This window comes from Chenopodium album, chromosome 6 (assembly GCF_948465745.1).
Source record: "Chenopodium album chromosome 6, dcCheAlbu1.1, whole genome shotgun sequence".
NCBI classification, from domain to species: Eukaryota; Viridiplantae; Streptophyta; class Magnoliopsida; order Caryophyllales; family Amaranthaceae; genus Chenopodium; species Chenopodium album.
The window spans coordinates 2,831,724-2,975,902 of NC_137839.1; the positions used below are offsets into that span (position 1 = coordinate 2,831,724).

General features: G+C 37.3%; 9 protein-coding genes and 2 pseudogenes across 10 annotated transcripts; 6 read left to right on the forward strand and 5 right to left on the reverse strand.

Moving 5' to 3' along the window:
- Window positions 1–38,288: 38,288 nt before the first annotated feature.
- On the reverse strand, window positions 38,289–41,863 carry LOC145634272 (proline-rich receptor-like protein kinase PERK15). Its single transcript, XM_081685694.1, has 8 exons — window positions 41,484–41,863; window positions 40,495–41,091; window positions 40,307–40,393; window positions 40,125–40,195; window positions 39,866–39,942; window positions 39,606–39,747; window positions 39,279–39,440; window positions 38,289–39,040 (listed from the first exon to the last, which is right to left on the reverse strand). Exons 1-8 carry the CDS (start codon window positions 41,668–41,670, stop codon window positions 38,762–38,764), a joined length of 1,602 nt encoding a protein of 533 aa, XP_081541820.1. The 5' UTR covers window positions 41,671–41,863; the 3' UTR covers window positions 38,289–38,761.
- Window positions 41,864–43,979: 2,116 nt separating this feature from the next.
- LOC145635571 (proline-rich receptor-like protein kinase PERK8) lies at window positions 43,980–49,871 on the reverse strand. Its single transcript, XM_081686881.1, has 8 exons — window positions 48,063–49,871; window positions 46,625–47,164; window positions 46,330–46,416; window positions 46,168–46,238; window positions 45,844–45,920; window positions 45,439–45,589; window positions 45,148–45,309; window positions 43,980–44,495 (listed from the first exon to the last, which is right to left on the reverse strand). Exons 1-8 carry the CDS (start codon window positions 48,955–48,957, stop codon window positions 44,250–44,252), a joined length of 2,229 nt encoding a protein of 742 aa, XP_081543007.1. The 5' UTR covers window positions 48,958–49,871; the 3' UTR covers window positions 43,980–44,249.
- Window positions 49,872–51,195: 1,324 nt separating this feature from the next.
- On the reverse strand, window positions 51,196–55,639 carry LOC145635572 (proline-rich receptor-like protein kinase PERK15; annotated as a pseudogene). Its single transcript, XR_014113859.1, has 8 exons — window positions 54,942–55,639; window positions 54,026–54,580; window positions 53,778–53,864; window positions 53,614–53,684; window positions 53,323–53,399; window positions 52,973–53,120; window positions 52,677–52,838; window positions 51,196–51,863 (listed from the first exon to the last, which is right to left on the reverse strand). The product of XR_014113859.1 is annotated as a proline-rich receptor-like protein kinase PERK15 (transcript).
- A 6,239-nt stretch (window positions 55,640–61,878) lies between these two features.
- On the reverse strand, window positions 61,879–67,090 carry LOC145635573 (putative chlorophyll(ide) b reductase NYC1, chloroplastic). Its single transcript, XM_081686882.1, has 10 exons — window positions 66,515–67,090; window positions 65,562–65,640; window positions 65,334–65,463; window positions 65,159–65,233; window positions 64,844–65,027; window positions 64,394–64,462; window positions 63,839–63,978; window positions 63,606–63,728; window positions 62,922–63,114; window positions 61,879–62,407 (listed from the first exon to the last, which is right to left on the reverse strand). The coding sequence occupies exons 1-10, from the start codon at window positions 66,860–66,862 to the stop codon at window positions 62,222–62,224; spliced, it is 1,527 nt and encodes a 508-aa protein (XP_081543008.1). The 5' UTR covers window positions 66,863–67,090; the 3' UTR covers window positions 61,879–62,221.
- A 2,419-nt stretch (window positions 67,091–69,509) lies between these two features.
- LOC145635575 (uncharacterized) lies at window positions 69,510–73,355 on the forward strand. The gene is made up of 7 exons (XM_081686883.1): window positions 69,510–69,939; window positions 70,844–70,954; window positions 71,061–71,159; window positions 71,246–71,356; window positions 71,451–71,754; window positions 72,213–72,352; window positions 72,464–73,355. Exons 1-7 carry the CDS (start codon window positions 69,802–69,804, stop codon window positions 72,998–73,000), a joined length of 1,440 nt encoding a protein of 479 aa, XP_081543009.1. The 5' UTR covers window positions 69,510–69,801; the 3' UTR covers window positions 73,001–73,355.
- A 1,177-nt stretch (window positions 73,356–74,532) lies between these two features.
- On the forward strand, window positions 74,533–79,122 carry LOC145635576 (uncharacterized). The gene is made up of 5 exons (XM_081686884.1): window positions 74,533–74,964; window positions 75,061–75,098; window positions 75,919–76,189; window positions 76,520–76,803; window positions 78,429–79,122. The coding sequence occupies exons 1-5, from the start codon at window positions 74,587–74,589 to the stop codon at window positions 78,856–78,858; spliced, it is 1,401 nt and encodes a 466-aa protein (XP_081543010.1). The 5' UTR covers window positions 74,533–74,586; the 3' UTR covers window positions 78,859–79,122.
- On the reverse strand, window positions 76,775–78,385 carry LOC145635577 (bidirectional sugar transporter SWEET6a pseudogene; annotated as a pseudogene).
- A 6,142-nt stretch (window positions 79,123–85,264) lies between the features above and the next one.
- On the forward strand, window positions 85,265–89,595 carry LOC145635578 (polyol transporter 5-like). Its single transcript, XM_081686886.1, has 3 exons — window positions 85,265–85,744; window positions 87,869–88,489; window positions 88,600–89,595. The coding sequence occupies exons 1-3, from the start codon at window positions 85,615–85,617 to the stop codon at window positions 89,331–89,333; spliced, it is 1,485 nt and encodes a 494-aa protein (XP_081543012.1). The 5' UTR covers window positions 85,265–85,614; the 3' UTR covers window positions 89,334–89,595.
- Window positions 89,596–116,224: 26,629 nt separating this feature from the next.
- On the forward strand, window positions 116,225–121,852 carry LOC145634274 (protein RMD5 homolog). The gene is made up of 2 exons (XM_081685696.1): window positions 116,225–116,370; window positions 120,420–121,852. Exon 2 carries the CDS (start codon window positions 120,453–120,455, stop codon window positions 121,608–121,610), a length of 1,158 nt encoding a protein of 385 aa, XP_081541822.1. The 5' UTR covers window positions 116,225–116,370; window positions 120,420–120,452; the 3' UTR covers window positions 121,611–121,852.
- Window positions 121,853–128,983: 7,131 nt separating this feature from the next.
- LOC145634275 (uncharacterized) lies at window positions 128,984–130,179 on the forward strand. The gene has a single exon (XM_081685697.1). It carries the CDS (start codon window positions 128,984–128,986, stop codon window positions 130,010–130,012), a length of 1,029 nt encoding a protein of 342 aa, XP_081541823.1. The 3' UTR covers window positions 130,013–130,179.
- A 10,553-nt stretch (window positions 130,180–140,732) lies between these two features.
- On the forward strand, window positions 140,733–142,050 carry LOC145634276 (uncharacterized). Its single transcript, XM_081685698.1, has one exon. The coding sequence runs from the start codon at window positions 141,050–141,052 to the stop codon at window positions 141,809–141,811; it is 762 nt and encodes a 253-aa protein (XP_081541824.1). The 5' UTR covers window positions 140,733–141,049; the 3' UTR covers window positions 141,812–142,050.
- Window positions 142,051–144,179: the final 2,129 nt, after the last annotated feature.

Sequence of the window (144,179 nt, forward strand, 5' to 3'; positions counted from 1 at the left end):
CACCAAATTCCCTCAGATGGTGAGGAGAAGGAGGAGAACCAGGAAGCTCCGTCTGCAGGCCAGAAGTGACCCCTCAGCGGCAGTATGCCAATCTTTGCTTTCTTTTAATTCTTTTTATTCAGCGGCTGTAAGCCAAAACTTACTTTTTCCGGCCTGCGTGCCGAGTATCCTTGTATTTACCGGCTGTGGAGCCGGGTTAATTAACAATTACTTTCTCCCGGACGGGGCCCGGTTAACATTTGATCCATTGCAACCGTTTGGTTGAATGGACTTTTATGAAATGCACCGACTAAGTCGGTTTTGATCATTTTGCATTTGAATTTTTAATTTTTGCCTAACTTATGAAAAGCATGCGGCGATTTCTTGCCTAACTAGTCAATAGTCTAGCTGTCCTTGCCCCTGAACGGCTGTGTGATTGGTTTCAATTGGAGCTGGTTGATTGACTTGAAAACGTCTGATGCTGCAAAGAACATGATATGTTTGTAAGTCAATCAATCACAGTAGTGATTGCCCCAAACCAAGTGCACAGCCGTACACCAACAGGCGTTTCGGTCACTACCCAGACGGCTTATGCCCGTCTTGGTAGAGATTTCATAGCCATTGAACTCTTGCCCCAATTGGGGTGAGGTGCAATTTTTGGAATAAATAACCTAAGTGAGAACTTCAGTCGGTGACCGACTGATGCCTATGGGCATCCGGTATTTAGGAACTTATTCGTTCTTCGTAGGTTATTTCGGTCAGACGGCTATGAGTTGACCAATTTGGTCGTTCAATTTTTGCCGTCTGCATGGATACGTAGAACCGACAGATAATCTGTTCTCTGCGACGATTGCACCCGGAGGGGTGTCGCCGGACGCCTTTGTCCATGTTGGGACAGGCGATTTTATAAAAAGAGCAACCATCCGGCCATTTTAGCCTCTGGTCTTGTTTGAGACCGGTTGTGTAGTGTAGGGAATAGTTTCAAGCCTTAAAAATCCCACTAGCTTGAACCCCACTGTGATCATACATTAAAGTACGGTGGCGTCCAAAAGGGAAGAAGATAGAGCAAAAGAGTCGCCAACAAGTTTTTTAAGGAACTTGTAAACCGTTCACGAGGTGAAGGTTACACCCCTTAACGATCCAAGAGATCGTCAACTCCATAAGGTCATGAACCAAAATAGGGTTCGGGGATGAAGGTACAAATCCAACCTAAAAGAGATTGAACCTGCCCTAATAATAGGCCTCTACTTTATTCTGCTCGTATTCATGTGCGCTTTCTGATTAACATGCAATCAATAGGTTAAACCCTAAACCTGTTTAATCTATGTTGGTTGAATATTAATGCACAAATAAACTATTATTGGCGATCACTTGAATTATAATCACAATTAACCTTAAACAAGATTATTAATTATCTTATCAAGCGTGATTACAAGTACCAAATTCCCTTTAAACATGCAATAAAAGGTGATCAAGCAATAAATAATAAATATAATACATATCAAGCAACATAATAAATAATCAATATCATGAATAATAATTATAATAATAATAATATCAATCATAATCATGTTAAAGCATAGCAAGATCCTAGGCATGATACTAACAAGATTAATAACAAACCCTAGCATGTCACTAAACAATAAAAATCAAATCTTTAGCCCTAACATGATACTAACAATCATAAATATGAATAAATATTAGGAAAAGAATAAAAGGCATCATAGCAATCATATTTAATATTAAAAATACCCTAGACATGATACTAGGAATATCATAATAACAATATAGACATGATATCTATATCATAATATCAATAAATCAATTAAAGTACTTACTTGGATGCCTCGTACCTCTTTCTAATAAAAAAATACACACGTTAGTAACTTCAAGGAAAATAATAATCAAAACAATTAAATTAAATAATTGAAAGAGAGATTTGGAACCAAACCCTCAGAAATTAAAACCTTTCACGTCTAGGGCGAAGGCAACTTCGAATATGACTAGGTGTTTCTAGATCTTGTGAATGCGGAATTTTGTATTAAAAAGCAAAGAAGAAAGAACGCATAAATTAATGTTATTGAAAATTTGATGAATGAATGATGTAAAAAAGAATTGAATATTGGTAATTGAAAAAAGTGATTGTTGATGAATGAAAACGGAGTTTTTGATACGATATTTATAGAGAAAATCATCCAAAAAAGATAATTTATCAAAACAGAGTCTGAAGACCACAAAACTAACTTGGCGCCAGCCCTGGCTCATTGGCGCCAGGACCAGTGGCTGGCGCCAGGCGCCAATGGCTGGCGTCTGGCGCCAATCCTGATTCCAGGCGCCAAGGCCTAGGGTTGGACACCAATTTGGATTTCAACGCGTTTTCGAAAATCTGATAATTTTACCGTACTGGAAGATAAAATAATATAATTTCAGTCGAAAATGCTATTTGATCTAATTAAAACTCTGAAGAGTCCTAACTGAATTAAGAATGATAAAACCTTCTAGAATGTTCTAGAAGACCAAAACCATTCCTAATTACATTAGGAATGATAAATCATATTAGGCCCTCCCCTAGATCATTGGGCCGTACTTAAAACTCAAACCGGGCCCAGTTTAGTAAATTGGCCATAACTTCCTCAATATTCATCGGAATTGGGCTTATAATATATCGTTGGAAAGGTCTTTGCAAACCCCATCTAACTACACCACTATTGGACCCATACCATGGACCAACCAAACTGGATTGGCTGTTTTCTTAAAATAAAGTTTTCAAAAACAGAGAGGAGAGAAAAGAAAAGAAATAAAACTTTCCGCAACACTAGACCTTTCCACACTTTCGTTTCATTCGATTATGATTCGACGTGAAAGGTACTCATCACTGGGTTTGGTTTTGGGGAGACACAAATGGGTGTCTACAGAAGCCCCCACTTTGACTGAGTTTGGAGAAACGCAAGTTTCGAAAACGAAAGCCAAAGTAACGATAGGGACGGAGAATGATTCAGAACTTTCTGCGATCCTAAATCAATCTTATAACGCCGATACCTGCAAAACAATGTTAGTTAAACAGATAAAAGAGTTAAGAAACGCGTATCTTGCACCGTCGAGCACACGTCTCTGAAAGTAACCGATTGTTGCTGCTGTTTTGATGACCTCCTGCAAGCTAGAGAATGCCATCCCGCTTGAAAACCGCTACGCCTTGTAACTGCTTCCAAAACAGAAGATTGCTTTGCCTGAAACTATCCTCTCCGCTATGATAATATTCCACGTCCAAGGGAATATCATCGAAAATTATTTCTCTTGAAATAATTCTCATCCGCATTATGATCATCTTCCATGCCTCGGGAATTATGATCGAAGACAACTTCGCCCGAAATTACCTTCAGTTGTTTGTGACAACTTTCCGCAAGCTAGGGAATGATGTCGAAGACATCTTCTCTTGAAGTCATCCTCATTTGATGCGATAATCTCCCAAAGGAAAATACCGAAGATCCACGCCTGTCGATCTTTAAAAAGTTCGCCTGAACCTTGCTTTTGCTATGCCTGTACGTCGGCGTTCTTTGCTCTTGAACCTGTATGTCGGTGCTTTATGCTCTTGAACCTATATGTCGGTGCTTTTTGCTAATGAGCCAATGCTTAGGCGCTTTAAGCTAAGTGAGATGATCTTTTCATCAGGTCGATCACTTTATGTAATCAAGCCGATTACCTAATCATGTCAAATTGCTTAGAGGGGCTAACTGGCGTACCAAGGAACCCAATATATATTGCAGAAAGCTAGCACAACCCCATCAAGTGGCTGGCTGCTTTGGCGTCGCTAAAAATCAATCAGCGCCAGACTTATGGCATTAGCGCCATGCGCTGATATTGGCGTCTGGTGCCAAGCACAGAATGTGACGCCAATGCCTAGGGACTGGCGCCAGCACAGATTCTTCTTTAAAAACAGTTTTCCGTTTTATTTCTTGCTCTGGTTTTTTGCGAACGCTGCTCGAAAGAAGTCGAAACTTCAATTGATCGTTGCTCATTCGTTTCTCAACCGAATTCGCTCAAATTTGTTGCAAATCAAAGCTCTTCTCATCCATATTCCCGATCTATGTAAGTTTTCCTCCAACTCACACCGGTTTTTATGAATTTTTGGCATGTTCATTCACGAATTTCATGAAAATTCGAAACTTATGATGCTCAATTTGCTTTTTTTATCAAGTTTTATGCCATAAAATTGCTTGTTTATGTTTGTATATTGCCTTGGGAGTAATTTGAGACTTGTTTGACTCAATTTGGTGAAGAAACGAGCAATCCACCATTGTTGGACCTCCTAAGGTCGTGAAGAACAATGCGGCTCGTTCTTGATGTTTTTTGCTAGCAATTCTTGTTCAATTTGTCACAATAATCACTATAGTGCTCCAAGAAATTGTTTGATTGCTTGAAAAAATGCTGTCACGCTCAATTTGAATTTGTGCTCTGTTTTAGTACTACGTACTCTGTTTTTGCGAACATAGTATCATGCGGCTAGGCGAACCTTTAGATACTATAGAACCTTAATTTATGATGATTCTGCACAATGTAGCATGGCTAGACAACGAGGCTCAGGTTCACGGTCCCGAAACACTGGACGGGAGCATGAGCCCGTGGAGGACGACACTACACCGTCCACTTCGCTTGGTCAGCTCCCAGAGTGGGATGAGCAGACCTTGTTTTTTGCCCCTGTCCACCACATTTCTGAGAGGGTGAGACGGGGAACCGAGCCTGGGAGGACACGACATCACAGCTCTGGCTGTGATGGTCTAGGCGATTTGTATAGGATGCATATCGCCAGAGATCGAGAGACGAGACTCCTATGGGAGTCTTGCGAACTGGTTGCCCTGTTCGAGACCTCCGAGGCTATGGTTGCCTCCAGCGGGGGTCACCACGTAGTACGCGCTTTGGTGGAGTTCTTTTGGGACACCACCAACACCTTTCATTTTCCATGGGGTGAGATGATGGTCACTCCTACAGACTTCAGTCTCATCACAGGACTGGAGTTCACTTCCGTGCCGCTGCCATTCGACGGCAGTATCGATGTCTTTTCTCCAGAGGTCGAGGAACTGTTGGGGCCGATTGCTGTTCGGGCCCGAGCTGAGGTCGAGACGACTCAGTCCAGTGCTAGGGGGATTCGCCGCTCGACGCTGGCAGCGGCTCTTGATGACGATGCGACCACCCGAGAGCAGCGGGTGCACATCTTTGTGCTGATGTTGTTGTCAGGGACATTTTCCCCTGACAGGGGTAGTAGGGCATTGCTTTACTACCTCCCTGCTGTTCGCGATCTCCAGCGGATCGGGACTTATGACTGGGCCAGCTTGGCCTATACTGACTTCATTCGCGCACTGAGGGACTCGTGTCGCCACCGGTCCTTTAGGATGAATGTTGCTCTGTCTGCTTTCTGGAAAGTCGTAGAGGTAAAAATTATTCCCTATAAAGTTTAGCCCTATATGTTAGGCAACATTTACTCATGCTTTAGCTTTTTTTGTAGATCTGGTTCTATGAGTATTTTCCTTCCATTGCGCCGGCGAGACCATCGCCGAGGGGGTATCCGGTGAGCGCCTCTTGGGGCGGCCACCATGTGGACCTGTCTACTGCACGTGTCCGGAGTCGGATCATCTCAGTACGACTTTTAGTGTTTATCTTGCTCTTCTGTGATGTTTTGGACATGTTCTTACCCAATTAGTACTCTTTATAGGGACCTGAGGTAGTATACCGACCATGGGGTGGTTGGACAGTCCCTGGATTAGCCGCACAGTACTCTGCTGAGCGCCGCTACTTTCTGGGGACCTATGGAGCGGTTGTGTACTTAGGAGAGAGAGTTGCTAGACAACACTCTTCCGATGCTTTTGTTGTTCCTGCTCCTCCACCACGTCACATGTTTGACGAGAGAGAGTTGTCGAGCATGGCTAAGGAGTCTGGTTCCCTTTGGCGGTCCCATGTGATCCTTGGGCGGAGTTATGCTGAGGAGCTACTTTCTTTGTTAGCTCCAGCCCCTGTACCGGCCGAGGATGTGAGGGTAAGATCCTTAACTTTTGTTTTTCGCTGAGTAGCCCCCAAGTAATACCTTGCTGATTTCTTTCCGTTTTGTCAGGATGGTCCCACTGAGTTTGTGCCACTCCGTATGTCCATCCACTACCAGGGGATGTATGGGCCGATCGAGGAGATGATTTCTCCGGCTCCTAAGGGCGAGCGCTTCGTGGAGCGGTCGATTCCTCGTCACCAGACCAGGGTAAGTCTAGTTCTAACTCAGAATCTTGTATTCAGTTATCATGCATTTTACTGACTTAACTTTCTTTGACAGTTCTCACGCGAGGTGGTTTCGGCTATGGCACGATGCATAGATGCCTTCCGGAGCCAACTTGTTCGGATGAGGAATGCGGCTACCTGTCGTCGAGACGACACTGTCCGTGAGGTAACTTTTCTTTACTCATTATTTCTGTATTATGCTTCAGTTTTACCTTGTTTCTGATTTAATTCTTTTTGCAGGGTCAGCCGATTGCTTCTCACACCCGTACGAGGCCTGAGGGGCGGAGAGAGCCGGCGAGGTCTAGCTCGAGACGTCGTCGCACTTCGTCTGGAGGTAGAGGTGGTCGTTCTGAGGCTGCTCGAGTCGATGTTGCTGAAGGCTCAGGGTCTTCTTCTGAGGGTGCTCCTGCTGCACCGGTAGGCGAGGCTACCTCGGCTTTCAGAGGTGGTGGGATGTACGAGGTTGGCTCGTCATCGCAGCAGCCTCCGCGGTCTCAGCCTCAGGTTTACCTTGGCTGGTGCGGTCCTGTTTTGAGTTTCCCTCCTCCTACGGAGACTGGAGCTGGTGCTGAGGCCGGAGCTGGTGGAGAGGTGACTCCTCGGACAGCGCAGTTTTATGGCATGATGGGCCTACGTCCTCCGGCGCCGTAGTTTATTTCTGTATATGCATTTTATTTTGACTTTTTATAGAACTTTGCCTTTGACTTATTATTTAGACACTTTGTACTTTATGTTATTGTAAATTTATCTATTATTATGTTAGTGTGCAAATGTGATAACAATTTTGCACAAAAATTCCGTCATTTTCATTATTGATGGAGGGTATTATCCGACTCTCTCCCCCAAAAGGAAGAATAAAAAGGAAAAATAAAACGGAGAAAAAGGCTGATTTTTGAAAATTAATTCAAAAAAAGAAATAAAAATAAAAAATAACTGTTATATTTAATTAATAAATAGAAAAATATTTAGAAAAATAAAAACGGGGCCATAAAGTCATTAACCGACTCCAATTTAATATCAAAACGCAAACTGAGCACGCGCGGCTGTCCTGCTGACTTGGCGCCAGCTGGCGCTAGCCTGTGGCGCGTGGCGCCAGGCGCTATTTCTAGCGTGTGGCGCCAAAAGCTGATGGGTGACGCCAATTCTGGGTGGGTGACGCCAATTTACGCTGACTCCGTATTTCATTCAGATTGAAATTCTTCGCAATTTGTGCATAAATAGCCCCCTGCGCAGCCGATTCTTCACATAATTCCAGCGAAAAAAATTATTCTTCTCTTTAGAAAAAATAATAATCATGTCTTTAGCCACTAAAACCTTTACCCAATATTCTCATGAATGGTGTCGATCTCTCAATGCTAGAGAAAGAAAACAATTGGATTTATTTCACTTCGGGGGAATATATGGTATTAAAGGGGTAGATCTAGACATAGACTTCATACATACCGCTTTAGAATATTGGAACATTGATACACATTGTTTTAGAATAGGGTATGATGAAATTAGCCCTTTGCTAGAGGAATTTGGTGCTATTTTAGGCTTCCCTGCAATAGACCTGGTAGTAATCCCTAGAGTAGATGCATATTACTATAAGGATTTTGAGCGCTTTTTTAACTTGAAGGAAAGGGATTTATCAAAGATAGTAGATGGCAATGTGGTGAACTTAAAAGAATTCGCACGCTATTATTTTGATAAACCGCTTTCTGAATCTTTTCACATATATAGAAGAAGGGCGTTCTTATTCTGCATGCTTAATCAATATTGTCTTAGTAGTGGTAAAATTAACGAGGGTCAATCAATTATAACCACTGTGCTAGAACAAATTGAATCAGGGAGAAATCCAATGCCATTGATAGTTGGAGAGACTATGATTAGTCTAGATGAATTGAAAAGGGACCCAAAAGTACCTTTTCGCGGTTCTCCAATTTTATTACAGGTAGAAAAATAATATTTATAATTACAGAAATCAAAAAATATATTTTTGTATTGTAATATTAATTTATTTGCATTGGAATTTTTTACAGATGTGGCTAATGGAGAGGCTAGGATTAATTAGCCCTCCGGACGACATTGAAAGTTATACGCCCACTTGCTTTGTGAGAAGAAAGAAGCGCATCCCTAAAATTGGGCGCCATGGGTGGAAGAAAGTCTTTGAATCACGTGATTTCGCTATCAAGTGGGTCATCCCATGGTGGAAAATAAAAAGGATGGTTGGTGTTAACAAGCAACCTTTCTGCCGTCTTCCAAGCTTGTCTCGCATGACATATTATTACCCCTGCAGAGTAAAGAGACAATATGGCTTGTTTCAAAATATTCCTTCCGGGGATCTTCGTCCTCCCTATGAGTATCCCATATCTTAAGAAGTAGATAAATTTGACACTTACTGGAGCGCTAGACCTTTATGGGAGATGATTACCCAAAAGGTTCCCCCTTCTTTACCTAATGATGTAAAGAAGTGGTTGCTGAAGAAGTCTTCAATTGATCAGGGTAGAACCGATGTGAAGAATCGTCTAGGTGACAGGGTGACACCGGCCAAGGAACGCTTAGGTGCAAGAATTGAGTTCAAGACACCTACAATGCCTAAGAAGAAGAATACTACTAAAGACAAGGGGAAAAGGAAAGCTATAGACAAGAAGACGTGGGTGGAAAAGAAGCATGGGGTGCTAGCTGAAGGAGAAACAATCTATTCGAAAATTGAATGTAGATCCTCTAAAGGATGCCTACTAGCTAAAGTAATGGATGAAGAGGAGGAGGTGGAAAAGAATTGGAAAAGAGCAAAGAAGGAGAAGAAAGACTAGACCATTGCTTAGCTTTAGATTTATTAGATTCTTAATTTTTATTTAAAGTTAATTTATTTCAGCCTTATTTAAATTCCATTAACAGTGCAATTTTATTTCATTAATGAAATTTCAGCTTTCAATTAAATTGTTACTTTAAATTTATTTTATTAAAGCAATGAAAAACCGATAAAAATTAATTTTCGGAAATCTTTCGAGTACGGAAGTCGAAAATTTTCTGAAAAACACCGAAATTCGCCCAGATTTTATGACTGAATTGGCGTTAGTAATTGTAGATTGGCGCCAGCTATTGAGGTCTGGCGCCAGGCGCCAATTCCATCGTTTGGCGCTAATGGCTTTTGGCTGGCGCCAGACTCTGTTCTGTGACGCCAGTTGCTTTTCCGACTTTTGTTGACTTTTTGTTGATTCTGGAACGCGAAAATGTCGAAAAATAAAGTGGTCGCACCCGTAATGGGTTGCCTACGTATCCTTTCCTAAGGAATCAGGCCGAACGTAGCTCTCTTGAGTGTCCTACTCAAGTAATTATGGGTAGTATTTTTTAAGTTGGTCAAGATTGGTCATGTTTGAGAATTCATTGCCATCCATATCAGTTAATTTTGCTGCACCACCTGACAGGATCGTTTTGACAATGTAGGGGCCAGACCAATTAGGTCTAAACTTTCCCCTTGGATCTAAAACATTTTTCCTTAGCGCTTTTAATACCAAATCTCCTATTTTGATATTTCTTGTCTTGACCTTCTTATTAAAATGTCTAGCCATACGAGTTTGATAGCACTGAGTGTGATGTAGAGCTTCTAGTCGTTTTTCGTCGAGTAGGACCAATTCTTCATATCGTGCCCTAGCCCATTCGACTTCATCGAGTTTACTCTCTAGCGCAATACGTAGAGATGGTATTTCTAGTTCGACAGGTTGTACGGCATCCATTCCATATACCAAAGAAAATGGTGTATTTCCTGTTGACGTATGGATTGACGTGCGATAACCCCACAATGCAAAGTGAAGCTTGTCAGGCCAATCCTTATAATTTTCTGTCATTTTCTCGATGATAGTCTTTAAATTCTTATTAGCTGCCTCGACTGCTCCGTTTGCTTGAGGTCTATAAGGGGACGAATGATGATGTTGGATACCATATTTATGTAGAAATTCTTCACATTCGGCTTGAAAGTGAGTTCCATTGTCACTTATCATTTCATGTGGGACTCCATATCGACAAATGATATTTCTCTCGATAAAGAGTGCTACATGTTTTGCGGTGAGTTTAGCGTATGATTGCGCTTCAACCCACTTTGTAAAGTAATCAATTGCCACTAGAATAAATTTGTGGCCTCCTGTCCCTGGAGGAGTGATCTTTCCAATTATGTCAATTCCCCATGTAGAGAATGGCCATGGTGATGTGTAGGTGTAGAGCAAAGATGGAGGAACGTGTTGTAAGTTGGCCTAAATTTGACACTTAGGACATCTTTTCACATATTGATGGCAGTCCCTATTCATGGTAGTCCAATAATACCCTTCTCGCATTATTTTCTGGACTAACATTTTGCCATTTATATGAGTTCCACAGATTCCTTCGTGGACCATTCTCATTATTCTTTGTGCATCCACCTTGCCTACACATAGGAGGGCTCGACCTTTAGGTACCCTTTTATGTAGCTCGTTGTCTATGAGTACATATAGAGAAGCCAAAAGTCTCAAGGCTCATTTTGCTCTTTTGTCAGCTGAGGAGGGTATTCTCCATTGGTGACATAGTTGAGAATGTCTGTGTACCATGGTTCTTCTTCTTGTTCTTCATCTTCGTCTTGGACTGGGTCGTCGTCTTCTATAGTCTGTATATATGCTGGTTTGTGCCTTTTTTCGATAGTTAGAGGCATTTGCTCGATATCCGTGGGAATCCTAACCATTGAGGCTAATCTTGCCAAGGCATCAGCAAATTGATTTTCTTCTCTAGGTAGATATGTGTATTCTACCTTCTCTAACTGATCAGTAAGAGTTTCCAGATAAGTTTGGTAAGGGGCTAGGCTTTCGCTCCTTACTTTCCACCTTTTAGATATTTGATTGATGATTAGAGAGGAATCTCCGAATATCCTTAACTTCTTTACTCCCAATGCCAGAGCTGTTTCAAGGCCTACCACACATGCTTCATATTCAGCAGCATTGTTGGTAACGTCGAAATCAAGCTTTATTGAGATTGGGACATGTTCTTCCTTAGGTGATACTAGTAGCACTCCGACACCACATCCCTTTTGGTTTGAGGCTTCGTCGAAAAACAAGGTCCAAGTATCATCTTCGGTGACCATCAAATCTTCATTTGGAAATTCGTTGTCCTGTATTGGTGTCGAGTCTTCTATTGGAAAATCTGCCAGAAATTCTGACACCACAGATCCTTTAATAGCTTTTTGTGGCATAAACCGCACATCGAACTGGGCTAAGTTGACTATCCATCTTGAAATACGTCCATTGAGTGTTGATTTCTCAAACAAGTATTTGAGTGGATCCATCGAGATACCACGAAAACGGTATGCACCAACATGTAATGTCTTAACTTAGCTGTGGCTCACACCAAAGCGAGGCACAATTTCTCGAGTGGTGTATAGCGTGTTTCTTATTCGAGCATCTTCTTACTTAAGTAATAGATTTCATTCTCTTTGTTTTCTACCTCTTGTGCTAGCATGGATCCCATTGTCTCTTTGGTAACCGTCAAATATAACCTAAGAGGTATTCCGGGAAGTACTGGCGCTAATACGGGAGGATTTGCGAGATAGACTTTGATCCGGTCAAAGGCTTCTTGACATTCGTCATCCCATATTACTGGTACATTCTTCTTGAGCTTTTTGAAGATTGGTTCGCATATCGTTGTTAGTTTTGATATGAACCTGCTTATGTATTGCAACCGGCCAATGAATCCTCGAATCTGTTTCTCGGTCTTGGGCGGTGGCATTGACATGATTGCTTTAATCTTGGTTGGATCTATCTCTATTCCTCTAGAGCTTATGACGTACCCCAAGAGCTTGCCTGAGGTGACTCCAAAAGCACATTTTGATGGATTCAACCTCATATTGTATTTTCTTAACCTTTCGAAAAATTTCCTTAAGGCTACTTGATGGCCTGGACGGTCCTTTGTTTTCACAATCATGTCGTCGACATATACTTCAACTTTTTTGTGCATCATGTCATGGAGCAAGGCAGTTGCTGCACGTTGGTAAGTAGCACCTGCGTTTTTCAACCCAAATGGCATTACCGTGTAACAGTAAGTGCCCCATGGTGTGATAAAAGTTGTCTTCTCCATGTCTTCTTCCGCCATGAGAATCTGATTGTACCCTGCGTATCCGTCCATGAATGAGAGAAGCGCGTGATTTGCCGTGTTGTCTACCAGAATATCGATGTGTGGAAAAGGGAAGTCGTCCTTTGGACTTGCCTTATTTAGATCTCGATAGTCGACACACATCCTTACCCTTCCGTCTTTCTTTGGAACTGGGACGACGTTGGCGACCCATTCGGGGTATTTGGATACCTTGATGAAACCTGCAGTTATTTGTTTTTGAACTTCTTCTTATATTTTAAGTGCTACGTCGGGTTTCATTCGACGCAACTTTTGTTTTACAGGTTTCATTCCTGGGATTAATGGTATAGTGTGTTGAGCTATTTCTCTGTTAATGCCTGGCATATCTTTATATGACCAGGCAAATACATCGATAAATTCTTTAAGCAAGTTAATTAAATCGGTTCTTTCTTGTTTATTCAATGTTAGTCCGATTTTAACTTCTCTTTTATGAGTTGAATCATTTGAGATGTCAACTGTTTCAGTCTCTTCAATTACTGGTGTTTTCTTTTCAAGTGTTTCCATTGCTTTAATAATTTCTTTATCTTTTTCATCGTTAGCTAAGTAATGTTCGTCATCTTGGGTTAGGGAAAAACACGATAAGTAAGGAGAATGAGTGATGTTATTATACTTTGAGATCATTACATCAAAGAGTGATATGTCCTCAGGGACTGGATCACTAACTATCCTAGGAGAAGAAATAGGAAGAGAAGGCGTTATAGCTAAAGACCCAGAAGATTCTATGGGGAAAGACTCTGACTCAGACTCTGACTCTGACTCTGACGATTCTTCAAACATTGGCCCTTGTCCTGTCGTGATTGATATCTTCCTCCCACTCGGAGTGGTCACCTTGATAGTCTTGCGCCACCCTTGCAGTAATCCTTCAGCTGGAGTAATTAGCTTTGAGGGGTCGAAGTTTTCACTTTGTAGGACCGTTTGAATGAGTGAGGAGTTATCTTCCTCATAAACTGGCTCATTCTTTTCTCGCCCAAACAGTAATCCCATGACGTTAAAGTCAAAGCATGGGGGTGCTTTCTCCTTGTGGACGGGAGTTGGGATTTCGTCAGTGAAATAGCAATCCAAGAAAATCTCGAATCCTGGTTTTCGTATGCCATTTACAACAAATGGTTCGGGAAATTCATGGCATGGATAGTCCTCTCCTTCTTTTATAAACTGTCCATTAAGCGTAAGAGGGTACTGATCCATTGGAATTGCTTTCTTTTGAATGCGAGCGTTCCTACGTGCTTTCAATTTGTCCTGGGCTCGCTTGAGATCTTTCCGAGTCGGTTCGAAACCAAGTCCGAAAGTATCTAGTTTAGGGAGGCCAGGTGACTCTATCGATTTTGCTATCCCCTTCTTCTTTCCTAAGGTCATCCTAGGGAAGTGTCCTTGTTTCTTTAGCATAGTGTTGATAATCATGTTGGAATGGGGGTCGTGGCAAAGAGATGTCCTTTCATCCTCTTGGATTAAGGAGACTTCTTCGTTAAAGCCCCATAGGTCTTCATCATCTTCGTCGTGCTCCACGTTGATGATTGGATTCTCTATTGATTTGATCCTCATTGGTGAAGCATCAATGGTGATGGGGATTCCTCCAACTATGGCTTTCACTTGTTGGTGGAGAGATGAAGGGACGGCCTTTAGGTCATGGAGCCAAGGGCGTCCTAACAACAGATTGAATGAGGCTTTGATGTCTACTACTTGAAAAGCAGTAGCATGTTCTATTGCTCCTGCCGTCACATTTAGGGTTATTTTGCCAAGAGCTTGACGTCGAGTATTATCGTAAGCTCTTATTCCTTGTGTGGACGGAGTTAAATCCTCATCCTTTATGCCGAGCATCCTTGCAGTCCTAAGTGGACAGACATTAATAGCCGATCCATTGTCTACAAGAGTCATGGGAACATTCATTCTTTTGCAGACTACTGTGAGGTTTAACGCCTTGTAGTGTTTGTCACCTTCCGGGGGTAAATCTTTATCAGAGAAGGTGATTAGATAAATTGGACTAGGGAGATCACTCGTGAGGAAGTTAGCTAGTCCCTCAGGAGTAGTGTCAGAATCTATCCCGATTTTATCCAAGGCATTCATCACAGCCAACCTATGTTCTCGAGATGTTGCCAGAAGCTTCCATACATTCATCTCCACTTTTGTCTTCTTGAATTGTTTAAAGATGTCATTGTCTTCGATGATAGGTATGGGAACTTGTTGTACAGTAGGCATGGGTTGTGTTGAAACAGGAGGTTGTATTCTCCCGGATCTTGTGAGGACGTCTATTGATGAATCTTATTCAGCCCAAATGTCGTCCGTGGTGTATGATACAGAAGGTGAAGGTCCCACTATGTCTTTTAGATAGACATCTTCTTCATCACTGTCCCATACTCCATTAACATCTATATCGTCTTCTTGTTGAACTTGGACTAATTCTTTTCTATCAATCATTTTCTGCACCAAATCCTTGAACTTGAAGCAGTTTTCTAGGGTGTGTCCTCCTGACTGATGGTATTGACAGTAATATCTATCTGTCCTTTTTAATGATTCAAATGGTCTCGGTTCGAGAGGTTTGACCTTGCCACTCTCGGAGAGCATTTTAAACATTTGTGCATACGGGATCCCAATTGGAGTATAAACTTTATTGCTCTTCTTGGGTCTTTCGGCGACTTGTAAGGGAAAGTATTTTGCCTCATAAGTCGTTTTTACTGGTGCGGATTCTTTCTTAGGTTCTTCATCATATTCCTTGTGAAGTTCATTCAAAATTTTGAGATTTTCATGTAACAGTTGCGATGTCTCCCTCAGATACAGTGTGAGTGTTCGTATCTCTACCTCATTTGCTGGTTCTGGAAGATTATCTTTGACATCGAAAAAGGTCTCTTCTTCTTCCTCTTCGACATTGGTTTCTTTGACAGGCTTAATGAAAGATGAGGGGTCAACTTCGCTTTCTTCATCGGAGATAGACAATGTGTGAGCTAGAGGTGCATTGTCAATACTCGGTTTCTTACTGGTAGGAGGCAACGGCAGCTTGTTACTGTCAATTAGGTCTTGTATAGCTTCCTTAAGCTTCCAACAGCTTTCAGTAGAATGGCCCCTACCTTGATGATATTTGCAATGCGCATTGGGGTTCCAATTAGGCGACCTCTTCTCGACTGGTGGATCTCCAAATGGTCCAATGGGAGTTATAAGACCTTTTGCATTTAGTCGATCAAACGCGGTGTCATAACTCATGCCAATAGGAGTGAAGTTTCTCCTAAACGGTTTCTTTTGTCCTTGGTTGTTCATGGCAAGGACTTCTCCCAGATTAAAGGCGCTAACATTATTGGAGTGGGCGGTTTTGGAAGAAGAAGGATTGTCGTTCTTCTTTCCTTTCCAGCCACTGTTGGAGTTATTGTTGGCAGCTTTAGATTTAGCTAAGTCATCTTCAATATTAATCCCAATATCATAAACAGCCTTAAAGGTATGAAGGTTATTTTGATATTTAAGATGTTTTGAATATTTTTCTTGGAGATTTTTAATGAACACGGACTCTTTTTCACTTGGTACCTCAATCATTTTAGCTGAGGTTTCTCTCCACTTGTTAAAGAAAGATGTGAAGCCCTCATTCTCCTTCTGCTTGAGAATTTCAAGTTCTCTATGGTCAGTTTCGACTTGAACGTTGCACTTGTACCTATCAACGAAAGCGTTTGCTATAGATTCCCAGGTAGAGGTCTTTTCTTTTTCAAGAGAAAAGAACCATTGTTGGCAAACGGTCTCGAGAGATAGCGAGAACAGAGAAGGGAAGACTTTCTTATCGACACCCTTGATACTCATTATTGTTTCAAATGCCCTTAGATGGAAGTAGGGGTTGTCGATTGCCCTAAACTTTGGGATGTCGTTGGCACTGAACTTCTGCGGAAGAAGATCCTTATCCACCGAGACCCCTTGGGATGTGAGTTCTTGAAACTTGTAGTCGCTGGACAACTTGCTTAGGCTTTCTTGCATGAGGTCCATTTGTTGTTGCTTCGCGGGATCCTCGATCTTAAGTGCGAGAAGCTTCAGTGTCTCAGTTACAGTAGCCAGTTGGTTCTTGAGATCATTAACTTCTTCCTGAGTTGCCATTATAACTCTTGCCTTCCTCTTGCGAGCTATAGGTTTGTCGAAAAGTTGGACTTGTACGAAGAGGTTATCTTTGATTAATCGTCCTTCCTTTCTTGACCACGCGCTGTAAATTAAGCCAGTTTGCGTTTTAATTACTTGACTCAAATCAGTTTGACTTTATGGCTTTTATTTTTTTTAAGAAAAAGAGTATGCATATTTTTAGGGAGCAATAATGTACATGTGTTTAGGGAACTTAAGTATTATTATTTATTGGGAGGATTAATATCCGACTTACCCCCCTAAAAAAATGACGAAAAATGACGCGCGCACACAAGACTCCCTTAATCATGGTCAAGACATGTGTATGGTGTGTGTATTGAGTGTAAGTGACATGCTTGGACTCTTGTGTAAGACCATGGGACTTAGTGCCTAAACTCGAATATTGATTCAATTAAGTATTATTGCCAGCAAAATTAACCGATTTAAACAGGAAACTGATTAATTAGACATTAGGTGATGACTCGACAAATAATCCGAATTGTCGGCCAAGTGACAGGACTGGCGTCACAATATGGTGGTTGGCGCCAGACTTTTTAGTAAATGTCTGGCGCTACACACCATACAGTGGCGCTACAGCCCAGATTTTGGCACCAATATTGGAGCCTCGGTCTGGGACTGTTTTCGATATTATTAGTCAACTGGGGTATGCCTAAAGTCGTACTAGGTCAATTCCGATTAAAAGAAGAAAAAACTTTATTGACTCGAATTAACTAATTAATTAATTAATTAGGCAAAGTTCTTTAAGTCATTAATTATAATCTCAACACAAATCAACAAACGGTTAGGAGGAGCATAGAATATATATGCACAACAAATAATGCACAATTAGGCAAGTAGGCACAATATGATGCAATGAGTTCGCAACCTAACCATGGCTCTAGTTCTCTAAAGTTCGGGATATGGTTTAGTCAAATAGGGTCCATGGTTAATTGTCCAGATGCACCGCGTAGAAGCCTAACCGTGAAGGGTTAACGCGTGTGGATAGAACACCGCGAGTTTTTAGAAAAAACTCACTTCCATGGTTTGGTGAATTCAACCTCTCAGATATACCCTTTGTTGCCAGGAGCGTTCAATCGGGTAGATAGAGCATAAATTCCCAGAGGGTTATGTCCATATGTAGAACACATATGGGTTTCAGAAAAGTGAGAAAAAATTCAATCAGGAAGTAGGATCGAGCAAACAATACAAAAAACTGGTCGAAATTAGAACGCATATTTCTGGCTCGGTATTGGGGGAAATTGGCGCCAGCAAACAGAGACTGGCGCCAACCTTTAACTGTAGCGTCTGGCGCCAATATTGGCGTCTGGTGCTACGGCTAAAAGTATGGCGCCAAGCTCTGGCCCCTGACGCTACTTCCCACATGCCTCAGCAGCTTTCTGTGCTCAATAAAATCATCCAGTTTTGCGTGGTGTTATTTCAGTCCTAGTTGTGAAAGACATTTCTCAAATTTCCTACGTGTAAAAATCCTATGTTTTTGACTCATTACGGATGGTCTTTCCAATGAGAACCTTTTTATGCATATGCCACAATGTTAATCAAAATTACGCACATGAAATACTTAGAACTTTTCGAGTCTCATCCACTCATTCTAAATCATTGCCGAAACAAATTCAGGAATTAAAATAGAAATCCTCCCCAGTGGAGTCGCCAAAAACTGTAGAGAATAGTTTCAAGCCTTAAAAATCTCACTAGATTGAACCCCACTGTGATCATACATTAAAGTACGGTGGCGTCCAAAAGGGAAGAAGATAGAGCAAAAGAGTCGCCAACAAGTTTTTTAAGGAACTTGTAAACCGTTCACTAGGTGAAGGTTACACCCCTTAACGATCCAAGAGATCGTCAACTCCATAAGGTCATGAACCAAAATAGGGTTCGGGGATGAAGGTACAAATCCAACCTAAAAGAGATTGAACCTGCCCTAATAATAGGCCTCTACTTTATTCTGCTCGTATTCATGTGCGCTTTCTGATTAACATGCAATCAATAGGTTAAACCCTAAACCTGTTTAATCTATGTTGGTTGAATATTAATGCACAAATAAACTATTATTGGCGATCACTTGAATTATAATCACAATTAACCTTAAACAAGATTATTAATTATCTTATCAAGCGTGATTACAAGTACCAAATTCCCTTTAAACATGCAATAAAAGGTGATCAAGCAATAAATAATAAATATAATACATATCAAGCAACATAATAAATAATCAATATCATGAATAATAATTATAATAATAATAATATCAATCATAATCATGTTAAAGCATAGCAAGATCCTAGGCATGATACTAACAAGATTAATAACAAACCCTAGCATGTCACTAAACAATAAAAATCAAATCTTTAGCCCTAACATGATACTAACAATCATAAATATGAATAAATATTAGGAAGAGAATAAAAGGCATCATAGCAATCATATTTAATATTAAAAATACCCTAGACATGATACTAGGAATATCATAATAACAATATAGACATGATATCTACATCATAATATCAATAAATCAATTAAAGTACTTACTTGGATGCCTCGTACCTCTTTCTAATAACAAAATACACACGTTAGTAACTTCAAGGAAAATAATAATCAAAACAATTAAATTAAATAATTGAAAGAGAGATTTGGAACCAAACCCTCAGAAATTAAAACCTTTCACGTCTAGGGCGAAGGCAACTTCGAATATGACTAGGTGTTTCTAGATCTTGTGAATGCGGAATTTTGTATTAAAAAGCAAAGAAGAAAGAACGCATAAATTAATGTTATTGAAAATTTGATGAATGAATGATGTAAAAAAGAATTGAATATTGGTAATTGAAAAAAGTGATTGTTGATGAATGAAAACGGAGTTTTTGATACGATATTTATAGAGAAAATCATCCAAAAAAGATAATTTATCAAAACAGAGTCTGAAGACCACAAAACTAACTTGGCGCCAGCCCTGGCTCATTGGCGCCAGGACCAGTGGCTAGCGCCAGGCGCCAATGGCTGGCGTCTGGCGCCAATCCTGATTCCAGGCGCCAAGGCCTGGGGTTGGACACCAATTTGGATTTCAACGCGTTTTCGAAAATCTGATAATTTTACCGTACTGGAAGATAAAATAATATAATTTCAGTCGAAAATGCTATTTGATCTAATTAAAACTCTGAAGAGTCCTAACTGAATTAAGAATGATAAAACCTTCTAGAATGTTCTAGAAGACCAAAACCATTCCTAATTACATTAGAAATGATAAATCATATTAGGCCCTCCCCTAGATCATTGGGCCGTACTTAAAACTCAAACCGGGCCCAGTTTAGTAAATTGGCCATAACTTCCTCAATATTCATCGGAATTGGGCTTATAATATATCGTTGGAAAGGTCTTTGCAAACCCCATCCAACTACACCACTATTGGGCCCATACCATGGACCAACCAAACTGGATTGGCTGTTTTCTTAAAATAAAGTTTTCAAAAACAGAGAGGAGAGAAAAGAAAAGAAATAAAACTTTCCGCAACACTAGACCTTTCCACACTTTCGTTTCATTCGATTATGATTCGACGTGAAAGGTACTCATCACTGGGTTTGGTTTTGGGGAGACACAAATGGGTGTCTACATGTAGCCACTAAACGTTTTTGTGCTTAGTTTCTTAATCAGTGTTGAATTTACACTAAGTATCGAACTTGGTTTTTTAAACAAACGAGTCTGTCTGAGTATTACCCAGGCGGATAATCAAGCAGTTGAATAAACCAAGTATCCAACTTAAATTGGAGAATCCGTCTGAGTATTACCCAGGCGGATAGTCAAGCAGTTGAATAAACAAAGTATCCAACTTAAATAAACAAGGGATCCGAGCATTACCTAGGCGGATAAACAAATGTAACCTTCACTAAGTCTCAAACTTAGTTAGGTAGATGGGGAATCCGCCTGGATATTACCCGGATGGATAATCAAACAATAACTCAATTTTGCAAACAAAGACTGAATCTTCAATAATTGACTCATTGTTTACAAAAAGTTACATTCTCAGAAGTAGTACTTTTTTAGATTGTCTACATTCCAAGTTCTAAGTAGGCGCCTGCCGTATGGGGTTTCCAGGCGGTAGGTGCCGTCCCTTACTTCTTCATAGATCCGGTAGGGACCTTCCCAATTTGGTGTTAGCTTTCCCAACTCATTGGCCCTACCGGTTGCCTCCATTTTTCGTAACACTAAGTCGTCAACTTTCAAAGGACGCTTGTATACTTTTTTGTTGTAGGCTCTAGTCATTCTGAGACGGTAAATCTCATGACGCAAGGCGGCATTGCCCCGACGTTCTGGGAGTGAATCCAATGCCAGGCGCATTGCTTCCCAATTTGCCTCTTCATCATACAGCATGACTCTGAGAGTCGGCTCGTAGTGCTCGATGGGCAAGACGGCTTCAGCACCATAAACCATGAGAAATGGGGTTTCACCGGTTGCCCCTTTCGCTGTTGTCCGGATGGCCCATAGGACATGGATTAATTCTTCTGCCCATAAGCCACCGGCTCTTTCTATTTTCTTTTTAATGCCGTCTGAGATGATTTTGTTGAAAGCTTCAACTTGGCCGTTTGCTTGGGGTCGGCCAACAGATGCAAAATAACTTGAGATCCCCTGATCTCCCAACCAAGTTTTTAGCTGAGGCGTCTCAAACTGAGGACCATTATCAAACACAATAGACATGGGTACCCCGTACCGGGTGATAACATTCTTCCAGATGAAGGAAATGACGTCTGAGGTCTTGATGTTTTTAACCGCCTCAGCCTCAACCCACTTGGTGAAATTATCCACAGCCACTAAGATATAGCGCTTTCCGCCTGGAGCAGGCGCGTAAGGGCCTAGAATGTCCATGCCCCACTTTGCAAACGGGATTGGACTGTGGATGGCTGTCAGATCAGTAGCCGGACGATGAATAAGTTTTCCAAACTTTTGGCACTTGTCACATTTTTTCACCAATTCCTTGGCGTCTGCCTCAAGAGTGGGCCAAAAGTAATGTCGTCTGACTCTGATGGCTAGGGACCTGCCGCCTATGTGGGAGGCGCAGAATCCCGAGTGCAAGTCTACGAGAACTTCTTTCCCCTTTTCTGGGGTGACACACTTCAACAAAGGCTTCAGAAACCCCGCCTTGAAGAGTTCTCCATTTTTCAACTCGAAGCTTGCAGCTCACTTCTTCAGGACGGCTGCTTCCTGTGGCGAATCAAGAAGTGTGCCGTCTGAGAGATAAGCCCGGATGCCATCCATCCAGGTAGAGCTTCGGTCCAAAACTCCAATGGGATCTTCATTGATGCTTCTCTTTTCCAGAACTTCCCAAATGACAGACCGAGGCGTATCATGGAAGGCGGAAGATGCCAGTTTTGACAACGCATCCGCCTGGTTATTTTCAGACCTAGGCACTTGGTTCAGCCGGAATTCCTCAAGTGCCCCGGCCTCCTCTTTGACTGCCTGAAGATATTTGATCATAGCCGGATGGGTAGCCTCATAACTTCCCTCATACTGGCTAACAACCAATTGAGAATCAGAGTAGGCGTCAATTTTCATGGCCCCCGCCGCCTTACACATACGCATGCCAGCTAGCAGGGCTTCATATTCCGCCTCATTGTTAGAGGCCTGAAACTTGAAGCGTAGTGCATACTCAAATCTTTCTCCTTCAGGAGACTCATAAATTACGCCTGCACCGCAGCCGTTCTTTGTAGAGCTCCCGTCTACATACACTTTCCAAACCTGATCAAGATTATCCGGAGCCACCGGACGAGTCATTTCTACAATGAAGTCGGCAAACGCCTGACCCTTCACTGCCTTTCTTGGTTCGTAAGTGATTTCAAGACTTTGCATTTCAATAGCCCATTTCAACATTCTCCCGGATGAGTCCAAGGTAGACATTGGCCGCTTGAGTGGCTGGTCCGTGTAGATCACCACCGGATGTGCCAAAAAGTAAGGCTTTAATTTTTTAAATGCCATATACAAAGCAAGACCAAACTTTTCAACCATGGGGTACCGGAGTTCAGCATTTTTAAGAACATGGCTAATGAAGTAAACCGGGAGTTGCACGCCGTCTCGCTCAGCAAGGAGAACGGCACTGAGGGCATGGTCTGAGACGGCTAAGTACATGTACAACGTCTCCCTAGGAAAAGGACTGACCAACCTAGGCAGAGAGTGTAAATGCTCTTTCACCCTCTGGAACGCCGCCTCAGCATCATCCCCCCATTCAAATCTGGTCTTCTTCCTGATTGCTTGGAAGAAGTAGAGGCATTTGTCACCTGACCAGCTGAGGAATCTTCCCAAGGCGGCCAGGCAACCGGTGAGTCTCTGGACTTCCTTGACAGAACAGGGTGACTTCATGTCAATCACCGCCTGTATCTTCTCAGGGTTAGCCTCTATCCCCCTTTGATCAATCAGGAATCCGAGAAACTTCCCAGACTCAACACCAAAGACGCATTTCTTAGGATTTAACATAACCTTATGCCGCCTGAGTGTGGTGAAGGTTTCTCGGAGATCAGCAAGGTGATCCGCCTGCTGCTTGGATTTGACTATCATGTCATCAATGTACGCCTCCACATTCCTCCCAATCTGATTAACAAAGGCCGTATTAATCATCCGTTGGAAAGTGGCAGGCGCATTTTTCAAGCCAAACGGCATCACAATATAACAGAATAACCCCTGATCAGTGACGAAGGCCATCTTCTCTTGATCTTTTTTCCACAGGGGTATCTGATGGAAGCCGGAATAGGCATCCATAAAACTCATCAAGGCGTGGCCGGCTGTAGAGTCGACCAGACTGTCGATCTTTGGAAGCGGATAACTGTCCTTTGGACACGCCTTGTTAAGATCTGTGTAATCAACACACATGCGCCAGGTCCCATTCGGTTTCTTAACAAGGACCACATTGGCCACCCAGTCGGGAAAGTTAGAAGGCCGAATGAACCTGGCGTCTAGCAGCTTTTTGACTTCGGCAGCTGCCGCCTGACTTCTTTCCTCGCCGTGATTTCTTTTCTTTTGCCGGATGGGCTTCTTTTTGGGATCCACGGCGAGTTTGTGGACAGCGAGATCCGGGCTGACGCCTGGCATCTCTTCCACTTCAAAGGCAAAGATGTCTTTGAATTCCTTCAGCAGGAGGTGCAGGTTTGCACCCAAAGTAGCATGAGCAACCGTCCCAACCTTAACAGTACGTTCTGGACGGCTGTCATCCAGAACGAGATCAATGTTTTCGCCAGCCGGTTGGGGACGGAGCTCATCTGACCGCTCACCGGTCAGTGATTGCTATTTTTTCTCTTTCTTCACCTCCACCAGCAGAGGTGCCTTTATTTTCTTCCCGGCTGCTGGTGGGACGGGAGCCGGATCGGCATCCTTGACATTGTCAAGGTCTATTGGTTCCTGACCGCCTGGGGCCACAGTATCTCGGACGGCTGAGAGATAGCACTCCCGGGCCGTCTTCTGATCCCCATTCAGGGAACCCACAGTGCCGTCATCCTTCTCATACTTGATGAGCATGAGAGACGGGATGATTACTGCCTTGGCTACGTTGAGGGTCGGCCGGCCAAGGATAATGTTGTAAGCGGTCAACTCCTCAACGACCAAGAATCTGACGACAATATGTCGTCCTTGGCCCTTCTCTCCCAGCCGGATGGGTAAGTCAATTCTTCCGGCTGGGTAGACCATCCCACCCCCAAAACCAACCAAGGGGTGGGTGACCGGATGCATGCTGCTGACATTGTATTTCAGCTTTTGCAGGCACCGGAGGCTGATGATGTCTGATGAGCTGCCGGTGTCTATAAGGATCCGTCCAACCAGCTGGTTGGCAACCTTACATTCAATGACCACCGGGTCATCATGAGGGCAGCGGACGCTGCCCCTATCCTTCTCAGTGACACAGACATCTGGGAAGGAAGAGCTGGCAGACGTCTGCTCATCATCATCTTTGTCCATCTTTCGAAGATGGCTCTTGGTGCCCCGGATGGTAGGGCCACCACATGAAAACCCGCCTGCTATAGTGTAGACCGGCTCCTTGTCGGTATCCGAACTACTAGCAGGCTGGGGGTAGTCTTGGAGGACTGACCCTTGTTTTTCTTTTTTTCCCCGGCTGGGGACTTAGAAATGTAGGACTTCAACAGCCCTTTGTCAGCCAGACGGTCCAACGCATGCTGAAGACTGAAGCAGTCGTTGGTGTCATGGCCAACCTCCTCATGGAACTGACAGAATTTATTCTTGTTCCGTGACTGGACAGAACTCTTCATAGGATTCGGCTTCTCGATGGACAGCCGGTCCTTTACCTTCATGAGGATGGAGTTGCAGTCTTTGTTAAACTCGTACTTGGGGACGTACGGTTTAAACTCTTTCTTTTTCTTCTGGGACGGCTGGTCAGAGTCAGTAACCGCCCAGACTTCTTTTCTTTTCTTGCTCTCTTCTTTATTTTTGGCCGGCTGAGATGGCCGGCTGTCTTTCTGCTTGTCGGACTTCTTAGAGTCCGACTGGCTACCAGGCGAGCAGAGGTCGGTAGCTTGAATGTAGCTTTCCGCCTCCCTCAGGTCCACCTGTAGGGTGAAAGCCCCTTTTCTGACGAGGTCGAACTTAAAAGTCGACCCGTCTCTCAGACCCTTGAAAAAGTCTGTAAAAGCTACCTCGTCAGACAGCCCTTGAATTTGAATTCTTATCAGATTGAGCCGCCTGACATATGAGCGCAGCCCTTCTCTCTCTCCCTGCTTAACAGTGCTCAAATTAAGGCTTGTTTTCTTAGCAGGGATGTTCATTGAGAAGTTGGAAGCGAACAGGAAGGCGAGCTTCCTGAAGCTATCGATGGACCCGGCCGGCAAATTGCCAAACCATTGTTGGGCAATGCCCTTCAATGTAGCCGGGAAACACCGACACCAAGTGGCATCATCCAACCCCTGCAGGTACATGAGTTTGGTGTAAGCCATGAGGTGGTCTTCTGGATTGGTGGTGCCATCATAAGTACCAATCAACACATTCTTAACCTTGGCCGGCTGTGCTGCCTCGGTTATCTCCCGAGTGAACGCAGAAGGTTGTTCACCCAGGCGCAGCAGACGAAGCTGCCAGTCCAGTGGCTGGACATTTGGATATGCCGCCTGACCCCCAAAGAAGGCCGGCTGCATGAAGTGAGGAGGATACTGCCCGTAAGCCTGAGTAGGCATATACGGGACGGCTCCAATCATATGGGGGACAGAATAGACGGTATTACCGTTTGTCTGGCTCTCATGCAAGGAGGGTGCACTCCCTGCAGAGATGTTGTTGAAGCTGTCTGGAAAGTTCGACGTTGAAACCGACTCAGACAGCGATTGGTTTCTCTTCCGGTTAATAATCTCCCGGGCATCAAGAGTTGATTTTTTACTTCTCACCGGCTGCTGGGGCCGGCGAGTGTTATTGGTGTTCCCCCCAGGAAGGAGAATTTTTTACCAATCAATGGTCCCGGCTGCCTTCTCCTTTGGATGGGGAGTGGGCTGCCGGTTTCTGACTGACTTCCCCTTCTCTGGAGGAGTCTTCTTCACCGACTGACCTTTACTTGGGCCAGCCCTGCTTTTGGTGATCAACTCTTTAATTTCACCCTTGAAACTCGTCATGAACCTCATGATTTCGTCTCGGGTGACAGGGGCTGATCCAGCTGCCGTTTGGGTTGCCCCTTCCGGCTGCCCAGTAGGTCTGCTCGGACCCGCCTGGGAGGCACCCCGCTCCAGAGTCTCTCTGGGTCGGATGCGCTTGACTCTGAGAGAGCCGTCCTCGGCTGTAGAGGTTTCGACCTGAGGATCCTCATCCTCCTCATGGTCTGTAAAGACTTCTGGGTCTTCACCCAGACGGTTAGGGGGTACAGACTCTTGAACCATCTTCGAGGTACTCTCCCCACAGACGGCGCCAAATGTTTTGGGTGTTTTTGTCCCTCGGGAGAGTTACAACACGAATACTGGTCCGGTATGAGCTGTACCTGCAAAACAAACGGAGACACCTGTTGGGTGGTGCTCCGCCTCCGACGGTCAAGTTAGTAACTTGAAAAGGAATAAAGAGTACGGAAATTTAGGTGGGTATCTGCTTGGATTCCAAGCTCAGGTGTTTCTCTGATGTAAGAGAATGCAGGTGTAAATAAATGGTAAAACGTGCCCTCGAAAAGAGGGATATCTCCCTATTTATAGGGTCTTTGGGAATTGTGCCCCTGATTAGGTCACTGAACCCTAATCATTGGTGGGCTGCGCCGTTTTGCAACATTCTCGGGATTTGGGCCTGAAGGCCGCCTTTTCCCTTGATTTCTGGAATGACACGTGTCAAGCAGAGATTAGTTCATTTTAAACCAATCGGAGGCTGACACGTGTCAGCTTCTGATTGGGCCACGCAGCAGGGTAAAATTACCCTAAACACCATCCAATTTTCTTTTAGACGACCAATTTACCGGTTAACAACTTGCACGGATTTCATTAACTCAAACCTACTACGTACAAATATTTATGACAACATATAATGATCATATATGATTTCAAACGGCATTATATTGCCCCGAGGTGTATCCCCTAAAATTTTAAAACTTTTCTACACCAGACCCCGAAACCTCCTAAATTTTTCAAAAAGTGTGGATATTAGCCTTTAATTTTCAAATTTTTTGACTTTTTTCGCTCGAAAATAAAAATTTCCGAAATGTTTACCATGGTCTCAAAACCCTCAATTGGGTGGGTGGAACCATCCAATTTTCCTTTAAACGACCAATTTATCGGTTTATAACTTGTAGCGATTTCATTAATTCAAGCCTACAACGAACATTTATGACAACAAATAATGATCATATATGGTTTCAAACGGCATTATACGACCTCGAGATGTATCCCATAGAATTTAAAGACTTTTCGACATCGAGCCTCGAAACCTCAAAAATTTCTCAAAAAACGTGGATTTTTTTTGACTTTTTTTCGCTCGGAAATAAAAATTGTCGAAATTTTTACTATGGTCTCTAACACCCTCCGGGAGTCTAATTGGCTGGGTGGAACCATCCAATTTTTTTTTAAACGACCAATTTCCCGGTTTACAACTTGCACCGATTTAATTAATTCAAGCGTACAAATAACATTTACGACAACAAATAATGATCATATATGGTTACAAACGGAATTATATAACCCCGAGTTGTATCCCATACAATTTCAAGACTTTTCGACACTGAGCCTCGAAACCTCAAAAATTTCTCAAAAAGCGTGGATATTAGCCTTCAATTTTGAAATTTTTTGACTTTTTTTCGCTCGGAAATAAAAAAATTTCGAAATGTTTGCCATGGTATCTAATACCTTCTGGGAGTCCAATTTGGTGGGTGGAACCATCCAATTTTCCTTTAAACGACCAATTTACCGGTTTACAACTTGTACCGATTTAATTAATTCAAGCCTACAACGAACATTTATGACAACAAATAATAATCATATATGGTTCCAAACGACATTATATGACCCTGAGATGTATCCCATAGAATTTCAAAACTTTTCGACACCGAGCCTCGAAACTCCAAAATTTCTCAAAAAGCGTGGATATTAGTATAGCCTTCAATTTTTAAATTTTTTGACTTTTTTTCGCTCGAAAATAAAAATTGCCGAAATGTTTACCATGGTCTGTAATACCTTCCGGGAGTCCAATTAGGTGGGTAGAACGAACCAATTTTCCGTTCAATGACCAATTTCTTGGTTTACAACTTGCACCGATTTCATTAATTCAAGCCTAAAACGAACATTTATGACAACAAATAATGATCATATTTGGTTTCAAATTGCATTATATGACCCTGAGACGTATCCCATATAATTTCAAAACTATTCGTGACCGAGCCTCGAAACCTCAAAAATTTCTCAAAAAGCGTGAATAGCCTTCAATTTTCAATTTTTTTGACTTTTTTTCGTCCGGAAACAAAAATTGCCGAAATTTTTACCATGGTCTCTAATACCCTCAGGGTGTCTAATTGGGTGGGTGGAACCATCCAATTTTCCTTTAAACGACCAATTTCCCGGTTTACAACTTGCACCGATTTAATTAATTCAAGCGTATAAAGAACATTTATGACAATAAATAATGATCATATGTGGTTCCAAACGGCATTATATAACCCCGAGTTGTATCCCATACAATTTCAAGACTTTTCGACACTGAGCCTCGAAACCTCCAAAATTTCTCAAAAAGCGTGGATATTAGCTTTCAATTTTGAAATTTTTTGACTTTTTTTTGCTCGGAAATAAAAATTGCTGAAATGTTTTCCATGGTCTCTAATACCCTCAAGGAGTCCAATTTGGGGGGTGGAACCATCCAATTTTCCTTTGAACGACCAATTTACCGGCTTACAACTTGCACCGATTTAATGAATTCAAGCCTACAACGAACATTTATGACAACAAATAATGATCATATATGGTTCCAAACGGCATGATATGACCCCGAGATGTATCTCATAGAATTTCAAAACTTTTTGACACCGAGCCTCGAAACCTCCAAAATTTCTCAAAAAGCGTGGATATTAGCTATCCTTCAATTTTGAAACTTTTTGACTTTTTCTCGCTCGGAAATAAAAATTGCCAAAATGTTTACCATAGTCTCTAATAACCTCCGGTTATTCCAATTGGGTGGGTGGAACCATCCAATTTTCTTTTAAACGACCAATTTACCGGTTAACAACTTGCCAGACTTCATTAACTCAAACCTACTACGAATATTTATGACAACATATAATGATCATATATGATTTCAAACGGCATTATATGGCCGCGAGATGTATCCCCTAAAATTTTAAGACTTTTCTACACCGGGCCCCGAAACCTCAAAAATTTCTTTAAAAACGTGGATATTAACCTTTAATTTTGAATTTTTTTGACTTTTTTTCGCTCGGAAATAAAAATTGCCGAAATGTATACCATGGTCTCAAAACCCTCAATTGGGTGGGTGGAACCATCCAATTTTTCTTTAAACGACCAATTTACCGGTTTACAACTTGCACCGATTTCATTAATTAAAGCCTACAAAGAACATTTATGACAACAAATAATGATCATATATGGTTTCAAACGACATTATATGACCCCGAGATGTATACCATAGAATTTCAAGACTTTTCGACACCAAGCCACGAATGCTCAAAAATTTCTCAAAAAGCATGGATATTAGCCTTCAATTTTGAAATTTTTTTACTTTTTTTCGCTCGACAATAAAAATTTCCGGAATGTTTATCATGGTCTCTAATACCCTCCGATTATTCCAATTGGGTGGGTGGAACCATCCAATTTTCTTTTAAACGACCAATTTACCGGTTAACAACTTGCACGGACTTCATTAACTCAAACCTACTACGAATATTTATGACAAATATAATGATCATATATGATATCAAACGGCATTATATGACCCCGAGATGTATCCCCTAAAATTTTAAGACATTTCTACACCGGGCCCTGAAACCTCCAAAATTTATTTAAAAGTGTGGATATTAGCCTTTAATTTTGAATTTTTTTGACTTTTTTCGCTCGGAAATAAAAATTGCCGAAATGTTTACCATGGTCTTTAAACCCTCAATTGGATGGGGGGAACCATCCAATTTTCCTTTAAACGACCAATTTACTGGTTTACAACTTGCACTGATTTCATTAATTCAAGCCTACAACGAACATTTATGACAACAAACAATGATCATTTATGGTTTCAAACGGAATTATATGACCCCGAGATATATCCCATAGAATTTCAAGACTTTTTCGACACCGAGCCTCGAAACCTAAAAAATTTCTCAAAAAGCGTGGATATTAGCCTTCAATTTTGAATTTTTTTGACTTTTTTTCGCTCGGAAATAAATATTGCCGAAATGTTTACTATGGTCTTTAATACCCTATGGGAGTCTAATTGGGTGGGTGGAACCATTCAATTCTCCTTTAAACGACCAATTTCCCGGTTTAAAACTTGCACCGATTTAATTAATTCAAGCGTACAAAGAACATTTATGACAACAAATAATGATTATATATGGTTCTAAACGGCATTATATAACCCTCAGTTGTATCCCATACAATTTAAAGACTTTTCGACGCTGTACTAAACCTCGAAACCTCCAAAATTTCTCAAAAAACGTGGATATTAGCCTTCAATATTGAAATTTTTTGACTTTTTTTCGCTCAGAAATAAAAATTGCCAAAATGTTTGTCATGGTCTCTAATACCCTCCGAGAGTCCAATTTCGTGGGTGGAACCATCCAATTTTCCTTTAAACGACCAATTTATCGGTTTACAACTTGCACCGATTTAATTAATTCAAGTCTACAACGAACATTTATGACAACAAATAATGATCATATATGGTTCTAAACGGCATTATATGACCCCGAGATGTATCCCATAGAATTTCAAGACTTTTCGACACCGAGCCTCGAAACCTCAAAAATTTCTCAAAAAGCGTGGATATTAGCCTTCAATGTTGAAATTTTTTGATTTTTTTCGCTCGGAAATAAAAATTGCTAAAATTTATACCATAGTCTCTAATACCCTCAAGGAGTCCAATTGGGTAGGTGGAACTATCCAATTTTCCTTTAAACGACCAATTTCCCGGTTTACAACTTGCACTGAATTCATTAATTCAAGCCTACAACGAACATTTATGACAAAAAATAATGATCATATATGGTTTCAAACGACATTATATGACCCCGAGATGTATCCCATAGAATTTCAAGACTTTTCGACACCAAGCAATGAAACCTCCAAAATTTCTCAAAAAGAATGGATATTAGCCTTCAATTTTGAAATTTTTTGACTTTTTTTCGCTCGGAAATAAAATTTGCTGAAATGTTTACCATAGTCTCAAATACCCTCCAGGAGTCCAATTGGATGGGTGGAACCATCCAATTTTCCTTTAAACGACCAATTTCCCAGTTTACAACTTGCGTCGATTTAATTAATTCAAGCGTACAACGAACATTTATGATAACAAATAATGATCATATATATATATGGTTCCAAACGGCATTATATGACCACGAGATTTATTCCATAGAATTTTAAAACTTTTCGACACCGAGCCTCGAAACCTCTGAAATATCTAAAAAAGCGTGGATATTAGCCTTCAATTTTGAAATTTTTTGACTTTTTTTCGCTCGTAAATAAAAATTTCCGAAATGTTTACCATGGTCTCTAATACCCTCCGGGAGTCCAATTTGGTGGGTGGAACCATCCAAATTTCCTTTAAACAACCAATTTACCGGTTTACAACTTGCACGATTTAATTAATTCAAGCCTACAACGAACATTTATGACAACAAATAATGATCATAAATGGTTCCAAACGACATTATATAAACCCGAGATGTATCCCATAGAATTTCAAAACTTTTCGACACTAAGCCTCGAAAACTCCAAAATTTCTCAAAAAGCGTGGATATTAGCCTTCAATTTTTAAATTTTTTGACCTTTTTCGCTCGGAAATAAAAATTGCCGAAATGTTAACCATGGTCTCTAATACCTTCCGGTAGTTCAATTAGGTGGGTAGAACCATCCAATTTTCCGTTAAACGACCAATTTCTTGGTTTACAACTTGCACCGATTTCATTAATTCAATCCTACAACGAACATTTATGACAACAAATAATGAACATATTTGGTTTCAAAAAGCATTATATGACCCTGAGATGTATCCCATAGACTTTTCGACACCGAGCCTCGAAACCTCAAAAATTTCTCAAAAAGCGTGGATAATAACCTTCAATTTTGAAATTTTTTGACTTTTTTTCGCTCGGAAATAAAAATTGCCGAAATTTTGACCATGGTCTCTAATACCCTCCGTTTATTCCAATTGGGTGGGTGGAACCATCCAATTTTCCGTTAACGACCAATTTACCAGTTTATAACTTGCACGGATTTCATTAACTCAAACCTACTACGAATATATATGACAACATATAATGATCATATATGATTCCAAACGGCATTATATAACCTCGAGATGTATTCCCTAAAATTTTAAGACATTTCTTCACCGGACCCCAAAACCTTCAAAATTTCTCAAAAAGCGTGAATATTAGCCTTCAATTTTGAATTTTTTTGACTTTTTTTCTTTCGGAAATAAAAATTGTTGAAATGTTGACCATGGTCTCTAATATCCTCCTGGATTCCAATTGGGTGGGTTGAACCATCCAATTTTCCTTTAAATGACCAATTTACATGTTTACAACTTGCCCCGATTTCATTAATTCAAGCCTACAACGAATATTTATGACAACAAATAATGATCATATATGGTTCCAAACGACATTATATGACCCCCGAGATATATTCCATAGAATTTCAAGACTTTTCGACACCGAGTCTCGAAACCTCCAAAATTTCTCAAAAAGCGTGGATAATAGTCTTAAATTTTGAAATTTTTTGATTTTTTTCGCTCGGAAATTTTTCTTTAAACGACCAATTTCCCGGTTTACAACTTGCACCGAATTCATTAATTCTAGCCTACAACGAACATTTATGACAACAAATAATGATTATATATGGTTCTAAACGACATTATATGACCCCGAGATGTATCCCATAGAATTTCAAGACTTTTCGACACCGAGCCTCGAAACCTCAAAAATTTCTCAAAAAGCGTGGATATTAGTCTTCAATTTTGAAATTTTTTGACTTTTTTTTGCTCGGAAATTAAAATTACCGAAATGTTTACCATGGTCTCTAATACCCTCCGAAAGTCCAATTGGGTGGAATGAACCATCCAATTTTCCTTTAAACGACCAATTTCCCAGTTTTCAACTTGCGTTGATTTAATTAATGCAAGCGTACAACGAACATTTATGATAACAAATAATGATCATATTGTAAACACAAATTTTAAATCTGTAAAATATAGATTCAAAACAAATGCAACAAAGAATTAATTTTATTAATTTGATAATTTAGGGTACAATTTCTAATTTGCTCCTCTGATTCGATCTCCACTTTATCTTTGACTTGTTTCACGGGCTGAGTTGACTCTTGATTGAGGGCCGACGAGGCTTGATCTGTATCGAAGATATCTGATGTAGACCTTTGACTTGGGTTGTTGATTGAGGGTCGACGAGGCTTGATCTCGATCAATGAAGATTTGATGTAGAGGTTGAACCGGAGTTCTTGATGATTTGATGTTCTTCTTTCCTTCGTGTTGAGGGCCGTCGAGGCTTGATCTCTTCCACGAGTGATCTTCTAGAGTAGAACGGCACGTCGAATGCTTGTTGTTCTTCTTTTAGGCTTTGAGATGTTTTCTCTAAAATGGTTTAGAGTATTTGATGAGAGGTTTTCTGTGGAGAGAGGTTTCGAGTGTTTGAGAGGTTTCTTTGAAAAGGTTTTGAATATTTGAGAGAATCTTTCTATGTATTTTGTATCTACTTATTTTCCTCTCTAGGTTTCCTCTGAATTTTTCCATTGAAGAGAGCTCTATTTATAGAGTGTATGACACCTAGGGTTAGGGTTGAATGTACATTGGAATTGGGCCTTTGACTTGGTAATCTTGACTCATTTATGTAGCTTAACTCATTTAAATAGATTTTTACTATTAAATGAACAAATTTAATCAAAATAATTAAAATGGGCTAATTTATATTATTTCACCCAAAATAATTAATTTTAAATAAATAGTCAAACCATTAAGTCAACAAATTGACTTTTGACCCATATAATATCCAATGTGGCATTTATATAAATTTTTCGTGCCTACACATATATATATATGGTTCCAAACAGCATTATATGACCACAAGATTTATTCTATAGAATTTTAAAACTTTTCGACACCGAGCCTCGAAACCTCCGATATATCTCAAAAAGCGTGGATATTAGTCTTCAATTTTGAAAATTTTTGACTTTTTTTCGCTCGGAAATAAAAATTGCTGAAATGTTTACCATGGTCTCTAATACCCACCGGGAGTCCAATTTGGTGGGTGGAACCATCCAATTTTCCTTTAAACGACCAATTTACCGGTTTACAACTTGCACCGATTTAATTAATTCAAGCCTACAACGAACATTTATGACAACAAATAATGATCATATATGGTTCCAAACGGAATTATATGACCCCGAGATGTATCCCATAGAATTTCAAAACTTTTCGACACCAAGCCTCGAAACCTCCAAAATTTCTCAAAAAGCGTGGATATTAGCCTTCAATTTTTAAATTTTTTGACTTTTTTCGCTCGGAAATAAAAATTGCCGAAATGTTTACCATGGTCTCTAATACCTTACGGGAGTCCAATTAGGTGGGTAGAACCATCCAATTTTCCGTTAAATGACCAATTTCTTTGATTACAACTTGCACCGATTTTATTAATTCAAGCCTACAACGAACATTTATGATAACAAATAATGATCATATTTGGTTTCAAACAGCATTATATGACCCTGAGATGTATCCCATAGACTTTCAAGACTTTTCGACACCGAGCCTCGAAACCTCAAAATTTTCTCAAAAAGCGTGGTTAATAGCCTTCAATTTTGAAATTTTTTGATTTTTTTTTCGCTCGGAAATTAAAATTGCCGAAATGTTTACCATAGTCTCTAATACCCTCCAGGAGTCCAATTGGGTGGGTGGAACCATCCAATTTTCCCTTAAATGACCAATTTCCCGGTTTACAACTTGCACTGAATTCATTAATTCAAGCCTACAAACGAACATTTATGACAACAAATAATGATCATATATGGTTCCAAACGACATTATATGACCCTGAGATGTATCCCATAGAATTTCAAGACTTTTCGACACCGAGCCTCGAAACCTCCAAAATTTCTCAAAAAGCGTGGATATTAGCCTTCAATTTTGAAAATTTTTGACTTTTTTTCGTTCGAAAATAAAAATTGTCGAAATGTTTACCATGGTCTCTAATACCCTCCGTGATTCCAATTGGGTGGGTGGAACCATCCAATTTTCCTTTAAACGACCAATTTACTGGTTTACAACTTGCACCGATTTCATTAATTCAAGCCTACAACGAACATTTATGACAACAAATAATGATCACATATGGTTCCAAACGGCATTAGATGACCCCGAGATGTATCCCATTGAATTTCAAGACTTTTCGACACCGAGCCTCGAAACCTCCAAAATTTCTCAAAAAGTGTGGATATTAGCCTTCAATTTTTAAATTTTTTGACCTTTTTTCGCTCGGAAATAAGAATTGCCGAAATGTTAACCATGGTCTCTAATACCTTCCGGGAGTCCAATTGGGTTGGTGGAACCATCCAATTTTCCGTTAGACGACCAATTTTCCGGTTTACAACTTGCACCGATTTCATTAATTCAAGCCTACAACGAACATTTATGACAACAAATAATGATCCCATATGGTTTCAATCAGCATTATATGACTCCGAGATGTATCCTATAGAATTTCAAGACTTTTCGACACCGAGCCTCGAAACCTCCAAAATTTCTCAAAAAGCGTGGATTAAAAGGCCAATTTACGGTTTACAACAACGAATTTAATTAACTTGCACCAAAATTGACCCAAAACCGTTTTAACCCGTATAAACCTGAATTTAACCCGACTTGTTGCTACCCTGACCTGAATTCAACTCGACTCTTTCCTAACTCGACCCGAATTTAACCCAACCTCTTACAAACTCGACTCGAAATCAACCCGATTTGTTATTGACCAGACCAAATTCAACCCGACTTGTTTTTTACTCGACCCGAATTGTACCAGACCTATTACTTACCCGACCCAAAAATTCAACCCGATCTGTTACTGATCCGACTCGTAATTAACACGACTTGTTATTAACCCAACCTAAATTCAACCCAAATTGTTTCTGACCCGATTTCAAATCACCTTAAATACAATTTAGACCACCTTATTATTGTTGATCAAATCATTTTGTCTAGGGAGACCAAGTCGGTCCAGGCCAGCAAAAGAAAGGAGCACCATTCTCAAATTTATGAGTTAAATATAGTATATATTTGTTGTATGGTCAAAGGAGATAATTATCTTCCTAAATTATAGACTATAGTTCCCTAGTATATTGTCATATATGTTATAGTCAAAGGAAATAATTAGCTTGATAAAAATGATAATTATCTATTTATAGTTAGTTGAACCCTAATATGACCTGACTTGGAAATGTAACCTACAAATTTTTTACTTGAACATAACCCGACTTGAATCTAAGAATGACCCGACTTGGAAATGACCCAACCTGATTATAACCCGCAAATTATTTACTTGAACCGAACCCGACTTGAACCCGATAATGACCCAACCTGATTATAGTTTGCAAATTATTGACTAGAACCGAACCCGACTCAAACCCGAAAATGACCCGACCAGATTCTAATGCGCAAATTATTGACTTGAACCGAACCCGACTCAAACCCGAGAATGACCCAACCAGCTAGATTCTAACGCGCAAATTATTGACTTGAACCAAACCCGACTTGAACTCGAGAATTACCCTAACCCGTTTTAACCCGTGAAAACCTGAATTAAACCCGACCTATTGTTCACCCGACTCAAATGTAACCCGATAAGAAGTATGATCCGACGTGACCCGACTCAAGCATGACCCAACCCAAACCCGACCCGCATAGGTTATGGAATTAATCTGAATTGACCCGACCCGAGTTGACCGACCCACTCTTATCCGACCCAAACCCGACCCGTTTACCTGAATTGACAGCTCTAATTAGAATGGACTATATTATACGAGTAGACGAATACCCAGATGATATTTTATTTTACGGATTGGTGTATAAGAGAGTTAAAGTTTGAATTTGGGATTGGTATCTAAGACATGAGATTATTATTTTCTTAAGTTTATTCAAACTAGACTAGATTAAATCAAATGGACTTAAGCATAGCCTTTAATTTTTTTTTACATTTTTTTTTTTTTGGCGTACTTCCTCCATTTAAGAATAATTGATATAGTTTGACTTTTTTTCACTATTTATATACATTAATCATTGTGATTGGGTTTTCAAATGAACCATAATATGAAAAAACTATAATCAAATGAAGGTAACCAATTGGACTAAAGCATGGCCTTATATTTGTTTTCAAACGAAGGTAATCAAATGGACCAAACAAAGGTAATCAAATTGACTAAAGCATAGCCTTTATAGTTTTTTCATCACCAAAAGTATACATTACTAGGGTCATATTACTCATAATATGTTGTGTTTGGAACTATATACAAGTACACAACCATTAGTTGGTTATATAGTGGCCTTGAGTTAATGGAAGGAGGAACCTATGTAACTAGCTATGTGATATTTTAAAGGTAGAGTAGATGATTCCAACCACCCAAATGGCCTATCAAAGACTCGTTGGGTCCAAAAGCCACGAAATGCCTAATTGATACCCAAAAGGCCAAAACCATCTCATTAATGCATTAAGCATTTGGGCCACCTCTTGTTATGTCTTAAGATGCCTTTGCCCTTGTATTGCCTTGGCTTGGCCTTGCTGCCTTGAGCAGGCGTTCCCTTGATCCTATGTCAAACCAAGATCCGACCCTCAATTGCCAAAAATAGATGTTTTATATGGATGAGGTGTCTTTATGTCTTAAGGGCCTGTTCACATTTACTGAACTGAACTGAGCTGAACTGAACTGATGAACTGAACTGAACTGAGGTGAAATAAATATGTTATGAGAGAGAGAAATTAGAAACTGAACTGGACTGAATTGTTTGGAGCTGAACTGAACTGAACTGAAATTATGTGAACAGGCCCTTATTCTAGCGTTCTATGAGTTTTGTCCATGCTTAAAGCCTAGTATCCACATCACCACATGTATATTCTTTATCATTTGTCTGGAATGTTATAAATGCAAAACTTCCTCTATCCATATTTGAAGGTCAAAACCAAACTCCAAATTTAAATATGTATAAAGCAAAAACTCCAACATTTACTTAGAATATTCATATTAATAATAAAGCAAATTAATAAGAAAAAAAATAAATCAATTTCCTACAGAATTTCTCTATGAACAAAAATAGTTACAATTGGGAAAAACATTTTTTTTTACAATTAAAGAATATGAAATGGTCAGCAGTCCAACTCACACATGATGAGTGTGGCTAGCATGAAATGGTATTAGACATCAAGTTATAGGATCTTTTTAACACAACCATCCTCATCTCTCTCAATCCAGCATATGCAACTTAATAAAATGTGAATACTTGGAAAATTTCTTCAATATAGCACCTGAACATACCATCAGTGACCATAATAACGCGACTGCAAAATTGATTTCTTTAAGTCATCCTTTGTAGTAATTGATTTGCAAGCTAGAATCAGCTCGAGGTATTTAAGATCAATAATACGGAGTTACTTAACATGTGCCTTATTTCTCTGCACCTCTTCAGTATCCAACTCTCGAGTAGTCTGTTCTTCGCTACTTGAACCAGTCACATACAATCCATACTCGCTTGTTGTTCCATCATACTCAGTGCTAACAAATTCTGTTGAGTCCCCTTTGGAACCTTTCTTGTATTGACTACCAGTATTTTCTGAAGCAGTTTCATATCTATGGAGCATACTACGGCCAGGTGTTATTCCTTCGGTTAAATCATCAAGGGACAAATTCCCTTCAAGAGCTCGAACTACCTGCTCATTTCCATAGTTCAAAAACAGCATCAGAAAAACAAGACAGATAAATTGGCATATTTGTAATCAAAGGGAAAACAGATGCATTAGTCAATAGTACGCCGTATACTCTATTATTATCTGATCAGTAAGATATGAAGAATGTGCTTCAGATAATTTCAAGGCTAAGCAGATGCATTAGTCCATAGTATTCCTTATTATTATTATACATTTTCAGACATGCATGTGAGTTGAGTACCTGACTCATCAGTGGTCTACTACGTGCTGACTTTCGAACACATGTACCAGCACAAGTCACCATACGAGCCATCTCACTATGCTTGTAACTAAACTGCAAGCGTGGATCAACAAGTTGATTGAAGTTCTCATCCTCCATAGCAGTTGTGAGTAAAGGTCTCGCCTGCAAATAGCCAGCAGAATGCTAATTTAATTACTTTTCTGATAATCTTTTAAGCTGTAGCTTCTCAGCTTGATTGAATCCAAATAATATGATTTCTTGAAGTTGTATACAATTATACTGTATATAGATATGAGGTGATGAAACCGTGAAAGAAAAAAACTTTACCCATTCCACTAGACTATACTGCTTTTGTGTTCTGTCAACTGGTTTACGTCCAGTAATCAATTCCAGAAGCATGACACCGAAGGAATAAACATCAGACTTCTCCGTGAGTCTCCCAGATGAAGCATACTCTGGAGCCAAGTATCTGCAAGCATGATTTAGAGTGAAACATCAGCATAATGAGTGTTAAATTAATACTTAATTAGTTTGGATCAAATACATATAGTACAATAGACCATGAAGAAGGGATCACATTATTATACCCCAAGGTTCCCATAACTCGAGTGGTAACATGTGTATATTCTTCAGGTGTAAGCTTTGCAAGTCCAAAATCTGCAACCTGCAAAACACAAGCTTGACATTTACATTGTAGAAAATGATTTCTAACATAATAAAAGTTCTCATATACTCCAATAGATAATAAAGAATTCAGAAGGGAGAAAAATGATGAAAATAATGAACAAATCAATACATAACAGCAAAATCAATAGCAACACTAATCAAACATGATCAGAAAGTCACCTTGGCTTGATATTTGTCGTCTAGGAGTATATTAGTAGCTTTAATATCACGATGTATAATTCTTGGTTGGCCTATATTATAGTGACCGGAACATGCATTAGATTCACACCCGTACACATGTATCAGGAATCACCAAAAATGGTTCCTGACATTGAAGGCATAATGACCACAAGAGTACTTACAATCTTCATGCAGATATGCTAATCCTTTTGCAGCCCCCACAGCCACCTTTAGTCTCGTGGACCAATCCATTGTAGGCTGATCCTTACCTGCAACATGGTTATTCCATCAGATGGAACCAGAATAGATACATTCTTGAAAAATTAACAAAATTAAAACAATGATCAAGTAAAAGTAAACATGATCTAACCATGAAGGTGGAACTCCAGAGTCTTGTTAGTAACAAATTCATAAACAAGAAATCTTTTCGAGCCAGTGATGCAGAAACCTGCTAATTTAACAAGATGCCTGTGATGCACTCGGCTAATGATTTCAACTTCTGCCGCAAATTCACTCTCTCCTTGACCACTATTAGATCTAAGAGACTTAACAGCAATTGCTTTCCCAGTAGGAAGAAGTCCTTTGTGAACCGACCCAAAACCACCTTCTCCCAAGTAATTATCTTTTGAGAAGCTATTTGTTTCCATTGCAAGATCATTGTAAGTAAACATGGTCTGTGAAGAGGCGTATGATAAAGCAGGAGATGGAGGTGGCATTAAGCTTCCACTGCCGGAAAAATTGGACTGCCCTGAGTTTGAGTAAGCTGATGGAGCTTGAGCTGCTGGAGAACGCCGAGATGGTTGTGGAGGCAATGGGTTGCTGCCATTGCTTCCCACAGAAGACTGTGAAGGAAGATGTGATACAGCTGAAGCAGGAGGAGTATATAAATCCTTATGATGTTCGGCCCTTCTAGGTGGATTATGGTGCTGCTGCCGCTGTTGAGCTGGTTCAGCATGCTGCTGGTTACCTAATAACCATTCCATCCATTTAGACATTTACACAGACTAATGACAAAAGGATTATTACATGTTTTGGTAGAAAGATAAACATACAAGTCAGAGAGTAAAAGATTTAAATTTTTTTTTCACTTCATAGACATTGACTATACATCATCATATCTAATAAAATTCCAAAAAACCATGAATGTGTAAATCCTAAGAAACTGTGGCATTTCTTAAGCTCCTGTATTTGTTTTACTTGATTTCTTAACCAGCCTTACAAGCATAAACTATCCAATTTATTATTCAGATAAAAGCATAAAACATTCATTTATGTAAAAAAAAAAAGGCAGGATCATGCAAACACCAAGATAGAACAAACTACTAAATTCTGCAGGATAGGGTTATATCTTATATATACCTCTAATAGCTCCAGGAGGATTTTCTACAGAAATACTGTGAGTCGTTCTCCTCCTCCTATCTCCATCTTTTCCCCGACAGAGCACGCAGCACAACCAAATCAAGAGTACCAGTACAATTAAAAGTCCTACAGCAATACATGCTACGATTACAGTAGATATATGTGCTCCTAGAATGTTTATGCTCATAATGACCTCTGAAGATGCAAAATTCTAGAATAATAGATAAAGTATAGCCTGATTGTCTCCAATCCTAATGTAAGGGAGCAATAATTTGAAAATCAAGAACCACAACAGAAGAAATAGAGGCTAAGAATAGAATGTGTGGATAATTCAACTTTGCAGGTTTAACTTCAGATAGATGTACTCGAAGATGATGAGATTCAACCGTTGTTGCCTTGAATGGTATAATGAGGGCATGTTTGGCTATGATGTAATGCAAAACTTTGAATGTCAAACCAAGACCAAGTAGTCGACACACTAATAGCAAGTCATGTATGCAAGGAATGAAGAAGTCAATGTAATTAATCTTAAAATAGACATCAAAAATTCATTTTTTACAGGTGCACAATCACAAGTAAACAAACTATAGGCAAAATTCATTAAACTAAACTCAAAGGTCTCAAACTCATTAAAAGATATTATCATCCTGTGAATTAATTAGGAACAAGTTGATGGTTTTCTTCAGTTAATACTGCTGTCAATGATCTGGAGGTATGGTACTTAGTCTTTTTCCAACCATCAGCTGTAAAATCAAGTCAAATTATTCAACTGTGTATTCTGGCCAAAAAGCATATACGAAGTATAATGTTTAGAGGAAGTGAAAAGAAATCAGTTACTCAACTTGCTATATACGGAGTACTTCCTCTGTTGTTCATACACGTAATATTTTAACTTTCACGTTTTCTAATGCATAAAGTTTGCTATAAATATCATTGCATTACATATGAAGTACAAAAAATTTATAAATTTTGAGAATACAAATTGAGATTAATCAAACAGAATACATACAAAATGAGGTGCAAAAAGTCAAAACGTTGCATGTATTAAGAAAAGGACAAAGTGTTACTCGCCAACTATGAGATATCCCGAAATTCGTGGTCTCCAACTCTCCATTCATGCATAATTTCATATCTTGTACTCCGTACAATTTGTCAAAGCAACTAACATAATCAACCTCTACCAACAACATAAATTAATTCAGAAAGATTACAAATACCCCCTTTTCAACCTGGTATAGAATTAATCAAGTAAAGATTCTATTTGCCATAGGGCAGTTTGACTTATTAAACAATACAAGATGCAGTATTAAAGCACTAACTATGTTCATCAACTAGACGATTTACTAATATTATACAGCAACACTAACCAGAACAACGACGAAGACAACAACAACAACAACAACAACAACAACAACAACAACAACAACAACAACTAGGGCTATTGAACATTCCACAATTGGAAAGTGAGAGGTTATTTCTAAGAGACTTGAATAGAGCTACCCACATTGAAATATGATTGCAATCATTTTTCTTGTCACATTGCCTCAATCCATCACAATCATGATTACTACTGGAGTTTTTTCTGACATTCCAAATTAATATGAATTATATATGATTGCAATTATATATGCTTGGGATTACTACTACATCCAAAATGTGGAAGTTTAATTTATTTTACACCTATCTACCAATATCATAATTGATTAAAAACATTATTAAAAAAAAAAAAATTCAAATTTCATATTGACTACCTTACAGCTTTGTGAATTTGCTTCTATGGCTGCTTCATCCTTTCAACTTTTTACCAATGCCTCAGAGTCGAAAAACCCTCCTTCCACTGATGTTGAAAAACCTAACAATCATGCTTGAGTCAATCAAGCTCTTAACCATGTTTTGTTGATCATAGGAAGTAAAGCAAGAGTCGAAATTCTGAGATATAATGATATATTGTCATTCGCTTATTTGGCAAATATTACAATTTGTTATAGAAACATATGTATATGATGAATATATGATACATTCGGATGTATAGTAGGCAATGCTATTGAAGGTGACTCGAGTCGTAATTTATGAGGGAATGAAGTAGTTATAATTTCGATTTATTTCTTAGTTTAGACATTAGGTGATTTGATTCTATTTGTACTGATTAAAATACTTTTTTTCCCAAATGGAAATGATATTGAACAGAGTACATGTTATATGAGAGCATTTGTAAAATTGCAAGTATATGATAGAATCTAAATACTTGTACTGAATATTACTCCAGCCTTTTTTTTCTTTTTTTTTTTTTTCCGATTAGTAATTGAATAATTCATCTTTAAACCTTTAGTTTTTGTTAGATTATTTATTTAGTATCAAGGCATGAATGAAATGATCATTTCAAAGAATAAACAAAGTTAGGAATAGACTCCGGAAACGAAATAGGGGCTTAATTCTGGACTGTGAATTTACCAAATCAGGATCTACATATGGTATTTCACACTCATTAATACCGACTCAAACTATGAAATTAGGGTAATTTCATTAGGTAAAATCTTGGGACTCCAAATTCATGTTAATTCATCACTAAACAGAAGCTGCCCAGCTTTGTCCATGAATTTTCATGGCGGGCAATAGTAAGTACAAATTACAGGTTGAAAAAATAAACAAATAAATAGGTACATCAATGGCCAATGGGGCAAGTTGGAAAAAAAAAAAATTATATACTCATATTCGAATCAAAATCAAGTTAAAAAATCTCAGGATAAAGTGGTCAGTAACCTCCGTTCAGGCATGTCTTTGTGAATGGCGCTGCATCTCACTGCTAGACAATCCACCATCACTGAACTCACTTCGTGTCCTATTAAACTCGTTGGTACCATACTCTTCACTTAGATATACCAACTTCCTGAATTTCTTTTCATCTTCTACACCACTATCCATGTCAGCAGAATCAAGAGATGAGCTAAATCCTGGCTTAACACCGTCATTGAGATCAGATAGTGAAAGATTTCCTTCTAGCGCGCGAACCACCTGTTCAAAAATGACATAATGAACACCATGAGAATTTTTTGATAAGGCAGCATGAGGAATAGCATGCTTATTAAAGTTAGCAAAATGATGGGTGCATTGCTGATAAGAGAAAAACTCCAATGTGGCAATATGAAAGAGAAGGCTCCAATGTGGTTCGCAGAAGTTGATCAAATCTTGGGATTTGGGAGTAGTGATTAATTCATACATATTAAGAGCACTCAAATTCAGTTGTTTCAGGAAAGCTGCGCTTCAAATTATAACAGAACGTAGAGGTGTACTTCAAACAGCAACAAAAATTTATGGAGGTGAGAGTCTCTCAGCTAGCATCCCTTCCCATCGCCTCAAACAATAGAATCCACACACTCAAGTATCAAGACAATCCTTCTTCAGGACAGTCTTTAAAAGCAGTTATTTGGAGTTGCTTCTGTATATTGTCTCTCTTTTCCACACAAGTCAAATCCATAAAATATCAAGCACACAAATAATAAGATACATTTTATTTCATGTCGTTTAGTTCAGCTTGATACTGTATCAGTCGAATCCATAAAAGCTTGCTATACAATCAGAAAACACCTCCATTTGGACTTCAAAGTAAACAGAATAGCCTATCCAAATTTTGTAGAGAACATCCCAAAGTTTAGTAGAATGTTACCTGGCTCATTCGTGGTCTGCGTTTCGCTGAATGACGCACACAAGAAGCAGCACAAGTAATCATGGAGCCCATTTCTACATAGTCATAATTGTTTCCTAGCCGTGAATCAACTAAAGAATCAAAGATTCCATCTTGCACAGCTTTTGAAAGTAGCGGTCTAGACTGTAATGGAAATAAAATTAATTAGCTTTCTAATGATCCTGTTGCACCCCCCTTAATGCAAAAGGCAAAGGGGAAATAATTCTTATATCATGATGAATCTGTTTCCAGATAAGTAAATTGAAAATTTACCCAGTCTACCAAACTGTCCTCCATCTCAGAATTTGATGAGTAGTCAACTGGGCGACGACCTGTAATTAATTCCAAAAGCAAAACTCCAAAAGAGAAAACATCACTCTTCTCAGTGAGCTTTCCTGAGTTAGCATACTCTGGAGCCAGGTACCTACAAGTATTAGAGAGAAAAGAAAATGAAGCCACTAAGTTAGGTTCCTCCTATTGTTACACTGTTCACTCTTATCAAACAATGTACAGATGATCACACTCAAGTAAACATCAGAATGATATGATCAAGTCACCTAAACCCAACCTCAGTAAATTAACATTAGGTAAAAAAAGGACCAACAAATCATTTATATGAACTAGATAGCAATCAGATAAAGAAATTATACAAAAAATTAATAAAACGCTAGCCATTACCCAAAAGTTCCCATAACTCGGGTGGATACATGAGTATTAGCATCAGAAGTAAACTTTGCCAGTCCAAAATCAGCAACCTGAATGAGGAAAAAAATTCAATAAATCTAAGAGGAATCTGACTAGCTGTAGAATGAAGTCAGTTTTATCTTATACAGAAACAAGTCAAGGTCTAATTATCATTATGGCAATGACATTGAGTCATTGGCAAAACCTTCTTGCCCTTCTTAAATAAAAGAGCAACATCATCTAAGGCAAGAAAATAAAAAACTAACATGGGGTGAAGACTAAACCCTAACTAGTAACTACTACCAATTATAAGCTTACCAATGCCTCAAACTTGAAATCCAGAAGAATATTAGCTGCTTTAATATCCCTATGAATTATTTTAGGATGACCTGCAGAAGTAAGCACATCTTCAGATTGTAGTTCAAACAAAATCAGAGCATTAATGTGTACATCCAGGGGTTGGTAAGAAGAAAGGCTTACAGTCCTCATGCAGATATGCCAATCCTTTTGCAGAACCAATAGCAATCTTCAGCCTTGTAGGCCAATCCATAACAGGTTGTCCCTTTCCTGCAATACAATTTTTCTTATTAGATTGAAGAACTGCTCTTTGAGACAAAGGACCTAAAAAACTACTTGAGTGTCATATATTGTTGATGAGTATATATGTTTAAAAGGAAAGCCCAAAAAGGATAAATATTATAATCATTGTGACCATAGCATCCATATAAGGGGGTCTTCAGAGGTAGTAAAGTGTCAGAAAGAGTGACAAACTAACCATGCAAATGGAACTCCATGGTTTTATTTGGAAGAAATTCATAAACCAGCAATTTCTGGGGACCAGTGACACAGTATCCAACCAATGACACAAGATGCTTGTGGTGCACTCGGCTAATAGTCTCCACTTCTGCCTGAAATTCACGCTCTCCCTGCCCACTATCAGCTTTGAGTGATTTGACAGCTACTATTTTCCCAGTTGGAAGGATTCCTTTATGGACATATCCAAAACCACCTTGTCCAAGGAGATTTTTGCTCGCAAAGCCATCGGTAGCAACAGAAAGCTCTTCATAAGAAAAGGAACTCGATGAATTTCCTAATATCATGCCCTGCGAAGATGGTGGAATTGAGTTCTCAGGCCCAGAACTGGGAGACCAGAAAGATCCACTGCCGTTTGTAGAAATTGGTTGAGCTGTTGAAGAATTCGATCTTGATGGTACAGCAGCCAGTGTTATAGAAGATGGCTTGGACATCGAATAATGTTCAGTTGACTGGGGATTACTATGTTGCCCAGGTTGTGCTGGCCCTTGATAAAATCCACCTATCAAATATATATATTCATGATATACAATAAAATTAGCAAGAGTAGCACAATAAAATTTTCATTCTTAATCCTCTTCCTGGAAGAGTTATAATAAGCATAGGTTTCAATGCAACTATTGGTGTGAGAAAAAGGAGTACATGGTTGCTAAAAAAACGTCGAACAATCTTTCCAACAAGTGGTAAATTATTGTAGAGTTTATCAATACATAAGTGAATCAAGAGGAACATGCCATTTTAACTATATGTTGGCTTTTTTCCCATACTATTTTAAACACCCAGTCCTACAACTTATTTTGTAATATCATGAAGATGGAATGATAGCATGTGAAATACAAAACTTTTAAACTCATTGAGATTAATGAATTTTTTTTTTCTTCAAATTCAGCAGTAAATAGGAGGAAAGGACACTCCTACATTGTAAAGGCCTACAAAAGAATAAATGATCTTAAGCTATAAAATACGAAAATAGGTTTCTTTTATCTATATTAAGGAACTGCAGAAGACCTACTTAAGATTCTGTTGGGATAAAAAAACCAATTCCAATCAAAATAATTGCATAATATTAAAATAAACTGCAGAACTCATATAGAACTGAAAAGATAGGATACAATCGATATATACATTTTTGAAACATTCTATACTATTTTGAAACCTTCGTCATGGAGCTCATATGATATTGCAGAATTTCCGTTACTCTAGTTCAAATGCTTAAGCATCTACAGTCTCAATTCAGAATTTCACCCCCAATAATAATAACTCAGTAAGGACGACCTTAGCCAATGGCAAACCATAAGAATCGACAATCCAATAAAAATTATTAGGAATTATCAAGATTTGAAAGAGGAATAAGGACAAGTATTGTAAGATTTGTAACCATATAATATATAGAAACAAACCTGGAGGTAAGTAATATCCCTCTCCACCATGTGAATCCTGCCTTTTCTTCCTCCTAGCAAAGAGCATCCACAGCAGGCCAAACACAGCTAGTACTATAACACCCCCTATTACAACACCTACAATAAGACCGGTTTGTGTATGAGTTGATGAGCTAGGTGGAGGAGGAATAGCAGGTGAAGACGGTGGAGGCTTTGATGGATTTAAATTAGGAGATGGAGGGCTTTGAGATATAATTGGTGGAGAAAAGGGTGGAGTTTCAGGTGTTGATGATGGAGGTGGGCTAAGAATTGGAGTTGGTGGTGTTATTGGGGAAGGTGCAGTACTTGTAGGGGGAGGAGGAGAAGGAGATGGGCTAGGAGGGGAAGGAGGAGGAGTCTGAGGATCTGGGGTTGTAGGTGGTGGTGTCGATGGATTTGGAGGTGGAGTCTGAGGAACCGGGGCTGGTGGTGAAGGTGATGGGCTTGGAGGTGGAGGTGACGGACTTGGAGTTGGAGCTGGTGGTGGAGGTGATGGACTAGGAGTTGGAGGTGGAGGTGACGGGCTTGGAGTTGGAGGTGGAGGTGATGGGCTTGGAGGTGGAGGCTGGGGAGGTGGGGTTGTAGGTGGAGGAGACGGTGGAGGTGTCAGAGGAGGACTTGGTGGTGGGCTTGGAGGGGGCGCAGTTGGAGTTGGAGGGATTGCAGGAACAACTGGTGGTGGGCTTGGAGGAGACGGAATTGGAGTTGGAGGGATTACAGGAACCAGTGGTGGGCTAACCACAGGAACTAATGGTGTTGGGCTAACAGGCGGAGAAACATCGGGTGCAGGTGGAGAAACAGGAGTTGGCGGTGGTGGACTTTCTGGTGGCGGAGGTGTTAGTGGGGTTTCAATAACTGCAGGTGTTGGCGACGACATTTCTTAAATCTAACCAAAACTATTCAGTACCAGCAATGTCAAACAGGAAGAAAAAAGAGGAGAGGATGGAACTCCTTTACTTTCCTCTTGAATAGAGAACAATGAATCAATTTGATTCTCTTACAAAATTTTCAAACATAAGCATCATTATGCAGGCTTCCCCCCTATTGTCCAATTCCCAGACAGTCATTGTATAAATTATTCAACTATTCCCTTAGACATAATCCGTCTCCCAGTAACCAAAACGTGCTCACTATGTCATATCTGAACAAGTCTTAGTGTCTTACCCCTATCATTAAACAAATAAAAACCTCAAAACATCCTTGCATGTCATGAATTAGCTAGCTAGATAAAGCTGTTTCCACACCTTCAATTAACAATCCAGACCAAGTTACTCAATCAAACCGCCATCTTCGAACAGCAAAGTTTTATTTATTCATACACATGTAAATATAAAATAATAAAACCAAAAATCTCTGATTACAGATTGAATAAATCCTTAAATAATTAGTCTGGCAACTCAGAAAGTCAACTAGAACATCAATTCAACTCCCCATACTATATAATTTCTTCTTCATCTCTCTCTCTTCTATAATCATTACCAATTCAAATTCATACAAGTAATAAGAATTAAGAAATCAAAACTATATCATATGTTCGTGCCCTCCAATGTATCAATAGTGACTCCCATGACTATACCAGCCCTAATTCAGGTTGGAATAACGTAAATTTGAATAATCGTATACAAATAAAATAAATGCCTGACAAATTCAAATTGCGGAATCTGATAATTATTATACCAACCCTAATTCATATTGAAATAATTTTAAACAAACAATGAAATTAAATCGAATCATATAATATATGAAAAAAAAAATAGTGTAAATATGCAAGCATAATCAATCAATTCTAGGTTAAAATTATACCAGCTTACCTTCTTCGATTGCTGTGTCAACCGGTCAAGCCCTAATTGAATTTCTCTCTCCTCGCAATGCGAATTACTTTCTCCATCGGAATCGATGATTTCATCTGGCGATTCTATTAAGGTGATGTTCATGTTGATGTAGCAGAGTAAGAGAGAGAAAAATGTCGAGGAAATTTGGCGGTTTTTTTCCAGAAAAAAAGAGGGAAAGTGTGGAAGTTGGGTTGCAACATCAACGGTATAGTGCCATAGTGGTGCGGTGAGTTTGGTTAGTGTTTTCTAAATTTGGTCAATTCTAAGTTTTTATCCCCATTTCCGCCCCACGACCCACTAATCGTGACCCATCTCCGCCCCACTGACATTGCTTGGTCTTAATTTCATCACTTGCTTACACCTCAATTGAGCTCATTAGCTTTGATTAATTTTGTTTAGTTTGAATGCACTTAGGTTAGTTTAACATTATATTGTGTCACTCCTCAATTTATTGTTCTAAAGCACTTTCATAGTCTTGTTAGTTATCCAAACCAAACTACATACATCAACAATTTTAGCCATAAGTTAAACAAGTGCAAATTGTAAAAGATTAAACTTCTTGCCAAGTACATTCAACTACATCTACTTAATTACTACTACATAGTTCATGTTATAATAAACACAACAAGAGAACAAGTCTTGAATAAGACCGTCTTATAGTTGTATGAGACAGCAAAAGATGATCTTCAAGGAATAAGTCACTCCAACAATACTTATATTGTCCAAAAAGAAACAATTCAAGCCCTTAAGAGTCAAGATAATGAGGTATGTTTAACTAAAATTGATGGGCTAATGATAACAATTAACCATTGCTGTATAAGGCGTAGGCAGTTCGCTCAATAAACCCAACCCCATGGTCTAGAACTCTAGACTACAAAACCACCATTAATGTTTATAAAACTGAAGTAGTCCACTTTAAGGTATGGCCTTTGGTTCAATGATTTAAGGAGTATGATCTTTTAAAGTTGTAAGAATTTTGCCCAGTACAAGTCGACATAGTCTTCAAGGTATCATTTACTTCCTCCATTAGTCAAACTGTTGTAACTAAAACACTTGCATATGAATCCCAAGATCGATGTTAAGGCTAAGGCAACAAATTTCTATGAGAATACGACTCAATGTGAATGTAAGTTATGTAACTGTGTTAATGGCCTCAAGGCACTTGGTCAAAGCTTAGGTCTGTCTTGGATGGTATCCAAAACTTGAGATCAAAGTTCGTTTGTATTATCTACGTTTACTGTAACTTCGCACAGGGTTCATGATTGATACATTGACCATTGAAGTTTGAAACAATGTCATATGAAGATGTATTGGTAATATTCACAATTGAGCTCAACAAAACCAAAATCATTATACAAAAGAATTGCCCAATATGTAGTATGTTATCTCTCTGTGAAAGCAATAGTAAATACATTGAGGTGAAAACCAATCATTCCACTGCAAGGTAAAAGAATGCCAAAAAAAACGAAAAAATTGTGTTAGAATCACGTCACTCGCAATCTAATATATAAAACAATTAATTTTCCTTTTCACATCAGGGTCTTTCTTTACAGGAAGCAATGATGCAAGAATCTTTGCATCAAGAGCTTCCACTAAAACCTCTACTATCTCCTTTCATCTTTCCCATCTCCATCTCTCGAGTAGTTTGGCGGCTTTGGCCTTCGCTGAAACCTTTACTATCTCCTTTCATCTCTCGGGTTGTTTGACGACTTTGGGCTTCACTACTTGAACCAGACGGGTACATGCCATACTCGCTAGTTGTCCCACCATACTCACTGCTGCCATACTCTGTGCTTTGAAGAGCCATCTGTCTGAATTTCTTCATGTCATCTTTGTATTGGGAGGTATCATAATCTGAGCTTCCGTAGGAGCTGTAGATTGAACTGTGTCCAGGTCTTATTCCTTCATTTAGATCGGATAGAGACACTTCTCCTTCCAAAGCTCTAACAACCTGCTCATTGTCAGGTAAAGATTATAAATCAGAATCAACATACCCTACTTTTTACGAGGAAAAAGAACGAGCCCATTTTTTTATTTTATTTTTTGAAAAAAATCATGATAGAACTAAGTATATGAAACAAGAAGCCCAGTAAATGTATGGTATTGCTTACGAAATGCCAATTAATAATGCCAACAGATCGCTTTCAAGCCCATTCAGTACAAACTCTACAAGCAACTGTCATGAATCATTCATATTCACAATCCACAGACATTAAGCAATGCTAAAAGTCTACCAAATCATCAAATGCACTCTAGAAGTCTTTGTCCTTGGGGATTACTCATGTTATTATCCCCTTTTGGAAAGGTGGAGAGCTGCTGTCTGCCTGTCTAGAATACCAAGTAATCCATAAACTTGCCCAAATGTCAAGTTCACAGAATTTGTGAATTTTAAAATTTTCATTGCCAGTATTAATCAATAAATAACGCAAAGGCGTAATGTATTGCATGTAAGCACTTGGCGGCAATACCAGGTCGCAAGTTGTGGGTGTTAGTAAATTAAACGACAGATCTGGGATATGTTCCTAGGTTAGGTCAATAAGGAATCATCTCCTAAAAAGTTTAACAACTAATCTAACATAAAGCTCTCAATAGAATTCATCTCCTAAACAATTTGAATTGAAGATTAGGTCACAAATTCAGCAATCTCGTTAATTGCCTTTAGTTCCTGATTTTTTAACAAGTCTATTTATATAAAATGCACAGCTTCTCAAAACTTTGCATATCAAATTTAATTGCCTTCCGTTGAATAGTATTATCTGTTTACCTGGCTCATTCGAGGTCGGCGTCGTGCCGAGTGACGGACAGAAGCAGCAGCACAGGCGACCATGCGGGCCATTTCATTGGGGTTAAAATTGTTTTGCAGACGCGGATCAACAAGAGAATCAAAGTTATTTTCTTCCAGAGCTCTTGTCAGCAAAGGTCTTGCCTGCAGACAACATATAAGGCTTATTACTTCTCTGATTTATCTCATCAATTGTCAGGTTGATTTGAAAAAACAACAATTTCATAGGCAACAAGATGAATCCAGTAAGAAGCTCAATGTATGGAGAAACTGCATACCCAATCAACTAAACTGTCATCCATGTAAGCATTTGTTGGGTCAACAGGCCGTCGCCCAGTAATCAATTCCAGAAGCATTACTCCAAAGGAAAACACATCAGATTTATCAGTAAGTTTCCCACTTGAAGCGTACTCAGGGGCCAGGTATCTGGAAATGACATACATAAAAGAAACTCAGTAAGCACTTGTTCCAACTTGATGCAACGACAAGTCAATTTTTATTACAAATAGATGCACAAGGATATGAAAGGAATTGTGCATGCAATATTCCATCTTCAAATAACTTATTAGAAGTGGTATTACGGTATACAAAGAGCAGAACATGCAAAGGATAAAAGTATTAAACATACCCAAAGGTCCCCATCACACGAGTGGATATATGAGTATTAACATCTGAAGACAACTTTGCCAGTCCAAAATCTGCAACCTGAATAAATGAAAGCAAGATCAAATAAGTAAAATTCGTGATAACAAAAATTTAAATAAAAATCAATGATTAAATTGCAGAAGTTTGTCCAAGGAGGACAAAATCGAGTGAGCTTTGTAGTGACTCCTGACCTACTGGTTATGCTAAAGCTCGGAGAAGAGAGTATTAATCAATTACTCAATGGCCAAATAAAATATTGATAATGCAAACTCACCATTGCCTCGAACTTGTTATCTAGAAGAATATTAGCAGCTTTAATGTCCCGATGAATAATTTTCGGATGGCCTACAGAAACAGACAGCATAGAATCAATAAACTTTGTAGTTGACTGTCAACACTGGTACATAAGGAAAAAGCTAGTAATACAAGATAACTCACAATCCTCGTGCAAATATGCCAATCCTTTTGCAGCTCCAAGGGCAATCCTCAGTCTTGTAGGCCATTCCATGGTAGGCTGTCCTTTACCTGCAATGAGACAATTTGAAAATTCAATCAGATCAATGCCAATCATTAATTATAAGCATAGAAGCCAAAAGAAGTGTTATACCAATGCTGGCAGTGAGTGCAATTAAAGACAGACAATGCAGACACATATTAAAGCAAAGAACTAAAGGAAATAAGCTTACCATGAAGATGGAACTCCATGGTGCCGTTTGGAACAAACTCGTAAACCAGCAACCTATGTGCACCAGTAATGCAATATCCAACCAAAGAAACAAGATGTTTGTGATGGACACGGCTGATGATTTCAACTTCTGCCTGGAACTCGCGCTCTCCCTGTCCACTACCAGCTTTAAGAGACTTAACAGCAACTTCCTTACCATTAGGAAGGATACCCTTGTGGACATACCCAAAACCACCTTGGCCCAGGAGGTTGTCCTCGGAGAATCCATTAGTAGCCATTGCCAATTCCTCATAAGAGAAGGGACTCTTTACAAACCCCAGCGAAAGTCCAGGGGAAGGCGGTGGAAGCGGGTTTTCAGACCCAAAGCTGGATCCTGAACCTCCACCACTACTCATAAACGGAGCAGGTGGTGGCAGCGGTGGGGGTTGGGGGGAAGGAGGTCTAGGAGGCCGTTGTGGGGCAGCAGGAGGTGGAGGGGGTTTCGGCACCTGATAATGCTCAACTGGTGGAGGATAATTCTGCTGCCACTGCTGTGCTTGAACAGCATATGGACCATCTAACATTAAAAACACAGCATCACAATCAAAAACAACACCATAAATGCACCAAAAGATCATACCAAATCATTAAACTTAATCTAGGAAAAATCAATAAACATGCATTTTCATACAAACACTCAAATTCAAATTATGTAAAAAACACTCAAAATCAATACATCCAGATCTAATCCAATCTACAACATTACCATATTCCCCAAATCAAAAACCAAAGAAACACCCTTCAAAATCAAATGAATTAAATCCAAATTACACCCAAAATAGAAATGTTCATCAAAAGATCCAATCAAAGAATTCAACCAAACATAATTTCATAAATCAAATTATACAAAACAAATCAAGAAATCAAAGAAATTATACCTTTAGGACCAATGGTATGAGGAGGTGGAGGAGGAATATAATAACCTTCACCACCATATTCATCTCTTCTTCTCTTCTTCTTCTTTTTAGCACAACACACACAAATTATACTCAAAATCACCAGTACTACAACACCTGCAATTGCTATCCCTACTACAGTCCCCGTCGATATCCCATTACTCCCACCTGAACCCGAACCCGAACTTGAGCCCGGCGATGAGCCCGACGAAGGAGTTGATCCCGACCCAGAAGACCGCGAAGGAGGTGAAGGTGACCCACCACCAGAAGGCGTAGTAGGAGACGACCTTCCACCTCCACCGCCACCGCCGGAAGGAGGTGAAGGAGGAGAAGGGGTTTCACCGGGGGGAGCAGGGGGTGAAGGGGTAACAGTAGGAGGAGCAGGAGACGACGTCGTAGGAGGAGGAGAAGTCGCCGGAGTAGACGGCGATGTAGGAGGAGGAGAACTCGCCGGAGTTGACGGAGACGTCGGAGGAGGAGAAGTCGCCGGAGTAGACGGCGGAGGAGCAGGAGGGAAGGGGTAGGCGTAGTAGTAGGAGGAGCAGCGGTTGGTGGTGGAGTAGTGGAAGGTGCCGGAGGAGGAGTAGTGGTATTAGTCGCCGGAGGAGACGTCGCCGGCGCCGGCGACGACATTGTAGAAGAAAACAAGAGCTAAGTAGAGAGAGAAAAAAGTGGAAGAAGAGAGAGAAAATGAGAATTTCAGAGTTAAAGTTGCTGAGTGTGTTGCATTTAGAGAGAGAGAGGGTGGGGAGGTTTTTTCACACAGCACATGGGAGGAGAGAGAAAATGAATAAAATGTGGGACCCACACGAATGGCCCACGCATATATTTTCCAGTTTTCACTCTACGAGTAATGAATAAATATGGTCGTAGTTTAGGCTAATTTGTTTGTTGATTATGGATGTGGTAATAATAGTTGTACTGCCGTGTTTTTTTGTTTCTCATTATTCAACGCGTTTAAGTGGAAATTTTCTTCATTTTATTTATTTGATGATCTTTTCTTTCTTTGATTTATTTGTGTTACCTTATCCGGTGTTATAATTCATGGATCCATTTCATACTAGAGTGTTGGTGATATCGTAAGGTGTGTAATTAATTTAAGCCAAAGCCAATGCTTAATTGCTATATGTATGGTGCATTTCATTTGCTATTGTTCTTTTGTAATTAAGTCATTCTTAAATTTATAACGGAGTTCTTATTATGGTGTGTACAATATACACGTGACTCCTATAAAATTATTGTTTTGTGTAGTTCCATAATTCATTATGTGTGGGCATGGAGATAACTAACGAATAGAAGTACGAGTATGCTTTTCATTAATAATAAAATATCAAATGTACATTTAACTGCTTGTTTGTTTATGGTAATTTCAAGTCTTTCGTACGTGTCAGAAGTTACGTTATGATTTGAGAAATCTTGAATGAGAAAGAATAAAGCATTGTATTGTGAAATTTGTGATTGTTATTTGTTTAGTGCCTTTAATTAAGCCATAACATATACATTCATTGAATCAAACTATATTTTTATCTAATTTAGGTATTTTTTTTATTCATTAATCCCATCTTATTATACAACTTATTAGTTTTGAATTTATTTGAACTCATTATTTTTATCTTATCTTGTCTAAACTTATCAATCCTTATTTTATTAAACATTGAACTTTATTAGACTTTAACAAAACTTATTAACTTCTTATCTTGTATCATCTTATTTTATATGAACTTATTAACTCTTATTATATTAGCTCGCTTAAGTTCTCACCTAATTTTTTCTAAAATCTTATAATTTGTGCTAACTCTTTTACTATGACCGCTTGCTTGCTTGAAAACACTACATGAATAAAATTATGATGCGAAAACACTTGGAATCCTATACAAAAAAAGATATACCACTTTCCCTCGAAGTGGGCACTTAATGGAGGTTGATGCTATCATAGCTTAACCCTCCATTTCCCCTTAAAGTTATGCCGATAGCTAGCAACATAGATAGCACCTTAGCACATATACCAAATATGAACGACAACAAAAGCTTCAAGTAGAATTCATTTAAATTCAACGTACATGAACACTTTGCCAAATTTTGGATACTCCTACATTTATACTATTCCTAGCATCATCTATGCATCCAATATATATCTCCTATATTTATTTCCTTGTGTAAATTTCACAACCGCAAAAGTCATAAAAGAAATTATGATAAATACTAGCCGCTGATTTGTTGTTTTAAACATAAGTATTTATATTCCTCAACCTATTTTATTCATTTTATACTTCGTACTATTTAAATAATACAATAATAATATTGTCTATTTGTATAAAATATTTTCTACCTACACTGTAACATTTATAGTTGCTCAATCACTCTACTAAGAAAATTAAACCAGTGGAAATTATACGTATTGGTACATTACATTTCAACTAATAAACTAACACAAAGATTTTCAAAACCAATAAATTGCTAAAATTGCGGTGCTACCCAGCTAGCTTAGGGAGTGGATGGATCATGGATCTTTCACTAAAAGACGAACATGATGATACAAGAAATATATTGCTCTAAAAGTAACGCTTATTAACATTATTTATTTAGTAATTAAGGTCAAAAGTTAGGTTAGAAAAACAAAACTATAGGTTATGATTTTTTAGCCATAAAATATAAATTAGCAATTCATGTTTCCGTTGGCCTATGGCTGGCTTATTGTTAGCTAGTCTAGCAGTGGTGGTTAAGTAAAGCAAAGCCAAGATCCGGCAACTAACAGCTGGATAAATAAACAGCTAATTAATCTCATACATTTTGGTGCGTAAAGTGTTTGGTCAAGCTTTTTAGAATTGAAGAGCAGCTTTTTATGCATATAAAACTCACTAAACATATTGTAATTTGATTTTATAAAATATTATTATAATTATGTACTTAATTATATAATTATAGTATTAGATTGTAATTCTTAGTGTTTCCTAGCTAATTTGACGTGTGCCTAGTGCTAAGTGTTTTTCGTAGTACAACGTTATTACAATATCATAATATTCCAATATTTCCTCCATATATAGGTTTTTGTACCAATTGTGTGGTCTATCATCTACACTACTACACACCATTGATGTAGATTTTTGAATTGTGTGGTCTCATCTAAACATTTTATATATGGGGAGCAATGTAAAATTGTGTATTAATAGGGTATACTAACATGCGTAAATATAACTAGGTTAATATATATACTACTTCCGTTAATTATTATGTGCAACAAAAGAATATTTTATGTCTCACAGATTGCACATAATAATTAACGGAGATAGTATATAGTTGATGCTTTAACTTTAGCACAACTTAAAAAAAAATTGAAAGTTGGCACATTTGTATAAACATTGTCAACTTTTGTTAGAATGCAAGTCTTACAAAAACTTTGTACTTATTTTAAGTATCAACGACTCGTAACAAACCGCTAATCCTGCTTCAAAAGTTGTACATAAATTTCTAATTATGTTTAAGTGTATCTCATATCTCTAATTGCAAACTATAATGTTTAAGTATTCAAGCTATTTTCAATAAGAGGTAGTGACGAATAGCATATGCATGCCTGCTTCCCTCGTTATGGTCAATATTACTTTTATTTACTTTGATCGATCCCAATTTGCATGCATGCACTAGTTTAATATTTAATCATCATAGTCCTTATAATGTGCATAAGATAAATGGAGAAAATTTCAACTCGGAATTACAAATGGTTAGACCAAATTGAAGAATCACGCAAAATAAAAATTGTACTTAAATAATTTTGGGAAAGGTCTATCATTTCATTTTATTCATATTTTTTTTAATGCAAGGGAAATAGTCTATTAAATCTAATACTCACTACGTATAAAATAATGCTTCTTAATATAATAGATCATTCTTTACTCTTATCCACTAGTCAAAATATAGAAGAATTTAATTTATTATTATTGTTGCAATCTTAAAACAAATCTTGGTTTTATCATTACTTTTATATTATGGTTCTGCTGCCACATTAAATGTAAGGGAAAATTAGTAAAATGTAAACATGTATGACTTAAAACAGGCTGGTTAGTCCTTAATTAAACTTTATGAAAATAGTAGAATAGTAGTATTCAATTATAGCCTGCCTTCAAAGTTCAAAGAAAGATTCCAATTAGAATAGAGCCTAACATGGACAATGGACCCCTTTTATGTTTCTTTTGATTTTTATAGGTTGGCAATAAACCACAATTGGCCAATATTCAATGATGATGGCTAGAAATTAAACAAAATAACGATGTTATTTAAAGAGATATATGATTATATCATATTCTGATAATATTGATATATGGATCAAAGTTCCTATTATTATTATTATTATTATTATTATTATTATTATTATTATTATTAGATAAAGCCCGTGCGATGCACGGTTTGTTAGTATTTTTTTTAAAAAATATTTTTCATATTATGTGATTTTTGTTATTATATTAGCTTTAAAATATTAGATAAAACTCCTAATCTCAAAAGATAATATTTTATATTTAATTAATTTAAACTTTAGTATCTTATTCGTCAATTTTGCTTACGTGACATTTGAATTATTTAATTGTAAAAGAAATTAATAATCTCTTATTTAATTGGCTACCACTTAAATTTATAATCTTACATAGCGCGATAAGAAAATTAAATCCTACGTGACTCTCTAAAAACTCGGGGAAGCCCGTGCGATGCACGGTTTATTTGGATTTTTTAAAATATTTTTTTTTATACATATATTTATGTGCTAAAATTTGTTATATATTTAGATAAAATTCCTAATATCAAAAGATAATATTTTATATTTAATTAATTTAAATTGGAAAATCCTTATTCGCCAATTTTTCTTATGTGGAATTTGAATTATTTAATTATAAAAGAAATTAATAATCTCTTATTTAATTGGCTACTACTAAAATTTATAATCCTACATGGCGCGCTGAGAAAATTAGATCCTACGTGGCTCTCTAAAAACTCGGGAAAAAACTCTCCTTTATATATATATATATTAGATTATACAATAGTTCCTTAATCATCACACCAATAGCGAGAGGGGTAAAATTATATACGTGAATGAGATAATTCAAGAGGGTGTAAAATTACATTTGGATAGATCATGGAGGATTTGTGTGACTCACATAAATCTCCTATGGAGATCATAATATATAGCCTTGTATGCAATTAATCAATAATTTTAATACAAATTTCATTCAATTATTACTAGACTCTAAACTCAAAGTTTTAGTGAGCTTAATACTACACGTAGCTACGTAATATATACGGAGTAAATTATTATTGTATGTACGTATGGCATATATGATACGTACTACCACCTCAAAACATTACACCTAATTAAACTTATTTTTCACAACTGTAATTGCTAAATGTAAATAGAATATATACTTAAAGTCGTAATTAAATTATACTCAGTGCTTGGTACATACACTTGTTGTCAATCACATTTTGACATGTTTCTATCTACACAATGTAAAAGTTACATCAGAAAATGATAAGAATTATGGAGTGGATTGGAGTACGACATGGGCAACAAAGAATATGTGAAATATTGTCCAATGAAACATGGATAAGCTTAAGAAATACAAGAAACAAATTGTGAAATGGTCAAGACCAAATAATAACCAAGTTGGAGGGAATAAATACATGCACTCAAGTCCCACATATTAATCTTACAAGTATGACTTCTCTTCAATGCAACAAAAATATCTTTATCTTAGCTTGCCCAAACTATTTGGGTCAAATTCTTGCTTCTTATGCACGATTTTTGTTTATGCGCAGTCATCGGCGACCCCATCGCAAAGGGTTCCTTGATTGAACTTTTGGCCCATCTTGTGTTTATGTTATAATCGCCTCATTGGTGTGTTTGATATGTGTTGCTTTGAGAAATTGGATCTTACTCTTTTTGTTCCAAATCTATTACGATTATCCACTTTTAATATTTATGGATATGACTAGGGTGGTTAACATGAACAATGCATGATGCGTGTCATATCTAGCCATGTCTGAAAAGCTCTTAAGACTAAAAATGTTCGCACACTCATTTTAAGAGTTCATTGAAAAAAAGAAGTAATTAACAATAATGAGGTCAAATAAGTAAACAAAGATTTTAGGGCCATAAAATTATCTTTACATTATTCATAAGTATTTTCTCATACTTTTTAAAAGGTAGAGATATAATTGTATGAATAAGGGTCTATTCTGATTTACTGAATTAAACTGAATTGTTTATGAGAGAAGAAAATTAGGTTATGAACTGAACTGAAATTAAGCTGAAGAAAACGAGTCCTAGTTGAATCAATTATATACAAAGGCATGTTTAATCGTAAATTATTTATGTACTTAAGAGATTCAGTAACACTAATCACATTGATTGACAAATGAATTTGTTACAGATTCGTAAATTAATAAAGTACTTCGTATCCCATAACATTTATGTTTACAGACGTTTTTATTAGCTACTAGCTAGTACACCTATACGAGTAGTAACTTAGTTGGAGCCTTGGAGGTGTATGAATCAAAGCCACAAATTAAACGAGTAAAGAATGATTAGAATATGGGCATATTATGGCAATAATAAAGACATACCACATACCAAGTATTTGTTGGGATTAGCCGGTGTTACATGTTCTGAAATCAAAGCTCTATATGTTGTATAGTCTTGCACATGTTAGTTATCGACGGCAAATGCGCTCTACCTTCCTCCTTTTCCATTTGCGTTGAAATTTGTTAGTGTTAGAATATTTGTCCCAAATAATAATTAGATAATCTTCTTTGGTAGGTTCAATTTTGGAATTTTGAAAGAAGCAATCCCATTTAAGGTGAGCTTCCTCCCTTTCCATTTGCGTTGAAATTTGTTAGTGTTAGTATATTATGAACAAAATATTGAGAGAACTGATACAACAATCCGAAATACTTCGTATATTGGCAAGAGACCAAGAGTACATTATATTTTACATTTCAGGAATAATCATCGAAAATACAGTGTAATTTATCTATACATGTAAAATGTCCTAACATTTAACTTACAAAGAATTTAACATAGTATATTGAATCAAGCCTGCACACTACTTCTATACAAATCCTTTCAACGGAGAGCTCAATACATTCGTTAATGTGTTGAATGTTCTGTAATCGAGCATGGCTTATTCACAGAGTATTTAGTATAATTGTCAGCTATCTAAGGGAACCTAGCATTACCCTGCTTGCTTAGATGCTTCTTTCAGACTTATCTTGGTTGTTCAAGTGCCTGGGTATGAGCTGCCTGTGCTTGAGAGTATGATGAAGGCGCAGACTACAGAGAGGGAGAAAACAGAAACCCAGGTGTTTTCTGTGTACATTTCCATTGCATCAGTGAAAGAAAAACGGGTACGATTCTCTGCCCAATTCCTAATTCGATCAGCTTCAGCTGCGTACAATGCCCTTCCCTGAAATACATGCAGTAAATGATATTAACTCGCAAGTTCCGATCACTAACAATCAATCCAGGATAAGGTAGCAAACTACATGATCATGGTCCAGAATGAAGTGTATGGCCCTAACCATGCTTGACGGCTATTTGACCCCAGTACTTTATTATGACTCGATTAGAATAGCTCTTAAACAACTCTTCTTTATTAAGGATTGTTTATTGTTTATAGATTAAATTAACTTTGAATCTGCCACTGTTTCTGTTTTAAGTCCATCAGATCTTACCAAGTGAGTACTAGCAACTTGATACTGATATCCTCGTCTCATCTATTATTTTAAAGACATTTCAGAAAAACATCCATTGTTATGGCTTCTAAATTATATTCTATCGTCAATATCAAAGTTTATGAAACCACCTAACAGTCATAAGAACAAGTCCAAATTGCAAAGCCAGGACCTACTCAGGTACAAATGCAATAGGCTCAAGCCATTTCAGGATAATATCATGGATTACGCGATAATGAGGAATACCTTATCATCAAACCAGCGACCACGTCGTAGCCATGAAGTGACCAGAGCAAGCAAAATTCTGGGTGGTGTTAAGTAATTGATGGCCTTTCCGCTGCCTTTCACAACCCTCATGCGTGGCACCAAAGATCTAGCAACAGTCTCTGGAAGCTCGCAGATAATGTTAAACATTTGCTTATTCTTCAGACTGGAGCCACTGCAGGTGCCAACAGTCATATGCATAAGTTGAAAAATAAGTGCATAGCCAATGTGAAAATAGCACTCTCAAGTCTCAAAACAGATCGGGTATATATAATTATCAATACCAAAAATCAGGGAGTTACTCTAAAGCCCAACGATGTAAGGAGGACAAACACTAAATACGTAGTATAAAAGACAAGCATGCTGGGTATATAGTGTGGAAAAAAGATCAACTTTGTATACGGAGTATGAATGTATGCTATATTAAAAGATAGGTCTTGAGAGCTTTTATAATTATCATTGAACATCTATGATTCCTTAAATAGTGCAGCTTGAATTTTTTACCCTTCTCTAGCAAAGTGGAGGTTTTTCCACATTAAAATCCTTCGTACACTTCAAGATTTCAAAGTTTGATTCCTTAAATAGCGACCATGGTCAAACTCACTTAGGTAGCAACTGCAGAGATTGCTGGAAAGAAGGGTTTTTTTTTTTAAATGAGTGACATACCTCAACAGTAATTCTGTCAAGACCATGCCAGGCGACGCTGTATGGACACCTATCTTGGTCCTTTTGCACTCTTTCAAGAGTGAGGATTGAAGCTGTCGCAGACCACATTTTGTTGACCCATAGCTGTTAGTAAAATAGGAATTATTTAGCTATACAACAATTCCAAAAGTCTTAGCAAGGTTTTCCTCAACCTTTCAGGACTGGAAGGAATATATATTATGAGTACTACTTACACAGCTGTCAAAGGGGTACTAGAACCCCCAGAACCAGCACCATCCATGTTAAATATGTGGCCTCCCTTTTTCTGGCTGGTCATTGCCCGCATAGCTTCTCGGGTACAGATTACTGACCCAACTAAGTTTGTTGATACAATCTACAGATAACCCAAAAGTGTCAATAGATCAGCTTCAACCTTAAAAAGTAGTCACCTGATTCAGCATGTTTCTAGAAAACAGGAAAAGTATTAGCAGATACACACTCCCACAATTAGGGTGATGGACAAGATTTCAACAAAGAATGTAGAGTGCACTAAATGTCTTAAAAGTCTTCCAAACATAATAAGCACAGGCCCCAGATGATTATTTTTACTCAGATAAGAGTACATGCAATCATAAAAACGCATCAATTCATCTTTCAAAAATGACAGGCCAAGTCACTGGAAAAATCGACAGATTACAGCACAGAACCTAGAAGATAAACTTCAATAGATTTTTTTAGAGAACTAAAATTGGTAATGACCACTGATCAGTAATATCATAAGAGTTGCATGAAAAAAAGTAGAAGCACACCTGCTTGATATCTTCATCGGTGAACTGCAACAAGGGTCTGAACCCTTTATTTGTTCCCGCATTGTTTATCTGCCAAGTATAATTAATTAATAGTTTATAAAATAAAACGTCTAAAATGAATACTGTATGAGATGAAGTCACACATGATAAGTGTATTTTTTCATTTGAAGCCACAGATATACATCAAAAGAAATTTGAATAAGGACAACATAGGTATATTAGACAATGCAAGGTCACCAGTTTATGTAGCAGTGACACAAGCAAAATTGGTCGTCCTAACTGTTTATATTTCACAAATCCACATTGGGCTGGGGTAGGGCTTTGTGATTGAGCAGAATCATACAGTAAGGTTTTTTAATACAGGCTAAAAAGTATATATTGAAGAAAGACAGGAGAATGGGAAGGAAACACTTTCAAAATTCACAATATAACCATAGGAGTATTACTCACCCAAATGTCAACTGAGCCAAGTTCATTTACAGCGAAAGTAGCTAGCTTTCTCACATCATTAGGGTCACAAACGTCACATGGTATACCTACTACTTTTGCATATCTCTGAGTTTTCCCATTTACAGCTTCTAATTCCCTTAGATTTTCTTCAAGCTCTTTGACGGTTTCATCTACTGAATCAGCACTGCCTCCAAGGGAAAGAAATGTGAGTTTGATTAAAAGATAAAAAAAAAAAAAAAAAAAAAAAAAAACAAAAAAAACAAAAAAAACAAAAAAAAAAAAAAGAAAGGTGACCCTTAATTTCCAGAATATAACCTGCGTGAAGTCACAACCACTGGGTCTCCGGAAAGAAGAAATTCTCTAGCAAGTGCTTTACCAAGTCCTCTAGTACTGCACCAAGTAAAGTGGGTGTAAGACTAAGCAGAAAATAAAAATAACCATCTTTAAAAGGACAAATCAAGCACAGAGAAAATGAACATTGGCCTAGTACCTCCCAGTTATTACAACATTCCTTGGACCAGCTCGGCTATGCTCGTCCATAACCATGTTTGCTCCTACCATAGTCCCAATTATAACCCCTCCAAGCCAGCTATACCAGATCAAGTCATTCATCTCACCACCTTTACATCATGAAAATTTAACATAATCAGCTGGAGAATTACTAGAGCTAAGCTAAGGTATGTGAGGAAGAAGCATCACATGTAAATGCAATGCTAACCTGACAATTGAAATCCAGTTAGCAGAACAACGCCTGTGCTCATCATGGTTACAATGTATCTCCCAACATGTAAAGCAGCCTATGTACATAAAGAGCAACAAAAAGCTTCAGTAACCCAAAAATAAAAAACCTCGGAATGCCTTGAATCTGGCACTTTAAGTGACCCAACACTAGGGTTTCGACGGTCACACATGTAGATGTAGTAGCTGTTATGTTGGACTATGGTTTCCTCTTTAGACTAATTTTCAAACCTAGCTCATTTCTGTGTAGGGAATATCATACAATCCCTTAAACTTAACCTAGCCTAATTCTTTAATCCTTATTTCTTGAGATCAATAAAACTTCCTCTCCTTTGCCCAGTGGATATAGCTAACGCATTGTTAATGGACCACGTTAAATATATGATCTTGTTTGTTGACTTCATTTATCTTAACAGCATATGTTTTAACAAACTTGTTGTACATGATGAAATATCAATTAGAGACAAATGAATGCAAGTACCTTAATCATAACAAGGTTCTCATATCCGAAGATTAACAAGATTTATTTGAAGAAACCCCCATAACATTAACAATTTAACATCCAATATTAGGAAAACAATTAACATTGGCATCAAGACAAAACCTAGATAAGAAACACCATCACCATCCAAATAAAATTCTATCATTTCATTCATTTGAAATTTTGAATCATTTCCTAGAACCACAGAAACTGAAAGAGGCCAAACTCTCATATAAATCTCAAATCAGTTGGCTTGATAAGTGCTAATACTAAATTCATTCATAGAAATGTATAAAATCTTATGCAACTTCAAAAATTATTCAAAAATTCAGTCACTACTCATTAATAGTACAACATATAATTCAACCCGACCGGTTAGTAAGTGGTAATAAATAACGGTAATAGTAATACTAACGAATCTGTATCGACTGTAAATAACAAAAGAAACATACCGAGAACAGAACTTTCTCAAGTTCAGCTAATGCATCCCTATTCTCATCCCCAGAAGGAAACTTACACAATCTCACAATTCCTGCCTTAATTGAACTACGAATCTCCCTTCCATTCGCTTTAATTTTCAACACCAAATTCAAATCCCTTTTTCCCCTTTCTCTCTCCTCACTCTCATCACTCCCTTCTTCTTTAAAACCCCTGCAAACTTTCCAACACCTTCTTCTTCTACTCTTTCTTGAAACACCCAGTACCGGAAAACTCCCCGGAATCGACAATTTCCGGCGAATTTCCGGTCGGAGTGGCAATTGGATATCTGGGTATGATCCCATTTTTGTAAGGGTGGCCATTTTTGGGCCAAAGATTGAACCTTTTTAACAATTTTAGGTTATCCTGCTAAAAAAATTGTTGTGGTTGTATATACGTAATTATACAGAATTCAGAAAAATTGGAACTTTTGTAGAGAAGAAAGAAGAGCATAAATATCTTAATCCTGGTAAATTGGAGAAGAAGAAGAAGATTGGAGAGAGAAAGAGGGAGTGGTGGGGAAGAAGAGAGTGTGATGTCCACACGTTAAAGCAAAGTTTCTTTAAGGCTTGGATTTGTAATTTTATGGTACCACGTAGCCAACAATGTTTGTATGTTCTTTAGCCTCCTCTTTTGCTTCACGTAAGTTAACATACTTCCATTTTTTACTTAACAACCTCTATGTATGAAATATACTTATTTGTACTTATTAGCACTAATGATAAGTCGATAAGTATGGGGTAAATAATAAACGTTCTATTCTCTTCAACGGAATTCAACGGAAGTTGAATGATCTATAACATGAAGTATTCCGTAAAATAATATATAATCGGTTAAATTTAAAACTTAAATGTATAAATGGTACAAAAGTTGTTTTCAAGTAAGCTCTGATAACCTGTATCTAGGGTCTGTAAAATACTATTGTCCCGCAACACACCTTCACAATCAATTATTCAATGTGGGTTAGCTAATTCCAGGGTTTTTATGGGGATACGACTTTTATGATAAATCAATTCCAAGTTTAAGTGAATAAGAAAGAAGATAAGAGAGTAAGGAGAGAGTGTGTGTATTATGTTAGAGAAACTACCGTATAAAAGAGCAAATCATAGGTATTTATAGGAGAATGACCAAGCCATATGGCTTCCATGTTAAGCACGTGGCAGGTCTCCATCGACTCCACATGGCGGAGAGTGGATGACCACGTGGCCGACTATGCATGGGTAATATGCCGATATGACCTTGTATCCGATATAAGAAGTGCTCCTTGGGGCGTGACCCGACCCGCGGATCCAATGAAAACATATCGGCATCGATATCACACATGTACAAGAAATAGAGTTTTTTGAAATAGGATTGCATATTGTCTAATGCAATTATACATTCCATTGTAATGGAGAGACACAAGCCAAGACACTATACTATGAGACATACTTCCTCCCTTTTTATTTCATTGACGCTTTTAAATTGGGTACACATATTAAGAAGAGGAGAGAATGTGAGAGAGAATGATAAAGTAAGTGGCGTAGGAAGAAAATGCAAAGTACTACGTACTAAAAACACTTCAATTTGGTTACACATATTACCCTAAAAGGAAACGTGTCAATTAAAAAAACACTTCATAAAAAAGAATACATGTCAAATAAAAACGAAGATAAGTTGAAAATTAAGTAGCATTGTATTAATACAATAAAAAAATCAATCCGATTAGGAAAATCAAGCAAAACAAAGGCCGACCACTTCTAACTTTCTAAGCCAACAACCACGGACTATTTGGTAGGCCATTTGTGGGCTCTAAATCAAGGCCAGAAAAATGCTCTCCGCACTACTAGATGCAACAACATTGGACTCTTGAAATCCAGTCCAAGGATTAATAACACTGTTGATGAGATCCTTATCAAGTATGCTAATTATTGGCATCACATTAATAACATTGTTTGCATGTTCAATTGTTGATTGGTCTCATGATCTGATGCAACAACTTAACGTGCAAAATTAATTGTTGAAAACAACATCACTATCAGTAATTTGCTGTACTATAGCAGGCTGCAACTAGGGAGTAGCTAGTATTATCCTGCCTCTTGGAGTTTGTTATCCAGTTTACACTTTACACAACCGTCCACATGAATTACATGGTTTATTTAATTATTTTAATATTGCATATCTTTCTTCAAATAAAATAAAATAAAATAAAATAAAAATATTGCATATCCAAATTCCAAATTGACTAATATATTGGATACATTAGCTGGAAACCAAACAGTAGGCAATTAAAAATGCATGAAATCATGCATTCATAATATTTGAGTACTTGAGAAGTTGAGAGTGAGGGATAGATCAAGTGGTTAGAGCTCCCCTCTCGATTCGAAGAGATCTTGCGATCGATTCTCATCACTCGTCCTTGTGGCTCTCTAAACACCAAAAAAAAAAAAATTGAGTACTTGCTAAATGGTCTCAGATTACGATCACATAATGTAGACACTGATTGAGAATAATCCGATCTCATAATTACTTTGATCAAGATTCATTGCTTGATAGGTATATATCGAATCATTCCTCAATAAAATATAAATTCAAATAAATTCACTGTTAAAGTCAATATGTTTTGACCATTAAAGTTATACACAACCTATTATATAAAGACGAATGACAATATGCATTACACTATTAATCCATAGATACCAACTACAATCTATTCCATTTATAAGACCTTTAATGGCTAGAAACTTAGAATCTCATTCATCAATCAACACTAACTACAACCTTATACATTGATTCAATCAAGACCAATTGCTCTAAATTCAAGCTAAGCAAGTTTCACTTCAATACTTCACTTGTAAAAAGCCCATTTTAGTGAGGCAGGCTATAGGCACCCTATTAGAGAATCGGACCATACCTTCACACACTTTAAGTCAGTCCGAGTTAACAGGCAAGACTCCTTAAAAGCGACGGGATTTTATTATATGGTACTCGTACATGGTAGCTATATTGTACGTAGGGTGGTAAGTATAGTAAGTGGTAAAGCAAGCCACCGCGTTGATAGATTTGGACCTTCCAAATCCCAATAAAAACGAGTCATCTTCCTCAGTGTCCCGCTTTTAACTCCGACACGAAAATTCTCAGAAAACGCAGACGCCTTTTTTCTTCTTCCTCCTCCTCTGTATATTCCTCTTCTTTTGCTACTTTCTCTCTCCTCTGTTAAACCAAGGAGAGAGGGAATAGAAAGAGGAACAAAATTGATCATTTTATTAGTAGAAAGAGAAAAATGGCGCCTGCTATGGATCAACGCCCAAGATCTTTGAAGTCTATCACCATTCATGGATATGCTCAGTCTGGTGATCTTGTTGGTTTTCAGAGGTTGCTTAAAGACAACCCTTCTCTTCTCAATGAACGTAATCCTGTGGTATGTGATCTTCTCTTTTGTAATTTGTGAAATGGGGTTTTGATTTTGATGAATTTGGGAAATGGGGTTTTGATTTTTGTTGAATTTGAGGAATTGGGTGTTATTTTTGTGTTGTTTTCTTTGATGATATGAGCTTTGTCGGTGCTAAATTATGGTTTTTGATGTGATTTCTGGGTTGGGTTTTTAATGAATTTAGGAAATGTGGTTTTGATTTTTGTTAAATTTGGGAAATAGGGTTTTGATTTTTGTTGAAAATGAGAAATGGGGATTTCTGGGTGTTAGTTATTGATGAAGGTATGAGCTTTGTCGGTGCTAAATTATGGTTCTTGGTGTGATTTCTGGGATGGGATTTTGGTTTATGTGCAGAATTTTGGATCTGTATATTCAATTATATTGTTTTAAGCAAATTAGTAGTTGAATTTTGCAATATGTATTAATTTGGGGTTGGATCTGAGAACAAAGTGGTTCATTTGATCGCCACCATTAGAATTTTCATATGCATGTAATTGATTTTCGAATTAGGATCTTCTGTTCAAGAAACTCTTTTTGCATGTAATGTTCTTTCTTGGAATCTTTGCTCTTTGTAGAAAACTTTAAGGTGCAATTTTCCGATGTACTGTAAAGTTATTAGCTAAGGCAAATCAAAGAGCAAAGAATGATGCTTTCGGGTTTTGAAAGGAATGTGTCACTACTTACATCAGTTAGAGATTAGTAGTTGCATTAGAATCAAGTAGATTGGTATTTAATAACAAAGTCCACTCTATTGGCTTCATATAGAAGACGAGATCAGGGAATTGCCCTTGTGTACTGTGGTTTTTAAGTGAATGTGATTGTTTCATGTCGCTGTCGTTTGAAGTTTTGCTTTCAGCTGATACTGACTGACTTGTTCTTCTTACAATTACAGATGGTGCAAACTCCTCTTCATGTTGCTGCTGGCTACAACAATGTTGAGATTGTTAAAGTTTTGCTAAATTGGAAGGGATTAGAGAAGGTTGAAATGGAAGCCAAGAATATGGTATGGCTTTTTGCACTTTGGTAAATTGTGCAAGAGTACTAAAATTGCAGTGAGTTGTAAACTTTTTTGTATTTTTGATTCCTAATAGTATTTTTTTTTTCTGCAGTACGGGGAAACTCCATTACATATGGCAGCAAAGAATGGCTGCAATGAAGCTGCGAAGCTGCTTCTTTCTCATGGTGCTTTTGTGGAGGCCAAAGCCAATGTAACTTGCCTTTTCTCTAATATAATGCAGATGACTTGGTAAACCTGTTAGAACCTTTGTAAGTTCTCATACTTATTTCTGTGCAGAATGGAATGACACCCTTGCATCTTGCTGTTTGGCATTCACTTCGATCAGATGACTGCTCTACAGTGAATACCTTGCTTGAGTATAATGCTGATTGCAATGCTAAGGACGACGTGAGTCAATGGACAACATTTTTACATATTTTCTACTGTCACTATAAATGCTAGCTGGGCTAAATTTCACAATTGTGTGATATTTCTGATGCAGGATGGTCTGACCCCTCTAAACCATCTATCACCGGGTCCTGGTAGTGAGAAATTGCGGCAACTATTAAATCAATTTCTTGAGGAGCAGAGGAAGCGCAAAGCCCTTGAAACTTGTAGTCAGACGAAATCTAAGATGGATGAACTTGAGTGTGAATTGTCAAACATTGTGGGTTTACATGACCTTAAAATGCAGTTGAGGAAATGGGCAAGGGGAATGCTTCTCGATGAAAGGCGTAGGGCACTTGGATTAAAAGTGGGTGCTCGAAGACCACCTCACATGGCATTTCTTGGCAATCCTGGAACAGGTAATTGCTTTGGTGGTTGGCTTTGGATTGTTTAAAGCCTGAACAAGCCAGTTGAATGCTTATTTTGTCGACATTGCCATAATAGGCAGCCATGCAAAACCTGTTACTTGAAATGGATTAACCCTATTGCCATGGTATTATATATCTTACTACTATTTCACTGTTGAATGATGATTATATATGACTGCTCGTATTATGTGATCTATAATAGTCAACAGATTATGGGATTAGAGATAGCATGTGCATTATTATAAACAAAACATGATGTGCAATTTAAGTATAGATTTTCTGTAAAGCAGTATGCATTATTATGCCAAGCACATGGTAATTATTTTTTAAAATTACAAATAGATTATCTGGAATGACTTTTTGTTGTCTTCCTATAATAGAGGCGGGCACATCATATGGATTGTTTATCAGATGCAATGTAATAATGACTGATTATTATTGCTTGACAGGCAAAACTATGGTGGCCAGAATTCTTGGAAAATTACTCCATATGGTGGGAATTTTGCCAACTGATAAAGTGACGGAAGTGCAGAGGACAGATTTGGTGGGCGAATTCGTTGGTCACACTGGGCCAAAGACTAGGAGAGTGGTATTGTTCTTATCCTTATTTTCCCTTCTACCCCTGCCCTACTAGTCAAATTATTTGAGACTTGATTGTTGATAACTAACTCTAAGCAAATTGTTTCTGGATGTTGCCTAGATTAAAGAAGCTGAAGGGGGGATTCTTTTTGTGGATGAAGCCTACCGTCTTATACCAATGCAGAAATCAGACGATAAGGATTATGGATTGGAGGCTTTAGAAGAGATAATGTCAATAATGGACAATGGGAAGATAGTTGTCATATTCGCTGGATACAGCGAGCCTATGAAACGGGTAATATGTTCCAATGAAGGATTTTGCAGAAGGGTGACCAAGTTTTTCTATTTTGATGATTTTAATTCAAAGGATCTTGCTAACATTACCCATGTAAAGATGAACAACCAAGTTGAAAGTAGCTTATTATACGGATTTAGGTTACATTCTCTCTGCACTTTGGATACTATTGCAGAGTTGATTGAGAGAGAAACCACTGTAAAGCAACGACAGGAAATGAATGGGGGTTTGATTGATCCGATGTTGGTTAATGCCCGGGAGAATTTGGACCTTAGGCTTAGCTTTGATTGTATGGACTCAGATGAGTTGCTGACAATCACTTTAGAGGATTTAGAGGCAGGCCTTCGATCTCTGTCACAGTGAGCGGTCTGGACCAATCTAAGAAGGGATTATCCATAGCTAAGAAGCGTTAGTTACGAATAGTTCAAGGCATAGGGGTCATGATCATTCCTCCTGGTGCTAATCAATCATCTTGTTCAATTCTTTTGTACGGAGTATAGAGCATTAGAGTCGATGATCACTCCTCTATCCTTGGTGCTGCAGGAAAGACCATTCTTTTGTCCCTTTCTCTTTTTTATTCCTTTTTTTTTTTTTTAATATTTAATTTATGTAGTACAAATCTATATAATTGGTTGTAAGATTAATATAATGAATGTAGTGATAATTATGTAATAAATCAAGTTTTTGTATGAATGAAGGAATTATTTATTCTTTTGCACTGTCCCGAGTAATTTATCTTTGGAAAGTTGAATGAATGAGCTTTAGCCGCAACTCAATGTACAAGAAGTCAAGAACAGATCTTCTAACGACACCTCACTTTAGCATGTAAAATTTCAAAAGAACAAGTGTTAATTTTTAGAGACAATTGTTGCGTTCATCCTAAAGATTTTATTTATTTATTTATTTATTTTTGAAAGTTAGAGTAACTGATACGTCATAGATATACAAATAGTTCAAGTAACTAAGTTAGTGAAGTAACTATAGGAGTTAAATTATTAGAGTTTTACACGGAATATAAGATATTAAGATTTGTCAGTGAAGTAACTATAGGAGTTAAATTATTAGAGTTTTACACGGAATATAAGATATTAAGATTTGTCAATGTAGAAGTTGTTGTATACACTTGGGTACACGGTGCACCTAAGAGTTTTTTTTTTTTTTTTTGCTCATTTTGATGATTATTGCTCATTTTATCATCAAATGAACAAACAAATATTCTTGGGTGTACCGTACACCCGGGTGTATATAACAATCACTCATGATGCTCATCGGGAGAATTTAGTCCTAATCTTTTTTTTATAGGCTTAATATGGTTTGTAGAAGATATGATTTGAAAGGTGGGAAATTATGATTATTCTGATAATTATATACTTATATCTCCATTTATATGGCTTCTTAAATCGTTAAACTTAACTAATCAAATATTCAAATGACATATCATTTGCAAATATGAGGTGGCAAAGTGACAAGATGTTAATTAAAAAAAAGAGGGTGACACGTGACAAAATCTTGTTAAACAAACCCATTTTTAAACATATTTTTAGCTAATTTTTTTTAGAAAAATTACTTGCAATATACACCATTAATAATCATTACAACTTTTACAAGGATATCAAGCTAATGTTGTAATTTTTTGAACCATTGAAAAAAAAAAAAAAAACAACTCTATACTCATTACTTACGGATTTATTTTTTATTTTTTATTTTTAACGGGAATCTATGAATGATCTTAAACAGCTAAGCTAATGTTTCATTTCAATTATTTTTTTTCAACAAAGTTTTGTGAAAAATTCATTGTAATATGAATGAGTGAAAATTAAGTGAACAATAAATTAAAGTAAAAATAAAAGATATTTCTATTTTAAGAAAATAAAAAAAATTAAGGAAAAAAAAAAAAACAGAAAGAAACAGAAAAAACGAGAACCAGACTAAAATGAGGTAACGGAACCATGTTTCTGTTTCTCTCACAACCATCAACAATGGTAGCTCACTCTCTCTCCATTCTCTCTCCTCTCCCTTCCACTTCCTCTTCTTCTTCCTCCGATTCTCTCTCGTACCCTCAACCTACCCACTTCTTCACTTTCTCTCGCCGGAACCCTAACTTTCTCTCTCCTCCCCGAGCTTTCTCCGTTTTCCGGCAACCTCCATCTCCGCCGCTGGAAGATGATTCAACGACGTCGTCGCCGGAGCAGTTTTTTCAGAACAGTTCCATCGCTGATTTCATGAGGTTTCGGAAAAGCTCCGATGGCGGTGATGGTGAATTGCAGACTGCTGTTGTTGGTTTCCGTAAGAAGTTCCCTTGGTCCCTTTTTCGCCCTTTTCTCAGGGTAATTTCCCTTTTTTTTTTGGAATATAAGTGTGATTAGGTTTGTTGATTTTTGATTTTTAAAAGTTTTAATTTGGGGGTTGATTGAATTTTGCAGGTTGATTTGGTTTCTACTATACACATTGCAGATAAAGAGTAAGTTTTCAACATAAATCAATTTTTTTCTTCAATTTTCTTTGTTTTTGAGATTGATTGATGTGATTAATCCTGATAATGGTTAAAGAATTGGAGCTTCAGAATCACCAATTTGATTGAATTAAGTTTTAACTATGCCTTGTTGTTGAATTGACTGAACTGAGGAGGTTTTGCAACGCAAACTGAAGTATATATGATACTAAATATATCAAATATTAGCTTGGTGTATACTAATTTTTTGTTAGTTAACTGAAATGTGAAATGGAGAAGTTAGTCTATAGTACTGAATTAGTGTGTTAATGTGGAAGGTTAGAAGATATGATGTTTGTAGGATTAAATGATTAAATAATAGAAAAATAAAATGGAATAGGTTGCTAACTTGATAGACATGGAGTATAGGGCGTTTCCGGAACGCATCTGTCTATAGCTAGAGTTTCAGTATGTCATGAGATTAGCTCAGTTGGTGGTAGTATTCTTAAAACAAATTTAGTTATTGAATCTATTTAATACGAAGTATAATATTTATTCTGTTCTCAGGGAATCTAGTTACTTTAGGCTAATTTCGGGTTGAATTAATATTATAGTTGTATTTGAATTTTTCAAACTGAGTTATTGAATTGGAAATTGTCCTAAAAATTATTCTGCTAGGGGGCTGCACTCCACTGCATTCATTGTTTCCCCCTTTTTTCTTTTTTTTTTTTTTCTGAGTTATTGATGTAGCTCATGTTGCCAATCAATTAACTTGCAACTGTCCTTAGATAGTTAGATGTATACTCACTGCGGTCCTCATTCTGATGAACCAATGTCTGTTACTGTGCAGATATTTTGCTAACTTGCAGAAGGATCTTGAACCATATGACTGTGTCCTTTATGAGATGGTGGCTAGCAGAGAGAGTTTAGAAAATCGTCGAAATGCTGCGTCTAAAAGGAGGCTTAAATCTTCCCGCTCACGAGGTTTTAATATTCTTGGATTTATTCAAAGACAGATGGCTCGAATACTTATGCTTGATTTCCAGTTAGATTGTCTTGATTACCAGGCGGAGAACTGGTACCATGCTGACTTAGATTTTGAGACCTTCAGGTCACTTCAGGTACAATATCTACTTTATGATTCCGATGAATTATGGGCTTGTAATAAACATTCTGCTAATGTAACATTGTTTTGGTTGTCTACTATCCCATGTTTTGTTGTGTTGAATATGATTATACACCATAAAATGCTAAACAGTTTACATCGGGATCAGTCAAGTCAATTTCAAATCTAACCTAGACTCTGAGGCCTTAGCCATGAGGTTTTGTGTTTTGCAATCTGCTTAGAGAAGGTAGACTTGATTGTGCTCATGGAATGTTAGCGGTTGAAAATGACAGAACGAGAGGCTCAAACTTGACTTATATCTTCTTTTTATCTTCAAATCTTTCAGATGGAAAGAGGTGAAAGTTTATTTACCTTTGCAAGAGATATGACCCTCAAATCGACTAAAGCCTTGATACAACCGGAAATTCCTGAAAATCTTGACCCTTGGAGATCCAAGCTTTTATGGGCTTCTCGTGTACTTCCTATGCCACTTGTGGGCCTTCTTATTATTGGAGGCATCTGTACTGATGTTGGAGGTCAGGTATCAGAATACCCTGAGCTTGATGCTTTGTCTCGGCTTGATTTTGGTGCAGCCATGAAGGTCTTCCTGGCAAAGCGTCTCACATCTGAGTAAGTATATGGCATGATATTCTATATATATGCAACTACAATTCATGAGCTATCAGCACTTGTTTTTTTTGCTTAGTTTGAATATACTACTGTAGTATCTTTTACACTGTTTATGATATGTTGTTGAATATGAACTGGCCATTAAAAAAAAATATCATAATGTTGAAGATGGTTCTGCATAACTTTGGAGAGCAAGTGGAGTCTGTGAAAAGTGTGTGCACTACTACCTCCCCCCTTTTAATTCAAACTTTTTATCATTGAGTTCATGACATATTGGAATGAACCTTATCTAGTTCAGTCACTTTCTATAGATTGTGTATTGCTGAGAAGGTAATATCACAGGATATCTGAATAGTCTGATTTAAGTGCCATGTGCTACTCTGAAACACCTATACAAGGAAATTTTGAGCTATCATAATGATGTCCTAACTAATTATTGTTTTGTATTCTTTTGTTGTGATTCTCCTCTTTGTTCACTTACAAAAATAAACCTTTGACCGTCTGATTAATTATAAAATCCATCGTTACACAAAACATAGGGCTGATAAGAAAGGAATCTGAGGTAGTAAAGCTCCATGTTAGTCTCAAACTGCAGCTGTAGCTAAACTTTTTGTGCCAGTTGATAGCTGAATTTGGGGGGTTGGATTGGGGGCATCCTTTGGTTTGGACCTGCTGTAGACAACATACAATATAAGTTGGAGGGCACCGAGTATTGCTCCAAATGCATTGCTAATCAGAATATAGGGATCAAATCTGAGAACACCATATGCACTCCAGACAATTCCATTAGCAAATCCAGTTAGGGATATAGACAGTGGCATGAATTCAACACTTTTTGTCTTGATAACATTCCACATAGCAGTAAGTGGTGCTCCATAGAATACAATCCCAAAGATATCGCAGAATACTCCTAGAAAGTTGGATCTTGTCGTCTGGTTGTGGAATGCTAGAAGCGTCACACTAGCTAAGAAAAGTAGAACTGTAGAACCCCCAACTCAGCACTAAGACATTCTTTGATTTCATTCCTTTTACTATTCACTGTATATATCCAGTATACAATGACATAGGCAACATTCAAAAAGAGACCAATGCAGTTCACGGTTGTGACTGGAATGCTATGTGGGTGTACAAATGGCATAGAATAGAATACCCACAGGATGCAAATCATTATCCCAGCAACATATGGGTGAAATGTGAACTCCTCCACTGATTTTTTCTTCAGGAATCTCCAAATTGTAGGCATTGGTGATGCAAGTCGGATGAATGAAGTTAAGTTGCCAATAATTCCAAGAATGGTATGAACACCATTTACATTCACCATTTTGTTGTCTTTCATAACTTGCTGAAAAAGAAACCTGCCAAATCAGAGGACTTAAACCAGTCAAGTATGAGAGAAGTCAGAGGAAACTCTTAATAGTTAATAATAGGCAGTTAAATGCTGAAATTTTTATTTTATTTTTTTCTCTCTTTGTGCTTTCTTTTCTTTATTCTTTTTGAGTTAAATGAACTTGAAAGTAGGAAACTTGGAACTTGTGTTGAGTCTTTGATGCTTGTTTTGGTTTACCATGTATGTTCTCATACCCAGGAGTAATTATTATCTAATGAAAAAATGTTCCTATGTGAAGTTTCACGCTAGGGACAGCAGATGTTGAAGAAAAATCTGTTATCATCGGTGAGAGAAACAAGGCAGCAATAGATGCACTTCAAAAGGCTATTGATGAGGGCCATAATAAGATAGCCATACTGTATGGCGGTGGGCACATGCCAGATTTAGGGAGGCGATTGAGGGAGGAATTTGACTTGGTACCTACTCAAGTTCAATGGGTAACTGCTTGGGCCATAAGGAAACGAGCTTTACAAAGCAACTCATTCCCATTTCTGAGGACCTTAGCTGAGGTCTCTGGCTGGCCATTAAATCGTTATCAAACCTTAGCACTCCTTATCTTTTCCTCTGTCCTTGCGTTGGATCTTTGGTTTTGGGAGCTGTTCTTTGGCAGTGCTGCTAATTGGATTTCTGAAATTGCAGCAGAAGCTGGACAGTATATAGGCAGTTGACGACTTGATGATAGATGGAGTAAGGCTTTGTCGATGACTGGTATATGGGAGGTTCCATATGTGCATGTGTAAATATTGCAGTAAGATACAGTGACCATTACCAAAAAAAACAAGCAACCATTTATCTCATGGGAGCTAAAACAATGGCAGAATGCCAATTTCATTTCAATACCTGTACAATTACAGAGTACATTTTTCATTGTACTTCACATGTATTCTTTTGATAGTGTCTAATAAAACAAGGTTACCAATACTTAAAAACAATTTCTGTTTTAGCCAGGCTATTGGTTTGGAAACTTGGCACAAGTACTTCTATCGGAGGACTGTGGCAGACTGCCAGATAGAGGAATATAGTAAAGCACTTCGTTACAAGATCGAGTGGATAAGTTGCATTACACAATCCAGAATCGTGCTTAAACAATTTGAGTTTTATAACCAGTCTCTTTAAGGGGTATATTCATGTATTGTAGATAGTCCAATGAGTTTTCATACTGGTGATTTTCTTACATTACCACCACCACCACCACCTACATCAATATCGTAACCTATTTCAAGGGGTCAGCTACATGAACAAAGATTTTCGGCCAATCGATCTCAACTACTTTGACTGACATGTCAATCAACACTGAAATCATGCTTCTTAAATGGAGAACTCTTTCAGCATATCAACACCAAGAGTACACAAACACCCCTTCACAGCCATACATGAAAATGTTCATTCCACAGTAATATGTTTATGTTAATTCGTTCTTTGTAACAACACAACTCTTAACTTGTTAAGATGAGAAATGTTGCTCAACATATTGCATAGTGCTAGGAATTACAATGAAAGGGAAAGTTCAAAATCAATCAAAATCATCTATTCATTATCCCACTCCACTAGTAAAGTGATCAATAAACCAATTACACTTTAATCCAAGATTCAAATCAATAAAAGGGGAAAGAAAAGCTGGAAATTTGGTTTGTGTGATAGTAGTAAATCTCTATCATCTGAAAATGTTTCTTTTTTTAGTCTTTAGTTTTGGTGCGCTCATATTCTATCTGTTCAGATTTTAAAGATGTAAAAAAAGAAGAAAAGCTCAATTGTAGTCATGCTAAGCTCTGGAGGTGGACTGTTTAGGTGTTACCACCACAAAATTTATAAACCTTTACTTTAGGTCTTTAGTGACTTTAGTCTATAATTTTGACTCAACATTTAAGGCCACTCAACATATTGATTATTTTATTTTTATTATTTTTTTTGCTAGTTGAATAAGTTGATATAATATTTTTACTTTTTTTTTTTTTTTTTTTTTTTTTTTTTTTTTTTTTGATAAAAAAGCTGCATATACAAAAGCTAAAAAGCTGCATTTATTAGACAGTTTTTTTTTTTTTTTTTACAAGATCTATTAGACAGATTTACTCGTGAATTGTCGATAAATTCTCAACTTAATACTAATATATAAAGTATAATTTAATGCATATATTTAGCCCTTAGGGCTGCATATAGCATTACCCTTATTTTAAAATGAAAATTCTTTGTATGTTTATACAATGATCACATTTAATTTCATATGTGTAACAAATTTGTATTTGGCTTCATTCTAGTTTAATCTATAGTCATGATTGCTATAACTTTGATTTTTTTTTTTTTTTTTTTTTTTTTTTTTTTTTTTTTGGGTAAGGAGAACAACTATTCTAGGTCAGTTGGTCGTGAGTCGTGACATCTCCCAACAATCTCAAGTAAGCTACAAATCTAGGTTATGGGGACCAAACTTAAATTTTAATGTGAAATTCTTTCCAACTACACCAAATACTACTTGGTGATGAATATTAGGCCAAGTTACGAATCTCAACAAATGTTTGTCAATTTTCGAGATCCTATACATATTCCTCAAACACATCCGCCTCCTCTTCCCCACCCCAATTTTTCACAAATGATCATGTATCTCATCTAGCTTCAAAAAGAAAACAAGTTGTACTTACATGCTCATTTGCCTTAGGGTAAATTTTGAAGATTGAAGTCGTGATTCGTGAAAAATAGGAAGTCATTCATTATGAACAAATTAAAATTACAGTACCATTATAAATTTACAAGACATCATATCAATTTAAGCAAAAATAGAGAGACTTGCCTTGTAGTTTGAATTCTCGATCAAAAGCGTACAACTCTTTACTTTTCACGTACCCCAACAAATTGCAATTGAAATCAATAGAATCAGCTCAGTACAAATTCTTGAACAAATTGATTAGAAATGAAGTCTCTAGGATCTTTGTTTCTATTGGAAATAAATTATGAGAGTAATCTCACGTGTAAATTCAGTCTCTATTATTAGGAAAAAAAAAAAAATAGCAATGTTGTTAGGAGATATTTTGGAGTATCTATAATGTAGGAATATCTTTTCCTAAGGTTTTGAATCAGTTTTCTTGTAACTTAATTGTGTAGATACACTCTTCTTTGATGTATATAATATATACTCACTGTATATATCATAATCATACCTTAATGTTAACAAAAAGAATACAGAGATATTATTTGGTAATGTATGTTTGTCTGTTCCGTTGCTAGAGTAGAATATACTCGTAAGAAATATACAATTAAACATTTATTCAATCAAAAAAAAAAAAAAAAGTTAAGTACGACTGCACTCTTTATTTTGTCCAACCATTCCCAAACATTGTGAACCATTAATGGCATTCTTAATTGAGAGGGATTGAAGTTAATTTTGACAACTAATTTCAAACAAAAGCAACATCCTAGTACGCGCTTTGCTGGAGTAGCAAATATTTTATTTTTAGAAAGAATGAACAAAGTTGCATATTTGTGTAGTTGTATGACTTGTATCCCATTATCTAGTCAAAACAACATTGTTTGGTTTAATCTAAGGAAAATACATAATAAAAATGGATAGTAAATAGACATGTGGGATTATTTCAAGCTACCTATATGGTGTCCGATCTTTAGAGAATATTATACAGGAAAAATTATAAAGGAGAAAATGAAAATAATAATAATACTCCATAAAATTTATAGTCATTTTTGTGAAAAGAATATTTACATTGTAAGCTTATATATGGCATAGATGCCAAACCATCAAGCATTGAAGCTTTGGCGAAAGTGCCAAACCATTTTGAAAAAGACTAGAAAAAGAATATGGGACAATCCTAAGAGCATTATTTGGTGGAATGTCATGTAATAGTATACCAAAAACGTCAATTTTTTCTTGTTCTTTTTTTCAAATGATTTTTAAAGGTTGAAAGGGATTTAGACTAATTTAAATACGCATTATTGAAATTAAAAGGATTTTACAAAATTGAATAATTGATTCTCAAATTATAAAAACCATTGTAATTACTAAGGGTGAACATTAAAATTCGTGGAATCGGAACCTGTTGCAACAGGTTCCTAAAAATGGTAACCGGAACCTATTGAACAGGTTCCTGGAAATTGAGAACCGAACTAGAACTTGCATGTTTCGGTTCCGATTCAGGGTACCTATCTTTTAATATCCTTAATAACTTTTTGCAAAATTTTTTATAAAAAAATTGGATGATCACTAATTTATAATATTTACAAATCGCAAATAAAACAAACTTATTGTAGTTGTTTAGCAAAATAATACAAATATCTATAATTGTTATTTTGATATTTATTATTTTAAAATTAGGTTAAAAATGGTGTATAATTTGAACTAAAGTAATACTTTTATCAAGTTACAGGGTACCCTATATGTTCCTGTTACAGGATGAGCAAAAATTGGGTACCCTGATTTTTTGCTCAACCCTAGTAATTACATTGGATACTTCTAACGAAGTGCAATTTTCTTAAACAAGGTGCATTTTTGAGCTAAGTTGTATATGAGTATGAAGGCCTTGAATCTTAATGGCTATGTCCCGCGATTAGCTTTAAGTTGATTGTATCAAATGGTTTTACTATTTGTGTAAAGTATTTCGTAAATGCTTTCAGATGATTTTTTTTTTTTTTTTTTTTTTTGAGGGACTGATAACTAATATTTTTAGTAAAATGACTAGCTGTAAGGATATTGACCTGAATAATTTACAAGGAAAATAGTTGATAATCTTTGGTAAAGGGTACTCGTAGTAAACTAGTAATTTTGATCAAGTTATACTTGTAATTCCTAACTTCCTACAATAAGCTTTTCAATCCCTTTTCAAAACTTAGAGGTTTGGACTAGTAATAGATTTCTTTCTACGTACCAAAAACCTGGGCTCTCTAAACCATACACCCTCAATATCTTTCTTACCATACAAAAGTTTATTGTTGAAATGTTGAGTAATTATGAAGCTTCATGTGTTCTCTTTCGAAAACAAAAATAAAATTCGATTTCTTGCATGCTATATAAAAAAAAATAATAATAAAAAATAAAAAAATTACATTTTCTTTTAACTTTTTTTAATGAAATCATAATGAGAAAATACGGTGGTCCATCATTGAAAATAACTTATGATTTTATGAATCTAAATACTCCGTAGTTGCGTAGTACAATTTGTTTTTATCAAATACTAGGTTAAGTCCCGTGCCATGCACGGTCATAATTAAATTTTACAACAAATATATTATAAATAATAGTGTAAATTCAACATTATTTTATCTAAAAAAATTATTTGTAACAAAATAACTTGATTTTAGTTCATACCAATAACAAATACTGAAATAAGTAAAGGTTATTGAATTGGATTATATTAAAAAAAATATAATAATAGAAATTTAGAATCTATAAGGTTTTATGTAATAAAATTAAAATATTAGCTTAGATTTGTACCCATATGCGAATTAATATACATCTATCCTTAAATTATTAATACATTTTCACAGAAATATGAAAATTTATTTGATTTTATTTTACTTTAGAATAATCAATATTTCGTAATCAACTTTTAAAATATATTTTTAGTGAGTAACAGGAGTTTTATTTTTATTTTTTAAAATCATATAAATATTAGAGTAATTAGATTAAATTTTCCAATATATGTTATGTATTATATAATTGAATGATTTTGTTCTTATAAATGTTATATAATTTTAAGATTTATATAATGTATGCTACCAAATGATATTTTTTTAATTAAAATAAATTTTATTGTCAAATGATGAAAGTTGGAGAAAAAAAAAATTAATATTGACAATATTATAATAATATTGGAAAATAATATGTTACAATACCTTATTTTTAATCTATCTTAGTATTGATGTAACTAAAAGTTTCCTAGTATATAAAATATATGTACAAAAAATTGAGTATAATGGGATTAAATATGTTGTTAAATTGAAAATAACTATTATTGTAGGTTATTAAATGAATGTCATTAAAATATCGCAAAAAAAATAAAAGGAAAGAAAAAAAGGCGGGAAAATTTTTAACCAGGAAATGACAAGTGTCATTCCAGGTTTCGCCTTTAGTATAGGTTTATAGATTATTCAAGGAAATTCAAGAAAGGAGAGAAAAGGTTATGTTTCAAATATTTTTCACATTGATTTGCTAATGGTCTCCCAACCAAATCTAAAATCATTTAAACAATATTATAGTTTAATCTAAATATAATTATATAAATTCCTACCTAATGTGCTTGTTGAATTTCAAACGATAACTGGTTAATATTTCAAAGGTATATCTTAATGTAGATTAAAAAAGTGAAAAACGAACATATATACACTCCGTATTTAAAGTTATCTCGAATCTACGAACTCGGTTCAGATTTATTTTAGAATTGTGTCGATTAATCCAATAGTCAACTATTGTCAATTTGATTGAGTCAAATACAATCTAAACTTTCATCACACCATTAAGTTCTTGTCTTCTTGGTAATATGACCTTATCAGACTAACATATGGGGACACCTCCATGCATTCTAGAGAATGAAAATAAAAGCTACGCAACAATTCTCAATAACACACAAAATCCAAATACACTTGGCCATTTATTTACACTTCACCAAATTAAAACAACTTTTAAATCCCACTTTAAAAAAGTTACAAAATACAAACACTTAAAGTTGAACCAAAAATCTTGCAAAATACATATAAGAAAAGGTCTAGTGCAAGTAGTCAAGTAGCATGCAAGAGTACCACTTTGTGTCTCAATCAGTCAATCCATATTATCCGGACCCTTTTATCTTTTTTACAATCTACTACTCCCTCACATAATATAATTACTATCTCCGGATCATATTATATGTAAATTTGGAATATTATTTGTGAGATCACTGAGATTGTAAAAAAATTTCAAAGTTACATATAATGCGATCTGGAGATAGTATTTAGAAAAAAACGAGGGAAAAATATGATTTCTTTTAAACTTTAAATTTTTTGGACTCGAGTGAGTGAAATACAATAAAATTATACGTGGGTGAGATACTTTGGAAAAAAGCCAATAATTTCATGGCTATATATGCAACTGCCAGTCTGCCACTTTGCATCAGATCCCACAATTTAAAAGTTTTACAAAATTTTCTGTTTTTTACTTCATGCTATTGTGATGCTAATTACTACTATGTCTATTATTGGTACAATAAACAGTGTTCACACACATTTTCTCCCTTCTCTCTAAGATAATAATTTTTCTTTCCATTTTTACAAATTAAAATTTACTTCACTCTTCATATTATATGTCATTTATCTTATCTCATTAAAAAAACTATTATTGATTTGGCATGCACTCTGCTATCCCAACCTACCTATATAATAGTGAAATAAAAGTGGTAAAATAAAACTATAGAGAGGTATTCAAGAGCTTGCACTCGTCGTTTGGGTTAAAAATGGAGAAAATTGAAGTTGGAGATCATTCAAAAACGAAGGAAGTTATTGATAAGCCAAAAGTTAAGATGAACAAATATGCTCTTGCTTGTGCTCTCTTGGCTTCGACCAACTCGATTTTACTTGGCTATGGTATGTTCATTCTCTAACAATCTCTCTTTTGATGTACAAAGTATTTAGACTCGAACTTAAGATCCACTGTCTCACTTTTAGTGCACAAGCCGTCTTGTACGGTCATTACTTATTGATGGTCCACGTCAAAAAATTGAATATAATAGTAAAGAAGTGAAAAACTCGTCTGATGAATAAATATATGGTATACAAAAAATGAAATAAAAAAATTTTGAATTTTTGCGGAGAGATTCTTAGGTACATATATTAGGCTAGGAGAATGGTTCTCCGATGCCAATAAGATGATAGACCTAAATGTAAAGTCGTATTGGTATAAGGAATCCATAAACATGGAAATATTGATTGATTTAGAATATCTCTAATTTAAGTTGTTCTTGATTGAGGAAGATTGGTATAGAAGATTGGAAGGTGCCAAGGATAAGGATAGCCTCAAATAAAAACAAAATATATGTCTTCTTTTAAATGCATAAAAGGTAGTATATTTGATGAGTTAAGGCCTAATTCTTACCACTTGTGAATTGATAGTGTAAAGGAATAATTCTTGTTGAATCACCCGAGTTGCTCTCTCATTAAACGCAAAGTTTGGTTATTTTTTAGTTTTTTCATTTGAATTTAGATAGTATTTTGTGGTTCAAAATTAAAGTTTACTAGTGAAAGAAAAATAAAAAAATATAGCAATAGCTAAAGAAATTGGTTCATGGAATTTCTTAGATAAAGTTGGTGAATCATAAAAGTTTGGGATGATTCCAACTAACTACATCATGAATATACAATGAGATTCATGCCACACTGTGCGTTTGTGCTTGGCAAATCGAAGAGCCATCAAATATACGAGTATAATTACTACCTCCGTTACATATTATCTGCAACAATTTGACATAAAGTAGAAAGGAAAAATGTCTAATCGTTGCACATAATATGTAACGGAGATAGTATAAGAAGTTTAAATTAATGTTCGTAGACATGTACGATTAGTAAATGAATTGACTTTAGCCATCCACATCACCATGACGTCAGAGGTTTAAACCCCACTAGGATAATTTTGAGGAGGAGATTTTCTTAATTTTTTTTTTTTCAATTTTCCCTCACTCTTCCAAATTGTATAGTTCCTAACCCTGGTTAAGTTGATCTGTGATGGGTTTCAGTCTGATAGGACTTTTCTTTTTATTCATAATCTTAATCTTATATGGATGATGACGTGTTGGATAAGAATGATGAGGTGGCGGATAAATAAAATACGGAGTATAAAGAATAATAATGACAATATTATGCTTTAGGAAATTAGAGATTCCTAACATAAATGAAAGATTTGTAGAATGAAAAAAGTGAGTAAATATTATATCCAATATTGCATTTATTTTTGTTCCTTTGGAAACATCAATTATTTGTTTTGTAGAATGAAAAAAGTAAGAAAATATTATACAGAGTATCCAATAAGGAATAAAAAAATTACTCTATAGCAATCCATAAAATAAAAAAGCAAATCCTCCCTCAAAAGAGAAGAAAAACCCGGTCTTTCGAAGGAGTCAAATCTTCCTAAAGAAGAAGAAAAACCCTGTCTTTCGAGGGAGAAATATTCCTCCTAGAAGAGGAAGAATTATTATTATAAACCTAAAACAATAGAAAAGACACACAAAAACAAACAATTGGGGCTTTCCACCGATAAAAATCGATGGAAGCCCCTCCAAAATTCAACAACAGAGACTAGGGTTTAAAATGTCGTATGACTTTATTTATGAATCAATTTTATTTCAAAAAAAAAAAAAAAGGAATAAAAAAATTGATTTTCACTTTATTCACCGCTCCATTCAAATTGTATCCGGATTATTAAAACGGACCAAAACAGGAAAAATCCAGTTCCTTTTGTAATTGTTTGGTTAAGGAGATGCCTTAGTAAAGAATTAAGGAATGCACCTACCAACCTTTAGATTGAAAGTTTAATCCTCACTAGCCGTATTTTTAGGATGAGAATCTCTTATCCTTCCCTCCGTTCTCAAAGTGTTTAGCCCATTAACCCGGTCTTTTGCCATTTATCCACCACCCTTTAATCTCTAGTGTAAAAAGTTTTAATTTTTGGTTATGATGTGTATAGTTTCAGTCTAATGTCTATTTCTAATATTTCAGATATTGGAGTAATAAGTGGAGCAATCCTGTACATAAGAGAGGACCTAAAACTTAGTAAATTCCAAGAAGAAATCTTAGTAGGTTCCCTTAACGTATGCTCACTCATTGGCTCTCTACTATCCGGCAAGACCTCGGACCTCATTGGTAGGCGCTACACCATTGTCCTTGCAGCCTGCACCTTCTTCGCCGGGGCCATGCTCATGGGGCTGGCCCCGTCGTACCCTTACCTAATGGCAGGTCGTGTGGTGGCTGGTATAGGAGTAGGCTACTCCCTCATGATTGCACCCGTGTACACGGCTGAGATATCACCAGCAATGACACGTGGATTCATGAGCTCATTGCCTGAGGTTTTCATAACTATAGGGATATTGTTAGGGTATGTGGTCAATTATGCACTTTCAGGGATACCTAATGGTTGGAACTGGAGGGTGATGCTCCTGCTGGCAGTTGTTCCATCAATTGGTGTTGGATTGGGTGTGTTTTTTATGCCTGAATCACCTAGGTGGCTTGTCATGAAGAAGAGGTTGAGCGAGGCAAAAACAGTCTTGGTTGCAACGTCTGAAAATGAAGAAGAAGCTGAGGTTAGACTTGGGGAGATCACTAGAGCTTGGGAGCTCCATGGTAATACTTTATACTTCTCTATTTGACTGACATACATTTTGGTTAATTTTCATTTTTAGTACTACTTTACTTGTTAGTTTATAATGTTAAATGTGTTAACTAATTGGCAGAAGCAAGCAACTTTGTTGGGCAAAGTGTATGGAAAGAGCTACTCTGGAGGCCAACACCAGGGACTCGCCGGATCCTCATCGCTGCCATCGGGATAAACTTCTTCATGCAGGCTTCTGGGAATGATGCCGTGATCTACTATCTCCCTGAGGTCTTTAGCGCGGCTGGAATCAAGAAGAAGAAGCTGCTATTTGCCATCAATGTGATCATGGGAACAGCTAAAGCTACCTTTGTTATGATATCAGCTCTTGTCTTAGATAAGTATGGTAGGAGACCTCTTTTGTTATTGAGCTCAGTTGGTATGGCTGTGTCCCTATCAACTTTGGGCCTTGGGTCCATGTTTCTTAGGGCTTCAGGCCATAAGCCTAGTTGGGCTATTGTTGTGAGTGTGATCGCGGTCTGTGCTGATGTGTCATTTTTTTCAATTGGGCTAGGGCCTATAACTTGGGTCTACTCATCGGAGATTTTTCCGACAAGGCTTCGGGCTCAAGGGACAAGTTTGGCGGTCTCTGTAAATAGGTTAGTCAGTGGGGTTGTGGCAATGACATTTCTGACTATAGCAACAAAGATAACATTTGGGGGGATGTTTTTTGTTTTGGCCGGAATTATGGTGTTGGCAACGGTGTTTTTCTTCTTCACTATACCAGAAACTAAAGGGAAGAATTTGGAGGATATAGGGAAACTGTTTGAAAATAAGAAAACTAGTGATGAAGGAAGAGAAATGAGTGAGACTTGAAAAAACATATAGTAAAAATAGTTGAGGTTTGATCCAAATGATCCATGTACCATGTACTTAGACTACATCAGAGAGTTTTTTTAGCAATGTAACGTGAATCAAAATGTAGTAGGTAGTTGCTCCTCAAAAAAATGTAATAGGTAGTTTGAAATTTGAATCAGTAGTTAAAGACCTCTACATCATTGTAGAGACTCCAGTCCGAGCTAATTGTAAATTTGTAGTTCTATATCCTATGTGGTTGGTATTTTAGGCATCATTTTCAGTGATAAAGTCTCAAATGTGCCTATTCCCTACTACAAAAAATGGTTTCGAGCCAAAATATAACTAACACTAAGACTAAAATGTCAAAACTAGAAATTGTTATATATAACTCATGTTCTTAACAAAAGGACTAGGCAGTTCACAACCTCACATGTTGCAGAACATCATTTACATTGTAGTCGTTTAGACTAGCTACCTAGTTAATAATGGGATATGATGCATATAGAAGCATACACAAACCTGGCATTCAGCTCTCAATCCTTGATCCCCAGAAAACGGAAAGTTTGAACTTTGGTGTATTGTTCTGATAAGTAGTTTACAGGGAGCCATTTGACTAATGTGGCTGAGTGGGTTTGGCCTGAAATAAAGATGTGAATATTGTTGTGAACACGTTTTCTATCCAGGTATAAACATTTCATTTAAGTTCGGAAATAATTATCACATATCATAAAATAATAATGATTTATGATTAGTTTTCCCAGAAGAGATATCACAACTATAATAAGATATAAAAGTACTATAACATCATGTCAAATTAATTATAAAATATTGAAACAGGGTAAAAACTAATTTTAGAAGAAGAGAGTATAAGAGTTATGGCATTGATTAATTTACCTCTTCAGCAAACTCTTGTTCTACCACAGTATAATTATCAACTGTGCCCCATGAATATGAATTAGTTACCGAATAAGAATCTGTATATTTAAAAAAGAAGAGAATTAGATCACACAAGCATACAAGTAAGCTTCAACTATTTGCCCTGTATAAGAATGTTAAGAAAGTTATGTCTTACCATTGATATCAGTCCATAACCAGCTTTGAGTGGACATCAACTTCTCCACCATGGTTGGATGAAGCCGACTACGATGTGGACTCGAAACTCGGTAATCTCCAGTATCAAATATGTGCTCTGGAGCAACTGAGAAGATAGGAATAGCCAGAATATCTCTAGCCATCTTCTTCAAGATAGGCTTGTTTGCATACTTCCACCTACCCAAAACAGTAATGTCTGCAACACTTTCATCAACATAAATGATATCCTCTTCCAAGTAAGCATCCAATTCGGGTTTCTGATCAAGTTGCTCCATTTTTCTCCTCTTCTTTGCACGCTTCTTCATTTTTTCAAAGTATATACAAGTCTTTGAATCATCAAGGCCAGAAGAAGAATGATCATCACAATTTGTCTTCTCCGGGATCACTTTACTTTGATACTCGTTGAACAGATCAAAGAAAATTGGCGAATGTGCTCCACTTCGATCTGACTTCCATCTCCATAGATATCTTTGAAACATTCCTCAACACCAACCAATTTGAACCTATCATCCAATACAAAGCAACAGCAAAAATATCCCGTACTGAGTTCCAATACTTGTCAAATATCTCTTGCATTTTCAAAGCCATGTTTCTCACGAGCTCATTAGTGCAAGTAACCCACTCAGAGATAGCTGTTTTGATGGAACACAAATCGAAGAAAAAAAGGTTTGCACAACGATAGTTAGAGACAATTTATCAATGTATAGAATAGTCTCAACTTTTGACAAATTTCTTTGGCCAACTCCCACGTCTCTTCGCTTGGCACACACAAGTATTCAGACTCCTGTTTCTTCAGGTGACAGAAGACAGGTTTAAGCAAAAGAGCTGATTGTAACATCAGAAAGGTTGTAACCACTTGGAGACAGAATCAAGATTCAGCTTACTGTCACTATCAGATATGCTTAGGTCACGGAATGCATCCTTAAAATCTTCCTCTCTTTGAGGTGTTGCAGTCCAGAACAGGATACTCTCACGAATTTTCTCAATCACACTTCGAACAAGCTCATAGTACGAGCAAAACATCTCATTTGCAACAATTTTCCACCCAATATAAGAGAGCTAATTGAAAGCTTATCAGCTAAAATATCAGTAAGTCGTCCCTCATCAGAATCATCAGATGCATATTCAATGGCAATGGTAGAGATTTTTGAGGCCACATCCCATTCAACAAGACAGTCCGCAGTGAGTTTGGCAATCAACTCACTTTTAAATGTGCAAGGCACATGTACAAACCTTCAAAATGTGTATAATATGAATGTCAATTTTTACACCAACGAAGTAATGAACTACTTTACAAATAAAAGAAGGCAGCAGAAACAACCAAATTTCACAGAAACAAAGGTGGTTAACACACGGAATTAAGATTTATGTATAAAAGTACCTCATCATGCGACATTCAACTTTCCAGCAATCATCAATTATCTGTCCTGTAATAGCAATGTATCTTTTTAGCTTGTTCACATGAAATCCACTTGTCTACGGTAATGGCAATCCTGCTTTCATTATCAGTGAACAATCCCATTGAAATATCCCTTTTGAATTCATGGATTTTTGATACATCACTGTTTAGTGTGTTTTGAGAAACCGAGGGGTAAACAACTTCAAAGAGTTTCTTAAACCCCATATGATCAATTATGGAGAGGGGATAGTCATGTAGAATTATTGCTTTTGCCAATTCTCTCCTTATCCCCATTGGAAAGAAGGTAAGCTGATTCATAGTTTTAAGTTGCCCAGCTCGTTCACGCAAAGTTATATTATATAAATCAGAAGTTTGCATAGAAGATACTCCATCTTCCTCATGTGATGGTTCTGTATCATAGACTAGTGCACGAGATTGAATGTCAGCAACCGGCTTATTTATGGACTCAGTGCTTAACCCTCCAGAAGACATGTCAAACCTACCATGTTGAATCAGGTTAGAAGTTTTAACAATCAATAATATAACCATAAGGAACTAACATTGACCGTAAACAGTTCCAAATGAACCTTAGTTTGAAGGATGAGCGAAAGTAAGTTTCAAATCCAAGTGTTGAATGTTGACAGGATCCTAAAGTCCTAAACTATGGAAGCATAATGCTGTCCCAGAGTAGTTTATTAAAGCTACAAGTACCAGTACAAAAATCAATATATGCTTCATCACAAACAAAGTAAAGTGAAAAAAAGCATCAATAAAGTGCATCTGTGAGAGCTCAGCAGAACCCAGAGGGCCCTGATCACACCTTTACCCTCTATTTACATTGTCTAGGAAAAAAAAAATCTTAAGCAACTTCCTCTCTAGATGCTCCTTTTTACAAGACTCTAAGAGTCTGTCCCCCAATCCCCCCCCCCCCCCAAAACCGGGTTTTGTTATAATCCGATCCTTATGAAGAACTATTTATACTGTCTTAGCACAAGGCTACTAATTAGAAGGCAAACACGGCAACAGGAGAAATATCCAAGCTTGTACATTAGTGTCTAGCAATTTGGAACAAAAATAAGCGCCAATCCAACATGGAGCATAGATAAAAATAAATAAATAAATAAAATTGTTTCAGATATGGACTCTTCATTGACATTCACTACCAAAACCAAGTGAGTAGTCAAACTAAGGTAACAAGGTTACATAATTACAAAAAAACAAGAAAATATAAGTTCATCCCTTTGATAAACTTGGAATGCAAATCAAGTGGCAAGCTTATAGTTAAATCACCGAATGATGCAAATATGTAACAATGTGTCGAATCCAACAAGATCTTACGTGAACATATAATCACTTATAGAATAACAGAAATTTATGGTCAAAGTTTTTAAAGTTTGACCTAAATATTAGCTAGGAAATCATTTGAGGATGGAGGGAGTAGTAATTTACTACCTTTTAATTTTTTAAATTTTTATTATTTTTTTTAGAACAATCGTCCCACCCTAATTGCTACTAGTAATTCACAAAGATAGCAAACTAAAAGACACAAAATCTCCGTAATTTCAATACAGAATTTTCAATTTGATTTTTTTGTTTTTGAATATACTAGAAAACCCTAAAATGAGAGAACATCACTCAGATTTTCCATGTATTATCAAGGAAAAATCCACAAAAATAAAATTAACAAAATTATACAGATCGAGCACAGTTTATTAATGAAAATTAAGCAATAATTTCTACCGAATTTATACAGAGCAGACAATATCAATACAATGTAAGAAGAAAATAATAATTAGGCAGTAAAATTGAAGGAAGAAAATGGTGCAAGAGAAAGAGACAGAATCTCACCTTGTATGCTTCCCAATTCATCAATGCTTTCAGAATGTGTTGAGAATTGAGAGTTGATAGAGGGATTTGCGCTATTGAAGAGGAAGAGACGGGAAAAAATATGATACTCTTCACTCTTGGTTTTGATCCAGTCACCTAGTACTCCTGTCATTTTCGATTCTATTGTCAATATATATACATTACGCGTAATTAAATACTCCATACTCCGTAACGCACGTAGTATTATCCCTTTGTTTCACGATCCTAGTGGTTGACGTTTTAACTATATACGGAGTACTCCGTAAATGTATTTAGGGCCTATTCTCATTGACTGAACTGAGCTGAACTGAACTGAACTAAAATGAATATTTTATAAGAGAAGGAAATTAGGAGCTGAACTGAATATAACTGAACTGAATTTCAACATATGAGAATAGGCCCTTACTCGTACTATGGAGTATAATATAAAAACAAAACAGGTGTTACTGAGTGTAATTTACACTCATACTTCGTGCTCCGTAACAAGAGTTACTAATGGTCACATTGTACATTGATAAGTGTGTTAATCAAACTGTTGCATGTAACTTGAAACAAAGGAAAGGGAGTATTGTAATTTACACATTCACATTGATTATTGAATCATTTTGGACCGAGTGGATTTGATTAGGTTTGGGCTAAGTAATTGTATACTACGGGCATGTTCTCATACGTTGAAATTCAGTTCAGTTCAGTTCAGCTCCTAATTTCCTTCTCTTATAAAATATTCATTTCAGTTCAGTTCAGTTCAGTTCAGTCAGTTCAGTTCAATTCAGATGAGTTCAGTCAATGAGAACAAGCCCTACATTATACCTGTCAATTCGGGTAAACGGGTCGGGTTTGGGTCGGGTAAAGTGGGTCAGGTCAACTCGGGTCGGGTCAATTCGGATTAATTCCATAACCTATGCGAGTCGGGTTTGGGTTGGGTCATGCTTGAGTCGGGTCACGTCGGGTCATACTTCTTATCGGGTTTTGGTCGGGTTTAGGTCGGGTTAATAACAGGTTGATTTACATTCGGGTCGGCTGAACAATAGGTCGGGTTTAATTCGGGTTTTCACGAGTTAAAATGGGTTAGGGTAATTATCGAGTTTGAGTCAGATTGGGTTCAAGTCAATAATTTGCGGGTTAGAATCAGGTCGGGTCATTCTCGGGTTTGAGTCGGGTTTAGTTCAAGTCAATAATTTGTGTAATATAATCAGGTTAGGTCATTTTCAAGTCGGGTCATTCTCGGGTTCAAGTCGGGTTCAGTTCAAGTCAATAATTTGCGGGTTATAATCAGGTTGGGTCATTTACAAGTCGAGTCATTCTCGGATTCAAGTCGGGTTATGTTCAAGTTAATAATTTGCAGGTTACAATCAGGTCGGGTCATTTCTAAGTCGGTCATATTCGAGTTCAAGTAACTATAAATAGATAATTATCATTTTTATCAAGCTAATTATTTCCTTTGACTATAATATATATGACTTCCGAAGGGGATTAGGGACCATGGTAAACATTTCGGCAATTATTATTTCTGGGCAAAAAAAGTCTAAAAATTCCAAAAATAAAGGCTAATATCCACGCTTTTTGAGAATTTTTGGAAGTTTCGGGGCCCGTTATCGAAAAACCTTGAGATTCTAAGGAATACATCTCAGGGTCATATAATGTCATTTAGAACCATATATGATCAATATTTGTTGTCATAAATGTTCGTGGTAGGCTTGAGTTAATGAAATCATTGCAAGTTGTAAACCGGTAAATTGGTTGTTTAAAAGCAAATTGGTGTAGGGAAATATAGGTACTACGCAGCGGAAATAATCATGAATCATATTCATATAGCACCTAACCAAGGATCTAATGCATAACACATAAAGAGTAAGAATAATACCTTTGAAGCGTGATTCCACTAGTAATCGAGCAAGAACAAGGGAGACAAAGAACCTCAAACGTGATTCCTCTACTTGGTCCACAGGCACGGATTAAGACCTCCACTAATGCTAGTTAGTCGCGATCGAACTCTTCAATCGACTTTCTACGGAGAAGTATGAGCAACGAACTAGTCACGAACCACCGCGAGCACCACCAGGGGTGGCCGGCCGCAAGTCCAAGGGGGGGGGAGGGGTGCCGTGAGAGAGAGAGAGAGAGAGGGAGATGAGGGTTTTGGGATTTTGTTGCCTTGATTCACAATTCACTGTAAGTTAATTGTGACTCCAATATATTGCAACCCTAGGCATGGATCTTATTTATAGATCACATCCATAAATAAGAGTCCATGACCAAGCCCAATTCCTAATCCCAATCAAACTACACTAGCCCAATCCTATTCATGATCAGTTAAATACTCATAAGGCCCATTAATGGGCCTCTTACTTGCTTAACCCAATACCTTTGTGTGTGACCTCATAGGATCCATTCTAGCGGGCTTTGGACTATTTTACTAGCCCAAATATCATCTCTCATAGTCAGGCAACAGATGATGACGCCCCAAGAGAATGAACTTATTATCTCCATAATAGTGATCCTTGATATATCTAGTAATTGCACTTATCGAAGACACAACTCCTTTAATTGGATGGTTACACCCACCCAATGGGACTACCGGACGGTTTTAGGGATCATGGTAAACATTTCGGCAATTTTTTTTTCTGGGCAAAAAAAGTCAAAAATTACAAAATTGAAGGCTAATATCCACACTTTTTGAGAAATTTTGAAGGATTCGGGGCTCAGTGTCGAAAAGTCTTGAAATTCTAGGGGATACATCTCGGGGTCATAGAATTCCGTTTAGAGCCATTTATGATCATTATATTTTGTCATAGATTTTCGTGGTAGGCTTGAGTTAATGAAATCGGTGCAAGTTGTAAACCGGTAGATTAGCTGTTTAAAGGCAAATTGGATGATTCCACTTACCCAATTATACTCCCGGAGGATATTAGGGAATATGGTAAACATTTTGGGAATTTTTGTTTTCGGGCGAAAAAATTCAAAAAAAAATTCAAAATTGAAGGCTAAGATCCACGTTTTTGAGAAATTTTGGAGGTTTCGGATCACGTTCGTTGTTGAAAAGCCTTGAGATTTTAGAGAATACATCTCGGGGTCATATAATGACGTTTGGAACCATATATGATTATTATATGTTGTCATAAATGTTCGTAATAAACTTGAGTTAATGAAATCGATGCAAGTTGTAAAGCGGTAAATTGGCCGTTTAAAGGCAAATTGGATGGTTCCACCCACTCAATTGGACTCCCGGAGGGTATTAGTGACCATGGTAAACATTTCGGTAATTTTTATTTCCGGGCGAAAAAAAAAAGTCGAAAATTTCCAAAATTGAAGGCTAATATCCACGTTTTTTGAGAAATTTTGGAGATTTCGAGACCCAGTGTTGAAAAGCCTCGAAAATTTAAGGGGTATATCTCGGGGTCATATAATGCCGTTTGGAATCATACATAATCATTATATGTTGTCATAAATGTTCGCGGTAGACTTGAGTTAATGAAATCGGTGCAAGTTGTATACCCGTAAATTGGTCGTTTAAAGGCAAACTGGATGGTTCCATCCACCCAATTGGACTTCCGGGGGGTATTAGGGACCATGGTAAACAATTCGACAATTTTTATTTTCGGGCGAAAAAAAGTCAAAAAATTCCAAAATTAAAGGCTAATATCCACGTTTTTTGAGAAATTTTGGAGGTTTTGGGGCCCGATGACGAAAAGACTCGAGATTTTATGGGACACATCTCGGGGTCATATAATGCCTTTTGGAACCTTATATAATCATTATATGTTGTCATAAATGTCCGTGGCAAGCTCTAGTGAATTAAATCGGTGCAAGTTGTAAACCGGTAAATTGGCCGTTTAAAGGTAAATTGGATGATTCCACCCACCTAGTTGGAATCCCGGAGGGTATTAAGGACCATGGTAAATATTTCGGAATTTTTATTTCCCGGCGAATAAAAGTAAAAAATTCCAAAATTGAAGGCTAATATCCACAATTTTTGAGAAATTTTGGAGGTTCGGTGCCCGGTGTCGAAATTTTTTGAACTTCTAGGGGATAAATCTCGCGGTCATATAATGCTGTTTTGAACCATATATGATCATTATTTGTTGTCATAAATCTTCGTGGTAGGCTTGAGTTAATGAAATCGGTGCAATTTGTAAACCGATAAATTGGTGTTTAAAGGCAAATTGGATGGTTCCACTCACCCAATTGGACTTCCGGAGGGTATTAAGGACCATGATAAACATTTTGGCAATTTTTATTTCCGGACGAAAAAAGTAAAAAAATTCCAAAATTGAAGGCTAATATCCACGCTCTTTGAGAAATTCTGGAGGTTTCGGGGAACGGTGTCGAAAAGCCTTTAGATTATAAAGGATACATCTCGGGGTCATATAATGCCGTTTGGAACCATATATGATAATTATATGTTATCATAAATGTTTATGGTAGACTTGAGTTAATGAAATCGGCGCAAGTTGTAAACCGATAAATTGGTCGTTTTAAGGCAAATTGGATGGTTTCACCCACCCAATTGGACTATCGAAGAGTATTAGAGACCATGGTAAACATTTCGGCAATTTTTATTTTCGGGCGAAAAACAAAAAGTCAAAAAATTCATAGATTGAAGGCTATATCTATGCTTTTTGAGAATTTTTGGAGTCTTCGGGGCTACGTGTCGAAAAGTCTTGAAATTCTAGGGAATACATCTTGAGGGTCATATAATGTCTCTTGGAGCCATATATGATCATTATTTGTTGTAATAAATGTTCGTGGTAGGCTTTTATTAATGAAATCGATGCAAGTTCTAAACCGGTAAATTGGTCGTTTAAAGGCAAATTAGATGGTTCCACCTAGCCAATTAGACTCCTTGAGGGTATTAGGGACCATGGTAAACATTTCGGCAATTTTTATTTCCGGGTGAAAAAAAGTCAAAAAAATCCAAAATTAAAGACTAATATCCACGTTTTTTGAGAAATTTTGGAGGTTTCGGGTAGAGCTGTCAATTCGGGTAAACAAGTCGGGTTTGGGTCGGTAAGAGTGGGTCGGGTCAACTCGGGTCGGGTCAATTTGGATTAATTCCATAACCTATGCAGGTCGGGTTTGGGTTGGGTCATGCTTTAGTCGGGTCACGTCGGGTCATACTTCTTATTGGGTTTGGGTCGGGTTAATAACAGGTCGGGTTGCATTCGGGTCGGGTGAACAATAGGTCAGGTTTAATTCGGGTTAATAACAGGTCGGGTTGCATTCGGGTCGGGTGAACAATAGGTCAGGTTTAATTCAGGTTTTCATGGGTTAAAACGGGTTAGGGTAAATATCGAGTTCGAGTCAGGGTCGGTTCAAGTCAATAATTTGCGGGTTATAATCAGGTCGGGTCATTCTCGATTTTGATTCGGGTTCGGTTCAAGTCAATAATTTGCTGGTTATAATCAGGTCGGCTCATTTTCAAGTCGGGTTAGTAACAAGTCGAGTTAAATTCGGGTTTTGACGGGTTAAAACGGGTTTGGGTCAATTTTGGTTCAAGTCGAGTTTAGTTTAGGTCAATAATTTACGGGTTACATTCGGGTCGGGTCATCTTCAGGCCATTTCATGTTCAGGTTCAGGTCTCACATACTCGGGTCAACTTGGGTCAAGGGTTGGTTCCAGATCGGGTCAGGTCGGGTTTGGGTCACCATTTTTCGGGTTCAGATGGGTCGATTAATAATCGAGTTTGAGTCGATATCAAGTCGGGTCAACTTTTGACAGCTCTATACTACATACAGCCAAGTGATCGGATACTAGTTAATTTTGCATAAATGAGATATTACAGAGTGTTTTAAAACTAACTAATGACTTGAAGTTACTTTTATTCTTGGTTTCTAAAATCCGATATCACTGGTAGATCGTTGTGATTTTAGAAATGAGAATTAATCTTAAAACATGTGACAATATCACACATAATTTGATGTACTCTATTTTTTTTTACAATGCAAAGTATTATTCTTGAATTATGTATCAATGTATCAAATAATTATTCCATTTTATCGAATAAATTTGACTTGTTACTTTCAAAAAACAAAAAACTGACCTGTTAAGTTCTTTGAAAAACCAATTGTGACTCACCATTTCATGAGAAAAGCATATAAAAACACAAGTGCACCACCAATTAGCAATAAGTCCCTCTGCCCTTCCATGCCAACACTACTCAACTCACAAGGCCACAACCAACAAGTAATATTCCCAACCCCTTCAAAATCACCACAACTCTTTCGCATTGCCATGACCTCACCAACCTGCCAGTCCGCCGCCACGACTATACAATCCTAGAGACGACAGAAAGAGCAGGGGAGAAAAAGAGGACCAAGAAAAATCCAACGAGAGAAAGATGGAAAGTTGAAAAAGAAAACCATGTAAGTATGCAACACACCAATTTTTAATGCATCATAAGTGCGTACACTACTATTGTTTTATAAGGTCTACAATTGCACTTAGTCACCAGTTTACTCAGTTAACAGCGAGCTTCTACCAAAATCCAACTCTTTCTCCCTAGACACCACCAGGCATACATGTACAAACGAACTAACATTTCAACAAAATTCAAAAGCTATCAGTGAGTAATTCTCTGATATCAATCATTTAGGCGACTGTGAAGGCTCATCACTAGATTCTGCAGCCGTGTCCTGAGAAACAATGTTATGTGATCAAATCCAGTTCAAAGGAATGATAACAACGTGAATATATGAGTATTTAGATAGGACTATAGAAGTGAGGTTTACCTTAAAAATTATTCCACATTCAACATAAGCATCATCAAAGATTGCACCGAATGTATGCAAATTTATAGCTGAAGATGAAACTGCACGCAAATACATGAAGTAAAATATGTGTGATTATCCCATATATAAAAGCAGTAATACATAATCAATGTAGAAAACACTAAACAGTAATAATATTTCCTGATTTTCTTTAACTTAGTTGGTTTACCTTAGGAATTCAAATTTTTGCGTCTCCTAATCCAACTCTGAGTACACATCAATGCCTCAACCATTGTTGGACGAAGTCTGCTACGATTTGCACCCAAAATCTTATCACCAATATCAAATGCATTCGCTACATTAACTGAGAATATTGGAATAGACAAGATATCTTTCGCATTCTTATGCAAGACAGGATATCTTGTCTTCCTGTTATTCCACCAAGACAAGATATCAAAATTTTTTGTTTCCGGATCGAAATATTCTTTCAAGTACAAGTCAACCTCGTATAGTTCAGGTTCTTTCTTCTTCATTTCTCTGAGATACCTCTCAAACGTGAATTCTGCAGGATTTTGTCGCAACTCTAGCAAGCTTAAGCCCTCATTACTGGATTTTTCCACAGGATGGGAGTTCTTGTACTGATTAAATAAATCATAGAACATTCTGCGAATCCTTTCAATCACACCTTCAGCTTCATTTCTATAAAATAACGGAAAAAAGTGCTCCACTGAGAAAAAACGATATTTAGGGTGAAACACAGACACAACCCCTAGTATATCATGTGTGGCAAAGAAGTACTGATCGAGCTTCTTTACCATCATTGAGGTCATGTTTTTAATCCCTGGAGCCTCACAATCGAGCCACTCGGTTAAAGTCTCTTTAATGTAACACAAGTGCATAAAATAGAAGCAAGCAGCAGGACAGTTTGCCAAATAATTCGTCTCATTATACAGAAATTGCAGCCTATTGCACACTTCCATAACTAAATCCCATTCTTCCTCAGTAGGCAAAGAGTCGTAATGAGATTCCTGCTGTCTTAAAAGACAAAATACATCCCTGACAACAAATGAGTCTTGCAACATAAAGTATGTTGAACTCCAATTCAACCCATCATCAAGCACCAACTTTGATGTAGTGCTTACACCCAACTCACAAGCGGCTTTCTCAAATGTCATTTCTCTTTCTGGTGATGATGTCCAAAACACAATACTATCACGTATTTTCTCAATTACATGCCTAACCAAATCAAGTCCATCTTGAACCATCAGGCTCATAGTATGAGAAAAACATGGTAGCCGGAATAGTTTTTCTTTAAAGAGTAGTTTATTACCCGGAAGCTTTTCCATTAGAATGTCAACAAGCTTGTCATCACAAGTGTAACTGTCGACTGTTATAGTTGACAGTTTTTTTATCACATCAAAGTATGAGAAACAATCTAGAATGACCTTGCTAATTGACTCATTTGTACAAGGTAATGGAACATTTGCAAACCTGCAGCAAGCGGAGAAATATAAGGCTGCAACTGAGATAAGCATACAGCTCACACCTTTGATAAAAAACAGTTTTTTGCAATAGCAAAGTGAAAACTGAAATCACCTCAAGATATATGATTGTCTTTTCCACTCATCATCAATGAAGTGTCCCGTGATGGCCAAAAATCTTCGATTTCCATCATTAGAAGTCCACATTTTTGTTGTAATAGCAACTCCACAGTCTTTACCTGAAGAATTGTCGCCTAAATCGGTGTATGTCATGCACCTCTCAAATTTGAAGATATTCATTATATCATTCTCAATAGTGTTTTGAGAGAGCATCCCAAATGAAGGATTAACTTTACACAAAAAGTCTCTAAACCCTATTTGCTCAACCATAGAAAGAGGATGTTCATGTAATATAATCATTTTGGCCAATTCTTTCCTCAATAGGACAGGATCGAAGGTGAACTTTTGAATAGTTACCAACCGTTCTGCATCTACATCATGAATACTCATTTCTGAATCGTAATAATCTATTGACTGAAGGGACTCCACAGAGCATTCTGAATTATGAGATTCCATTCGAGACTGAATCTCATCTTCTGGTGTGGTTGGTTGACACGGCTGTTTAGAGATCGAATGTCCCTGAATAATCATGGTATCAGTAAGATCCTTTTATGTCTACTTAACCATGCAAGGAAAATAAAAACACAGATAGAACTCTTCTTTATAACAAAAATCACAACTTCCAGATTGAAAAACTTCAGATATTGAGAGTAAATTAAGTGTTACAACAAATAGTTAGATATTAAGTACCTCATCCAGTACAGCATTAAACTTAGGTTCGTCATCCACTGCCCTTTGTTTCTTCACACTCTCCGAAGAAGCTTCATCAGCTGGCCTCTTCAGTGTCTTGGACGGTAACATATGAGCCATCTTGTACAGCCTAAATATCAGATTCTCATAAACTTCAGAAACCTATTACAGAACAAAACTAATCAGTACATCCCTACAAATCAACTGACATATCATCTTCATTTGAGCAGCATTTTGATTGTCATATCGTAACCTTTGTTCAAACTACACTAACTAATATCTGTAAAATGGAACTCAATTTTCTTTTAATATTATGTGACAGGAAACAGGTAAAAGATGCAGAAAACCGCTGTTCGTTCTTAGAAAAAACGAGCAAATGACTGATGTGGTACAGTCTCGGGGGTGATACCTATGATTTGAGACTGAATTTCATTCACATTATTATCATTATATGCCTCTTTATGTTATACACCTAAAACAAAAACAAATTCCTTATAAAAATAAACCTTGTAAGAAAATGGTGGTTTTTTCAGACATCTTAAATTGCAAAAATGAATATGGGTAATTGGGTATTGCTCAACACAAAGAAAAGTTTATAATTTTTGTTTGGATCCAATTTATCCAATTGGGCCTAATCATTAAATGATCCAATGTTCCAAGGTCAAGGCCCAATCCTCCAATCAAGCCAAGTCAGTCGTGAGTCATTTGGTCCAAATTGTTATGGTCAGCCCATGATTATTTAAGGGCCTAATTGCTCTCCTCTCCTCATATGCAAAGGTATAAAAGCCTTCAATTCATTCATTTATGTCATATACACAAAAGCCTCAAGCATTAAATCTCTTGCATAGCTTCCTCCCTAAATACACTGTTTGACTTCGGCATCGGAGGGGTCTTCCTCGGATCCACCCCCGAGGCCAGTTTACGTGTGTCTTGCTGTGCAGGAAACCTTCGGCCCAGCATCTATTGGACCGGACAAATCTTCATCCACTTCATCGGACCTTCGGCAAGGTCCCATTGTTTCATCCGAAACAATTTGGCGCCGTCTGTGGGGAAGACTTTCGAAAAATCTTTAAGCCAACCAAAGTCATCTTGCAATCATCTTAGTAGCAATGGCTAAGAACCGCAAGAACAAAAGCCTACGTCAAGGAGCGGGCGAAAGGCCTAAAACTCCTACACCACCGCCTTCGCCGGACAGGAACTCTTCGAAGGGTGCCAGTTCGGGGAGAGGATCATACCGGGAGGATTCCCTTTCTCCCGTAATTCACAATTCTCATCATAGACCGAGTCCCCCTCGGTCTAACAGAAGTCAGTCCGATCATAGGACTCATTCAGTGCCCCAAAGTCAACCTTTGACCATCCGCTCTCACTCTCACACTCAGCCGAGGACCCCTTTGACGGGGCCCAGCTCGGAAGAAGTGGCGAGAGCGCTGGCGGTGCTCATGGAGGCAATGAGGGCACAAAATATGCCTCCACCTCGTGATCGAACTCCTCCGCATACCAGGCATCAGCGGAGGAAGCTAGACCATGATGGGGGGAAGCCTCCCTCCTTCCGGGAGCTGAAAGAGTGGGAAGAGGATACTTGGAGAACTGAAAGAGAGAGAAAAAAGAACCCTCAATTTTTCAAAGGATCCTCAACCTCTCGGCCAGAAACGCACAAGAGCAGCAGCTCAGCCTCTCGGCCGGAATCTGCCCACCGAGAGCGACCTGAGACTGTTAGCCGAAGCGTACTCGACCGACTCGGCGGCAGGGAGCCGAGCGTGCACAGCCGCCTCTCGTTCCCTGTAGCCGAGGCCCAAACTTCCCAGCCAGGGACGAAAACCACTCTTGCCTCTCTGAGAGGGCGGAGCGCGGTCCCTTCGGCCAGGAACAAAGGCAAGGCCGTTATGCTACCCACCAGTTCCCCATTCGAGCAATGGATTCTGGAAGAGCATGTGCCTACGGTTAAAATACCGTCACATATTACATATGATGGGACTTCAGATCCGAAGGACCATATCGCCTCCTACGAGGGGCACATGCATCTCTGCCCAAGGTCCGAAGCGACCTGGTGCAAATATTTTCCCACCACTCTCAAGGGGGTCGCGCAAGCGTGGATCTCCAAGGGAGTAAAGGAAGGCTCTATAACAGGGTGGGATGACCTGTCCACCAAGTTTAAGAGCAAATTCTCCACGGCAAACCGCCGAGAGAAGACCACTGCTGAGCTCATCGGCCTGCAGCAAGGGGAGACCGAGAGTCTCCGGGACTACCTGACCCGTTTCAGCAACGAGTCATCCAGCGTTTCTCAGCTGGACCAAGGGCTAGCTGTTTTTGCAATGCAGAATGGCCTCCAGCCCGGGAAATTCCTAGACTTCATGGTCATGCACACCCCGCAGACCTTGGAGGAAGCTCTGAACGCCTCGGATAAGTTCATCCGAGCTGAGGAGTGGAACAAAACAAAATCCCAACCCCAATCTGGGAATGGGAAACAAAAACAATCGTCCGAAGGCCAAGGCCAGAAGACGAAAGGAAAGGCGAAAGCCTCGGAACAATCTTCGGCCAACGAGCCGAAGAAGGAAAAATCTGCCCCATTCACAGGCAGATATGAGTCCTACACTCCGTTAGCCCTTTCACGCGCTAAGATCTACAGCGTGACGAAGGAAGAGCAGAGTTATATGAAGCCGAGACCACTCCCCGAGTGGTATCAGCGCAAAAATAAAAATCAGTGGTGTGAGTTCCACGAATCCCCGGGACATAACACTGAAGAGTGTATCCAGCTGAAGGACCAGATCGAAGACATGGTCCGGAAGGGATACTTGAAAAAATACATCGCGGATCACCGCGAGAAAAAAGAGGCCGAGAAGTCTGAAAAGGACTCTCGGCAGGACCTTGACTTCCCCCGGAGGAACAGTAAAAACGCGGAGGGAAAATTCCCTCCAATCAATGTTATCTCGGGAGGAATATGTTCTCGGAGGGAACACAAGCGACACCTTAGGGCTCTTACCCACCAGATGAACAACGCTAGCATGCAGCCTCCTCAGTCGTCGGTGCCGAACATGACGTTCACAGCCGCCGACTGCCGGGGGGTAACGTTCCCTTATGAGGACCCGTTGGTGATCATCGCCACGGTGGCCAACCACGACGTCAGCAAAGTTCTAATTGACGGTGGTAGCGGGGCAAATATTTTGTTCCGAAAGGCCTATAATCAAATCAAGCTGAAGCCCAAGCACCTCACGCCGGTATCCTACCCAGTATCCGGATTCAACGGGGCTTCAACTTATCCTGATGGGAAGGTTCTGCTTCCTGTCACCATTGGCTGCGATGAAGCAGTTAGGAATGTCATGACTGAATTTTTGGTCATCGACGCTCCTTCAGTGTACAACGTGATCTTGGGGAGACCCATAATTCACAAGATCCAAGGGGTCGTCTCGACATATCATCAGCTGATGATCTACGTTTCAGACGCCGGCTTCCCCGAGAGGATCCAGGGCAGCCAAAAGGAGGCCCGAAGGTGCAACTACCTCAAGCCATCCACTAGTCGCCCAGATGACGACGATGAGGATGAGGAGGAGAAAGAAAAAGAAAGAGAGCCGAGTACAAAAAATCCGAAAGGTTTAAGTGCTTCGGCCCAAGGTTCTGTGCCCAGAGAAAAAGGGCCAGAAAAAGAAAGGGCTAGCTCTTCATCTGAGCCGAAAGACTCAGAGAGCCAGCCGAAGAAGAAAAAGTCTGGGACGTCTGCTGACATAGACAGCAGGCCAGATTGTGAAGAGTCCAGCCCATCAACAATGGACCTGGACCAGCACACTGAAACGGTTGAGTTGACCGAAGGAGACGCTGAGAAATGTGTAACAATCGGGATGGACCTTGATCTGAGCACCCGTTGTGAACTTATTCAACTCCTTCGGGACAACAGAGATGTGTTTGCTTTCTCGGCAGCTGACATGCCTGGGATAAGTCCAGACCTCATCTCCCATAAGCTTAACGTCGACTCAACGTGTCGGCCAGTTAAGCAAAAGAAGCGGAATTACTCCGCAAATAAGAACCGAGACATCGCAGCCGAGGTCAAAAAGTTGTTGGATGCAGGCTTCATCGAGCCTTGTCAATATCCAGAATGGCTGGCAAATGTGGTGATGGTTCAGAAGGCCAATGGTACCTGGAGAATGTGCGTTGACTTCACGGACCTAAATAAGGCTTGTCCGAAGGATTTCTATCCCTTGCCGAGGGTCGATCAGCTAGTTGACTCGACAAGTGGCCATGCCTTGCTTAGTTTCATGGACGCATTCTCGGGGTATCATCAGATCTTCATGCACCCCGACGATCGAGCAAAGACGGCGTTCGTCACGAACGCTGGGGTGTACAATTATAAAATGATGCCCTTCGGATTGAAAAATGCGGGGGCAACTTACCAAAGGTTGGTGGATCAAGTTTTTGCCGATCAAAAAGGCCGAAACATGGAAGTTTATGTTGACGATTCAATCGTCAAAAGCAAAAAATCTGAAGACCATGTTAAGGACCTGGCTGAAACCTTCGCCACCTTAAGAAAACATCAAATGAAGCTGAATCCGAAGAAGTGTGTCTTCGGCGTGAAGTCAAGGAAATTCCTTGGGTTCATGGTCAGCAAGAGGGGGATTGATGCCAATCCCTCCAAAGTCAAAGCAGCGCTCAGTCTTCCTGAGCCGAAAACAAAGCGGGATGTTCAGCGGCTCACTGGAAGAATGGCAGCCCTCTCGAGGTTCATTTCCAGAGCTTCGGACAAGGGGTTACCTTTCTTCAAAGCCCTGAAACTCCCAAAAACAAAAGAGCTTGTTTGGGAGGAAGAGCAAAAAGAAGCCTTCAAGCAGCTTCGGGAGCATCTGGCTCAACTCCCAACACTGGCTAGCCCAGCAGAGGGAGAATCTCTGTATCTGTACATGGCTGTCAGCCCAGCCACCATCAGTGCGGTGCTGCTGAGGGAAGAAAATAAAATTCAGCAGCCGATCTACTTCGTCAGTCACACTCTGATGGATGCCGAGACTCGCTACCCTCTACTCGAGAAAGTCGCCTTCGCAATAGTGGTAGCTGATCGGAAGCTGAGGCCCTATTTTGATTGCCATCAGATAGTGGTCTTAACTGACCAGCCGCTGGAAAAAGTTCTCGGCAAAGTTGAAAAATCTGGTAGGCTGGCCAAGTGGGCTTTCGAGCTCACCGAATTCAGCATCAGCTACCAGCCGAGAGCAGCCATCAAGGCTCAAGCTCTAGCGGACTTCTTGGCCGAATGCTCGTACTAAGAGACGCTAGACGATGAAAAGAAAATCTGGACCGTGTTTACGGATGGATCCTCCACCGTAAATGGTTCGGGGGCAGGGGTAGTGGTAACCTCTCCCGAAGGCAAATCCTTTGAGTATGCACTAAAGTTTTCTTTTAAGGCTTCGAACAACGAAGCTGAATATGAGGCAGCAGTAGCTGGCCTAGAATTGTGCATCTCTTTGGAAGCCGAGCATGTCTGCCTGAAAACAGACTCTCAGCTAGTTGCATATCAGATCGATGGCAGCTACGAGGCCAAAGAGCCCTCCATGATAGCCTATCTTGCCAAGATCAAATCAGTCATTGCAAACCTGAGAACTTTTGAAGTTCAGCTGATCCCAAGGGGTCAGAATGCTCAAGCCGACGCACTCTCCAAACTTTCCAGTTCAACTCTCACTGAGCTGAACAGATCTGTATATGTGGAAGTGCGCCGAGAGAGAAGTGTCGACGAAGCACCTGAAGTGTGCTGTGCCGACCCAGAGCCCAGCTGGATGGATCCCATCCTAGCTTTCAAGCTTCGGGGAGAAATTCCCGAGGATAGAATTTTGGCCTCCAAACTGAAGAGAACCTGCTCAAGGTTCATCCTCTTCAGAGGAGAGCTTCTGAAAAAGTCCTTCTCAACCCCATTGCTGAAATGCGTGGGACCGACGGATGCCGATTACATCCTTCGGGAAATTCACCTCGGCATCTGTGGGAACCACATCGGGGGAAGGACCTTGGCCCACAAAGCACTAAGGGCAGGGTACTATTGGCCCACCATGATCTCAAACGCTAAGGAGCTGGTCAGAAAATGCGAAAAATGCCAGAAATTCGCACCAGTCATCCATCAGCCGGCCCAAGAGCTTCAGTCTGTGCTGAACCCACTTCCATTCGCCCAGTGGGGACTGGATATCTTGGGCCCATTTCCAGATGTAGTATACCAAAAAAAAATGGCTGATAGTCGGTGTCGACTATTTCAGTAAATGGATCGAGGCCGAAGCAGCCTCGAACATTACAGAACAAACTGTCAGAAAATTCATCTGGCAGAACATTATCACTCGTTTCGGCATCCCGAAAGTATTTTTCTTCGATCATGGGAGGCAGTTCGATAACTTGCCGCTGAAGCGGTATACGGATCAGTTCGGCATCAAACTGGCATATTCAGCGGTATGCCACCCGCAAAGTAACGGACAAGCCGAAGCTGCAAATAAGCAAATCCTGAACGCCCTCAAAAAGAGGGTGGAGGATCAGAAGTCTAAATGGCTGGAGGAGCTCCCAGGAACCCTCTGGTCCCTTCGGACAACCGAAAAAGAGGCAACAGGCCACACACCCTTCGAATTGGTGTATGGCACCGAAGCCGTTCTCCCCGTGGAGATCGGTACAGAAAGCCTGCGAGTGCACCACTTCTCGGCTGAGAATGAAGACCTTATGAGGGAATCCTTGGATTTCCTCGATGAAGTGAGAGACTCAGCCCGAGTCAGAATGGCTGCATACAAGCAGAGAATCAGCAAATTTTACAACCGAAGAGTCCAAGCGAGACCTCTCAAAATTGGAGACCTCGTCCTTCGAAATGCTGCTGCAGTGCAGAAAAACAGAATTCACGAGAAACTCTCAGCGGCCTTGGAGGGACCCTATGAAGTCTATGATGAGTTTCAGCCAGGAACATACCAACTTCGGCAGTTGGATGGAACTGAGTTGAAAAATCACTGGAATGCGGATGTACTTAAGAAATATCATGTGTAAATCCTTCGGGGCAGAACAATCTTTGTAAGTACATTTTGAATCGTTAATGAAAGGCCTCAGAGCCACAATTTCTATAATTATTTGCAACTTTTTATTCTTTCAAGTTTTCTTTATTCTATCTACTCTTTAAGGGTTTTTATTCAGCCTCGTCTGAAACCTTCGCCTCTGGGTAACTGGGTTTCAGATTGCTGACAAACTCGTCTTTTTAAAGAACTCTGGTCTTTCAGCTGAAGTCAAACTTCAGTAAGACTTGTTCTCTAAAGACATGAGTCCATGGACAAGTCTGGGATATTGCCTTAACTGAGCTTTGTATCCTAGAAGGCCATTATCTGAAATATTGCCTTCAGTTGGCCTTGTGTTTCAGATATCCATTTTTAAAGATAGACAGAAAATCAAGGATAACAGCAACTGTTAGAAATTTTTTATTCAGCTTAGTCTGAAAGTTAAAGAAACAAAACCCAACTCGGCAATCCAAAGACTTGAGTCTTCAGATTTCTGGAGGGGGCAAGAGGCGCTATCAGTGCAAGTTTATCTTCAGCAGAATTCTTCAAGCTGAAAGCTTTGTACTTAACAAATTTTTGCGAAATTTCTCAAGTTCAGAAACAGTAAAGCATTCAAAATAAGACAAAGCAGTTGAAGAAAAAAGCATCAGATTAATGAAATCATGCTCGTATAATGAGCCACAAAGTTTAAGTGCTCAAATAAACTAAAAGGTTATATCGGCAGCCGCCCACACGCGGAAAATAACAGCTGCCGAAATACGTACAGAAACAAAAACAAACTGTTTATACATCAAGGCAAGCTGAAGCAAAAATAAGGCAAAAAGAGATTCAGAAAGCGGCAAGTCTGAAGTTAAGCACATGTTGATCCGCAAGACTCTGAAGACGACTGCCCGATTTCCTATGCTTCAGCCGGAGGATCAGGCTGGTCAGCTGGGTCTAGCCCCGGGGCAGCCTCAGTTCCAGCAGCAGAGGAGGCAGGTTAGGCCCTTGCCTGAGTTTCAGCGGCTCGCTGTTCAACCTCTAACTCCTGCCGCTCAGCTTCCTCCTCGGCTTGTTCAGCCTGAAGGATTTCATGCTCAGCAGGAGTGGCATACAGCATGTGCGGATCCTCGGGGTCCTGAGCCCAAAGCGCATACTTAGCCCAATCCAGCGAAGGCTCGGCATGGAGAGCCAACCTCCGAGCCACCTTAAACCCATTTATGTAGCCCATTTCGTACTCTTCCTGGGTATAAAGGCGGACCTGGAGCAAGGCCTCAGCGTCAGCCAACCTCTTTCGACTCTCCTCCAAATCCTCTTTAGATTTTTCTAATTCTTCTAAGAGTTTGGAGGAGGAAGTCTTCTGCTCATTAAGCTCCAGTTGGACGTTGGAAGTCTCGGCCTTGGCCTGGGTCAGCTCATCTCCCTTAACCTTCAGCTGATGTTCTAATTCCTTCAGCCTCCGGTCCTGGCTTTCAGCAGAAGCTTGAGCAGCAGAAAGGTGAGCATCCCTAGCCTGTTGAGCCTCTTCAGCAGCCATCCTGCTGGACTCCAGACCTTCCAGCCTCTGCTCCATCTCCCGAACTTGGCCAGCAGCCTCGGCAGCGATTCGACGAGAGATAGCCGCCCTGAAACTGGGGATGTCAAAAGCCCCAACTCGTTGATGACGCTTTCCCCGGCCATCAGAGTAGGGAAAACCTCAGTTTCCATGGCGTGGCAGAAGGTCCGAAGGGCCTCAGCAGCCTGCTTCTCATATTTTTCGGCCGCTGCCTGCCTCTCTTCAGCAGCCTGCTGTTTCAGCTCAGCCAGCTTCGCCTCCTCCTGAGCAACCTTCGCATCCTCCCAGACATGCTCCAGCCTGTCTTGAAGGGTATCAATCAGCTCTACAGTGAGAGTCTGATTGTGCACAACCTGTTTACAGGGGCACATCAGAAAAAAGGAGAAGGAGAAGAGCTGAATGAAAGCAAAACAAATTAGCTAAACGGTTAAGTACCTGCATCAGCAAGCGCTGGTTGTCTCTTGCGGGGTCAGGGACCCTTCGGCTGGACTCTCCCATTCCAGCCGTGGCCTTCAGCGACCAGACCCTTGCTCGGTCCACCTCCTACATACCAGATAGGTCGCCGAAGTAACCTGCAGCCCCTTCATGGTTCTGGCCCCAAATTCGTTCCCAAACAGGTTCTGGGACTGTGATGCGGGGGGCCGAGAAACCCAAATCTCCAGAGTTCAGCGTCTGGAATGATGGGAAGGAAGAAGAGGGAACCTCCTGAGCTTTCTCGGGCTCAGCATGTTCTTCCCTTTCGGCGGAACCCACCTGGTCTCCACCAGGGTCAGCAGCAAGGACCTCCTCAGCTTCCTCCCCCAGATTAGGTGGACGAAGTAGAGCGTCAACCTCCCTATCAATATCTTCTGAGAAACCTTCAGCGATTGGTTTCTCAGAGTCTTCAGCAGGGCGTCCCTGAACCCCCCCCCCCTTCGGATCAGGAGTTCGTTGGTCCACCTCCATCTCTTGAGTTTCGGGAGGTGGAGGGGGGGTTTGAGGACGCGGAGCTTCCGGCGGAGGGGGAACCCTCGGCGAGCGTCTACCTTCATCAGGCTCCCTTATTTGGATGCCCCCGGTAGGCCTCATCCCCGTCTGAAACTGACGAGGCCCCAGCACGGCTAACCTCCTCCTCCTCTTTGCTAAGGGCTGCTCGTCCATTTCTTCAGATTCTGACGAAGATGGATCCTCAGAACGAGCAGGAGCTTTCCCTTCTCTCCTTCCGCTCCCTTCCTCAGACTGCAGAAAGGGGGGGCAGCAAAGTGTGAGTAAAAAAAAAAAATGAGCAAGTCAGGAACTTACCGGAACCCTCGGCTGAGCTCTAGTTGCAGGGATATCCCTCTCAGCGGCACCAGATGTCCCAACACCTCCTTCCAAGGATTCGATTGCTCGGGACACGTCCTCAGCTGTCTGAGCAGACTGTGCTTCCTCGGGTAATAAAGGCCTGAGGGGATCTCGCTTCTCCCACTAAGGTTTCTGCTTGGTGTAATCGGCGGCAGCCTCAATCTGAAGGCCCGTTTCGTGCAGATGCAACGGGCGGTTCTTCGGAGCCGTGATCGCCGGAGCCCGATCTAGAATGACTCGTTCGGCGTTCACCCCAAGCCGATTATAGTCAATACCCGAAGTAGCCTCGCTCAGTTCTGAAAAGAACAGACGAAGGTTAGACTGAGGGAATAAGCATAAAAAATAAGCAGAAAATTAAACAAGTCAAAGTCCTCGGCCCCAGCCGAACATACTTACCATCCCTGTACTTTCGGCTGAGGCCGACAACCGCCAACATCTTCTCTTGGAAGACGTAATGGTTATCCGGAAGCCATCTGACCGGGAGAAATCTCATTCGGCCAACTCCCCCAGGGTTATTCTGCTTCCCGAAGAAGCTCATTTGCTCGTAGCTGGGGTGACGAGCGGCATCAGGGTCCTCAGGGCCCAGATCCTGCATGTTCGGATCAGGCCTGGAGAGATATCGGGGAGCTCCAAAAAAATAAGGGTGCTCCGGATCAGCGGGAACTCTCACCCAGACCCATTGACCTCTCCAATCCTTATCCGAAGAATCGTTCGGCCACATAGTCAGATATTGGGGGCGGCTCTCTATTCGCCACCAGCCTGAAGACCCGTGTTGGCCATACACGCTCTGGATGTTCTGCACCAGCTGATGCATCCTTTGGAAGCAGTGCAAATTCGGCTCAACAGCAAAAAACCGGCACACCCAGAGATAATTCATCATCCGCCGAATACTAATGGGTGTTAATTGGCACAGGGAAATCCTATACTTTATTAAAATATCCCTGACGAAGGGATCCAAAGGGAACCGAAGCCCATATTGTAATTGCCGAGTGTACACCCCTATATATCCAGGAGGGGGACGGTGAATCCTGTCGGTCGGCGAAGGCATTCGGCACCAATACCCATCCTCTTCGAAAATGCCATAGTGCAACTCTATTTGCTCGGCGAACCGGTAGGTTTCGGCATGCCGAACCCACCACGAGTAAGGGGCATTTCTCACCATGGCGTCCTGAGCCTCGGCGTCTTGCCATTCGGCATGCCCAGGGAGCAATTCCCAGAGCACAGGGGGCAAATCTTCAGCCTACCCAGCCCGTTCTCTCTGCTCAGGTTGCCCCGCCTTGCCGGCCCCGGCGTCTTGCTGAGGCGGCGCGACATTTAAAGGAACGGCTGGAATTCCCCTTTCTGGGTCTTCCCCGACTTGTTCCCCGTTCCAAATATCGGCGCGGTCACGGGGATCCCCAGCCTGGCCCCGTCGACCCGGTTGACGCCCTCTTCCTCGAGCCATAACCAAATTCGAAGAAGAAAAGTAGGGAGAAGAAGAAATTCTCTCAAAAAGGCAAGAAAATCAAAAGAACTCGAAGAAATTTACCTTCAAATAGGCCGGAATGCGCCGGTCAAGTCAGTGGGAGCGACGGATTTGAGTGTCGAACTCGGATTCGGGGATATTGCGCTAGAAATTCGAAGCGAAAATGGGTTTATGCGAGAATTCGAGTGTAAGTTGGCGAAGAAGCGAGGCGAAAATTCGAATCAGACCTTATAATTCCAGGAAGGAGAATCCCAAAGGTCGAAAAGTTCAAATTTCTCTTAAATGCCTCCTTAATTAGCCGTTAAACACTTTCTTACTTGATTAACCGCCCATCATTCACTCCACTTCCCATTAATTATCCAAATTACAGTTATTTAATTAATATCTGTTTAAAAATTTAAATCTTTGGATTCAATTAAATCATTTACTTCCCTCCATTTTTATTGGATTCAAACCCGACCCGTCATCCTTCCAAATCGGGTCTGGGGGCAAGTTGTTTGGGTCCAATTTATCCAATTGGGCCTAATCATTAAATGATCCAATGTTCCAAGGTCAAGGCCCAATCCTCCAATCAAGCCAAGTCAGTCGTGAGTCATTTGGTCCAAATTGTTATGGTCAGCCCATGATTATTTAAGGGCCCAATTGCTCTCCTCTCCTCATATGCAAAGGTATAAAAGCCTTCAATTCATTCATTTATGTCATATACACAAAAGCCTCAAGCATTAAATCTCTTGCATAGCTTCCTCCCTAAATACACTGTTTGACTTCGGCATCGGAGGGGTCTTCCTCGGATCCACCCCCGAGGCCAGTTTACGTGTGTCTTGCTGTGCAGGAAACCTTCGGCCCAGCATCTATTGGACCGGACAAGTCTTCATCCACTTCATCGGATCTTCGGCAAGGTCCCATTGTTTCATCCGAAACAAATAATATCATAATTGGGCTTTAAAATCATATTTAATCAAAGTAAACATCCATAACAAAGTGAAAAATAGAAAATTGGAATAAAATTGCAAAACCCTAGAACAAGATAACCTCCAAAATTTCAGAAATTTAGCAAATATAAATTGCATAATTCTACAAAATTATAACGACAAAGTAGACGATCAAGGAGAAACACAAAGTAAACAAGATTGTAATTAGAGCATATAAGCTATAGTTTTGAGAAGAACAAAATTGTACCTTTTTTCTAAAGTGACACTAGAAAGCTGAAGAGGGCGACTGGAGAGAGAGCAGTGACTCAGTGAGTCAAGTAAGTTGGAGAACAGAACATAAGTACTTCAGCAGACACTAAGAGGCGCGAAAACTAAAGACTACTCCCTCCGTCCTTAATTTTTTGGCCCATGACTTTTTGCGATTTTCAACAAGCGTTTTAAAACGGTTATATCTCCATTTCCATACGTATAAAAATTATAAAAACTAAATACCAATAAAATGTAAAATGAGGCGTATCAAACAACATTTTATAGGACTATATTATCACTTATAAATTAAGAGTATTTTATGGTCAAAGTTTATAAAAGTTAACCTAAAATTTTGCAATTTTTGCAATGGGGCAAAAATTTAGGGACAGAAGGAGTAGTACTTTAAAAATAGTTACACACTTACACACATTGGTCAAATAGTATCGTAGTTAAACTAAATGCCTTAAACTAATATACTATAGTGGGAACTCATTTTATGACCTTGAGGTTATAAGTTAGAACCTTATTACCTATATTTGTTTGTGAGTAGAGGATTCCCTTAATATTTCCTTATACTCAGATGTTGATTATGAGTTCGAATCCTATCACCTATTTCTTAGTTTATTGATTTAGGTGAACCAAACACTTGTAGAGTTGTAGGTGTATTTTAAGATGTCACCAAGAAAATGCAGAAGTTGTTAACATGTACTTCAAAACTGAGGAAACTCACTAAAGTGTAACATCAAAGTTTTTTACTTGTTATTGATGGAAAACTTACCTTGTAACTTTAACGTTATGAATCCGAGCCACATCAACTACATTTGCTTGGTAATAGGGGATTTACTTACCCCTAATGATACACAAATATTGCTATGATGCTCAGTTGCTCATAGACCTAATATAATATGTACCCAAGATCTCTCCACAACGAGTGTAAAAAAACAATACAAAAAAATAATGTGATGTGGCCAAGCGGCCATATAATATGACCAGACGCACATAAGACACACTGTTAAAAATGCTCAGTAAAATAAATAAATAAATGCCCTGATTCCTGATGTTGTACGAAAATGAGAAAGCATTATTTGTTTGTGTATCAGTGATAATCCAGAAGAAGAGAAGAAGCAAGAAACCCTTGCTCATATTTGACTCCTCCCCACCAAATCCAATCTCAGACATCATTTACCCACCATACCCCCTTTCTCCCCATTATCAAGGTCAGTTCTTTTTCTCTATTCTCATTCCAATTCTCTCTTTCTCTTGTTTCCTCTTGTTCTTGGATCTGCTCTAATTTCATGGTGATTCTTTTTATCTGGGTATTTATGGGTTCTGAATTGTCAGGAAATGGGTATTTTTGGTTTAATTTTGTTGGGGCTTTGTTAGGATTTCTTCCATGTTTCTATTTCAATTCATTATTTGATTCTTTTTACTTCAATTTTATAGAATTATGTAGCTTTTATGAGCTGTTTAATAATCAATTCTTGTTTGGGTAATTGAGTATTGTAAATTATTCATTTGGTTATTAATCTTATTATGCCTAGCTTGTTACTCCACTTGTTGATTGATTTTGAGTTGCGGATTAAAGATGAGGTGGATTAGGTGAATTGACCTTTTGTCTGATTAGTAGCTTAATCACATAGAGGAATTCAAGTTTGCTGCTTTTGAAGATTTCTAAGGGGGAGATGTAGTGATTGTCGGTATTTTCGCACCTTTTCGATAGTTTTCTTGGTTGGATGGCTGTAGATTTTAGCAATTAATCGTTGGTTGTGTCACTGTGTGTGAATATTAGACATATGGAATGTGTATTGGCTCACTGATTGCATTTTGGGGGGGGGGGGGGGGGGGGGGGGGTTGAATTTGTGGCTTAACTTTCTGGTATTTGATAAAGATTCTGATTTGGCAGTATTTGGAGTTTCGGCGATACTCCTTTTGGTCTGCTTGTATTTAAACTTACTATTTAGGGTTGTTTGACTATCCGAGAATAGTAATGATCTGCAATCGGATTTTTCAAAACACCCCTACTTTAATTGAATGGCAGGGAGAACTTGGGAATTAATTAATTATTATGAAGAGTGATTTCGTGGTAGGGGTGGTGGAAATCATCTTTGAGGGAGTAGAACAATAGCATTGATGATGATATTGTTGTATTTTACTTTGCACAAGAATATTCTTTGATGTACCAATTAAGTGAATAAAATTTTCTGTTTTATAAATAGCTAAGAAGTTGCATGCTTTGTTTTGGCATTTTTTTTTCTCTCTCTCTATTCTCTGTATCAATTTACTTGTTGCAACTGAAAACGCAAAAATATATGCATGTATTCATGTGTATACTGGATGATGATGATGATGATTTTATTACCTCCCCACACCATTCTTCAACATGTCTCATGACGCTCTCTTTTTCATAGTTTTGTGTGGATTGATGGATGTGGGATTGTGTAAAATTAATGTGTTCTTAATGGTTGAATTTTAGAGTTTGTTCTTTGAAATACTTGATTCATAAACCATCTATTGATTGAATACTTTGACGCGTTTTATGTCACTTATTGGTCTATCTTAAACAGAAGTAAAATATTTTGGCAAATAACTTTCAGCAACTTTGGAAATAGACAGATGTGAACAATTTGATTTCATATATGTGGTGTTTCTATATAAATGTCATCAGTCTATTGAGATTCAAGGAGAAGAGATTAACAATTTTCTTTTTCGGAAAATATGTAGTGCCTATGAAGTTACCTCATGGCTTTTTATTTATCTGGTTTTTTAATTGCATATTTTTTTTTATTGACTTCGCTTGTATGTGGTTAAGATTCTATTCATGTTACTCATTCTTGTGTATGACAATCAGCTATATGAGACTCTCTTCTTTCCTAGGTTTGGAAAATTGTGTTTCAGGTATCATTTACACATACCCTCTATTGAGTTGGTTCATCTTCTCTCTCACAGTATCTTTTGTTTAGTTAGGTGACTTTTTTATGTCATAGTTGGCTTCATTAAAAGCCGAGAGTTGCAGTGGTATGATTTTACGATATTCTAAATATTCAAAGCGTTCTCTTCGGACCTAGGATTATAAGTGTGCTTCTTGGGCATGGTGTTGCTTACCTCACTTTTTTTTCACCACACTTATTCTTCTTGTCTAAGGTTTCTTCTTTCTCTTTAACTTTATTAGAAGTCTAGAGCTGGAATTTGTGGAGCTTTTGAGAAAGAAATAATACTCCAACTTTGCAGGATGTTACAACAGTGTTTACTGTCTAGTTTTAGTTTCTATTTTTTTTCGTAAGTCCCATAGGATTGTATATAAACATTAGTTCTCCTCATCGTGGATAGTTATGTTTCTTATGTAAGTCCAAGGTTTTTTGGATACCTAAAGTTTTTTTAATTGAAAGACCCCATCGGGGACTTATTATATGTATTTTTTATTTTCTTGTTCATCTGTAACACAGTATCATAAATCTTTCTCCACTGCTGTTTCCACTTTTTGCATTGTCCAAACCATGTCAACCTCTTTCCTCGAGCTCACAATTGATTTTGTTTCTCTAATATACTTATTTGTAGGCTTTTATCTGAAGCCCCCTACCCCAACTTGCAGTAGTGATACATCCTCTATGGATTAATACCAGCCAATATGATGTATCTTGCACTGGCCTGTGGGGTAATTTTGATGAATATCTCGCCTTTCTCGGTCATAATTCTATAATTCTATATTTCTCTTTAATTTCTGAATTTAGATAATTTGTGAATTATATCCTTGGTATATGAATGGAGGTTGGGACTTGGGTTTTTTAGAGATTAACACCATATATACCAATTTGATTTATATTTAAGAGGTTTGTAGTTTCATGCAAACAATAGTTATTGTGTAACACATTGGATAGTTTTAGAGGCGCAAGATCAATTTTAGTGTCATTTATGCATCTGATATAGAGAGCTTATTTAGAGTGTTGTATCATACTTCTATGCTAGGGTTAAAAATAGTTACTGATAACCAGAAGGTCCTTCACTGGTAAACACCCTTCTCTAGCTTCATACAATTCTCAGTTTACCAATATACTATCTGCGTGATGGTTTTCCACTAACAGTTGGCCATTTGTTAGCTTGGGAAACCACAGTAATAATTAGAAAATCTAGGATGTGGCGAATTTATGGTGCTCTGAGCCTCTGATTGTGTGACCTATGATTGATTAGTCAAAAGAAATTCCAACTATATATCAACTTCAAGGTTCTTAATCCCCATAGTAGCCTCTGAGGTAACCTAAGTTTGTGATAAATGGTGGATCATACATGACTCTAGACCATTTTGGATACCAAAGGCTCAAGGCGTACCTAGGCGATAGGGATTCACTAGTTGAGAATATAGGTAGCTGAAAGTTTCATAAATGCTACAAGAGGCCATTGACAACAATTTAAAGACAAGTACAAGATGCACATCCCTTGTTCTTTTCAATGCTTCAGTTGATTGTTATGGCCATGAATCAACGGCGATTTACATTCCTAACTCTTCCCACACACATGGAGACTTTTAGCCCAAATTGCTTGGGACAACCCATCATGCATAAGCTTTTAGATTTTTGGATTGCAATGTGACATTCATGGTTACACTACTATTTTGCATGGGGAAGAAGTTAATTTTAGTCTAGATAGTTGGTTCAGACTCCAAAACAGATTGGATCAATAATTCCAGAGTATTTCTTGACCAAATATTTTGCTACACTAGCTCGATCGAGACATAGGGAGGATTCGGTAGATCAGTTGATGTATGAGCTTCCTATTTTTCAGATGATAATCAATTAAAGAGAAGTCATTGATTACCAAGAAACACTGGATGAGGGATATGACATTTGAAGACTGAACTATATGGGAACTGTTCTTTGCAGCCTATTAATGACACTGTCCTTTTGTTTTGTGCATTTATAAGGCTGTGTCATTTTCATAAAATTTCTCTCTGTTATCTGAATTGCCTATCCTAACATGTGATCAAATCTTCTCTTATCAAATGGCTTGTAGCTACTTTATTTTTTGAGTGCTATGTAATGAATTTTTTTTTTTATTTTCCTGAGATGGATATACTTTGTATATGCTATCTTGGTGCTCCTGCCATATACTGATACTTTACTTTATAAATTTCTCTCCCTGCTCTTTAAAATGTAATGTTTCTTTCATTGAAGATGTGACTTTGTCTGCTACGTAAATTATTGTAACTGCTGTTCTCCTATGCCAATTTCTACATCTTTTTATGTGTTTAATCTGCTTTGTTTGTGTTTCACAGATCCATTTAGAAAATTAATTTAAGATCAACAAAATGGAGCTGAAGGGTGTGAAAGATGCATTTGACCATGTTACAAAAAAACAAAAGATGTGTTCCTCCAAATGCCATGAAGCAGTAGAACAGATAGGCCAGGAAATTGAGCAGGCTTTAATTAAACTACAATCAGCTGATGCTAGTACTTCATGCTCAGATCATAAAGCCATAATTGCTGATCTCAAGACCAAGTTGAAGGAGATTGCTCAACGCGCCCAACTAGAATCCAGCCAAAAAGAGCTGAATGGACCATTAAGCAAGTACCCAAAGCAGCTCGAAAAATCTTTCAACCCTGATATATCTAAAGCATACAGAAACGTTGATTTCAATAGCCATACAGTTAATCAGATCATAGCCAGTCATCTGTACAGGGAAGGCCTTTTTGAAGTGGGAGACTGCTTTGCCAATGAAGCTGGGGAGCATGAAGCAACTGCCTTAAAATCTCCTTTTATTGAGATGTACCATATCCAACAAGCCATGAAGTCACATAATTTGGAACCAGCCCTTAAATGGGCATCTGCTAACCGCGAGATACTCAAGCAAAATGGATCAGATCTTGAGCTTAAGCTCCATAGGCTACAGTATGTTGAAATTCTGCAGAATCAGGGTAGAGATGATGCCCTAAAATATGCCAGAACTTTTCTATCTCCTTTCGCTTCCTCCCATATGGCTGAAATCCAGAAGCTGATGGCATGTCTTTTATGGGCTGGTAAACTCGACTCCTCCCCCTATTCTGATCTTCTTGCTCCTATCAACTGGGAAAAGTTGGGTGAAGAATTTACAAGGCAATTCTGTAATCTCCTGGGACAATCTTTTGAGAGTCCCTTGAGTGTTAGTGTAGCAGCTGGAGTTCAAGGGATTCCTACCCTTCTTAAACTGATGAATGTGATGACAAGTAAGAAACAGGAATGGCAATCTATGAAGCAGCTACCTGTTCCAATTGAGTTAGATAAAGAATTTCAATTCCACACTATATTTGTGTGCCCTGTAACTCGGGATCAAGCAACTGAGGAGAACCCGCCAATGCTGATGTCTTGTGGGCATGTTCTTTGCAAGCAATCAATCACAAAACTCTCGAAGAGCAGTACCAAGACCTTCAAGTGCCCTTACTGCCCAGCTGAGATTGAGGCTACGCTTTGTAAACGGTTACATTTCTGATGTTGATGAACAAGTATGGCTGTACTTTTTAGGTTCACAATTTCTCACTTTTCCTTTCTCACATGAACATAAGAAGTTGCTGTTGTGAAGTATGTTGTGTTTGTTATTGTGCAGGTTATATATTTCTTGGGTGGTAGTTTCCCTGAGAAACTCCCTTTATGAATCTTTATGTTTGTGTTATTGGTGTGATGTCGCCAATTGTATATATACATTCTTTCTATTACTTGATGGCGCTTTGTTTAGTCTCTAGAATTTTAAAACTAATTCTTCATTTCCTCTGTCCGTCTTGTTTATTACATTTTCTGCTGCTGTTATCCATAATTTACAACCGTGTTCTCTTTCATGGCTAACATAACCCCAACCATCTTTCGGTAAATGACTATACCCCATGAGAGCTAAATACAGTAGTAAAGGAAAAGGTCTTTTGTCATCAATCTTACTAGTTATGGTCTCCACTTGATGTAGGCAAGCTTAACATGCTTTCTGAAGTTCTTCCATCATCTTATCAGGTGATTATGTCTTGGTTTGTAAATCTTTGCTTTTGATAGGTTTTCTGCCTTTGTACCTAGAACCATGATGCTCCAGGGTTCCGAGCCATCAGGTGGGTGCGTGTGTTGCAAACACCATGTAGTGTCTTCTGTCGGCCTTTTGCACACTTAAACTACTGTCTACTCCAAGTTCTCCACATCACGTAAGCAAGAAAAAAAATTACTTTCAAATCTATGTACACATACATTAAAACTTGCGCAAGCATTACATGTGCCACATAATACACGTCTATCATGGCAAACATAATTGAGAATATGAAACCTTTATTCTAGATGCATGATATAAATTGAATTTGTAAGAGAAATAGGAGTTATACGAAGTATGTATATACAGTGTAGTTACATCATTAGGCTTTGAAAATGACGTGTTTATTTGAAAATATGCTGAGGATAAGAGATCGTCGACCTAAGATGGTGCAATATAACTCTTTCGGAATTATGTAAATTGGATGTTTCCTGTTTCAAATTCACAATGATGTGATTCACGTACAAGTAATGATGCACAAGTACAAAACAAAGGCAGAATTATGCAAGTCTTAAGTTGCCAAATTCCAAGTACGTACGAAGCATGGCATTTACCCGCAGAAACACAAGCAAATTTTAATCATTGCTTTTGCTTCATCAGTGTTGTCGATAAAAGGTTAGTAGAACACTACAACCCATCCCTTGAAATTTCGACCACTCTCTTTTTAAGTGATATATTCAATTCGGTTGATTTGTGCTCATGTGGTCTTGATTTGAATTTCAGTTCTTGTCATTTTATTGTGTCATGTCATATCATGTCGTGTCGAGTCGGGTATTATCAACAATAATAATTTGTATTAGATTGGAAGATCAAGAGATTAATTAACCGTGAGCTTTTCATCTTTTTTGTATCATATAATACTTGTATTGTACTAACCAACATCTTAGGCCGATGTAATAACTAAACTCAAATGACCTTATTTTAGTAGTGGAATAATGATTAGACGGAAAGAGGTTAGAACTAAAGTTCAAATAAACCCCTTCAATATTTTCGATCAAGATCCACCACTAGCCTATATAGACTATGTATATTTTAAAGCTATTAGATTCATGTGCAAGTTTCTTAGGCGTAAGCAGCAAGACCAATTTAAAAACTCTCATGTAGTACTCACCTAATATTTAACAAGTAATATGGTTGAGCAAAATGCCATAACTCAAGACAACCTCACATGAAAACTTTGAAAAGAAGACTCCTACCGCCAAAAGGACACACACAAAGTTTAGTACTCCGATTACTCCCATACCCTTCATTTGCTTTCCTTAATAATTTTGTTGAGTACTTCAATAATATAAGTGGGAACTACGACACAGCAAAAAACAACTCATCATAAAATATATGAATCTTTGGTAGTACTTCATATATACTTATACAAAATTTTAGGTTAAATCTTTATGAAAGAATGTATTCGTTGTATGGAAGATTGTAACATCATTAATAAATTGTACTTATACTATGTTACTTTTCTCGGATAATAGACTAATAAGTAACTTTGATAAATCGATTATAGTTATTCTAAGTAAATCGATTATTTATATACGATCTTGTATATTTGAATATGAAGGGAACCTAATTCCAAAAGCTTATTTTTCTTATCATGGCTAATAAAATTGGTCCCAACCTAAGATATAATGCATACAACACATACCAAAACATAGAGTCAAATCATTAAAAGGTAAAGAAATCTAAATGGGAGGTTGTAAGACTTGTAACTCTTGTAAGTCATGGGCTTCATTTTGTCAATTTTATGTACAAAAAATACATGTAAAAGTTTGAAATCATAGAATTTTGTCAAAATTATGAAATGTATTTTAGCTATTTGTTGGTATTTTAGACTTTAAAGCTACTGAAAACTAACTGACTTAGTAGTATTTTGTTGGTTAGCTTTTGGAAAGTTCTAAGACTTTGGGATGCTTCGAAATATTAGGGCCTCTTCCCTTGAATTTTGGGCCCACCCTCACTTGAGCGATATTTGGGCGGGTTGTGCGCGGCCCATTTTGTTGGGAATGTGAAAGTGGGCAGGGGTTCTGGTTTTTGGGCCTCAACTTTTTTGTCTTCTAATATTTGTGATATTTCGTTTAGACATTAGCTAATTGACAAATTTGAGTCAATTTATTTGTTTAATTAGTATAAACTAAAAAGATTGATTTGAAACTTGAAACTTGAAATTTTGAAAATTTATCAAAAATATATACTTACGTAGTTGGGAAAAGGTAGAGATTAAACACTTTGTATTTGTCTTATTCTCTCTAGGACTTAATCTTTTTTATAGTTGAGCTAGTCTATTAAATACCTTTTCAATTATTCTTGAGATACTAATTAGTACACCTAATAAACTTTTCTTAATTAATTTTTTAATCATACCCCCCAAAAAATAGAAGAGCTAAATTGTTCTATGATCTTTAAAGTCCTTTGTAGTAAGTACTAATTGGACCTTTAGTCGGATAATGGGTTTTTCCTCGTTAATGACTTGTGTTACCAATTTGTGTATGTTAAAGGACCAAATCAACCAAAAGCTTAAATTGATGGTTGAGGCCCAAGAATATGTTTTATACTCTATCATTTATTTATCATCAACTTTGTAGTACGTATGTGCCTCCATTGTATCAATGGCAATCGAATTAAGTTTTAGGAGGTAATATGTGTAGCCATGTTGATTGAAGATGGAGCATGCATGCATATTTTGATAAAATGATAACAAAGCCATATAATGAACTCACTTGTATCATGAATATGTTTAATTATGTTAATTAATTAACTTCTCCCTCTTCGTGAGACAAACAGTTTTATATTTCTTCTCTCGCTATATACTCCGTATATAAGAAATACATACTATATATCGAAAGACAGGCAATATTGAAAAGATTGATTTGAAACTTGAAACTTGAAACTTTGAACTTTTACTAGAAATTATAGGTGGGGAAAAAAGGTGGAAGAAACCGTTTGCATTTGTCTTATTCTATGTTTTGTATAATAGTAGACTAAATTAATCTACATTTTTACACTTTTTCTAATTGAGTTGGTTAATTAAGTGGAATTTTGAGACGCAACTTTATGTAAAGTGGCATGAACATGGACTTGAAGAAATAGAGAATCCTTTTAAAATACTATAGGTGTGGAAAGAATTAGATGATCTTGACTAGGGCAAAATCAAAATTCTGTGTTTAATGGACTTACTATATATCTCTATAATAATATGAAGTATTAATATTATTCTAGTTAATAAAAAGAAAGTATATACCTTGCTTGATTGGTTTTGTCAACTTGTACATCATAGTTCATCACAACTTCACAAGCATGCATGCAATCATTTCTTTTTGTTTACTCCGTATAATATTGCTTTGTGTGTCCACCTCTTATAACAATAGCAGTAGACGAAGTACTTTATAATGGGTGTTTCAAAATCATTTTCTCAGTATGACGTATACTTTGTCTATCACTTATAGCTTTATAAAGATGGATGATTGTTGTGGTTTAACAATTTTGAATCAATGTACGTAAATTGCATAAATGAATAATATTACACTTTGAATATGAGGTAAAATTACAGTCTAAGAAATAAGTTGCAGGGGTGAAACCAATCAACCTCCTGGATTGTTATCTACTAGTATACAACTGCTATGCATCAAAATTTTGTAATTTTCATGTTTCTAATCACACGAGTTTGCCCTTTCGATAAAGAGTACGTCACAAGTCACAGGTGATACATATGGATTTGACTACATATATAAAATTTATTAATTATTTTTGTAAAAATATTTCCCATGCTAAGATACAATTTGTAATAAGATGTAATTAATTTAATAATTCAGTCACAAAAATTAAAGAGTATTTTGTTTATTTTAGCATCTTCTAAGTTGTCATTGTATGTGAAAGCATCAACGTAGAAGTTTGGATAAAACCCATACAACTATGACATATTGCACACGTTAATACGTACTTAAAAAATGATTAGATCGAGTATATCTATTAAAATATTTAAACATACTATATATTGTTTTAATATTACGGCATTTCATCAAGAATTAAGATTATCTAATCATATGATATTATATGATCATGATCACATATTAAGTCAATAAGGACCGTGTAAAGTTTTTAATTAGTCAAATAAGTCACGGGCTCAAGAGAAATTTTAGTTCCGTAAAGTTCGTAGTGCTTGTATGTGGGTGCAGATTAACTTTATTTTTTAAATTACAATGCAAGTATAATTATACACTGTCAACTTTAATCACGTATTTATAATATAGTATAAATGTATAATATTATACTCCGTATAAAATTAATAAAATACTCCATAAATTTTAATAGGTGATTGATTACACACAAATAAAAGCCTACAAAAAGTTTGATGACCCCATGCAAATATAACCTCTTAAAACCAATTGTTATTTGTTGATATACAAAACATTGATCGTACTCCATCATTCTTCTTCAACGCGTGACATTTAATTTAGGGCCTATTTTAATGAACTAAATTGAAATTAAGCTGAAAAGAACAAGCCTTAGTCTCGACCTATTTATGTCAGTTTACCATCATAATCTCAAAATGTAAAAGTTCACAGCAATTAGACGTAGGGTTATGTATGTTAATACAAAGATATTACAGCAAAAAATTAAATTAATAATATGTCACGGACCTTTAGAGGCCAACTAGACATGCTCTGTGCATCATATACTACATGCTTTAGTCTCAAATTAGTAGTACATTTAGTAATTAAAAATATATAAAACCTATAATTGTAGATTTGTAGGTAATAGAATACGTATTGTAGTTGTTATAGGTCTTCATATAGGAGTAGTTAAATCTTTTTAAAAGAAGTTTAAAACAGTTTAAATTTTGAATGTCATTAAACGTAATACCTGGTTCCCAATACTCAGCTCACTTTAGTACGTAGCATGTAATGTAGCACCTCTTTAAGATTGTTGGTTGTTTATGGCAAATCTTATATACTACTATTTTCTTGGTCATAGCTCAACAGGGTCTGTTTACATTTAGTGAACTAAGCTGAACTGAACTGATTGGAGCTGAGCTGAACTGAACTGAAATGAGCTGAAATGAATATTTTATGAGAGAGGGAAATTAAGAGCTAAACTGAATTGAACTGAACTGGTTGGAGCTGAATTGAACTTAACTGAACTGATTGAAGCTGAACTGAACTGAAATTAAGTAAATGTGAACAAGCCCTAATTCTTTTTTTTTTTTTTTGACATCTCACAGCTTAATTCTATTCATGTTGAATATTGGAATTTTTTTAATAAATGGTACAAAACAGAATTTAATAATTGGTTGTGAAGAGGCAGTACAAGACAAATACGGTAATACTTGTGTAAATTAGTGGAAATAAAGTTGGTACCCGCTATATTCCGGGGTTTAAGACATACATTCTTGAGTAGGTTAGACAAAGCTATTAATTCAAATTGTCCCGTCAAAAAAAAAAAAAAAAAAAATATTAATTCAAATTGAAACGTTTGAATTATTGAATTAGAGGTACTAAAATACAACCAAGTTCAAGGCCCGTTCTGTACAGCTTAGTTTCAATTCAGTTCAGTTCAATTCAATTCAATTTACTTTCTAATTTCCTTCTCTCATAAATAAATTTTAACTCTATTCAGTTCAGTTTAGCCCCAATTAGTTTTATTCAATTCATTCAGTTTAGTTGTTTTCAGTCAATTAAATTAGAGCAGGTCCCAAGAGCCTATAAAATCTATTAATTGAAGGATTCCATCAACAAATAAATAAATATAAAGTAATGAAGGAAATTACATACATGTCCAATTTATTATTTTTTTTAACAAATTTGAATATTTAGAATTTTAGTTAAATGAATTTGGTGACTTTTCTCTTAAAATATTGACCAAAATAAACATTTAAAGAAGATTGTCTACAATAATTGGACAAAAAAAATACATTAGTGAATTACATTACCTTAAAGTTTACACATGAGACTTATTACTTTTGCCTTAAAAACAATCTAGAGAAAGATAATTGTGTGAGATCTAATCTCGATGGTAATTAACTTCTACCTCCTAATAAAAAAAGTTAGAGATTTGATTCTAACCTCCCCAATTACCAAGCAAAATTCAAGATGATCATAACTTTGAGGATCTTTTCTTAAATTACCTCGACCTATATGGGTTATGCTGATCAAGTCCAATTATGCACTCTACCAAAGACATGCTCATATGTTTTGTGATATATGGATGAAGTAATGGTAACCTCCATATATATCCTCAAAACAACGAACAATTAGTCAAGTACCTATATTATAAGTTGAAGGCAATTAATGCAATACATGCATTGTCATTTTGGATATAATTTCAAATAAGTAGAATTGTCTACACATAATTAGAGTAAAGTACAACAATACTATTACTAGGTCTCCATCAACCCTATTAATAAATTACAAAGAACAAAACAAAAAATTGTGAAATATTTAATTTGGGATGGTGATGGAAGCCGCACCGACTAAAAAAGAAAATGAACCAATTCTAATTTTATTTTTTTCTCTCAATTTTTTTTAATTATTCTTTATTATATTTCGAGGGAATGAACCAATGGCAATTAGTAGCAAACAAATTACACCTCCAATTACCATATTCCACATTTCCACGTCCCCCCAAAATTTTTATTTTATTTTATAAAAAATGGAGGCAAAACCCCAAAAAAATAAAAAAATAAAATAAAAATAATTTTGACTTCTTAAATCATAATTCCTCCTATTTAATCCACAAAGATCCTCCATCCACTACCCCTCTCCTTCCCAAAAAAAAACATCAACTTTCTCTCTCATCTTCCAAAAATGGAGAAAGAGAACAAATTCAAGCTAAAAATCCCTAGAATCTTTACTTCTTCATGCAAAACCCAAGATCTTTCTGAAGTAGTTGATCATAAAGTTCCAATCTTTACCCCTGAAAACACCATTTTTCTTCAAACTCCATTAATGGAGGTTCCTCAAGAAGACGAAGATGATGATTACCCTTTTCATTCCCCTGTAATTAAACCCAAACAATCACATTCATCATCTTCCTCAATGATGTATTGTAAGCCTAGATGTCCTGAAACTTTTGATCAGATGGTTCGAGAGAATTGTATCATTGCCGGAAACCCTTTACCTCGCCGGAAAATTGCCGGAAAATACTCACTTTTATCGCCGGCTGTGGAAAATTCCGGTGGCCGGCGTTGTCCTCCTGCATCCCCTGCTTCTCCCCTGTTTTCACAAAAACAGGGGAAAAGAAAGAAAAACAAGAAGAAGAATAAGGGATTTTACAAAAATGAAAATACCCTTTTGAAGAAAAAAGAAAATCCAGATAAAATATATTACTCTTCTTCAAATGAGACAGACATTGGTGATTGGTTTAGTAGTGATGATGAAAGAGAAGAAGATGAAACAGAGACTTTATTTTCTTTAAAGTCTGTGTCTTTTTCATCTAAATCAATTTCTCTATCTTCTGATTCTGATAATCCATTGAACAAGTCTAGTAGAAGTCTAATCAGGGCTCGGCCTCGAACACGAAGGCGAAAGCCGGGTTCGAGGTTGAGGAAAGAAAGTAGAGCAATGGTGAAGGAGGAGGAAGGAGAGGAGGTTGGAGTTGTCCCATTGGAAGGGAAAGTGAAGGATACATTTGCAGTGGTGAAGAGTTCAAGTGATCCTTACAATGATTTTAGAACATCAATGGTGGAAATGATAATTGAGAAGCAAATATTTGGAGCTAAAGAATTGGAGCAACTTTTGCATTGTTTTTTATCTCTTAATTCTCCTCATCATCATAGGGTTATTGTTGAAGTTTTTACTGAAATTTGGGATGCTCTTTTTTCTTATTGCTCTTAACTATTTACTCCCATTAAAAAAAAAAATCAAAAGAAGTTTTCAATTTTATTTTTAGGATGTTAAAAAGGTGAGATTTAGTAGTGATTAGTGTTGTATTGTACTTGTACTAACTATTATTATTATGATGATGATTATTGACTGTTATCAATGAGCATTTTTTTGGTTCATTTGTGTGATCTTATTTGCATTTTTTTACACTATTTTTTTTTTGTCTTTTGATTTAATTTAATTTTTATCTCTTTGGATTTTCTGTCTTGTTGCTGTTTTGATGGTTTGTTTGGTTGTGAGAGATAAACAAATAGTGTTCAAATGAAAGGAGGGAAAATGTAGGGGTGAAAAATTGATTTGGAAAAGATTAAACAAACATGACTTTGGATGTTTCCTTAACTTTTGACAATATTTGCAAAATTGCAATTACTATCCATATGTTTAGATTATGGGACAGCTTTTGAACTTAAAAAAGTATGATAGTTTTCATTGAAAAGGAAACTTGTTTTAAGCATGAAAAGTTGGGAATCAACTTCTCTTTTGACAATAACACAATTGACTTTCAGAGATTACTTTCTCTACAATCCATATAGAGCAAAAAGAGTTTGAATTAAAATTAATAAATGTATGATCTCATTTGATCCTTTTTAGATCAAAGGGATTTGAATTACACTTTTATATTTGACTATTTTTTGAGCTAATTTTTCTTAGGTGGCATTCTCATATTTTATTTGAGATGGTTACAAGTGGAAGAACAGTTCATCAGTATAAAAATATTTAAAGAATGAATTTTGCATTGTCAATTTGCTTGGATAGGTTTTGTATGTCTAGTAATTGACTAGTATTAATATGAGGTTTTTTTAGAAAATAACACCATATATTTTGTAAAAAATGGGTTATAACACCAACAAAAAAAAAAAACTTTGATTATAACACCACAAAAAATGGATTTCACCACCAACTAACGATTTTTTGGATGGAAACCGTTAGTAGGGCCCTCAAATGACACATGTCAATACTCTATTGGTTTAAAATAAAAAATAATAAAAAAAACAAAAAAAAAAACGTTAAACTCTAACCTAACCAAGCCCCACCAGCGGCACCACCTATCCTAGCCGCCGACAACACAAACCCAGCCGCCAACACCCCCAGCCCCCACAAAAACCGGCGAATCAACCCCTTCCTTCTCCCCGAAAACCAACCCAGCCCCCACAACCACCTATCGCACCGCATCAACCCACCAAAGCAAAGCATCCCCCGCAACTACATCGCGCACTGTATCGACCCACACTACCACCTCGCTCACTGCACCGACCCACGTAACCACCTCGCGCACCGGACCGCACCTCCCTAGCAACCTCGCGCACTCAAGAAAGCAATCTAGATTCAATTATCAACAATTATAGTTTTAGGGTTTGTCGATTTTGATTATTTAGGGGTGGAGGTGGCTGATGTGGTGGTTTTCGGGGAGTGGAAAAGAGGTAGGATCGGTTTTTTGAATTAGGAGAAAGGGAGGGGTTGCTGGGTGGTTCTACCGGTGACGCATGGGGTCTCGGCGGTGGTGGAGGACGTTCGGTTGCCGGGGACGGAGGATAGGGCTGCCGGCGGTACGGTGGAGGAATATGGCTGGGTTAGGTATAAGTTTTTTTTTTTAATTATTTTTTTTAAAAAAAATAATTTTTTTTAACCAATATAGCATTGCCACGTGTCGAAAGTGAGCCCCACTAACGGATTCCATCCAAGAATTCGTTAAGTGGTGGTGAAATCAAAGTTTTGTGTTTTTATGTGGTGTTATAATAAAAATTAGAGATTTTGTGGTGTTATAATCTAAGTTTTGAGAAATTTGTGGTGTTATTTTCTAAATTTTCCTTTAATATGAGGATTAATTGAAATTTTGTTTAAGGGTTGGATCTTATCCTGATTTTATACTTGTATTAGTCACATTTAAATGACATATTTTGAGCTCGTACTATTATTATTATTATGCTTAAGATGTAAATGTTATTCATATTTTCAACAAGCTAAGATAGGTGGTGTTAGATCAGATAATCTGTTACTTAATCTATTATTATTAATATTAAAAAAATTAATAATATGTACCACATAGTATACATTTGTGTTCTTATTTCAAAAAAGAAAATTATAGAATTTCTTGATAATTATTAAATATGGAGTTAAAGAAAAAAAAAAAAAAAAAATCTCTAGCTAGTTCTAATTTGATCGTAAAATGTAAAAGAGTCCATCGAATAAAATCACAATACAAAACATAAATCTATCGAAGAATGTCAATTATTGTCAAATGCAAATGTCCTAGAGTAATTATACATAACACATACTTCAATTATCATATTGATTTAGTTGACAAATAATATTTTGGACCATAGCTTATTTTAGCCATGAAAACAATTCAAGTACAGTTCTGTTTTTATGACTTTATCCATATTAAGCTACTTATTCCAATGTCTGCGTAACTGTAAAATATGGTCCAGATTTTCCATGAGAAAACTATGGCTGTGAACTCATTTGTGTTACACCTCTTGAATAAATTGACTTAACTTATGAAACAATCTTTAGATTAGACAAATTAAAATCTCTTGTAATAATATAATAATGGACCACCTCATTAGAAATTGACTATTCTCCACTATCTAGTAATCACGTTCTCGATTTATACGTGTTCTTCGCTTCACTAAATCACAAAATTCGTAGATGGATTTTTCAAAAAATTTAGCAACATATGAATGTCATGGTGGCCTAAAGACAACATACTATTTTCGGTTTGTATTATATGCAACTTTGGTGTAATATTCGTGAGATATAAAAAATTCCAAAGTTGCATATAATACGAACCAGAGGTAGTATATTGTTGTGATATTATACATATTTCCCCTGTTCTTATGCAGGATGTGAAATTGGATGCTTGATATTTAGGAATTAAAATTATGAGAAAAGAGAACGGAATGAGAAGGAAAATTCTATGTGATGAGAAGAGATAAAGAGATAAATCGAGTTTAAGTAAAAATGTTTCAATAATATGAAACTTTTAATTTAAATAAGAATAAACATTACATTAGACCGTAGTATGTAAATTATTAAAGAAGAGAGGAAGTGCATACATCATCGAGCTCTTTTAAGCTTATATTAATGTAAATATAATCATATGGTAGGTAACATATGTTTGTTTGGATTCTTTTGAAATTATTATAAACCAGTACTCTTATTTGGTTAATTAATATGGTTAGATTTGTTTGTATTATGTAAAGTGCAGATGAATATGAAGCAAAAGGAACCAGCTTGTAAGATTCACAGGTTCGTACATCTTAACAGACAACAACACTTGAACTTATAAGTGTCTTTTCTGCTTGTTTAGTCAGCACTGTTTTAAAATTTGTACTAATTAAAATTAATTAAGAATAGATCAAGCATGTATGTTTGGATTTATATATAGTTTATAAAACATATTAACATATGAACACAATGCAATGCAAGTCCAAGTACATATCCATTCCTTGTAATTTAGTTGTTACATATTCAAAACATAGGAATATATTGGTGCTTGCTTTGTACGCATAGATGTAGACACCGGCTTTTCGCCCCTAAATATGTTGTTTTAAGTTATTTCTAGAAAAAAAGTTGGCTAAAATACTCATATGACAAAATGGAAGTTCTACTCGCTCATAAGATACTATCCTATTCATACAAAAATAAATAATAGTCACATACAGAGTATTATATAATTGAAATGTTTTGATGTATTATTGTAATAAAGTTAGAGTGGAACAATTAATAATTGTGGATAAAAAGAGTGTAACTTATATACTTGTACGGAGTATTATTTGATTAAGGGATGTTCCAATGTATTTTTCTAGATGAAACTACTAATGATACGGGATTGAAACAACGCGTGTATAATATATGAAGGTATATATCGAAGTTATTATTTTGGGTGATATATACTTGCCAATTTGCCATATAGGTGGAGAGGACTCCATGCATGCATGAAAATTGGAAAAGGCAGATTTTATCTCAATCTTAAATATTTTGAATTAAGTCACGTCACAATTTCAGCCTTAGAGAAAAACAAACATGTGAATTATAAAGCAATAATAACAAGAATAAAATGGCAAATAATTGTTCCACTCATTTGAAAATAAAACCCCATAGAATTATGTGTATGAAAAAGAAAAAAAAAAAAAGAAAAGAAAAGACAAAAAGAAAAACAAGAGAAAAAATAGGATAACAAAGAATGGAGAGCTTCTTCTATGTCACTATCAAAACAGAAGTAAAAAGAAGATTAAACTTTCAATTGGTGATGGAATGAGCAGTTATATTCCTACCATATTATTGTATATAATATATTATATGATCTTGGGTAAATATATTAAAAAAAAAAAAAGTAGCAGTAATATTTAGAGATGTCTATTTCAATGGAGCGTCGTCCCCCATGAAAATGGTTGCTGTCATGCATGAATGCATGATGCAAATTGAATATAAAGGAGGGTCACGTACTCTATATTAAATCCATTATTCGTATTATTCAATATCAACAAAACCTTATAATATATACTTCCAATAATGTGTAGGGTAAATTTAAATTATTTTGTGGGCCTATTTTTACTTTTTGCTCCTACTGTCCACTGCTTTGATAGCTCTCTTACATTTGTAAGAGGATGGGCTATTACATTATGTATATTAATTCAATACTCCACTGTATTTTGTACCATCTATCATAGTAGTATTTTGTAAGTCCTTCATGTGTTTTTCCTTTAATTTTTGGGTGAAAATAGTACTTGTACATTGTACGAGTACATCTTTAAAACTTTACGAAGTAGTGTAGTAGTTATCAAACTTGTACTCCATGTGATGGACACATAAATTCATACATTTCAAATTATTTACTTTCTAACTAAAATTTAAACATGAGTTATGTAATTCTATCATGTATTTTCCTTTAATTGGTTGTTAAATATCATCATTTCCACAAAATGTTCTTTATTAGAGATTACTCCGTACTACGCACTTTTTAAAATTGTATTTTTATTATCAGTTTCGAATTGAAGTCTATAAATACTCGTAAATCATATTGACTTAATTGATTATGATGAGAAAACTTTATAAAAGAAAAAAAAAAATACCCAAAAAAAAGAAAAGAAAACCCAAAGCCAATCCCTACATCAAATGTTGAAAATAAAATTAACATCTTAGGGCCTGTTCACATTTACTTAATTTCAGTTCAGTTCAGTTCAGCTCCAATCAATTTAGTTCAGTTCAGCTCCTAATTTCTCTCTCTCATAAAATATTCATTTCAGCTCATTTCAATTCAGTTCAGTTCAGTAAATGTGAGCAAGTCCTTACTCTATTTCTTATCATTTTGTATTGAAAAGATAAAACAAGGGGAAAAAACCGTAATGAACATGAAAATATGATAAACCACTAGAGTAGCTATCAATCTAGTGCAAGCATGCAAGATATTCCTTTTCTATCTAAAATAGTAAATGAAATAAGGATGACATAAATGATGGAGTACTCCTAGTAAACACAGAGGTAGTTTTACATAAATGTGGTAACAAACTGTAAGAATTAATTTTACTTTGGGGAACCAAATTTCAAACACATTCCCAAACTAGAAATTTATTTATTTATTTTTTTTAAAAAAAAATTAAAGAAATGTTCAGAGAATTCCCTCAATTGTCTGTACCTGCACCTTAAATTTATTGTTGTTGTTATTTCTAAATATGCAAGTACTTTTGATGTTTTAGCATAAATAAATAAACCAGTGTTAATTCTGTAGCACTAGTTTCTAGTACTGTGGTATTTTATCTGAGTAGTTCTATTAATAGGTTGCTGTCTCATTTATTGCTTCGCATTTTTTGGGTTCTTGAGCCTGCACTATTCGTTATGTGTTGCATTTAATGAGTCTTCTGAATGCTATTTTTTTCAATTATGAAGCTTTCATTCTTCTTCCTTGTTTAATCTCTTTTTGCCTTCTGTCTTTGTTGTTTTTCCTTTTCTTACTCTCTTTTGAGATTTGAGCTAGCTTCTTTCAACTTGCCATATAATTCTTTCTAGGTAGAGGTAGCACCATGACACATTGACGAGGCTAGGTCTACAAAGACAGGGTGCATTGTGCACATAGAGATAGGTACATTTAACGTTATTCAGAAAAAATATTCGGTCTAGATATACACCAAGGTGAATTGAAGGGTTAAGTTTTACATTTAAAGGAGAAGTATTTGAATAGCTAAAAATTGAACTCTGTAATACTCGTAATCCAACCTTTATTTTTCGCGCAAAGGATAATAATTCAAGCTTAATCCTTAAAATGTATTTTAGTGGACTTTATCAAAACCCTTACATGTAGGGCATGTTCACTTCAGCTTAATTTCAGTTCAATTCAGCTCCAATCAGTCCAGTTTAGTTTAGTTCAACTCCTAATTTTCTCCTCTCAGAAAATATTCATTTCAGTGCTCCAATCAATCCAATTCAGTTCAACTTTTAATTTTCTTCTCTGATAAAATATTCATTTCAGTTGAGTTCAGTTCAGCTCCAATCAGTTTAGTTTAGTTCAACTCCTAATTCTCTTCTTTCAGGCTGAAATGAATCCAGTTCAGTTCAACTTCTAATTTTCTTCTCTCGTAAAATATTCATCTCAGTTCAGTTCAACTCCAATCAGTTAAGTTCAGTAAATATGAATAGGACCGTAGAATTATAGAGTATACCATCATAATTTCACGTTATAAACAGTTGTATTTGTTTTTTTTTTTTTTTTTTTTTAAATAAAAATATTATCGGTCATGTATGAATATATTGCATTTGATTATACTCTATTGGCCAAGTGGTGCCATTAGCTAGGCATTTCTCCCCCCTAGAGTCCTAGACCCTAGTGATCAAGCAATTGAGAGAATTTTGTTGGGGAAAATCAAAATTCAAAAAAAAGGTATTGCAACTTGCAAGATTTTACATTTATAGAAACAACGGTGGCAACGGTCCTTTAGGACTTGGGCCTAAAATAGAAATTATGATTAGGGCAAATAAGATCTAGGCTCTCTTGTGGACCTGCAGCTAAGTTAGTACTTGGTTTAGCTAGTCTACTACATTAGGGTTTAGGCATCTTAGCTGGGCTGCATCATTAAAGTGGGCCTCCAACTATGTTGCTTGCTGTTACTGACGTCAAATCCAACAACTTCAAATTTGGGCACAAAACTATATTTCAGGAGTACAGTGGCGGATCTTGGCCGAAATATTTAGAGGGGTCGCATTTTAAATATTTAACCTCTTCCTCAAAAGTATCACTATGTTCAAATATTTTATAAGTAAATATAGGTTATTTTAGTTCATCAACTAATTAATTACAATAATTTACGGGGGCCAGACTCCGAATGGCCTCGATGGAAGGTCCCCCTCTGCAGGAGTACATAATCTATTTATAGAAGTACATGTTTACCTGCAAATTAACAAAATTCAGCCAAAATAAAATTCGGCTTTGTTTTTTGTGTAGCGAGAGCCACAAAGGGAATAAAATGTATAGCGGGTTTTTGATCTATATGGTGATGCATGCTAATCAGTTAATGTTGATTCCCTTTCTCTAAAAATTGATACTACAAAAGATTGATTAAACGAGTTTTAAAATCAAGGATAGTGGCAAATGCAAATGTTATACACTACCATATCTTATAGAGTTATACAAAATCAAGTTCTTAGCAGCTAAATGATGAGTATTCTGTATTTTGTATTAGTCTCTTAATTCACTCTGAAAGACAAAAGAACACTTATTTTGAAGAGTTCAACAAAACAAACATTCCAATATATGGGCCACAAAGTTTTTTGCCCAGTTATCATATTTGAACAGGCCCATGGCCCAGCTGAAGTAATATCCAGATAATCCATTAATATTTGAAACTAAGCCCATGTCAAAAAGCCCGGAACAGAGCATTTGTCTGTTGCATAATTTTGGCGCGAAAATGTGCCGTCTTTGCTCACCAAACTCCGTCTTAGGTTCTTGCGTAACTTGACTCAGATTTACTAGTAGTTCCTAGGATGATTATATGGAGAGTATAAAACAAAGTATTCCCTTTGTCCCATTGGTCATTGGATTTACTTCCTACGAGAAATGGAGATTCGAGAGAGAAAATTGGTGGCATTAAAGTACATTGAGAGTCTTGAGATGTAGGGTCTATTCTTTTCAGATTATTTTCATTTCATTTCAGTTCAGTTCATCTTCAATAAGTTCAGTTCAGTTCAATTTTTAATTTCCTTTTTTTATAAAATATTCGGTTCAGTTCTATTCAGCTCAAATAAACCCTTAAAATGTGGTTTATAGTTCACTTATGGTATATGGCTAATTGTATGGAACATATAAGGAAGAATTATGAGGCAATCCTGATTAAATGGAGGGAATACTAATGTACAAATAGTGCTGAGAATACTAGAAGTTGTATTATTTGAAAGATACATTTCAAGCAAAACGGGAAAGTTATTTCTCAACCTCCCTAAGGTCCTATTATAAAACAAATACTTCTTCCGTTCTATTAATATTGCAATAATGGACTTTTTGCACTATTCATCACTCTTGTTTGACCATATAATATGAGTTATACGCTAAGCAAAATATAGTCAAGTGAGATCTTGTTGGATTCGTCTCATATAATACTTTCACAATATCAACTTTTTATAATTTTTACTCTTTCACAATTATAGATATTTAATATATAAAATGTGTTTTGGGATGCGTAATTTCATCCTTGTTGCAATATTAACAGAACGGAGGAAGTAATTACTTACAAAAAAAGATTACGACTAAAACTAATACTTCGTAGAAGCTAACTTTTCATAGTTTACAAATGTAACTTATAAATAAGAATTTAAATTTCACACATCAATAATCTCCTTTTAAAACATTGTAAGTATTCACATTTAGCTTAGTCATTTTGTGAATGCAAAAGATTAAAATGGCATTTTAATTTGAAGAATTAGGCAAAACTCATTGGCGCCAAAACCAAATTATTTTTCTTTCTTCCTTTTTAAAGATTTTAAATAAAAGACATAAGATAAGAAATAAAGCCCTTTAAACACTAAAATTAAGATGCTCTTCGTCAAGAAAATTGCATGCCATAAAAATCAAAATAAAAAGTTGGTTTAAAGCCTTATTATGTATGGATGATGGAGCATACACGGTGTTGGTTGATGATATTTGATTAGACAGTCAAACTTGTTTTCTTTTTTTTATTTAGGAAGAGGTGTTGGGAAGACAAAAAGAAATTCTCTTTCTAAGTTCATGCGGCAATCACGGTGACCTTAATATTATAATTACAACATTGGAAACCAATCTATCATGATAAGTACATATTCTAATGTTTAGTGCCGCTAATACTACTAGTCTAACTGTCTAACTTTGCTAATCATTTTTTATAGTCAAAATTATACTTCCATATTATGAGAGTCATTATGACTCATAAGCGACAAAATCATATTCTCCGTATTATACACCTTCGGTCCTAACAGGAATCAAGTAGTTTAGGATAAAACCTTAATGTATGCCAGCTTTATAAAAACACTATTGATTGTTTGATCATTCCACTAGAAAACGCTTTATGTTCTCCAATAGTTGTGTAAATTTAGATAGACTTTCAACAAATGAACTAATATTTAGACTGCCTAAAATAAATATGTGGTAATTATCAAATAACGCAGAGTCTACTTATGACGCTAAGCTCTACCAAGTTTATCCACTACACTAACAAAGGTTGAGAAAATGAGCTATACCTCTATATTCCTATGGAAGAGTATAAATTCAACTTAAAAGTAATTACCTTTCTTTTTCACATTAGTAAAAACCTAAATGTTATACTCTTACAAAACAAGAAAGAAACATCCAAAAACAAGGAAACATTAATTTTCAAACCATACAGCTTGAATAAATTAAGTCACATCTAAAAACATTGATTTGGTTAACAGAAGTAGTTGACACATGACTTTCTAAAAGATGTGTTTGTCAAGTAAATAGTAAATGCAATTCTAACCTTCATAAACACGAACCTTGAGTCTCAATATAGCTACTACCTCTCTTTGTCTGATTAAGACTCTCCTCCAAATTTATGGGTATGGGTCCTCTTCACGGTTATTTCTTACTAAATGTGTATGCTTGTAACTAGTAACATTCATCACTTAAACTTACCTATATACTACTTTTAATAATGCTTAGCATAGTTATGCTTCATGTGAATCAAGTACTCAACTAACGCACTATACATCGGTACAAGCGTACAACTAATAATCCAAATTAAATAATGTGTGAGATTCTCAATATTCTGGACATAAGTATGGACACTTGACACTTCATTTTAATTTAGACCATATTAATCAATGTATGAGATTCTCAATACTTTAGACATAAATATGGACACTTGACATTCATTTTGGATCAGATTAATCAATGTATGAGATTCTCAATACTCTAAGCATAAGTATCGACACTTGCCACTTCATTTTGGACCGGAAACATAGACAAGTTTAATACTCCGTATAGTAGTAGGAGTATGACACTTAGACATGTGTTAATGTATGTCATCAATAATACAGATATTGATTAGTCTTATTAGGGTAAAAAGTTTAACATGATTGAAGGGAAAGAGAGATTAGAGACTAATCAAAAGCAAAGAGCCTGTCAATTCCCTAAAGTGGCTACACACCAAACTATATAGCATAAAATAAAGTACAAAAAATGAAAGTGCAATCAAATTGTCTAATTTATTTAACCCTATAAAATACTTGTGAATTTCCCCCCTTCAAAGCTTTAAAAAAACTTTGGCACTTTTGATAATCTTAGACAGGGACCATTAAGTAAGGTAGAAGAGAACACTATGAAAGCCAAGGAGCGTGTGATCCAAAGAATTCCTTACAAAAAAGCACAATCCTCAATTTTTTATACTAATCTCCAACACCATTTTCGCTTACAATATTAAAACATAGTCTCTCCTTTCATTGTATGTTGTTGTTGTTTATGAAGAAGCTGCTGCAACGTTGTTATTTGTCTTTGAAACTCGAACAACGATGCTACTAAGAAACTCCATATCCAACACCAAGAAGTTCTTCCAAAAAACTATAGATAATGTTAAGTCTTTTCTTTCTGTAGGAAGCACTTATGAAAGGCTGCCTAAAACACCCCCCTTTCACCCCTTCTCTTGTGGGCGCGACACCAATAGAGGAAGAGATGGTGAATCAGGGTATGACAACGAGTTGGACAATCTCTACAATGAGTTTACTCATCAATGGGACTCGCGTAAGGGCAAGGTTAAGAAGAAGGCTCAAAAGAGCACGGTTCGTGCAACGACAAAAAAGAGTCAGCAGTTTTTCTTAGATCATTCTTCTCAGAAGGAAAACTGTCATAACTATGCTGCAAGAACTGAAGACAATGTTAAAAAACCAGAGAAAAGGGGTGATTTTAAAAAGGGGAATTGTGTTTCTAAGGAGAATAATAATGCAGAAATAAGAGAGGTTTTGAAGAGCAAGGGATTGAATGTTAGTCCAGGGAATAAGAGGAAACCTGAACTGTGTTCGAGGAGCGTCAGAGAAAACAGGCTGTGTTTTGTAGCAGAGAAATTGAAGGAATTAGAAACGATGGATAAGGGGAATGTTGAACATAAGCTTGATGTCGAAGAGTTTCTTCTTTACTATTCCCGTCTTACATGTCCTGCTTACCTTGACATAGTTGATAAGTTCCTAGGAGAGATGTGTACAGAGTTTTTCGGTCCTCAGACGGCATCTCCAAAGGTAAACATTTCTAGACCTGTGTTGCAAGCATTGAAGGGTTAGACAATGTACTACTAGTTTTGGTTTGAACACAATATATTATTTTGCTGATCAATGATTCCTAGGTTTCTAATAATGATCAATTTTTTTTTTCAATTGTTTTTTTTTTTCAACTCAATGAGTGTACTTTTTATTATGTAATACAATTTTTATGTATGTAATGAGTAATGAATTTTACAGATGAAGAAATAATTATGGTCAGAAAAAACTAATGAGCAAGTTTTCAATATGTTTTATGTATCCCTAAAAATTCTAAAGCACCTAAACTAGTCCCTTGTATTATAAGCTGCAGTGATTATCATCTTGTATAATTGAAAGATCAAACGAGCTATCAACTAATTACCAAACAGGGCCAAATTGTATTATACATAACACATGTACGATTAAGATACACATAGAAGATCAAGGTGAAAGAATTAAGCATAAAAGGCTTGCTCTCAATATTTCTCTGACAATCAGATTTATAAACAACCAGAGTTCAACATTTCTAATAAACCATTTTTGTTTACAGAATATATCATAAAGTCTTGCATCTACAGAATATATCCAAGGATATTCGGTCATGCAGATACAAGCAGTTAAAAGATACTTAACAAAAATATAGATAGGAATGTTATAACCCCCCACAAGTATTGACAACACACTTACAGATTCAATTTGGAGAAGCAGTGAAACTGTAATATCAATTGTACCAGTCAGCAAATATTTACTTTAATCAGTAAATCCCCATTTCGCCTTACTAAAAATCTGCAAAATTCAAATCAACAAAACTGCATCAGGTGAATCAATCTAAAGTGTATTTAAGAACTTTTCAACATATTCTATGGATAAATATATGATGGTTGATTAATTTGAATAACTGTGCACCTAAATAGTCCCATTCATTGTCTGAATCTTCATCAGAAAGCCAGAGAGAATCTTCTTCATCTTCAGACACATAACCACCTATATCAAAGAATATTCAACCACATCAGATTACATAGTTAGATATATCCTTAAAATTGCAGTTAAGCGAGAAATTGCTATACCTGGAATGTCTGAAATCAACCAATCTCTTCTACACATCAGTGCTTCAACTGTTTTTTCACCCAGCTTATCATAATATTGCTCCAACACTCTGCCAACCGTACAAAATGCAGCACCTGAATCTACTTTCGAAACAGGTATAGCAAGAACATCCCTGGCTATACTTTGCAAGGAAGGATATTTCAGCCCATTGGTGTGCCACCAAGATATTACATTGAAACCATTGGTTCTTGGCAAGACATCTTCATCTAGATAATAGTCCAACTCAGTTGTTACACCTACCTTATTTTTCTTCCTCTCATTAAGAATCACCAAGTATGGCTACATTCCCTGATTCACAAAGCATTTCGTCTTTAAACACATCATTGTAATACAAAGCGCTCTCAAGCATCACGTAGGTTGAATCCCACCTTGTTTCACAGTTCAGGACTAATTCTTTTCCCCTTATGTAAAGATTCAGTAGACGAGCTTTCTGAGGAAAAGTATCCTTTCTCTGAGCTGTTGCTGTCATATAATCTACAATATTCCGAATTCTCAGACTTCACCAAGAATGGCTAGGCCTTCCTTTACTAGCAACATCAGGGCATGTGCAAAACATCTCATGCGTAAGAACTTCTCTCTAACCATAACAAAATTACAAGGAAACAACTCAGAAAAGTTCTCATTGACCATGGCATTACTGATGGAGTCTTCAACTGTCAGCGTGGATATCTTAAATCCAAATTCCAGCCAACCATGCATTTGAGGACTGGCCAATGATGATTTAGACAAGATCCTCAAGACCTCTGCATTAGTAAAGTACTTGCACCCTACAACTAATAAAAGAGAAAATAAATCTAAGTCCATCTGAGAAAATTTATATGAAGAAAACGAGTTTTAAGATACAGTTGAGAAAGACTTTTTGGGGGCTAAATGAGGCAGATAGCAATCTGATGCAGAAATTCCATGGTTTTCATCCTGCATAATCCTGTGCAACTCCTAGGTCCGAATGAACGGAGTCACAGGATGTTATAGGTCAATCAAGCACGTAGAGGTTCTGCTTTTATACGATTAACCTGAGTAGCCTGTGCCTTAGACTAAAACTTTTCGTATTCCAGTACTCCGGGTTATGATCTTAAGCAAGAAGTTACAAATTGAGCATAATGTTCTGCTCTGATGTTACTTACAGGGTTCAAAGAGATGAATGCAACATTACTCCTAAGTCCCTAACTTTTGCATGAAATGCAATTCAACAAATCATCCATCAATAGGTAAAGAAGTAAACACGAATTAGCCGCTTTGTTACCATCACTTAACACACTATGTATATCCAACCCTACTAAACTCAGCAAGGATGGTGGAGGTC

Bases quoted from the DNA above. Each gene is read 5' to 3' on its own strand.
- LOC145635576 (XM_081686884.1), top strand. From the start codon at position 74,587: ATGTTTCTGTTTCTCTCACAACCATCAACAATGGTAGCTCACTCTCTC. The intron at 75,099-75,918 runs GTAAGTTTTCAA...GTTACTGTGCAG, and splicing joins ATACACATTGCAGATAAAGA to ATATTTTGCTAACTTGCAGA. The intron at 76,804-78,428 runs GTAAGTATATGG...TCCTATGTGAAG, and splicing joins GCAAAGCGTCTCACATCTGA to TTTCACGCTAGGGACAGCAG.
- LOC145635575 (XM_081686883.1), top strand. From the start codon at position 69,802: ATGGCGCCTGCTATGGATCAACGCCCAAGATCTTTGAAGTCTATCACC. The intron at 71,160-71,245 runs GTAACTTGCCTT...ATTTCTGTGCAG, and splicing joins TTGTGGAGGCCAAAGCCAAT to AATGGAATGACACCCTTGCA. The intron at 72,353-72,463 runs GTATTGTTCTTA...GATGTTGCCTAG, and splicing joins GGCCAAAGACTAGGAGAGTG to ATTAAAGAAGCTGAAGGGGG.
- LOC145634272 (XM_081685694.1), bottom strand. From the start codon at position 41,670: ATGAGCATAAACATTCTAGGAGCACATATATCTACTGTAATCGTAGCA. The intron at 39,748-39,865 runs GTATAATAATGT...TCATGCTTGCAG, and splicing joins CGAGTTATGGGAACCTTGGG to ATACTTGGCTCCAGAGTATG. The intron at 39,441-39,605 runs GTAAAGTTTTTT...GGCTATTTGCAG, and splicing joins AGTATAGTCTAGTGGAATGG to GCGAGACCTTTACTCACAAC.
- LOC145635571 (XM_081686881.1), bottom strand. From the start codon at position 48,957: ATGTCGTCGCCAACACCTGCAGTTATTGAAACCCCACTAACACCTCCG. The intron at 46,239-46,329 runs GTAAGCCTTTCT...TTACTTCTGCAG, and splicing joins GGCATATCTGCATGAGGACT to GTCATCCTAAAATAATTCAT. The intron at 45,590-45,843 runs GTAATGGCTAGC...TAATACTTGTAG, and splicing joins CGAGTTATGGGAACTTTTGG to GTACCTGGCTCCAGAGTATG.
- LOC145635573 (XM_081686882.1), bottom strand. From the start codon at position 66,862: ATGGCCACCCTTACAAAAATGGGATCATACCCAGATATCCAATTGCCA. The intron at 65,234-65,333 runs GTACTAGGCCAA...TACTTGGTGCAG, and splicing joins AATGTTGTAATAACTGGGAG to TACTAGAGGACTTGGTAAAG. The intron at 64,463-64,843 runs GTGAGTAATACT...TATACTTGGCAG, and splicing joins TTGGCTCAGTTGACATTTGG to ATAAACAATGCGGGAACAAA.
- LOC145634276 (XM_081685698.1), top strand. From the start codon at position 141,050: ATGCTACTAAGAAACTCCATATCCAACACCAAGAAGTTCTTCCAAAAA.
- LOC145634274 (XM_081685696.1), top strand. From the start codon at position 120,453: ATGGAGCTGAAGGGTGTGAAAGATGCATTTGACCATGTTACAAAAAAA.
- LOC145634275 (XM_081685697.1), top strand. From the start codon at position 128,984: ATGGAGAAAGAGAACAAATTCAAGCTAAAAATCCCTAGAATCTTTACT.
- LOC145635578 (XM_081686886.1), top strand. From the start codon at position 85,615: ATGGAGAAAATTGAAGTTGGAGATCATTCAAAAACGAAGGAAGTTATT. The intron at 85,745-87,868 runs GTATGTTCATTC...CTAATATTTCAG, and splicing joins CTCGATTTTACTTGGCTATG to ATATTGGAGTAATAAGTGGA. The intron at 88,490-88,599 runs GTAATACTTTAT...ACTAATTGGCAG, and splicing joins TAGAGCTTGGGAGCTCCATG to AAGCAAGCAACTTTGTTGGG.